Below are 144,179 nucleotides of genomic sequence, written 5' to 3'. Positions count from 1 at the left end.
TATAGTGAAAACGTGCAACGACTTGACTGACTGTAAACTGACCTTTGACCTTACAGTGTCCTATTTCCAGTCTGCATGCATCCACAAAACTTTGTTTCAGTGTTGTGTTCATGTTTTGATCTGAGTCTATTTGTTAGAGTCCACAGCTGCCTCTGTGTTTCCTTCAGCTCCCCACAGACACCCCCACCCTCACATGTCCATGAGTCTCTGTGGGTGAAATCTGAAGATGACATGGGTCTCATTAAAGGCAGTAAAGCTACGGTAATCAAACCAAAGTCTGACAGCAGACCTCAAGTGAAACATCATCCTCTGAGAAAAGAAAGCCAAGATGACCTTCGTCCTGTTTTTAAATCACTCTCAGAGGCTGTTGTTGTAGCATGCTCTGTCTCATATTATCACACTTATGTGTGGTACACAAATAATTAAGCAGTAACAGATAATAGAAAGCTCACTGCTAGTCTCCATGTGTGGGTTTTTGATGTCTTATCTGTCTGAATGTTTGTGTTGTTTTTTTCTTCATGTCCCTTTTTTCTTGTTTTTCTTGTTCTTCTCTCTCCTTCTCTCCTCTCCACAATTAGCTGCAACATGAATCTTTTATGCTGCACTAACAACAGGATCTTAGACACGTATAACCAAAAACATGTCACTCATAGCACTTCTGCACTGCAAACAGCATGTGGCCACACATCAACACTCACCATGCACAGAAACACACTCACAGCATGTGGATTTATACACATACATACACGAGTGTAGCATGCATGCTCACAAAGATGCACACATATGAGCACATACATATACATACCTGCTCGCACACACAAACACATTCTTCTTAGTTGACTCACTCTGCTAGCCTAGACATGACAGCACTCAGGTTTATTTCATGGAATCTACGTGGAGCTGGTTCCAGGGAGAAGAGGTTAAAAATATTTAATAGATCAAAAAATCTACAGGCAGACATTATTTTGCTACAAGAGACTCATTTATCAGAGACAGCAGTGGGTTCACTCTCCACTGTCCAGTTCCCTCATGTGTGTTCAGCCGTTCTCAATTCCAGACAAAGAGGTGTAGCCATCTTAATAAGTAGAAAGGTGAGTTTTACTGTTGAAAACACAATTACCGATCCAGACATAATTATATAATTATTAAATTAACTATTCAAAGTATGAAGCTATGCATTGCTAACATATATGGGCCAAATGTTGACGACCCCTCTTTTTTTCACTCCCTCTTCACTTCACTCTATGATCACCTAGATAACACTCTCATCATAGGAGGAGACTTCAACATGGCCTTGGACTCAGGAATGGACAGGCTGAGTACAACAGGGAACCATCGGCTCTGGCAGTCCACTAAGGTTGTTAAACAATACATGGAGGATTTGGGGCTTTGCGATGCCTGGTGTTCAAGCCAACTCACTCTTAAAGAATACACATACTTCTCATCAGTGCACCATTCAAACTCCAGAATAGATTTTTTTTTTCTAGTTAACAGCTTGAAAATGAGCGATATATTAGAAACTAGTGTCCATTCCATCACCATCAGTGACCACGCACCAGTCTCATTCACTATTTGATAAGAAAATAAAACCACCAACGAGAAGCTGGAGATTTAATTCATCATTACTTAAGGATCCCAATTTTTTCAGTTATTTTGAAATAGAATGGCCTCTATACATAGAATACACTGACTGGCTGTGGCTCAGTGGTAGAGTAGTCGCCTGCAGTCACATGCCGAACTGTCCTTGAGCAAGACACTGAACCCCGAATTTCTCCCACTGTTGGTCAGTGGTGTGTGGATGGGTATGAATGTTAGATAAAAACTGATGGTTTCTACAGAAAAATCCACCATCAGTGTGTGAATGTGGTGTGTATGGGTGAATGAGAGACTAGCAGTGTAAAGCGCTTTGAGTGCTCTGAGAGACTAGAAAAGTGCTATAGAAGTACTGGTCCATTTACCTACCAGAGACCTCAGCATGTGTTCTTTGGGAAGCAGGAAAGGCAATAATGTGAGGGAACATAATTTCATTTTCGTCACACATTATCTATTTGTTCTAAAAAATTCTATCTGATTTCTATCTGAACTGATAGATAACACTAAAAGCTTTGATCGAACAAACCACCAATTTCTAGTTATTAACACCACTACAGTGTTTAATCTAGATATGGCTGAACTTCCAGAAGGCCTGAGTCAGTATGAAAACTTGGAAATCAAGGAACAACTAGGGAACATGACTAAAGATCTAATCCTAGGGTATGCAGACAAAGTCAGAAACACTAAACTTGAAGAACTTGACAACAACATGGCAGAACTCATGAGTCAGGTGGAGAACTGAACTGTAAAAGATAAATTTCTAGTCAAAATGTTTGGAAGTATGGTTTTAAATTTGCTGGCACAACCTAAATTGACTGACCAAGAAATAGATCAGGTATAAAGTAAGTTGAAGGGCAAATCCGGTTTTTTGACACCTGGACCTTATTTATAGGTGTGTGCATGCTCATATGCTCACTCAGACAAACATCGTGCAGCTCGGAGTCCTTCAGAAGTTATTTAGATCCAACCGATTTTAGCCGCACTTAGCGGGGGCCACGGCAAGGGAGCTTCAGCACGGAACGTAATCTCTGCAAAATCGCTCATTTCAGCTATATTTTTTCATCCATCGCTATCCATCATTATCACAAACACACTCCTCTTCTGTTCCCATTGGCGAACACGGTCCACAAACGCACCACCATCTTGCACTGAGTCATGGACGTGCTCCTGTTTGTTCTTCTCGAGCCAGTTCTATGTCTCTCTCCCTCTGCATCCTTCTTTCATGGAGCTCCTCGCCTGTGTACTCAGGCTCAAACCAGTAAGGACAACCCTCAAACTCAAAGTCGTAGTCTGAAGACGGTAGACGAGCTAACTTTATGATAACAGTGGCGATGGATGAAAAAATATAGCTGAAATGAGCGATTTTGCAGAGATTATGTCCTGCGCTGAGGCTCCCTTGCCGTGGCCCCCGCTAAGTGCGGCTAAAATCAGCTGGATCTAAATAACTTCTGAAGGACTCCGAGCTGCAGGATGTTTGTCTGAGTGAGTATATGAGCATGCACACACCTATAAATAAGGTCCAGGTGTCAAAAAACCTGAGTTGCCCTTTAAGACCTGAGCAGCAAAAACATGCACAGACTAGCCACAAGCTAATCAGTCTAAAAGGACAACTCAGTGACAGTTTGTGAGAGTGAGAGTTTTCCAAAATCTTCACTTTGGCCGGAGTTTTCATAAAACATCTTTTTAAGTGACGTAAAACTGCACTTTCATGTTGATGACAGACCTAAACGTATAAATGTTAGAATATACAGCTTATGTTTGTGTGCTTTATTAACAATCTTATACAAATGTGCTCAATGTGGTAAAATACATTGTTGGACACTTGGTGGAAGGTGAAAAGCTCCTGGGACGTTATAGATCACCCTGGATAAGGATGAGAGGTGACCACAGTTGAAGGTAATGCTTGGATCAAATAATGAAATAATAATAATAATAATAATAATAATAATAATAATAATAATACATTTTATTTATATAGCGCTTTTCAGGAACTCAAAGACACTTTACAACTGTTAAAATCAATACAAGCAACGGACAGAAGTCAAACAAAACAAAACAAAACAACAGTACAACCACAAATTAAAAGCTAATTTAAAAAGGTGAGTTTTTAACAGAGATTTGAATAAGGAGAAATTGTAGCAGTTTTGGATTTGCGTGGGGAGTGAGTTCCAGAGAATGGGGGCAGCTATGGGAAATACTCTGTCCCCCCAGGTTCGGTGCTTGGTTCTGTGAGGGGGAGACAGGAGGTTGGTGTGTGAGGAACGGAGGTTACAGGAGGGAATGTGATGGTAGAGGAGGTCAGTGAGGTAAGAAGGGGCCTGGTGATGGAGGGCTTTATGGGTGAGGGGGAGTATTTTAAACTGTATGCGGAAGGGGACGGGAAGCCAATGAAGATGTTGGAGGACAGGGGTGATGTGGTCATGGGAGCGGGTGCAGGTGAGGAGGCGTGCAGCAGATTTTTGAATATACTGGAGTTTATTGAGGACTTTGCATGATGTTACAGTAGTCTAAGTGTGATTTGATAAATGCATGTACCAGTTTTTCAGCAGCAGAAAAGGAGAGGAATGGACGAAGGCGGGCTTTGTTTCTGAGATGGAAAAAGGCTGTTTTAGTGAGCTGAGTGACGTGATGGTGAAAAGAAAGGTTGCTGTCAAAAATGATTCCAAGATCACGGATGTGAGGTGAGGGAGATATGAGGGAGTTATTGAAAGTGAGACTGAAGTCCTGGATGGGGTTAGTGAGGGACTTGGGGCCAATGATTATGGTGTCAGATTTGTTGCAGTTGAGTGATAGGAAGTTGTGATTCATCCATGTATTTATGTCAGTGAGGCAGTTTATGATTGAGGAGTGTGTGTCTGGGGTTATGGCTTTGGTGGAAATGTATAGCTGAATGTCATCTGCATAACAGTGAAAGTGAAGGCCACGATGACGGATAATGTCACCAAGGGGGAGCAGGTACATGATGAAAAGGAGGGGACCAAGCACCGACCCCTGGGGTGTGGCAGTTGGCTAAGGTGTACGGAGGAACTCTGCAACGCCAACTGGGGGAAGTTTGCCCACAGGACTGTAGATTGGTTATGTTAACCACTAGAATAAGAATCCGCAGGTTCAACACCACGAAGGAGACGTGATTCACTTCATAAAAAATACAGATTTTATTTGTTATTTTTTAAAACACTTTTTTTAATTAAAACACTGGGAAAGAAAACAACTAAAGAAGGGATGCACAAGGGAGAGGCAACGTATAAGGCAGGCCTGGGGCTTGCCAACGCTGACCTGCCAGGACCGGTAGAAAGGGTGAGGCACGGTGTCAGCCCCCCTTTTAAAGGTGCGCACTGCCCAACACCTTACATCACAGGGTAGCCAGTACAGTGCCACACAAAGGCCAGGAGTGCCCCAAAGGGCACCTGTTCACAGGGGGACGCCTTGAGTCAGAGGAGGAGTGTGAGAGGAGCAGTTGTTTATGTAAATGAACTGTTGACGGTCAGTGAGGTAAGATTTGAGCCAGACTAGTGCAGTTCCAGTGATGTTGACAGAATGTTCCAGCCGGGAGAGCAGAATGGTGTGGTTTATGGTGTCAAATGCAGCAGTGAGGCCGAGGAGGAGAAGAATGTTGAGGTGGCCAGAGTCAGAGGACAGGAGTAGGTCAGTAGTGATTCTGAGTGGGGCTGTTTCTGTGCTGTGCTGGGGACGGAAGCTGGATTGAAATGGTTCAAAATGGGTATTTTGTGTGAGGTGGGACTTGATTCAATGGGCAACGGTATGTTCCAAGATTTTCGACAGAAAGGGGAGGTTAGAGATGGGTCGAAAGTTGCACATGTTACCAGGCTGGAGTCCAGGATTCTTCAGGATGGGGGTTAGGGCTGCAAGTTTGAGGCTTTTGGGAAATGAACCAGACTTCAGGGAGGAGTTAATGACTTTCGCAGGAGGAGGAATGGCAGGGAGACAGTTTTTAACCAGGTCGGTTGGGATGGGATCCAAAATACATGTTGAATTTTTCATGCCAGCAGTGATGGAAAACAGTTCAGTTGGAGTCATGAGGGTGAAGTGAGATAACAGGTGGTTGTTATGGCAAAGAGAGGCAGGCATGGCAGTGGGGAGAGAGGGGAGAGTGGAAAGAGTGGTAAAGCTGTTATAAACTGTGTAGATTTTTTTCTGAAAAAAGGAAAGAAAGTCATTACATTTATCAACTGTGAAGGATGAAGAGATGTCCTTTTGGTTGAAGGAGTTTGTTTATTGTGGAAAAGAGAGTCCTGGGGTTGGAGGAGCCAGAGTGGATAAGATGTGAGTAGTATGTGGACTGGGCCGAGTTGAGAGCTTCACTGTATTGTTGTAGGTGGTCAAGATAAGCCTGGTGATGAACTGTTAAACCGGATTTCTTGTAGAAATTTTTTGATTAGGGGCAGGAAGAAGGATATCAATGTCCATGGTTACAGCCAGATGATCAGAGATGTTGAGGTGATGACTTTCCAGGTGATGAATCTGAAGACCAGTGGAGCAGACCAAGTCCAGAGTGTGTTTGTGAATGTGGGTGGGAAAGTTAACGTGCTGGGTGAAGTTGAAGCAGTGAAGCAGGTCCATGAATTCGTTTGCAGATTTACAGTAGGTGTCATCAATGTGGAGATTAAAATCCCTAAGCAGAAGAATGAAGGACGAGATGGCAAGTAGATGCTGTAGAAAGTCCAAGAAGTCTGTAAGGAATGAAGTGTTCAGCTTGGGGGGGGGTACATCAGGGCAATGATTGGGGAAGTGAAACCAGAGAGTTTAAAGCAATGTGCTCAAATGAGGGAGCTGTAAGGATGGAGATGGTGGTTGTGTCGATGTCCATTCTGAAAACAGCAGCAACACCACCTCCTCTCCCCTCCTGACGGGGTCTGTCGATGTATGTGAAGCCAGGGGGTGTGGTTTGATTTAATAGGAAATAGTCCAGGGGGTTTATGCCAGGTTCCGGCTATGAAGAGAAGATCCAGGTTCGTGTCCTTTATGAAGTCATGTAGAATGAGGCCTTTTTTTGTTGAGAGACCGGGTATTAAACAGTGCCAGTTTCAGGTGATGAGGAGATCTGGGTGAGTGAAGTGGAGAGACAGCTAGACGTGGAATATTTATCAAATTGGATAGATTAGCAGATGTTACAGTGAATTTGTTGTGTTTGCTATTACAGTCAGCAATAATTGGCTCTCTTGGAAAGGTGGACACAGAATGTGGAAATGGCACATAAGGCCAGCAGGGTGAGCAAGAAGAGTTTGTGAGCTTTGAAGTAGCGGAGGAGCTGATAGATGAACGGCAAGGGGCGCTGGTGAGGGAACAAGTTGACTCTGGTTTAACTGTAGAGTGGGAGGTGTAGTCAGCAGTGGGAGGTGTAGTCAGCGGTGGGGATAATGGCAGGTGTAAACAGTCAGTCATGTTGGGTAAACTGCACAGTGTGCTGTATATTCAAAGTTAAAACTGGGAGCCAGCTTTGTTCGGGTGAAGCCCGTCCATCCTGAAAAGGGAGCTGCGGTTCCAGAAAACGTTAAAATGTCGATAAAAGTCAAGCCATGAGCCCTGCAGGCGGATTGCAGCCAGTAGTGCAGGGAAAGTGGTCCTTCGTCACTTCTGAGTGTTGACAAGAAGTGTCATTGATGCCAATATGAATGATGAGACGAGTGACGAAGAGAGGGAGAGAAGGCCACATTTCCCGGAGTTGTTCAGTGATGACTGGGACAGTAGCTCCAGGAAAGCAGAGCGTTGTGGCATTAAAAAACCTAACATTTCTTATGACGGAGCCACCAATTATCAGGGTGGAAGGTGAGAAGAATGGACATGGAGAGAGTAACTGTGCACTGACCGTAGAGGTTCGCGCTTCCTCGATGGTGTTGGAGCGGCACGGAGGAGCGGTGGTTCTTGCAGGTGAATCCCAAGAAGGGGACAGAGGAGCAGCAGTCTGAGCCGGTAAATCGTGAGGGCTAGGGAGTCCACCGGAGCGTCTGTTCACAGCTGCCATCAGCAGCCTCTGGTGGTGCGCAGAGGAGAGCCGACTCCAGGGTTCACGTCACTGTCCATCTGTGGAACGGACAGCCGCTCGGTCTGTCACCTCATCAGCACCGTTTTAGGGTGAGACAGGAATCCGATCAGCTGGCCGACTAGAGATCGGAGTGGACGGAGCGGGATCGGTTACAGCAGGCACAGCGGTGAAAGAGGTGGTGAGTGTAGCGGGACAGGCAGCAGCAGCCGCAGCTAAAGGTGGAGAGGAGGCAGCGGTGTGACAGGAGCATAGGCTTGCTGAGCAGGGTCAGGTGAGTAGCGGAGGGGATCTGTTGGTGCTCGGACAGGACCTGGACAGGTCAGTCGAGCCTTGTCTGGATCATCCAGAGCCACGTTCTGCAGCACAGCATAGCCTGTCCTCTCTCGTACAGTCTCCCTGAACTTTTTCTTCCCCTGACCACTACTTCAGTCCAGGACTCCCGAGGGTTGGGTGTGGAGCAGGAGGACGGTCGAGGGCGCACAGGATCCCACAGTAAGGTTTCAGAACTATCTGACTGCATAGCCAGGATCTTCTGAGAAGCTGCCTTGTGGATGTAGCTGTTTAGCATGTAATCCTTCTTTTGTAGCTTATCAGACAGACGGCGGATGCCTTCTTTTAGGTTGTTCACCTGCTTTTTGGTTCGAGAAAGTGCCTGGCAGCCGTCACAATAAACAGTTCTGGTAGTGTCCAGGCTTTTAAAGTTGTATAAGAGTTCAGCTGTCATGCTGACGTGCTAGCTCCTAAGCTAAAAAAGAATTTTGTGTGTCATTCTAAGAACTCAATTCAGGAATTGACTTTGGTAGAGTTTAGGTGTATGTTTCATTTAAAGTAGTGAAGATAAATGAATAGAGGACAGGGAGATGTGTGGTTTTAACAGTTTCTCTGCAGATGGTGAAGCGTGGAGGGAGCTGGATGAACAGTTGAGGAATGTGGGGCTCAGATTGCCAGGAGGCAGAGAAGGAGGCCAACAGCCAATGACAAGAGACACCACCCAAAGGTGATTCTACCTACATTCTTAGAAAAAACTGTTAGACTTTATAAGGGTTAGAGGGAGATACAGACAGGGCTCAGACCTCATGAACTGACCCAGGTCATGTTGTGGTCAGGGACACGTATCTGAACCCAGAGACTCTGGAACTGCACATTCTTCTTGACTTATTGTTAATAAATTTGAATTCATCTGAGAACCAGGACGCCTCCTGCTCATCCTGCCCCATCAAACAGTCGGCAAGAGGTGAGAGAAGTACAGAGAAAGATTAAGAGATTTGAAGGTATTTTGGTGACACATAGAGCACCTCATTTCCATCACTAAATATATGCAGTTTCCCAGATACCAGGCTACATGTGGACATGGCTTGAGTCTCTGAGACAATCATCTCAGAGAAGGGACAGGTGTGTGTGTGTGTGTGTGTGTGTGTGTGTGTGTGTGTGTGTGTGTGTGTGTGTGTGTGTGTGTGTGTGTGTGTGTGTGTGTGTGTGTGATTGCTCCTGATTTGGAGCAGCTGTGAGAAGCTTTTATCTGAGCTGTGGATCCTGGATCTGGTTCATTATCTCACCTTCAGAGGTAGTGAGCAGGTGCTCAATGGTGTCAGAGAGTTCAAGAGTTCTCCAGAGTCTTTCAGAGTTCTCCAGAGTCTTTCAGAGTTCTCCAGAGTCTTTCAGAGTTCTCCAGAGTCTTTCAGAGTTCTCCAGTGAACTGGGTTGTGTGTTAAACATCCCACACCTCCCTGAGCCTGTCTTGGCTTTCAAACAGTGTCTCAATGGTGGTTGCAGTGGCGTGGAGATTTTTTTTGAGGAAGCCAAGTGAGACAAAGCCTCTTATCTGTATTTTTTTAGGGAGTGGGGTATATAAAAGGCTATGTTGTAGTTTGTATCGCTATTTCATGTAACAGAACGACCTGTTAAAGCGCTCGTTTTACTTACTTTGAACACCGACACACGCCCTTTAGCTCTCCCACTCTCAGTCACTCATTCATACACGTACATTGTCCTCTTGACTTAGCTTAAATATCGTATTAATTTACTCAACCGCCCACTCAAACACACAACCAGCTGCTTCATGCACACTGCTAATGTGCTAATCTCCCTGATTTCATTCAGTGGCTTGATGATGAGGATACTGTGATTTGATTGGTTTGAGGCCAAAGACGGGATGGCTTCCCTTGACACAGTCTTGGTCAATCACAGGTGAGCAGTGTCATGACCCCAGCTTCATCTGATTGGTTAATCATTCTTGCTTTTTTTCACCAAGGGATGCCAACTCTGCTTGGCTTCCTTGCGGACAACAGCGTGCAGTATCGTATTTTCACCACACATTCGACACAGAACATTTACGAGGGCGCTGTTTTACACATTGTAAAATGCTCAATAACTAGAGGAGAGGAATAAGGAGGAGATGACGGTGACAAAACACAGAAGAACGAAACTGTTAAAAAGGAAAATTTTCATTAAATCACAGCTACAGTCTAAAAAAAGAGAGGAAGCATGGCTTCCCTTGGCCTTAAGGAGAAAACGCCACTGGGTGGTTGTATTCTCTTCATTACCAGCTCTTGTCAGGGAAATTTTCCTGTTTCACTTAGAGTTCTAAGTATTACAAAATCCCAGTGTGATGAATCAGAGTCTTTAATTCATGCAGCATGGAGAGCAGACCTCTGTGAGGTAGAGGTCAACGTTCATCCCATACTTTCTATTTTTTCAGCCAGCCCGTGAATGAGTACCGACTATTTTTCTCTGTGTTTTGATCAATCAGAGTACCAGAATCAAATCCCCAAGGTCTCCAGTCAGTTTGCTCAAATAAATGTCTCTTCTTCCTGATTAACTGTTCTGTTGTGGCAGTCGTGATATTCTCTCTGTTATGAGTCAGCGTTGATAATTCATCATTGATCCAGGTTCCTTCCATGCTATCCTTAGTACTCAAGGAGTCTGTAAGTCAGCTGCTGACAAGTTCGTACCCGTTCATATGTGACAGACTGGATGTAAGAAAATCAGTGTACGTGACATCAGTTTGTTGGGTGAATGTTAGTGGATCAGTACAAGGTGTGTTGGAAATGGATGTATGAGGACTTTTGGAGCCCAACTTCTCCAGGCCATCAGTGTGACTCCAGACCATGATGGTTATGATGTACACTCCAGTGATGACTCCACCCACCATCTTCCACCAGAGGCCCTCTGTGATCCAGTCTAGAAGGTCTTTCTTTAAGCAGGCCCATCCACAAGAAACGGCTTATACTGAGTCCACATGTCCTCTCAGCAACATGGATGGATGTAAGAGTTGTCAGTAACACCTGGTATGTCCTGTCCACCGGGCTGCTGCCAGTGTTTCCTCCTTATGTACTTCACCACCACCCAGTCCCCAGGCTCCATGTTGTGGGGTTGCACCACAGTAGGCTCTGGAAGGCTGCTTTCACCTTTAGGAAATATAACCTTCAGAGCATGGTTAAGAGACCAACAATCACTTTCAGTTACATCATGCTCAGAACATGCAGCATAGGAAACGCACAGGGACCTGACTCCTTATCGCAGAATCATCAACAAAGAAAACAGGATCTGAGTTAGTCAGAGTGGAGTATCTTTTTCTGATGCTTCGGGTCTCCTGCAGGCCTCGTCAGGATCGGCCCCTAATTCCTCAGCCTTCATAACTGAATTTCTAATACCTTGATATTACACTATAAAAGAAGAAGACTCAGGGTCCATCAAGGAGTTCAGTCAGCCTGAATCTAAAAACTTTATTCAAAACAAGCCATCTTGAACAAAGTGAGCTCCCTAAGTCTGCAGTGAATCAACTAACTCCATCCTCATAGACCTCTACAGCCTAAAAGCCCTCCTTCCAAAGGCCCCGAAAGCTTCTCTCCAAGCCTCCCCAAAACCCAAAGACTTTAGAAAAAACCCTCAGTAAAAACCCTCTACAGACCCTAAAGAAAAACCTCTTCCCCATGGTAGAAGCAGCTTCTTTTATACCCTTGTGATGGGCGTTCTTTCTGTACCAGATGATCTGAAAGACATTTTCTGTTCTTCTCTGAGCAACAGAAGCTGTCTTTCTTGGGTCCACATTTGGAAGGTGTGCTGCGGTTGTCAGTTTGGAGTTTATAATAGAAACTCTTGTTGCATCCTGAATTGGAGCAGGCTCAGGTTCAGTGTCCTCAGATGTTTCCATGTTATTTCTGTCATGGCTGGCCTTTGACCTGCATGTCAGCCAACACTTCATGAGGGAGAATGACTCTGTCACTGGTGGACAGGAGAGGTGTTAATGCCTTTATTTGCCAGTCTGACAGAGGAAATCTTTAAATGTGGAAATATTACTCAGAATCCAGAGTTCCTTTAAGGTCTTGTTGGTCTAAACAGCAACATTATAACAGTCAACAAGCTCATCCATTGGACAGTGTCCAGCTTCATCCCCTGTACTCTTGAAGACATTGATAGCAATTTTTGTCACCTGTCATTCTGTTATTTACCATTCAGGTTAACTCCTACCCCAAAGCTGAGGGGGCAGCAGCGACAACTGTCAGCTAAGTTTAAACTGATAGACATTCCTTAGTTTTAGCCTGTGCAGGCTGCTATAAGTAAGGTGCTGTACAATTCTTGAGTTTTTTGGATTGTCCCTTAAAAAATAATTCAACACTTGATGGGGACAAGCCAGTACCTGTGACTGAAGTTGAGTTTCATTCGTGTCGCATCACAGAGGAAGATTGGACTTCACACCTTGCTGAGGAAATCTCAGATACCACACTGATTGCTGGGGCAGACAGGTTTGATCTCCCCCACGTCACACAGGAGGATCAGGCTTCACACCTTGCAGAAGACAGTGGAGAAATCTCTGGTATCCTATAAACTGCAGTGGCTGAAGAGCTTGAGGAGTTTGATGCACCACACATCGCAACTGACACCACGGCAGATGATTTTTTTTCAGATGTCTTTGATTTTTGTAAGGGCTAGCAGACCACTACACTCCTCATTTGATCATTTTTATGATTTAGTTCACTTTCCTGAGCACCCCATGGATCCAGCTCAAACAGATTCTGTTGAGGATGATTTGTTTCATTTAAATGGTCTTTCTGAATTGGATTGGGTAATTTTGATGGTTGTTTTTTTAGATCCTGAGGATTTAGTTCAGGGTCTGCGTACTTCACCATTGCCAGCTGATGAAAAAGTAGTCAATTTGTTTTTTTCCAACTCTTCCAAGATTTTCATTAAATAACCTCCTTTCCAGTTTGGATAATAAGGTCAAGCAAGTGGCTGCCGGTGTTATAAATAGTCACGACAGTTTAAAACTGGTACACGCTCTACACACCTCTTTTTTTATTTGGTGTAGAAGTTGGTTATTATATTACTCAGTTCAGTCAGGACCACTTTGTCAAAATAACCACAGTTTAATTTGGCGATATGGTTTTGTTCTGGGACTCCCTGCTCTTTCACGTGCTTGTGTGGAAAGCCTGAGGCAGGAAGAGCACACCTTCCTGCCCATCATGAGCCATCATGAACGGCATAAACAGGGAGCACAGCAGCAAGAAAAAAAAAAAAAAAAAAAAAAAAAAAAAAACGACCACACCAGCAATGCCAGACTCTGCACAGAGATGCCAGGAAGCTATCTAGGATCGAAATTGTTATTGTTATTATAATTATAATTATTATTATTATTATTATTATTATTATTATTATTATTATTATTATTAATAATAATAATAATAATAATAATCTATTTATTTACTTATTTATTTGCCTATAAATTTAAATGGAGAATATGCCTCACATAACCCTTGAGCCTGATAAAGAAAGATATATATAAAGAATTGTACCTACAATGACAATTACATCAGATGAAATTTCAATGAAAGACTCATGGCTTTTTGAGCATCTAGGATGGCTTTAGTCCCGAGGCACAGATAACATTCAAAAGCTGAGGAAGACCATCTGCCCACAGCTTTTAGGGTGGATACAGGAGCAACCCTACCTGCTGCTGTTGCTGCTCCTATGCGTAACAAAGGAGGCGTGCAGTGTTCTGGAGGGAGACAGCAGAGCTGGCACAGGAGACGAAGGTGTGAGGTGAACCAGGCTCATGACAGGGGCTCTCCTTCCTCCGAGACAAACAGCAGCTCCTGAGGACTGGCCTGGGCACGGCTCCTCAGATAGCGGACCATAGAAAACAGTGGACAAAAATCAGAGTTAGTTTGCGAAATTATGACTGATGCTCCTCTTCTATCTCTGTCAGTTTTCGAATGTTTTAAGAGAGTAAAAGAAGTAATGACTGTGTAGTACTTTTTCATTTATGGCGAAGTCTGAGAAGAATCAAAGATCGTGATCGTGCGGTGAATTCTCTGCACCTTAAAGAGCAACTCCGTTTTTTTGACACCTGGACCTTATTTATAGGTGTGTGCATGCTCATATACTCACTCAGACAAACATCCTGCAGCTCGGAGTCCTTCAGAAGTTATTTAGATCCAGCTGATTTTAGCCGCACTTAGCGGGGGCCACGGCAAGGGAGCTTCAGCGCGGGACATAATCTCTGCAAAATCGCTCATTTCGGCTATATTTTTTCATCCATCGCTATCCATCGTTATCACAAACACACTCCTCTTCTGTTGCCATAGGCGAACACTGTCCACAAGCGCACCACCAGTTCGCATTGAGTCGTAGACGTGCTCCTGTTTGTTGTTCTCGAGCCAGCTCTTAGTCTCTCTCCCTCTGCATCCTTCTTTCATGGAGCTCCTCGTCCGTGTACTCAGGCTCAAACCGGTAAGGACAACCGTCAAACGTTTGTTTACCAGGTCAGCTCTGGGTCAGCTGACCCATCCGAAGACGGGATGACTTTATGATAACACTGGCGATGGATGAAAAAATATAGCTGAAATGAGCGATTTTGCAGAGATTATGTCCTGCGCTGAAGCTCCCTTGCCGTGGCCCCCGCTAAGTGCGACTAAAATCAGCTGGATCTGAATAACTTCTGAAGGACTCCGAGCTGCACGATGTTTGTCTGAGTGAGTATATGAGCATGCACACACCTATAAATAAGGTCCAGGTGTCAAAAAACTGGAGTTGCCCTTTAAGAACCCATAAAAAGCAGTGAGGAAGACAGTTTCTAACAGTGAGTCTGTGTACGGATTGAAGCACCCCTTCCTTAAGTAAGAGATCAATTTGTGCAAAAGTGGAGGAGTGAAAGGGAGATGAATGTCATTGCCTTGTGGTTTTTATCTCTTATAAAGCTGTTTAGGAGAAGCTTAATGGAAGGATTTTGTGGTAAACTGAAGGTAGATGGGTCCCAGCAGCGCAGGTGGAACTGGACACCTGCGAGGAGGCCTTTGATGGAGGACGGCTGCATTTTGCGGGACTCAAAACAGTGAACCAGAAATGCACAAACACTGGGAATACTTATAGGAAGAATTGAAACAGAAAAGGAGAAACAAAATGCGGTGAAATAGGACCATGCAGAGTCATACAACTTTAATGTAGATTTGCTAAACCCGAACGCACATAGGGAGCAGCTAACAGCATGTATGTCTGCAAGGTGACGTCTAATCTAGCACCATAAGGTGGGAGGGAGGGCAAGGCAGGCTGGATGGCGCCGCGTCCGGACACAGTCTGTGGAATTTCTGAAATTCAAATCGAGACAGGGCATCAGCAACTTTATTATCTAACCCTGGAATGTGGGCTGCATTAATATGAAAGTTCTTCAGCACAGATTCCCAGGTTATACGCCTTAAGAATATGTTAATGAATGGAATAGAGGAATGCCCTTTGTTTATGATATGAACAGCTGCTTCGTTGTCACAAAAGAAAATAATGTTCTTCCTAGACCAGGTTTTTTCCCAGAGTAGACAAGCTTTAACAATCAGGTATATTTCCATAAGAGCAGAAGAAGAAGCTCTAGCTGGCAGAGATGATGATTCTTTTGGCCACGCCTCAGCGGACAAGTGGTCATCAAAGAACCCCCGAAAACCCACTGAGGAAGCTGCATCTGATGTCCTTTGATAACCATGCTCCTCTACCTGCTTGTTTGATGAGCTTAATGGCATCGTGGATTGAGGCATAACACAGAGAGAATGGCTGAAGCAGAATGAGACGTTCATACTTTGGTCTTCATCATGATGAGGATCTGATTAATCTATGATGAGACGCTTTTACCAGAATATTTCCTGGAGCAACACCTTGGTGAATGCGTGATATGGGAATTGGAGTCTTATCCAGAGGTCCGAACATGAAACCTTTCCTGACTTCTTTTCCAACAGAGTCAACAATTCCAGGCTCTTCCAGAGCAGACAGCAGATTCCTACATGTATGAGATAATTTAGGCAACCACATCAAACCAGCCAATAAATCCTTGAACCAGTCAAGTTAACAAATAATTCTAACCTCTGAATGAACATAGCAGCCTTGGCAGAGAATGATTTGAGGTACTTATAGAACAGAGTTCTACCGTATGTCATGGTGAGATCTGCAATAATGGCCAGATAGGTGTCTAGTTTGGCTGGGTGGGCTGGATAGACTCCACAGTTACATCTCTGAACACTCCAAAAACAACAATAGATTCAGCTCAAGTTAGAGTCTTTGAAAGTCTGGGGTCACTATCCTTTAACATTACTGACACATCACCACATCTACCAATCGCTTATCACTGACATCTGAGCACAGCAGGAATTTGACAGATTGACATCATTTCCTGCGAGGATCTGGCTTCCCAAATTGCAGGAGATGGCAGCTGCAGGGAGGAAGAATGGATCACCAGTTGAGATTGGGACAGCACTATCCAGGGTGTGGGATTGTGATGCTGTCGAGGGGCGCCAAAATGATGTCACTGGCCTGCGTCGAGGAAGGGGCAGCAGGGTCCTGGGATGTAAACACATTGGACTGGAAAGCAGAGCTGGAGGAAGAAGCGGCGGTGGCCTCCAATGTCTGGATTCATGAGTTCATGCTGGAGAGGAATGACTGCATGAAAGACACCGTTGCTAAGATGGCGTCGTTTACCGGAGCTGTGGAGGCAACTGCTGAGGTCTGGCTTTTTTGGCCGGCGGGGCAGTGTCGAGTTAGAGCGACTACTGAGTCCTGGGAGCAGGTTTACATTTGCCGAAGCCTTCCGGGGGGCAGAGACAGGACACGGCCAGGCGGGAGCCATGACAGGGAGAAGGAGCCATCTCTTCGTTGTTGGCTTCCTCTGATTCAGAGATTTGATGAGGCTCTACACTGTCGGAACGCCACGGGTCTCCATTGTGGACAAGGGGCGACTACATCTGGAGCAGCAAGGAAGGCACGAATAAGAGCGATCTTTCTTCATGCTGGAGCTTGACTGCAGAAAGCCAGCAGAGGAAGCAGGAAGGAGGCTGGGCTAGAGCAGTTTGAATAGCTTGCTGTGAATGCAATTTTCCAACAGTAGGCGGACACGGGAGTCAGCCGATCAATCAGCTGATCTGCACCAATGATGAAAGCTAAGCTGTTAGAGCCGTAGACCCTTTCCCTGCCTTAACTAGCGCTATGCTTGGTTTATATATCCTTAAAGTTTATATATCCTGTATTACAACCTACCTGACCTTGCTTCTCTATGTAAACTAAATGGATTAACTAACGCTCATGTGATGATATGTTTTGCTTTTGAACGCTGTAAACATTCTGTTTTTTAGATATCCCTATTTATTAAACTGACCAGGAGATAAATATGCATTTTAAAGTGTTTATTGAAAAAAATCAATGAAGTAAATGAAAACAATCAAAACACTCTCATCGCTCATTTAGAGTATCAGAAAGACTACCACGAGGTACATGAAAAGATAGGCAAGTGGACTTTAACCTGATTAATGGCACTCATGAGCCACCATACAACAACTCTTGTCACACTTATCTATTTGATTATTAAAGACCCTAAGACCATTTACAAGGGCTGGGACAATATGCTATTCTCGGATTCAATTCTATTAAGGTTTTTTGGGTGCCGATTCCATTTGAACTGGGATTCCTTGACATTTACAATTTTTGTGATTTTTAGTTCACTTTTTTTTAACACCATGCCATGGGAAAAAGTTAAATGATGATGTCTACAGATTATATCAGGAGCCAGTGACAAAGCTTCTTTTATATTAACATTAGTGTTTCTTCTAAACTATGACAACATTATTTACTTCAAGTCTTAAAGTGACAGCTTCTTCTGTAGTAACTGTGGGGTTTCTACTACTACTACTACTACTACTACTACTACTACTACTACTACTACTTAACTCTGGGCTTTATCCCTGGGTTACAACACCATGAGGTAAGTCACATTTTACTGACTGTTCAGGCTGTAAACATGCTTTATTTCTGCTGTAAAAATCTGCTTTTTAATGGATGGTTATATTTTATCCTCTGGAGCCTGCCTCAAGTGGACTCTGGGGGAACTGCAGTTTTTAACTCTTTCACATCACTTTCATTCCTCATGTCCAGAGGTTGCTTCTTCAACAAATGAGGTCATATATTTTTACATAAGCTCCTGTTTTATGAGTGGACATGTCTATTATCAGTTAAACCATGAGAGACCTCACTTGGACTTGGTCCTGCCCTCGTAGACTTGAGATTTGATCTGGACTTGTTAAGGGTGGCCTATGTCCATGTCTGGACCTGGCCCTCTAATGAAACCCTCTTCCTGTCTGAAACCTTGTGTCGTGTTTGGTGCAGGAGGTTCAATCTTTGCTGCTGAACTGAAAAGGTCCTGACCTCACCACAGACAGAGAACTGGTCCTGGAGGGAACCTTCAGAGACCACAGAGACAAAAAGCAGGGGGCGCTCTTCCTGTCTGAGAGCATGCTGCTTATCACCAAACCACACAGGGAACACTTGATCTACAAAACACACATCTCTGAGAGAAAGTCACACACTGCTGTGGTGATACGATGAGAAAACACTCCTGACTGCTTCTGGTTGTGATGATGTCACTCAGTCAGACTGATCAGTGAAGACAAATGAAACCAATCAACTGACTAAACTAGAGAAACACCTTCAAGACGCAAAGACCTGATGAGCAGAAATCTACCACATTTTTTCATCCATGCAACATGAGAAAAATCTGACCCTGATCAAATCAGCTTTATTTGACACGTTAGTGTGTATTTAAAACAGTGACACACTGTGAGCAGCTTCTGTCTCCATCAGAGCCGCTGTCAGCAGAGTCCAGCAGACAGTCCAGGATCAGTGTGATCCACACTGCTGCTTCATCACATCTGCAGAGCTGTTCCATCAGAGGGTTAGTCAGCACCATCTGGTGGTCAGATGGTAGAACTGCATCATGCGATCAGTTTGTAATCTGACACGGTGAATGCATTCAGACCAGAAAAGTCCTTTAGTCCACTTGTTTGGTCCAGACCAAAAGCGGACTTTATTTTTTTCATTTAGTGCGATTCGTATTCAGATTGTCCTTTTTGCAAGTGGACAATATTCTGTAAACACATCCACGTGTGTGACGATCGGTGCTCTCTATCAGTTTCTTAACAGTTGTCTTTAACCTGCAATATGCCCTTTAACCCTTTAACACCCAATGTGTGTCATTGACACATCCCACTTTGAATGACCTATATTCCTAAACTGTTTACACAATCAGAAAAATTTCAACGGTATGAAAAAGCTTAGACTGTGCTCATGTTTTTGGAAATTTCACTCAGGGGTTCAAGGTTGCCCACAAATACGCACCAGAGTGTGGAGCAGATACATGGCAGGAGTGCACAGACTTGAGCTGAGTTCTCCTAAAAACGCTAAAAAGAGGATCCTCCAGGGATATAAATCCTCCTCTGAGGTTTCTGCATGATTCAGAGCCTGAAGGAGCTTCTGAAGGCGTGACTTAATGTGAAAAAAGGTAAGGTTAGATGGGATGAACTTTGGGATGAATGAAGCTCTTTAGATCTAGCTTTTACTTTCTATGCGTAATTTTACGGGTTGATTGAGGCTTGTATTGAATGATGACTTTTTTAGAACGATGTATCAGGTCTTATTTGTAAAATATGTGCAAAAGGTTGACAATGTGTAACAAACTTTTGATGATTTGAGGCTTGTACTGTGTCATATCTTTTGTAAATTAATGAAACAAGCCTTTTATGTAATGTATGGTGATCATAATCAGCTGAATCTCTTTCTCCTTCAGTTTCACTCTCAGTTTGTCACTGATTCTGTTCATTACTTTTATGGACAGGATTTCCCGGTGCAGTTAAATGGCGGAGGGAGTCAGGTTTGGGGGTCTCGGGATCCCATCTCTGCTTTTTGCAGACGATATGGTCCTGTTGGCCTCATCAAACACTGACCACCAGCTCGCACTGGGTCGGTTTGCAGCAGAGTGTGAAGCAAAGAGTCTTTGCCCCAAGTGGAGGACTTCAAGTATCTCAGGGTCTTGTTCACCAGTAAGGGGAAAACGGAGCGAGAGATTGACAGACAATTTTGGGCGGTGTTGGCAGTGATGCAGACGCTATACCAGTCTGTTGTGGTGAAAAGAGAGCTAAGCCAGAAGGCTTCGACATTCTTTTTAACCCTTTGATGCGCAACATATGCACACCTCTTCTAATGCACAACATGGGTCAAAAATGACCCGCATTTATTTTCCAGGTTATTTCATGCTGAATGAGTTTTTCTTTGTTCTATCTTTGGAAATCAATTTATTTTATGATTGAATATTTCAAGTATTCTTTAAATATCTTGTTTTTGATTACGACTTATCATTATTTCCATTCTTGCTTTTATTCTTTATGAACAAAAATAGTTTTTATATTACTACATCAAGTTTACACACATCGGTGAAAATCGACCCATTAATACAAGTGTGATTAAATGATGTAATACTTAAAAAAAAATAATTTCTTTCAAGTAATCACTTGAGTGAGTGGGGGCCAAACATTGACGTATTTAACATTTGCAGTAAATTTATTTGTAATTTTGTCACACATACACACAGCTCAGATAACACAACATGGCTGCATATACTAACAACATAACATAACAACTCTAAACAGGGAAATGTGGCACATCGGCAGATTACAATTTCTCAATTTTGACACATTTCACAAATGACCACTTGGTGTTTGTGCTCCTTGCACACAGGCCTGGTGCACTGGGAACACCAGCTGCTCACTTTTCTGTCTTTGGAAACTGGGCAGATCGCGCACCTCTTCCTCTTCCTTTGGCTCTCCTGTCTCGTGCTCTCTTGTTTCTGGGTGGTGGCTGTGCTTTGTTTTGTTAACCCACATCTTCCCATTGCCTCGATGATGTGCTTTTGGAGTTTGGGTGAGCCCTCCATGCGGCTCTTCATGTGTGGCATGACAAGCTCTTTGCCCAGGTCCTTGATAAATAACCGGCGAGCATTGTTCACACCACCCATATAATAAGGGTGTTGTGCGGTGAAGTTGGTGTAGGCATTGAGGGTGGCAACATCCAGCATATTGTACCAGAGAACCATGGGCCACCTCCGTGTTCTGCGCTTACATGTGTAGTTGCTAACCATCTGATCCACTGTGTCCACACCTCCTTTTGTTTTGTTATAATACTGTATCACTTCTGGTTTCTTCTTCTGACTGCTGTCATCCACTACTTTGTCATCATGCATGGTGCTCAGGAGGATAACAGCCTTTCCCTTCTTCTGCTTATAGCCATGGTTATGTTGCCATTAAATCCAAATTCTGAGCAATGATTAGACCGTGATTTGGATGGCTTCATGATTGGTGGTATGTCTGACTTGTGGCAAAGAGTCCCAACAATGGTCAGGTTCTTCTCGAGGAGCTTCTCAGCCAGAGGGACACTGGTGAAGAAGTTGTCCATCTTTCGACCTATGAAAGGGGGAAATGATTGTAAATTTTGGAATTGAATCCTCTGAAATCTAGCACCTAAATGTGTTGCATTGCATTGTATACTATTTGGCTTATGAAGAACTCAAATAAAAAAACACACTCATGAAAGATTGGGAAAATATTATGTAGGAATTGTCTTCAAACTTTTACACTACTTTGGTTATTGTACTGTATATTCACCTGTTTGTCTAATTCCACTGCACAATTGTTGGACAACATTCTCTCCTAAGTTCCTTTGAACTTCCTGTCCTGGCTGTCTCCCTGTAGAGACACTTCCATCTATTGCATAAGGTACCCTTGCGTTGCACATCCAGAAGACTCTTATCCCATATTTTGCAGGCTTGCTGGGAATGTACTGACGGGACATGCACCTGCCTCGGAATGGCACAAGCTGCTCATCTATGGTGAAACAGTCACTGGGGATGAACCCTCTTCAGCATTTGGCCAGGAAACAGTTCCACACATACCTAAATGCCGCCATGTGGTCTGTTTCCATTCGCAGAGCCCTGGGGGGTATTGCACAAAACCAGGATAAGGAATTAAGCTGGCAAACATTGGTTATCCTGGATGAAGTTAGCCTCAAATCGGTTGAACAAAAGCTGGCCAAGTTTATCCCAGACTAGTTACCATGGTGATTTATTCTCTGCAGTTAGCCTGCTCCAGACCAGGCTAACTACCAGGATAAGATTAATCCTGCGCTGGCTCTGCTCTCTGTAATGTAAGAAATGAGCGTGGTTTACAGCATTTCCATGCTTTTTCTACACATTACATCATTTAATCATCCTGCACCCAAATCTTACAACTGTAGTCATTGCATTTGCTGGTTGACTTTAGTGTTATTTATTTGCACAGATTATATGAAGACAAAAATAACTTTTAACACAGACAGTTGAGAATCTTTTCTTTATAAATACAAGTCCCACAATAAAAATTAAAATTATTATAAAGAAAATGTAAAAAAAAAAACAGGCCTTACTGAAATTGGTACTAAACCAAACAGATGTAAAAAAAAAATTAAAAAAAAAACAACCCTAAACCTACAGAATGAGAAAGAGGGGAAACAAAGGAAATATAAAAATATCACACCACTGAAATGGACTACAACAGAGGACAGACAGAATATAACTTTGTCTGAAGTGTCTCCTGAAAATAGGAAAATCGTCCTATTTTAGGACTCCACCTTTCGGAGTGAAAGGGTCCCACATCATTCTGACTCCACTTTTTAACTTAAACAATCTTTCTATTCATTCATTCGGTCTCTTTGTCAGCCCCACTGTTATATTGCAATACTAATAAAGACAGCTTGTCAAATTGCTGTCAGAGGTTTAATTGATATGTATATCACTATCTGTCACAGTCCCCCCTGGATCCCCTCCATCACTGGCCTCCTTTTATTTAAGTCAAGTGCCAGCTCCTCTGCTGGGGTCAGGTCCTGGCTTGGTGGGCCACCCCCTCTGCTGGTTTGATGTGTCTTTTTTTCACAGCTAAAATCATACAGAAATTCATTCTCAGTAGACAACAAATGTATCACTTCGTTTGATAATTGCTCTTTGGGCCACGCATAAGTAACTTACCAGACTGCAGAATATTTTTATATTTGGTTTTCACCTGCTGCCAGGTTCTTTTCTGGCCAGACAGGTTTGTTCTTCATGACAGATGAGGGATGAGAGATAGATAGATAGATAGATAGATAGATAGATAGATAGATAGATAGATAGATAGATAGATAGATAGATAGATAGATAGATAGATAGATAGATACTTTATTGATCCCCCGTAGGAGAAATTCACTTGTTCAGCAGCTGTACATACACACACATACTCATTCAAAAACAGGTTAAAAAAGAACACAGAACACAACACAACATAAGATGAATTGATTCAAAAGATAACACTGACACAGAGTTGAAATTTTCTTTGAACTTAATTATACTTTTAATAACCTGAGTAACATGCACTTCTATGGGCCACATTAAAGAAAAAACATAAGTAGGTATTGATTAGCGGACTTGAAAAGTCATCAGCTTCGCATCCTAAAACTGTAATTATGACAGTGTGTGGAGTACTGTTTCTTAATTTCACATGTTCGCGCTACTTGCGCATTAAGCCGGTCCGTTATTAATTGCCAGGCTTTTTCCCCCTCTGCTTTTTTTTAACCACACTCGTGTTGCCTTTCTTGTGGATTATATGTTTTCCTTCTTCATATAGTTGAAGAAGTATTGCCTGCTCGTCCCGCGTGAAGAAAGATGCACGTCCTTGTTCCATTTTCAATCTATGATTCTGTGATCGATCTCGTGGTCTTCTTAAGAAGGCTGTGAACGCGCACTTATCCAAATGATCCACACCTGGCTTGACTAAGCCGCGTCTTTTCATCCTGGCTCGGCAAACGTGCAACCAATTAATCCGAGAAAGCGCAGATTAGGTTTATTCAAGCTGCGCCTGCTCACTTATCCTGGATGTATTTATCCTACTTTTGTGCAATACCCCTCTGGTCCTCTTGTCGTCAAACCGTGGGACACGGGGGATATCTTCATATCTCCTAAGCCCCATTGTAACCTATGTTTACCGCTAAGGTTTACTTTACCATAAACTTAAGGATAACATAAGGAGAAAAGGCTAATGAAATCAGAAGATCTAAACTCAAAAAGAGGGAAATAAATAAGGTGGCAATACTTAATAAGGCACACAGACAGTAAATGAGGGTTTCAAAAAATGTTTTTGTATTTTCAATATAAAATGAAAAATAAAATGAAAACAAAAGAGGAAAGAAAATTTTTCAAGTTCTTCAGTTCTTTTTGTTTAGTAAGTTCACTTCACTTTGTCAATCCACAAAAGGTTCAAATAAGGCACACTTCATGTCATCAGTAGTTATGATTGTCCACCGGATTCAAAGTTCATAATAAAAAAAAATGTTTTCTTCTTCAGAGATACGATCGTCCAAAAGCTAGAAAATAGTCTCTTTCAACTGAAAATCTTATCTGATGTGGACGTTGTTTCACAGATAGATCCAATGTCCTCGTTTGTCGGCTTCAGCTCGCCATCCATCCACACCAGAAGGAAAAGGAAACTCAAAACATGGCCTGTATAAAAATAAGGCCAAACTTAAACACTCATAAGCATAATAAATTAACAAGTAAATTACATAAGTTCACAAATGATCAAATAAATAACAGTTAAATAAAACATTGATAAATGTACTCGTCCATCTCTTTTTCTTTGATCTCTATAGCCCCACACTGCGTATCACGCAGCTAGTTGCTCATTCATTCTCACACTCGCACATGGTAGCCAAACTTTTGTTAGCATTAGCTTTAACCCATCGATACGTTACCTACTCATACTCATTCATACAACAACACACATACCAACAGATGAGTGTACACTGTATTAGATTCATGCCAGTTACTATAATTAACTTACCAAGTCCAATCAAAATATATTTTACTCCGCGTACTATTCAATAAGCTTTACAGTCTTTCAGATCTCAGATGATTCAATCTGGAGTCAAGTCGAGTGTCTCACACTATCAGCTGTGCCGTCTTATACCTACACTTCCTGATTCACGCTGAATCCAGGAACGTGATAGGACAATTCACGTACCGCGAGATCTACAAATAACGCGAGATCTAATGTAACAAGAATTAATATAGAGTTCAAGAACAAAGTATAACTATAGAACCGGCAGAATTTCAACAATGCACATTCACCTTTACAAAAGTATGTAAAATAGTGACCTGGGTTACACCATGGTGGCCTTGTAAATCGGATTTTGCAGCAGATCCACAAACAGCCCCCTGCAAAGCCACATCCCACCCACATCCTCATCCCTCTACGCTGGTACATTTTAGAACCTCCTCAATGATGTTGTCACTCATGAACACACCCCAGGCCTCTTTTGGTGAAACATGTGTTGATCCAGGTGGAGGTCCTGGGCAGCTCCTCAAAATGTTATGGCTTCTTGTTCTGCCATGATTGGGGGGATTCTCATTCCAGTAAAATCCTTTTTTACTCAGTCTATCAGACTGGATCTGCGTTTCCTCTTCAGAAGATTCATCAGATGAGTCTTCATGAGAGGAGTCTTCATGCAGGAGAGCTGGATTTCCAGACACACCTCCTCCAGCTTGATCCTGTGGCAGATATTCTTCATCATCATCTGAAACTTCAGACTCTGAATCAGAAAAATTGCCTCCTCTTCCTCATTTGGTTCCTGCTGCAACATTGCCATAACCATCTCAGTGGTATATCTGTGAAAAGCCATATTCTGGAAGAAAATCAAAAGCATAACAATATTTTCATATGTACATCAATACATATGCACTTACATTTATTTTGTTGGCTAAGTAGCTTTATTAACTACCTATTCAACTACCTTGCTAAGTAGCTAACCCCCCACAAAAAAAGGCAAAAAAAAAGTCCTACAGTGTCCCCCGCCACCACTAGCAAGTAACACAACAGCTAGCTAGCAAATAGTTATCACTTGTAACTTTTTAGCATGTAATGTACTCAGTCTCTAAGTAATCTAAGCCTAATCAAATATCATGTACAGTCACAACTGTCATCAAATATCTTCAGAGGTAACATTAGAACAATTGAAAAACAATACATTTAGAGGCGAAGAGCTGTGCAGAGCTGTGAAAAGTCTTTTCACTCCAAATGCTATAGCTAGCATGTGGGTCGTTTCTGATCCATGTGGGTAAACTGGTGGTAGAAATACAAAAGCTGTGCTTGCTCATACCATAAGTAAGAAAGAATAGAAATAATGATCAGTTTTAATCAAAAACAAGATATTTACTGCATAATTGGAAGAGAAAATGATTAAATTAATTCATTTCAAAGTTATATCATAAAAACACTCAGCCATACATGAAAGAACATAGAAAATGAATATGGGTCATTTTGGACCCATGTTGTGCATTAAAGGGTAGAGATACAAAACCCTTTTTTATTCAAAAAGTGAAAAAGTAAAAAATAAAAAATAATTATGTATGGTGGTCAAAAACAAGTTAATTGAGGAATTCCTGGAATACTGAATGATAAATTAATTTACAGCACAGATATAAAAAATAAAACCTCAGTCGGGTCACTTTAGACCCATGTTGTGCATCAAAGGGTTAATTTCATCACGATGATGTATTACTTTTGTAATTATTTTGAAATTAAGTTTCCCCTTTTAGGTGTTTGGTGCAGTTGCTAAACTACATGTGCCTAATGTAAAATTTTAGCTAGAGATTAAGATTTTCAGTCATTTTGCACTGTAGGCATTGTTCACAGACTATTTTTGATGTAGAAGGGAATGTTGTTCATTCTTTACTGTTAGATCTCAGATTTTACTTACATTGGCCTGAAGTTGTTGTTTTTTTATCCTTCCCTTCCCTTCCCTTTTCCTTCCCTTCCCTTTTCTTTTCTTTCCTTTATTTTCTTTTTTAATATCCCATAGCTAAACTAGCCAATGTGAGTGCACCCTAGTGGCAAAGAGGTGTAGGGCATGATACTTATTTCAAATAAACAAAACGCTGGCTGTGGAATGTAACCTTTTTATTGGTATTTCAGACATGTTTTTGGTTGATAGGACTGTGAAGGCAGGTTATCAAAAAAAATATATCAAGAAATGCTGACCAGGTGAAGCGTCATCACAACTGAGGTAAAATATAAGGGGGAAAAGGCATGGCAGGGGCTTAATGGAGTTGCATGATAATTTAAAAATATCAGTAAATCTTAACGGCACAAACTGTTCTGTGGCCCGTAAAGGTTTTCAAAATTAAGGTGTGTAATATCTACAAAACCGAAGTAGCACAAATGAAAGTTTTTACAGCAGAAACCAGCACAAACAAAGCACCAAGGAGTGGTACCATTTCAGGTCCATTTGGAGAAAATGGGGGGCTGGATGATGTCATTGTCAGAAATTCAAGCATTAAAGGGATAGTTCAGTTTTTTTGAAGTGGGGTTGTATGAGCTCTATGTGACCACTAGTAACATTAGATACAGTAGAAAGTTGTCTCCTCTCCCTCAGTAAGACACAAACTGTAATCGATGGTTACGAGGAAAAAGACGCTAACAGGGACAGACGGTACCAAATTCAAAGGCTATTTTCTCTGCCTACAAGAACTAAAATCAAAAAGTATTACCACAGTTTAAGAGTACGATACATAAAATATTTTTTAAGGGCATTAAGTCTTCAGAAATATAAACATTTATCTGGACCTAACAAACTGGTCATGTGTCCTTACGCGCAGCGCTAGTGCGCTCCACCCCCCCTCCTTTCAGCTGTAGGGAATGTAAACAAGCTGTGCTCCGAGCGCCGGTTGTAGACTCGTGTAAGTTTGATCGAGTATCATAATTCTTTTTTTTGGGTACTCTAAGGATTGTGAGGCAGTGTAGGAAATTCAAAATGAGTGACTATGACAGCGACGATGAAGTTTCATTCACTTTGGAACCTAAAGGATACATGTATGAGCCAGAGTACACAGAAGAAGAGCTGCTACAGCTGTTGACTGAAAGAAATATAGCAGTAACATCCACGGACACTGGACATCAAGATAGAGTCTGAAATACTCAGTGGCAATTTCCCTGCTTTTCTGAATTCTGGAGTTTTGAGGACATTCTTCAATTTCCCGAGGATAAACTGGAAAAAACGTCCCAAACCAGAAGGACCTAATGACAGACTCTCCTCAAAGTAATTAAAAATGTTATGTCAGACACAAACAAGCTGAGTGAATGAGGCTTTTTTTACCCGAACATTGCAAAATATTTATCTTTCCTCACACAGGCACAAAACCATTACTGTGTGTTACGTCTCACTTCTAATACAACCTTATCTCTACTGGTAGATGCTGTAATAATATAAATGTTACATATCCTCACTGTAATAACATATTTATATGTCACCATGACTTTATATGGATTATGCAAAGATACATAGATATGTACACACATTCTGTCAGGAAATTAGGCATTTGAATGCATTTGCTTTATATCACTGTTTGTCTAATACATTTGTTTTTGTTCTTGCTTTTTTTTCAGGCAATTCAGGCTGATTGCATACCGGGTAGTGCTGGAGTGGGCCCTGAGAGGACAAAAGCTGGGAAAAGGCAACAGGACAGTTTTACCTTCATGTGTTGTAAAGAAAATAAGATCGGAATACCCCTCACCAAACGGACAATACACTGGCTTCCAAGAATCAGAAGATGCAATGAATCTGGTTTGATTTACAGGTGCATCTCCAAATATTAGAATGTCATAAAAAAATTCCAATATTTTTTTAAATTCCAATATTTTTTATCACTCAATTCAGAATTACCAAAATTTCTTGCAATCAGTTTTTGAAATATTTCACTTGATCTGTAATAAATCTATATAATATATGGGTCTCACATTGTGAAATGAGTGATGAAAAATATTGAAGTTTTTCATGATATTCTAATTTCGTGAGATGTACCTGTAGACACAAAAGACATGAAAAAAACATTGCACAGAAAAGTGTGTGTTGTTACCAAAAATAATGTACAGCAAGAAGAAATAAATAAATACAAGAAATACTTTGTAAATCTTTTTATTTCTCAAGTTTTTGGGATGTGAATGTTATCAGGAAGAGCCTAGAAGCGTGACTTGTGTTGTGCCACCAGAGACTCCTTCTCTGGCTTATTGGTGGGAGCAATATTGGCTGGGATGTGAGCTGGTGGATGGACTCTCAGCTGTGGGTCACTGGATCTCAGCTTTATGTCTTGTCTACGCTGGGTGACTCTGTGCACAAGGTCCTTTCTGAAGTCCTGTGTCGTTGGCTCATAGATCTTTTTTTTACCATCCATTGATTTGACAGCTTGGAGTGGAATACATTGTATCTTTTTGAGCCTGGTGAAGAAACAGTGTTGTTTAGTGTGTGATCCCATTCTAGTAACATATGAAAGGTGATGATAAAATTAATAATAACTATTATGACTATACATTTTTTTTAATGAGATACAAGAAGTAATAACTGTTATGACTATACATTTTTTAAAATGAGATAAAAGAAGTAATAACTGTTATGACTATACATTTTTTTAAATGAGATACAACAAGTAATAACTGTTATGACTTTATATTTTTTAGAACAAAAATCATATTTATAGAAGTTTTGTATAACATGCATTTCTGCTTTCATTATATTACCATCAATTGTTGATGCATGAGCCCTCCCAACATTGTGGTTGTGGTCCATGATGCTGAGTTTTGTACTCGCCTGCATGGTGGTGTACTTGAAGTGTCTCCTTTTCTCGGCATACTTCAGCATTGAGCTATGGTACACCTCCAGCTCTCCTAATACACAAAAATGGATTCATAAAAATTATGAAGTTTTTTTTTTTGTTGTTTTTAAAGCCAGGCAACAATATGATGTAAAATGTCTAAAAAACTTCGGGTACATTTTTATACTGAGGTGTTCCTCAGAAACACCACAATACTACACTCAGGTAAAAGTAAACAGTGTCCGTCATAGAAAGAGCACTGAAAATCATCAAAGAAAATTTACAGCTTGTAGTTAGGTGCTGTTTTATGTAATGAAATTACCAGAGTGCTTGAACAGGGTCATGTGGGCCATGTCCCTCAGCAGGGACTTGTCCAATACTATGGTTTGTAGAGCACTGTAGGTAGCACTTCCCTTCACAATCCACTTCTTCTTTCTTTGCTCATCCTCAGTTAGATCACCATGATAGCACCTGTACTCCCCACCTTCTTCTTCCCACCGATGGATGCCACAGATGTGATGCAGGATGGGGGTCCATCTCCGCCTCAGTTCCTGTTTTACAAAAGCAAGTTTTTGAGTAGTTAATATTCACACAACAGACACACTGAAGAATAAAAATGATGATGAGTACAAACTTGGAGATAGTGTTTGCCCCCTAAAAGCATATTGATATCACCTGTAGCTGTGTCCCTTTGATCTTTTCACATTGAAATTTTTTTATCGTCTTATCCTATTGGTCATTTTTTACTGACATAAACTTGATGTGTCTCTAAGGTCACCATATTACAGGTAATAAGTAAGCTCACAACACTACGGCAAGTCTTTAGACTGAACCAAAAAATGTATTAATATAATTACCATTTCATCATGGCCACAAGTGCAACAACACCACCAGAAGTGATTTCCAATGGCCTTGGTCCATTGGTCCAACTCCATGTTCCCTTTTTTTTCTTGCAGCAGCTCGTATTTTCTTTTTCAAACCTGGAGAAATACATTTTGACAACATGAAATTTAGGAACAAAAATTGTAGAAATCCACTGGCTGAAATTTCATAATCAACAACTTCAAAAATAAGTAATATTTTGTTATGACAAAATTTAAAATGATATAGTAGGAAGTAATATATGTACAGTCATGGGTTTACATTTTTCAAAACATGGAACCTAATATTCTTAGCATGACAGTAACAATCATGATCAGTACAAACCTTTCGCTACATGCCATGCATCAAACTGATGCCTTAGGTCAGGGTAGGACTCCCTCATGATTTTCCTGATTGAAGGTGCACAGTCTGTAGTGACAACATCTATGGACACTCCAGAGGCAACTAAATGGTCCAACCCTCTGCTGAAGCCAACTGGCTCCATCATAGGTGAGCTTGTTGTCTCAGACACCTGCATGTGGAAAAACCCACACAGAAACCAAAAAATAATGTAAAGACATTTGTCTTTAAAATAAAATATTACATGTTGGGTTTTCCACACACCCAATGAAAGTACTTGCCTGGACCAGATCAGACATGACAATTTTTTTGTTCCGTCATCCATAAAGCTAAATGTTGTGTATTTCGCACTGAAGCCCGGTGAATTTGATCTGTAGGTAAAGATGAACCCATTACCTAAGCAACTAAATAATAGAACAATATTTTTTCTCTAACTAATTCTTATAGAATAGAATAGGGGAAATTCAGGAGTCACTGCAGCATTTAGGAAAACAAAAGTAAGAAAGAGTATAGAAAGTGCAAAAAGGTCCATACGAAATTAGATGACGACATCCCGTCCACCACTCGTCCACCACTCTCCAGCCCAGCCAGTCTCCACCTCCACAGGGTCCAGGACTGAGCCTCCCCAGCAGTCTGTTCAGTCTCTGTCTCCTGGATCCTGTCTGCTCACAGCAGGTGAAGCTCCTCCAATGTGGCACCGGCGTCCAATGTCAGCTCCGTCAGCCACGTCCGTGAACAGCATGATGCCGCTGGGTTAGCACAGCTAGCTCGTCCATCCCCCGGGGCTAGATCCCACGTTCCCAACAACGATGGATGGAAGGACAGGTCCACGTCGTCACCTCCCAGCTCACATCCAAGAACCAGCACGTCGTCCTCACCTCCTCTTCCTCACCTTAAGGGAAATCATCAAGCCTTACACTAGTTAGCATTGGCATGCTACAGGCTGCTAACAGCTAATTTCACATGTAAACAATGCAGCCATGGTCACATGTAGGATCTCCAGACAAACACAGGAGAAAAGTAGTAAAAATATCACTGAAGCCACAAAAAGTTTGGTGTCCATGACCAACAATGAACCATACAAAGTAATGATCCACTCCAAATACAAAGATGACGAAAAAGAGACGAAAAAATTACAAGAAATTGACAAAGACAAGAGAGCTGCTGCAACAGGCAGCTACTTGGGCAGCGCCTAGCAACAAAAAAACCACGGTATTACCCACCTTGCATCCCCACAGACATCGAACTTGACCCCAGCAGCTGACAGTTCTCTCATGTAGTTCAACATCTCTTCCTGCATTTCTTTGTAGGCCTTGTGAACCACAGGTATTAGGTGTGCTGACTGTACGGCGTAAAAAGATGTTTTGGTAGGTAACTGCAAATTCAAAACTTCAGCCCACTCAGAAATCTCAGTCTCTGTGGTGCCAGTGAAAAGGATGGCTGCAGAACAGGTTGTTTTCTGGCATTCCTCTCACATCTGGACAGGACTGCCACACTCCATTGTGCCCAGCCAGACAGGTCCATTCAATTCTTATTCTTGAGCCACGTGTGCTAATCTTCTTGTCATCAATGGAGACCCCACATTGATGACAGTTTTTGAACAGCTGCATAAGGTTGGTCTCATCCACTATCCACCGCCTATCACAGGAATAACCAGCTTGTCCAACATCTGCATCCTCTTGCTCTGTCTCTGCTGAGGGTGTGGAGTCAGATGAGGCACTAGGAGGAACATAAGGGCTGTCATCTTCTCCATCACCTGGTGCCCCTTCAGAACTGCTGGCTGTGTCGAGTGTAAAAGATGACATGCTTGTTTCAAGGTCTTTGAGTGCTTCATTGGTGGGCTGTAGAAGAATTGAGTGAGAATTTACTGTTACAAATATATATTACAAAACAGTAATTATTTAAATCACTGTTTCATATTACTATCTGTACAAACACATTGAGAAAAAAGTAGCACATAACTCCATGTAATAGTGAAGTTGATGAGGTAGAAATTTCGCTGCACCATAATGTATTCATATTGACACAAATACATTTTATTTTCATTTAGTTTGAGCTGAAACTGATAAATGAGGCTCTTATCTGCTTACCTCAGATTTGGATCTTACTGCAGGGAAGGCAAAATAGGCTCCAGAAGTTGATGGCCCTTCTTTGGGGAGTGTCTGGCTTGGACTTGTGAGAACGAGCTTCATTTGTGATGCTGATGTGACTGCTTGACGGCCCTCAGCTTGTACTTTCTTCGGAGTGGACTGTGGGACACCCAAAAACAATGGCTCTTCCCCCTGTGTTTTCTCTTCATGGTTATTAGAACATACCTGTGAGACATTTAAATATTGTGAATAAAACAGTACATGTAATTCATTTATGAGCCTTTTCGTTTCGCATTTCCTCGTATAGATTTTCATCACATAAAAACACTGTTATAGGTGAAAAAACCAAGACACAGTGTGGCTATGTGGGATTACCGATATGTGTTGTGAATTCGCCCTGTATTATTACATTGAAAGTGAGAGCTCATAACGTGTGTAATTCGTGTCTTACCTGATGATTTGGTACAGCAGTGTTCTTCAGTCCGGGTCTTTGGGATTTCGTTGACTCAGGTCGCGCAAAATCGTCCTCCGAAAAATGTAGACTGCAAACATGGAGATGCTGAAGGGCTGCTGGGGGCAAATGTATGTCCATATTCAGGGCAACTAGCCAGAGTTGCCGCATGTCTATGTTTCGAGGAATCTGATGAAAGCTAAGTGTGCTCCATGGTGCACATCTGGTTCTGCATCCAGGGAAGCAACACAAAAAAACCATTTCAGAAAAGTTCGACAAATAACAATCTGATATCTATTAGTCTCCCACCGGTGTCCATTGTTGATCAGTCTACAACCAGCGCCCGAAGCACAGCTTGTTTAGATTCCCCACAGCGGAAAGGAGGAAGGGGGACGGAGCGCACTAGCGCTGCGCGGAAGGACACATGACCAGTTAGTTAGGTCCAGATAAATGTTTATATTTCCGAAGACTTAATGCACTTAAAAAATATTTTATGTATCGTACTCTTAAACTGTGGTATTACTTTTTGATTTTAGTTCTTGTAGGCAGAGAAAATAGCCTTTGAATTTGGTACAGTCTCTCCCTGTTAGCGTCTTTTTCCTCGTCACCATCGATTACAGTTTGTGTCTCACTGAGGGAGAGGAGACACCTTTCTACTGTATCTAATGTCCTTAGTGGTCACATAGAGCTCATACAACCCCACTTCAAAAAAACGGAACTATCCCTTTACTAACTTAAAAAACGTAGCAGCACAAACTACAAATTTTATTACATACGCATCCGCATACATACATACATACGCATACGTGGGTGCCTACGCATCAACCCTCTGCAGCTGAACTGCAAAGGGGCCAAAGAAGGCGTTGAGTCCAAGGTAGTGTGTGTGCCATGTGACCTCATGTGTGTGTATGTGTAAGCCCAAGGACTCCATCCCCTCCAGACTCAACAATGTATCTGCAGTCTGATGGTGGCCGTGGAGACGACCTCAAAGAGTTCTGATCCAGAGACAAGTTCACAGGAGAAAGGTTAGGGATGGGAGGGGTAGAGCATCTGTCTGCATACCATCCAAGAGAGAAGAGCGCTTATCAGTCTACCAAGGCCAACGCGGAGGAGCCGAAAGAGAGATAAAAAAATTGTTTTGGAACAGGCAGACTGTAAAATTTTCCATCTGCTTTAGAGTTTTACTGGTCATTTCTGTGGCGATCCAAATGACCTAATTCGGTGGCCCATTACAGCCGAGCCGACAACTTCTCCAAGTTGTTATCCATCCTATCCTGCTTCCAATTAAGTTCACATAACACTTGAGTCTGAGTGTTGACAGCCCTGCACAATCCCTCGATGAGGGGCAGCTTGTTGATTCCCAAAACCTACGTCTTCTGAAATTTGCGATAAATCAGGAAACCGCCAGCTCAAAACAGCAGAAAGCCTGTTATCATAATTCCAAATATGTAAAAATCTTCAACATCCTCGACGGAGAGGATGGACAGGCATACTGTCCTCCAAGTATCCCCGGAGTCGATCGTATACCCAGCTGCAAACGTTCCATTGGGGCAGGCTTCCCTTGCCCAGTTTCCTCGTTGAGAAATTTTGATCAACTGCATTGAGACACCAGCTGATCAAATCCATGATTTTAGGTTTTGGATAGGATACAAAGAGAGGCTCTGATAGTTCAGACAGAGACAGACCAAGAGCAAGCAGGGCAGATAGGGAGGAGGGAGCTACAAGTAAAGTGTCTGTCTTTGTTGAGAGCAGAAGAGAAAAGAAAATTTAAAGGAGATTGGACATTATATGACAAATTTACTTTGTATTCCCGATTCATGGCCAGATTTCTGAGTTTGAGGTGGTGGCATAGACACATCCTTGAACAACAGGACATGACCTGACCAGTGATCCTTTGTGAAGGCTTGTTACGTTCCCTGTTGACTCGGGGATGCAGGGAACGACAATAGATGGGTGTTTGTAACCCAGAGAATAAGAGCGGTGACCAGGAGCAGCTGTCAGGACGAAAAAACAGGGTTTTTTTTTAAACATTCAAAAAGAAAAACCCACTGACAGCAAACACTTGAAATTTTAAGCTACACAGAGCTACACAAGGAAAACTCCGATCAGGAAGACAATGAGAGTCCAGACTGAACCTCCAGCCTGGACCACAGCTCACAGCAGAATGAAGCTCCCTTCTCCCCTGCTGCACACAGCCTTTCAGCTCCCTGCTACCTGTTTGACACAGGTGAATCGAGTCCTAATCAGCAAGGCTGCGCACCAACCTGCAGAGGAGAAACAGAGAGGGGGAGGGGGGAGCACCACCACCACACACACTGTTGGAAAAGAGGTGAGTTGTATGACATACATCTAAGTGTTACTCCTACTGCTTTCCCACACTGCCTTGCAGGCAGTGGCGGACTGGGACCGAAAAACAGCCCTGGACTTTAATGCGTCCTCACCGGCCGTTCATACACTGACACGAGCCGGGGGGGGGGGGGGGGGGGGGGGGGGGGGGGGGGGGGGGGGGGTCCTGTATGATAGACTTGTAGTCAAGACCGCCTCAGCCAAGACCAAGACACTACCAAGGCCAGAAGGTAACGAGACCAAGACCAAGACAGAACAAGCCAAGACCAAGACTTAGTCAAACCGACACCAAGGCCAAGACCGAGACCAAAAAAAAGAAGAAAAAAGTCTAGAGTTGGAGTTAATATTACACAATAATCTGCATGAGTTAAAGAGCAAAAGCACCACCCTGGGGTTCAGCTGCATGGTATAAATATGAAATTGTATTTCAGTACATAGATGGTGCATGTCTTGTTTGTGAACTGTGAATTAATGTGTCCGTCGTGGTATGGCTGCATCCCAGTTCAGGCAGGAGGCATACACTCAACAATTCTATATTTTCCAGATGCTGGAGCAGTGATGTGTTAATTTAAAAAAAGCAGATGGAGTGAGACAGGAAGTTGTGCACTGACACCACCCAAAAATGCCCAGTTTCTTTTTAAAATAATCATATTCAACATATTTAACAAGGTAAAGATATTTATCAACAATTAGGGAGAGCTACAGTTTGAAACGTGACAAGAAGCTAACTTTGTCAGTTTGTCGCATAGTTTAGTAGCTGGCTATATTTAGCTCTACTCACAGCCTGGTGCTCTGAGACGTGTAACGTTTGTGAATCCTGGTTCTGTCCTACCAGAACTCATCTACCAACTCCAACCTCACTAAGCAGAGCTTATGTAACCTCACTCTTCATTTTATTGATAGACTCTCAAGTTTGAACAGACCACTGCAGAATAACTGCTGACTGTGGGTTGGAATCAACATTAGCACAAAGTTTAGCCAGTGTTTGAGCTGACACTCTTTCTCTCTCCTGTTTCTCTTTCTTCTGCTTTTCTGTCCTTTTTCTGTCTGATAGTTAGGCTCCAGTGTCAAAGGTCAAAGGTCAAAGGTTTCTTTATTTATACTTTGCAGTAAATTTGGTTTGCAGGCAGGAACTCGGTAGTCCAGACAAGACACACAGATAAACAACAATACAACAATCAAATACAATATGTCCACCATCACTACAAAATAAATCACAGAAATTGTTTTCAGCAGAGGAAAAAATAGATCTCTCTTCTCTCTACTGAACTCTGTCAGTTGGCGTGGTGTTGTCATAAAGACTTCGGCATTCTGTAAATCAATCCAGTCCTGTCCGACCAAATGGGGAAGCTGAGAAATAGCATTTGGAAATAAGCTATGTTGATGCTGATAGTCTCATTTTAAGTTGTATATTACAATCAGGCATAGAACAGAAACTATTTCGAGGTTATTTGTAAATTCCTCACAGTCCCTTTAATTTTTTCTTTTGTTTCAATAATAGTTATTATTATTATTATTATTATTATTATTATTATTATTATTATTATTATTACTATTATTATCATTATTATTATTATTATTGTTATTATTGTCATTGATTTATCTAATTATTCATTTATGTAATTAGTTAAAACTGTATCCTTTCAAGCCTGTATTTTTAATACATACATAGCGAGTGCCCTGGTCGGGGCACCCCATTCTAAAATATCTGGACACACCCCTGCACGTCAGCGCAAATCTGCAAATCTGCAGGTACGTTATGTTGCTTCGCTCATCAAAAGATAGATTTATGCTGAACAGAGGGTTCAACTCGTGGATTAAAGGGAGTTATAATGCAAAATGGGACTTTACTTTCCCCAGGTAAGAGTCAAACAACTCCCAAAGCATGCAACGCGTCTCTGTCTCGCTCTCTCCAGTTAAATTGATGTGGATCGCCCATCTGCGTCCCGTCTGCCTCTCCGCAGTCACAAACAGGATGAGCGCAGACGTTTGTCACAAAATACTCAAAGGGCGCGTAAAAATAATAAAAGCCATAATAGAAGTTGTGCTCTACAAAGCCAGAGGTGTGCCTGGACATATCGTTTGCTTCTAATCCCTCCAAAACCGACATGTCAGTCCGAGACCCATCGAGAACGGGAGACCCCGAGACCAAGACAAGACCGACCAAAGACTGTCGAGGCCGTGACAAGACCGTGACAACGAAAAAGTGTTCTCGAGACCAAGACCAGTCTCGGTAACTACAAGCCTAGTGTATGAACGGCCGGTTCTGCCCAACGACGGCCGCCGCTGTCGTGGGGGGTGCTGTCCGAACCGGCCGTCAGCGGACCGGCAGCACCGGCCGTTCTGGACTTCTCCAGAACGTCCAGATGGCCAGTCCGCCCCTGCTTGCAGGGTACCTCTAACTGGGTGCTCAGTAATCTTCCCACGCTGCTATCCTGACAGAGCTACTTTTTCCACGCTGCCTTGCAGGGTACCTTTAACCGTGCACTAAGTCATGTTCCCACACTGCGATCCTGACAGGGTACATTTTCACACTGCCTTACAGGGTACTTTTTACTGTTCACCTCAGTTAGTTTCCTTCACTGCGATCCTGACAGGGTACCTCACAGATAGTTTGTCACTCTCAAATGATGTCTTTGTTCTAAATTCCACAAATACTTAAACTACTTCTTGTTGGAAATGTGATGCTATCAATCTGACCAAAATACCTTAAAACTATTAATCTGACTCCAATCTCATCTCACCTCTTTCCGCGTAGTTCGTTGATGGGGAGGGATCAGGAGGCGTCCTGGTTCTCAGTTGAACACAAATTTATAAACAATAGGTCAATAATATGCATTTACAGAGATCTCTGGTGCAGCCTCATTTCCCTGTTCCCTACATGTTGCAGAGACAGTTCATGAGACTGACCCTGACTCTCTCTCTCAGCACCAATATATAGTCACTAACAGAGTTTCTCTAAAGAATGTAGGTTGAGTCATCTTCTTATTGGCTCTCCAGGTGTTGTCCCCCTCTGATTGGCTGCTGGCCATCTTCTGTCTCTGTCTGTGACTGGCATTCATCAAGTGGGTGATCAGCCCCCCTTCACTTATCTGTAGAGAAACTGTTAGACACACAAATCTCGCTTCCTTCCTTCCTTTAATAGTTTACCTTCCTCACTTCGACTGAAACACCTCAACTCTAAAAAAGTAATTGCTGACTTGCGTTATTGGTGTTACACAGTTACTTCTTTTTATTATTGGGTATAAACATTAACTTCACTTGTGGTCACTCTACACTCTGGGTGCTCCATAAAATCCCAGGAGTCCCCAGCCCCCCTCAAGTGTCCTACAATTCATACCAACAAACAATGAGCACATGTGTACAACCAAGTTAGTAAAAGCACATCTCTATAGTATTGTTAATAAAAACATGTCTACATGGGCTATATATTCTTTCAACACACAGCCCGTAACAAGGCTTAAGAGAAGGAAGGACAGAGAAAAACACATGACTTCCTGTTGACAGTAGGGGGCGCTGCACCGTAACATGGATAGAAGCATAGACATGTACTCGGGCTATGACACTGAACATTTGCATGTATTTTGTTCCCGATCAGAGGCCTTTAGCACAAAGCACGGTCAACTTATCCTCGGTAACTCACATCTATCCAGAATTGAGTAACTGTAACAATGGCAATCAGGATAATTGATAGCACGACACAAGTTATCAACACGGTAACTCAAACCAGGACTGTCTCATCAAGAGACGTGAACACGCACGTAAAAGAGGAGGGCTCAGAGTCAGCTGACCAATCACAATCATGAGCGACTAAGAAAGCTCCGTACTTCACGGCTGAAGAGCAGCGGCTGATAATGCAGCAATACAAGGAGGAGAGAAGCAATAAGGGGGGAACACGGTAGCAGTGGCCAACCGCAGGCAAAATGCATGACAACGCAGAGTGGACTGTGGGTCAGTTACTCATCAGTGGCTCAGTATGATAGTGATCACACTTCTAAATCTCATAAAATAATAAATGCTACTGTGCAAATGACTTGCGTTTAATCCAATTATCATGTCATTCTCCCAGGTGTAATCCTTCTGGAGTCAGAAGAACATGGAGCAGATAAAAAACAAAAACAAGAACATAATCACGTCTGATAAGTCTGTTTCAAGCAGTGGTGATTGCTCTAAGACTACAAGAGAAGCTCAGCTTCCCCTAAAATGTTCTCATAAAAAGTGGTGATATGTTCTGCTGTGTGTACATTTCATTGACAAAATATGCCCCAGAATTCCTTCATCTTTAGTTCAGAATCAGCTACCTATCACAGGTAACTGGCTCCACCTCCTTCTCATTCATCCTGGGAACGCTATGAATTTGTCCCTAAGTTACGTGAGGGCAGCAGCGAACACGGGATGCCGTAAACTTGCTCAGCCACTCCTCATCCCCGACAGAGTACATGTAGCTGCCCGTGGCAAAGAATCGCAGGGCGATGCACATTGTCTGTAGGACAGTCAGTGCACCGCTCCTGTGGGTTGCACGGGCAATGTACGGCTTTGATATTTCACAGAGGTAGAGTAGTACAGGCGGTGAGAACCTATACCTCTCATACAGTGAATCGTTGCTTTGATCCAGTGGATCTGATCGATCTTTAAACACCCTTTCTCTTCAAAAGCTCTTCTTACAACTTGTGCACCTCTGTCCACCGGGTTTGGGAGAAAAGGGCAGGCCATTGTTTCTGAGAAGCTGATTGGCCAGTGGGAGGGGCTTTTTATAGGATCAGATTCAACCTCCAACTTATCCTGCTCCAGAGCAGGATAGCCGTTCAGAGTAGGTCACCATGGTGATCTACTTTGATAAAAAAGGAACCGGCTTCGTGCTATCAGTAATCAAGAGTCAACTCTGAAGTTATCTCGCTAAGACACTAATCCTGCTTGGTATATAGGTCTCAGGTATTGTAAATTAGAGCTATGAAAGTTTTCCTGATGCTGAAAAAATAGTGAACTTTGGTGGTCTTTTGTGGCCACGCCTATTGAGTTACAAAAAGTCTTTTCATAACTTTTCATTGTGAATGTGTGAAATATACATAAACCAAGTTTGAAGTTAATCAGATAAAGAACCTAAGAGTAGTTTGTTCAAATACATACCCTATAAACCTAATGACTTCCTGTTGCCATTTTGGAGCACTGTACCTTTAGGTGAAATTAATGACATAGATGACTCTGGACCGTAACACTGAACAGGTGTGTTTGTTTTTGTCCAGATCAGACAAATACAGGAACTTTGAACCCCTGGCCTGGCCACGCCCATGAAGTTGTGAAAAATTCTTCAATAACTTTTCATTATGAATGTGTCTAGTATGCACAAGCCAAGTTTTAAGTTGATGTGAAAAAAAAATCAAAGAGTAGTTTATTCAAATACCAAGCCCATAAATCATGAAAATCTGATGTTTAAGTCCAAGTTGTGAACTTCCTGTTCAGAGTTTAGTATGGTGTTAAGAGGCTCTTTTGCAGGTCTGGGCATCGTAGTTATGCACAAAATGTCAGGCCTGTAGTTTAAAGTAGCTGGAGGGACTGCAGTTTTAAGCCCTTGGGGGGTGCTTTCAGCAAATACTGAAATCATAGATGTTTAGCTAGACCAAATTTTGTTGCATGTTTCGTTATGACTTCAAGCAAGTTCAAGGCACGCAATTTGGGACTGTTTTGGCACAAAGGTAGAATAATCCTCAGGGTTCCAAGAGGGTCTTCACCTCAATTTTCGGGCTCATGGCCCTAAAAATAAAATCCATGTTAATTACAGAGTAATATTATACTATCTTATCAGTCAGCAGGGAAAATTCTGTGTTGCTTAAACTCCAAAAATCCCTGCCAAGTCCTGAACATTTCCCAATAAGCCTTTAACCAGACTGCTTGTTTGTGTTTGTTCAGTATGTGTGATCAGATGTGAGCAGACTTGTGTAATAGGATCAGGAAGAAGACAAAGAAAATAATATATCTTCCATTTTACCATAAATATCAGAACACTTACAGACAGCGTTATTTGTTAGTTTGTAGTGAAACATTTCATTTGATTCACAGGTAAAGCCTTTGAAGTCAGTCAGTCAGTCATGTAAGCCCTCATTGATTTTCTTATGTTTATCTTTGCCCTTCGAACAGACATTTCTCAATTGCTGCTGGGAAGTCATGTGTGTATCTGTGTGTGTTTGTGTACACTAGTGAATGGGGTTGCAGAAGGAGGGAGGATCGTGGATATAAGCAGGGTGCCTTCTGGTTGAAACCACATTTTCGGGGGGAACAGGACCAGGTGGAATGATGAGGAGGACTATGCTGGTGCTCTTGGCCTCTCTGGCCTTTGGATCTCTTTCATCTCTTGTTGATGGAACACGGATGTAAGTAATATTACTCCCTCTGAGTCCACTTGATGTCAGTGAAATTCATGGAAATCAGAGATTTGAACTCTTTGTTGGTTTGTTCAGCTCCCAGTCTTGTCCCAGCGGTGACAATGTAAGGGCTCTGATGCATTATTGTAAAGAAAACAGTATAGAAAACTGTATAGAAATGACCTTTACATGTATTCCATAACAAGAGGCCATTATTCAGTTTGTGATTTGCTTAGATTTAGAAAAGTACTGTGCACATTTGCTACCAGACACAGTGAGCAGAGTCTACAACTGTGATGAAATGTGTTGATTCAGAGCTGGATCTGGATCAAAATCATCAATAGATTACTTTTTACTAGTTCAGTCCAGGAGCAGTTGATTTTTATTTTTGCCTTTTGTGTTATTTTTGGTGATTAGGTGTAATTAGGTGTAGTCCTCAATAGCACAATCCTGGACCTTAGAGCTTGGGATCGGCCCCTAAAGGATTCACACCCCACCCTTGATTTACTGCTTTTGTCTTGACTAATGATGAAACTTCCTTTGATATCACAACAAGTTTCATGAACTCAAAGTCTTATGAAAACCTTTTATTGAAACTCAATGTTACAGCCTCACACAATAAGTAAACACACAGACGATGTAACACTAATGTTAACCAATGAGGAGCTACAGAAAATGTTGTTTTTTTCCTCAGGCAGGTGTTGTCTGCTCCCAACTTGTTGCGTGTGGGAACAGCAGAAAACATCTTTGTGGAGTGTCAGGACTGCACAGGAGGTGACATCAACGTGGTGATCAAAGTGATGAACCATCCAACCAAAACTCAAACACTGGCAACAACTCCTGTCACTCTCAACAGTGGAAATCAGTTCCAGGCACTGGGACAATTAACGGTAGATGAACCAAAGTTTGTGAATATTTCACTTCTGCAGTCTCTAATTCTAACACGGCCACAAGAAGATGACTAGACTCCAGTACACACGCTGAACACCCTGTGCTGCTCTTCATAATCACTTTGTGTCTTCATACTGGTTTCAGATCCCTCCTGAGGGCTTCAGCAGAGATCCAAACATGAAGCAGTACGTGTACCTTCAAGCTCAGTTCCCTGACCGCCTGCTGGAGAAAGTAGTCTTAGCATCCTTCCAGTCTGGGTACATCTTCATTCAGACTGACAAGACGCTCTACACGCCCAACAGTAAAGGTACGAACAATGCCCCCCAAAAAAGAAGAAGAAATTAGGGACTATGATCTCCTGCAAAATGTCTCTTCTAACCCAAAGCAGGATGTAACGGTAGATAACATATCAAGCTATATATCTGAGCCTGAAAGACTTGAGCACTTTTCCCTGTGATTTTTACATTTAGGATATTTCTGAGAAGAAAAGGAAAATTTAAACCTCTTTTTTTCACCCACTATCACAATAATTATTCTGTCACTCTCATTTTTTTTTTTCAGTTCATTACAGAATGTTTGCATTAACACCCAAAATGGAGCCTGTGGAGAGAGAAGGCGATGTCCAAGTTGACACTTCCATTGCCATTGAGATTGTGGTAAGTGATGAATGTATTTGTGCAGCTTTCTGTGAAGGTCATGTGCTGGTATTGTCAAAGTCTATTAAATGTGTATATTAAACTGTGTCTCCCTCTAGTGGTTAAGTTGCATCCAAAGCCTCTTCCCCTGAGAGGAGGGAGGGGGGATTTTAAGAAAATAGTGAAAAATGAATGGGTTTGCTTAATTAACCTGTAAGTCTGATGTGCTGATAGTTCAGTAATGGTTGTTGATATTATTTATGTTTAGACTCCTGAGGGCATCGTTTTACCACTTGATCCAGTCACTCTGAAGTCAGGGATCCACTCTGGGGATTACCAATTACCTGAAATTGTCAGGTGAGAATTTTACTTGAATAAACTTTCATTATTTTCACTTTTTATTTTACACCTTTTGTTGTTTATCAGCCAATGTACATTTCAACACAGATGTGGATAAGATTAACATCATGATTAAACAAGAACTAAGCTTCATTTTTTTTTTCTAGAAATGTAAATGTCATGAACTGAATAACTAAAGTCAAATGTTTAGTTTAGACAAACATACTGTAGACGTTAGAGTGTGTAGAAACCAAGCAGCACCCTCCAGTGTCCATGAGGTCTTGCTGTTAGTGGGTTTTCAAAATGAAAAGGTGACATCAAGGAGGACATCCATTTATCACATGATCTATGGAAGAAAGTCAGAGGCAAGCCAACTTATCCTCTGCTCGTTAGGGAATACCTAAATCTGAATTAATGATAATCAAAACAATAACACAACAACAGTTTCATATGAAAGACGACATGAACTAGAAAGAGAAAAGACACAAAAAATGTTCTGATGTTTTGTTATACTTGCTTGTTTATTAAAAACATGCTGTTGTTTGTTTGTGTGCAGTCCTGGGATGTGGAAGGTGGTGACCAAGTTTCACAGCAACCCACAGCAGAGCTACTCTGCAGAGTTTGAGGTCAAAGAATATGGTAGGTCCCAAAGCACTTTATTCAAAGAAAAACTACAGTTATACTCTTTTAGCTGGTTGGACACTGAGCTGCCATTAACACGACAGCAGTTTCAGGGTGAAACGCAAAAGTATTGTAGCATTTCTGCTTCGTCTTAACAAGGAAACAGCGTTTTAGCCAACTTAAAACTTAAATTTCTGAAATTGACCTCCAGAGTAGATTTTTTCAGAAACACTGCCAGCACCATTGCTGTGTGAACAGTGCCATTTTCAGTGCAAATGCTGACATCATGCTCTGCTCTGCATAAGCCCATACAACAGTCCAACAGTACCATTGTTACAATCTTTGTGAACTACCATGTTGAGCTTGTGCTGCTCAATCTGCTGAATCTGCTGACGGTCTTTAACAAAATGAGCATCTGTTGCTCTACTTCTGCTCTCAGCATTCACCAATACACCAGGGACCAGTTGTTCCAAAGTAATTCAATCAGATTTCGCTTATGGGATTGGATTAAATTCTAAAAGTGGGTTGTTCAAAAGGGAAGAGGGATTTCAAAATCTGATTAGATCATGTAATCCAATCCAGATTTTAATCCAGATTAGGCCTTCAGTTTATGTTCAGAACTCTTCAGTAGGATTTTGATCACTTCAATCCAAAATAACTGGATTATCCTGATCCCAACAAGAGCTATGACTTCAAGGTGGATTTCGGGAAGAAAATCTGGTAAAACTATAAAAATTGGTCAAATAATACATCATTTTACAATTTAGTGTTGATACTTTTATTTATGTTTTTAGCACTTGAGTTTTTTAACCATTGCAGGGATAAAGTAGATAAAGTAAACGTAGGTTACCAATGAAGCCTTTCAGCACAGTAAAGTAACAACAAAGAGAAACCAAAAGAGCAGAGATACTCCTGGCAGAGGAACAAATTTAAGCTGACCAAACTGCAGCAAACCAGAGAAAAACTTCAGATCCATCTTCTAAAAGCAGAGCTTAAAAACGCTGAAGAAGAACCCTGAACATTTTTTTTTTTATTTTGCTCACTATTGGATATTCAGACTTAAAAAAAACAACAAAAAAACAAAAAAACATATATATATATATATATATATATATATATATATATATATATATATATATATATATATATATATATATATATATAGGAAGTTGATGTATATGTTATATTTGTTTTTGTTTTTTTCTCAAAATAAAAAACACCTACATTGACCCCATATTAGCTCTTCTACTTGTTGTTCTTTACAGAGCTGGTAGCCCACGTTATGATATGCTGTACCATTTAGAGCACTGGTAATCCGGATTTAGTAATCTATTAACTATATATCTGGATCAGGGTGATCCAATCCAGTGTTCCTTTGTAAAACCGGCATAACACTGAGACAGATTACCTGATCCCGGATAGCAAGAATGGAATTGAATCCAGACCATTTTGATCCGGATTCAATTCTTTGAACAACTGGCCCAAGATGATCAGCCCAACTCTACTTCAGTGGAGATCTGCCAAAAGCTGCTTCTGGACGACACAGTTATAGTGCCACCTACAGGCCTGGCACGCTTGCTACAGTGTTTTCAGTCTCTCTGGGTCTCCGTGTAAACACAGATTGTTTCCACTGCATTTTGTTATTTTCAGATGAAGCATTTTTGTGTGAACGTGTCCTGAATCAATTGTTTCCATTTTTTACAGTGCTGCCCAGTTTTGAGGTTAAACTGACTCCTTTAAGCCCCTTCTACTACGTGGACAGCCCAGACTTCACCGTCAACATCAAAGCCACGTACGTAAAGATGTTTTTTTGTTTGTTTGCTGGAAATGCTGGATTGTTTGGTGAATTCTCATTTCAAAGTAGTGTTTGTTTGAATCTGTGAGTCATTTCTATTTGAGTTATAATCATCTGATTGTTACAGCTATCTGTTCGGTGAAGAAGTGCAGGGAACAGCATTTGTGGTGTTTGGGGCCGTGCAAGGAGACAAAAAGATTGGCTTCCCAGCCTCTCTCCAGAGAGTGCAGGTAAGAACACAGCTTCAACTACAGTTTTTCTTAATCAGTTTGACAGCTGATCTATCTTTTGCATTGAGACAATAAAGAAGGTGTTAGGATTATTTTAAGTCACTGACCGCAGGTGGTGACATTGCTTCCTTCACACTGAAAAAAAACCAGACAGAAGACATTTATCATTTTAGTGAAATACAGCCATCACTCTGTCCCTTCATGCTGTTTTGTGTATCTTTATTATTCTAGATCAACAAAGGGGAAGGAGAGGTGACTCTGAAGAGAGAGCACATCACACAGGCTGTCAACAACATTGATGGACTCGTAGGGAGCTCCATCTTTGTAGCTGTCAGTGTGCTGACAGAGAGCGGTAAGACCAGTTTTTGTGCCTGTGGATTTAAGACAATTATTTTTTTTACTCAGTCTCTAAAAAGTAGCATCAGTGTCTGAAGCTCCCAAACATTAACTCTCAACATAAACTTAAAAAATAATATCAGGATTTTTCTGCATCAACTTGTCGAGTGCTGATGTGAAATTTGTGTTTTGATAAATTGTTTGTGGATCACGTTTTTCAACAGGTAGTGAAATGGTGGAGGCAGAGCTGCGAAATATCCAGATTGTCACATCACCTTACACCATCACCTTCAAGAAAACGCCCAAATATTACAAGCCAGGAATGTCCTTTGATGTTACGGTAAAGTACTCTTTTTATTGCATTATGTCAAACCAAATAAAAGGATCCTTCACAGAAAATATTTCAGCATTTAAATAAAGTTTTTCCTTAAAAAAAAGAAGGAAAAACAGATTGTCATATTGAGAAAGAAGTAATTGTCTCAAAGTCATGTTTTAATGTTCTGTTGTAACTGTGATTGATAACACTGGAGAAGAAAAAAAATCTGTTGAGTTAGATTTTTATGCTGATCTGAAGTAAAATTGGCATGCTGTTTTCAAAATTGCAGTCAGTTTTTTGCTAGCACGTCAAGTTTTTTCTCCACAGCTCACCCTCCACATAAGTGAAATTTCTCTGATTAGCTGTAGTAAGACTTGCCAGTTGATTACGATTGGACTAATCTTCAGCTACGTGCCAACTTGTTTGTGCAGTCACAGTTGAAACAGTGCAGCCTCCAATTGGTCATTCCTATTAATATCTGCTAACACAAAGCTAGCATAGTAAGAATGAAGAGGATTTGTGCTGCTTTTCTCTTCAACTTGTAACCATGGGCATACCATTGTAAGCTCTATTTCCTTTGTTCCAGATCATGTCTGCTCCTGTAGCTCCTCCAGTAGCCATATCCTTTGTAAAAACACAATAGTGTTAAATAAACATCCCAGCAATGCCTGTTACTTATATATTTTTATTGTATGTCAATATTAGGAGATTTTCATTAAACAAGCACATATCTGTTGAGATAACATTTTTTACAAAAACAAGACCCTATTGTTAAAAAACTTGACATGATAGAGGAAAAACTGTGACCAGTTTTGGATTCTGCACGCAAATATTAGTCCACAACAGCTGTCAGACCCAACTCAACAAAAAGTGTGTTCCCCTGTGGTATTAAATGTTTTCTTGTGCTTTTTTTTTTAAAGTCCCATATTCTGCTCCTTTTCTGCAGTTTTATATGGATCATTGATGTCTTCATGAAATGGTAGTAACATGTTTTGGTCCAAAAAGCCAATAAATCAAGCACAGCAGCATTGTTTCCAGGCTCTCATAGCCCCTCTGTTCAGAACGCTCTGATTTAGTGGGCGTGGCCTTCATATGTAAATGAGCCACCGCTGATACCGCCCTGCTCTTCCACGTCACTGAGAGCGGCGCCACAAGATTAAAAACAAAAACTGAAGCATGGCTTTGACATTTTAATTCTTCTTTTCTCGTGACTTAAGTTGTTTTTTTTTTGTTTTTTTTAACTCCCAATGAATCAGGAATCCTCTGACCAAGATTTGGCCTCTGCATTTATTTATTGCTTCCTGTATAGTCACATGATATTTAGATAACAAAAGTGTGAGCCAGGACTACATTCATTACACCATTATCAAAAGTATTGGCCTTTTTATTTGAGACAGGATGAGTCTACAAATGAAGCTTGTGTTTGAGGCTGTGTCTGAGAGTGAATATGTATTTTCTTTTGAACGTCTGTTCTACAGCAGTTGATGTTAAATCAGTGTAAGATGTTTCCACCGCATCACGATTCATCAATTGCAATGAAAATATTTCACCTCAGTTTCCTCAAAAACAGACTTGTTCTATGCACACAGCCAACCTGCTGTAACATTAGAGGTTCCACTACGAACAACAACAGATCTGGTCTTTACTTTCAGAATATATTTGTAGATACGTCAGTGTCTAAAGCTACTGGATGTTGTCTGATAATTTGTGTTACTGATGACAGGTTGAAGTTGTGAATCCTGATGGCAGTCCAGCACGAGGTGTTCCAGTGGTGGTGACTCCAGGGGCGGTGCAGGGAAACACGGTAGCTAATGGCATGGCAAGACTTACCATTAATACAGAGGCTGGGAGCAGCAGACTGCCAATCACTGTAAGTCTTTATATCTACCTTTCTATTTTAGTCTGGAAAACAAATTTAAAGAAATGAAATAGCATTTCTGATACTAACTTACAGACGTTGCTTTAAATTGACCTGTTTCCTCTGCAACATGGCACCAACACTTCTACATTTCCTCCTATGTGGTGGTTCCTTTAATTCAGGGTGTTTCATGACACTCATTTACAGGACAGAAAAGTAAATGTGAATTTGAAAATCCCCATAGTGTTTGATAAAAAAGAAAATGTGAGTTTAAAGGCGCTGAGAGTAAAGTTGGCCTGGGTCCAAACCTCTGAAACCTGAACATGAACTGAAACAGAGCTGGATGATAATTGAAAGCTGAAAGCTTGTGTTATTTTAACTTCCTAAATGCATCTTTCATTAACTGTAGAAATACGTATAATCATGTAGTGACTTTCTAATACTGCCAACAAGGTGAAAACAGAAGTTCAGGTGCTGCTCATTAACAGTAAAGTTTTTTTTTGTTTTTTTTAACATCCAGAAGCTGGATGGAGGCCGTGTTCATGTTTTTCTGTTTCCCAGTGGCCAAATACTCAATTTTGCAGCTTTATTTTATGAGCATGACACAATGTAAGGAAAAGTAAAACATATTTATTGATGGGGTCAGTGCTTTTAATAATTTGAGTTAAATTAAAGTTTTGTATATGACTCAGATTGTACTAAAAGCCTGTACTGCATTGGAAACAACTAAAAACAACACTTACTTTACTCAGTTTACCACAACATTTATGCATTTATTACTGATACTAAACACTGTAGAAGTAACTGGGGCGGTCCTGGTTATTTCTGCAACCTGGGCAAACACCCATCGCCATCCCAGGTTACAATATCATCTTCAAAGATCACCAAATAGGAAATGGAGGGGGAGTAGCAAGCTTAGCAAAAACCACAACCAGTACAGTTAAATATATTTTGGCCCTAATCTTAACAATTCATAAAGGGTGGCGCTATTGCAGTAGCAGAGATTTGGGGTTAAAGAAGTGCTGTGAGATGGACCTTGATGGTGCGTGTGAAATTTGAAGGAGATTGGACTTTATACGACAGAGTTACTATGACTTCCTGGTTCATGGTGGCATTTCTGAGTTTGAGGTGGTGCCAAAGACATACCCTTTAACTATAGAACATAACCTGATCAGTGAAGTTTTATGAAGGCCTGACAGACATTTCTGAGCACAATTTAATACAACAAAAAAAGGTAAAAAAAAAAAAAAAAAAAAGGGGGGGAGTTTTTATCACAGAGAAAACACATTACTTCCTGTTGACATGCGCGGGCACTGTACTTAAAGCTAGAAAAGAAGCATATAGATGTGTTCAAGATGAGACATGTATCACATGTGTGCATTTTGGTTCTACAACATTGTACAAGAGAACTATTAACACTTACCTGACAGCGAAAATATGGTCAACTTTGGCAGTCGTTTGTGGCCTTGCCCAGTGAGTTACAAAAAATCACTTAATAACTTTTCAGTGTCAATATGTCTAGGATAAACAAGCCAAGTTTGGAGTCAGTCAGATCAAAAACATAGGACTAGTTTGTCCAAATACAAACCCTCATAAATGTTGTGACTTCCTGTTGCCATTTGGGGGCACTGTACTTTCAGATGAAAATAATGACATAGATGTGTCAGGGCTGTAACACTGAAGATGTGTGTTACTTTCTGTCCAGATTGGACATTGTTGAAAAAACACCAAACTTTGAGCCCTTGGCCTGGCTACGCCCATTGAGTTATGAAAAATCCTTCAATAACTTTTCTTCCTCAATGTGTCTAGTATACATAAGCAAAGTTCAGAGTTGATGTGAGAAAAAACGTATGAGTAGTTTTTTTAAACCCTGCCCCGCTGATGTCAAACCCTGGGCCCCTGGATCAAAGCCACCTTTGACTCCAGCCGCTCCATGATCCATGAAGACAGATTCATGTTGCTGGCTAAGCTGCTTCAGCGTAATTAATGTTCTTTTGTGAAATTGTCTTTAACTATCTGTGTAAGCTTACCTGTGTGTGTCTTTAATTCCAGGCAAGGACCAACCAGCAAGGAATCTTAGAAAACAGACAGGCCACAGCCACCATGACTGCTGTACCATACACCTCTAAGAGCAACAACTTTATCCACATAAGTAAGAAATGTGGTGACCATGATGGAAGTTATTGAACCTAGCACACTATTAAGGACATAAGAAACCCAATTAGAGTCTACATATAACTACTTGTCATTTTTGCAGGTGTGGATGCAGCTGAGCTGGAAATGGGAGAGAATCTGAAAGTGAACCTTAACCTAAAAAGGACAGATAATGGGCACAGTGATATCACTTGGCTGGTGAGATGATTCATACCCTCATTTGAAATGCATGACATGATGTAAACACAGCCATGGGTGGTGAGACAGGTGTTGATGTTGTCTGATGTATCTCCTTAGGTCCTGAGCAGAGGTCAGCTGGTGAAAAGTGGCCGTTACCATTCGAGGGCTCAGGTGCTGATTTCCCTGATTATTCCCATCACCAAAGAAATGCTGCCATCCTTCCGCATCTTAGCCTACTACCACACGAGTGATAATGATGTGGTGTCAGACTCTGTTTGGGTGGACGTCAAGGACTCTTGCATGGGCTCGGTGAGATACACAATGCTGTGGTGGGGATGTTATTTTCAACATTTGAACCATGCTCCTACGCACCAAGTGATGAATTCAATGCACATTTTTTGTCACATATTAATTCTAACAAACTGGTTTTACTGACAACAAAGAAGAAAAAGTGTCTGACTAACTATCATCTTTTTCATATTCAGCTGCGGCTGGAATCATCCAGACCCACTGCGTCCTATGAGCCTCGCAGGATGTTTGGCCTAAAAGTAACAGGGGACCCAGGAGCCAAAGTGGGACTTGTGGCAGTCGACAAAGGGGTCTATGTCCTAAACAACAAACACCGCCTCACCCAGAAAAAGGCAATTTTTAATTTTACTTTACTGACAATATTTATAAGGAACGGAATTGTTAATGATAAGGGATACACATGCTAATTACTAAGTTTGTAAGCCTGAATTGACATTTAAACGATACCTTTTGAGTTTACAAACCATGACATGAAGCCGCTGTTGTTTTTATTTTTACGTGTGAATTACATTCCACTCTCCAGGTGTGGGATACTGTAGAAAAATTTGACACAGGCTGCACACCAGGAGGAGGAAAAGATGGCATGGGTGTGTTCTACGATGCTGGGCTGTTGTTTCAGTCTAGCGCTAATATTGAGACTCCTTACAGACAAGGTGATCCCACAATACTCTTATCTCCATTTGAAATCATCAAAAATGCAAAAATGAAGTGTCATGCATGTAATCAGATGAATAAACCTTCTTTGGATTCAGGAGAACCACTTTTTCCGTAGTTGGTCAAACTTTGTTGGGTTTTTAAAGATGATGTTTATGCTGTGTTTCAGAGCTGAAATGTCCAGCCCCTAGCAGGAGGAGAAGAGCTACAACTATAATGGAAGTCACAACTGCCTTGAGTAAGAGTCACACCTGATAGATTTCACACATTTTCAGTCACTTTCTGATAATCTGTTCAGAAAGCTCGGTTCACTGACTTTGGACACACTTTATAAATCCACCTTATCCACCTTTCTTACCTCTGTCCCTTCTCTGCATCCTTCATTCAATCCAGTGAGCAAATATCCAGACAAAGAACAGCGTGAATGTTGTCGGGATGCCTTGATCGACATACCTGTTAAGTACAGCTGTGAGAGACGAAGTCAGTACATTAATGATGGCCAAGCTTGTGTGGATGCTTTTCTGGACTGCTGCAGGGAGATTGAAAACCAGCGAGCTGAGAGGAAAGAGGAGCTTCTTCAACTGGCTCGCAGTAAGAGACTGAGAAAAAAAAAATCTATCCCTTTGTTTTGACATGCCATGGTCATACATGCTGATGACCATCAAAGAGATGATAACACTTTGTTTAATCACACTCAAGGTGATGAAGATGACCAAAGTTACATGGACAGTGATGAAATTGTTTCTCGTACCAAGTTCCCTGAAAGTTGGCTGTGGGTAGATATCACACTCCCTGATTGCCATAGACAAGACCCCAACTGGTGAGTCAAAAACAACAGAGGCCCAAGACTCGATTCATAACATGACCACTTTTAATGTTATCCTTCATCTCTGTGAGCTGATATTGTGTCTTTGTTTCAGTCTAACCACGTCATTTGAGAAAAAAGTTCCCTTGCAAGACTCAATCACAACTTGGCAGTTCACTGGCATCAGTCTGTCAAGAACTCACGGTGAGGAGGCAGGAATGTGCTTTTCTTGCTCAAAAATCATCCTCCTTTCTCTACATTGTTTTTTTTCTCTTTCATATTCAAGGAATCTGTATCAGCGAGCCATTTGAAGTAATCGTCCGTAAAGACTTCTTCATTGATCTCCGACTGCCCTATGCTGCTGTACGAGGAGAGCAACTTGAGATTAAAGCAATCCTCCACAACTACAGCCCAGATAAAGTGACTGTAAGTCTCAGTTAACAAGCTCTAAACTTAATTGTAATTCCGTGTCTGCACATGCGCCCAGCTGCCTCATGAGAGTAACTGTGAATATACTTGACTGACTTCAAACCACTAGTCCCATTGGAGAATACCTCCAGAGGACCAAGGTGTGAGTCTGAAGAAAATCTGAAGAGGAACTTGGTGACTAAGGCACATTATTGGGTTTATATTGTGGTTAATAGGCTATCATGACCGGGATATACGCACAGGTTACCATACTGTACCATACCCCCCCACCCCCCAAGCTTTCTGAGACCTGAGAACCAGTTTCAGGCAGAGGGCAACAGAAACCATTTCTTCCCTAAAAGTGGGTATCCAGGAAAGCAATAGAGACCATCCCCATCCAAACCAACAGTTGTTTCCTGAAGGTTAGAGGCAGAATTTTCCTGATCCCCTTTGTTCCACATTGCTGACACCTCATGAGACCTGTCCTGAGTAGCCTCTTCTTTGGGGCAGGTAATGTGGCTTACTCCAAACAACACTTGTTGTTGGCAGGCTGGTCTAGTTCTGATCTTAGGGACAATCACTTGTGCAGGGGTGGTCAGAGAGACCCTTCCTTGGACTGTCAATGTCCAGACAGGAAAGAAATAATTTTTAGCATTAATGCCTCCAAGATGAGCTTTGGCTGTAGAATCAAAACAGCAAAAACATGGTAGAGGGGTGATACAACCTCGTCAGCAACCAGGAACCAAAAGAATTACACCCCATAGTTGTTCACAGCTTGTTCAAAGGAACAAAAAGAAATAAGAACTACACACTTAGCCCCATCTACAAGTAGAGCAGAGTGATAGTTCAGCAGCTCAGACCAGTGTCACAAAGCCACTAGTGATGTGTAATACACGCACACACAGTAAGCGTCAGAAACTTATTGACTGTCTCTAGCAAACCTGCACGAGAGAGGATGAAAAGGGACTGCGCACTTGATGATACCAGATCATCAGGGGTCCCAGGTGGCTCTGTTGGCATGAAAGCCTTGACCTGCTCATGGGCAAGACCGACGATCCAGTGAGAGTGCACCTCTGGTGGTCAGTGGGGATGGAGTAGAACTACAGTTTACTTGATATTTTGATATGAAGTCAACAGAAATGTATCCATCTTGTACCGTTTATGTCTGAAATAACAATGGTCATATGAGTCATCTTATCCATTCATTGAAAGTCTTCTCCTTCAGTCATCACAGCACTGACCTGTTTGCCATTCTGCTTCTTCTTAAGGTGCGTGTGGATCTGATGGAGGAGGAGCATGTGTGCAGTGTAGCCTCCAAACACAGAAGGTATCGTCAGGAGGTCGTAGTTTGGCCTCAGTCCACACGATCCATTCCCTTCATCATTATTCCCATGAGGGATGGACAATACAACATTGAGGTCAAAGCAGCCGTGAAGGACTCGTCTCTCAACGATGGAATCATAAAGACTCTGACTGTGGTGGTAAGAGACTAACACTGCATGTTTCTGTTGAATGACACCCTTTTAAAATTTCACCAACCCATTGTAACTTAAGCCAATGGTGTGAAACTGTTGGTACTCATCCAAAATGGTCGCTCACTCTTTATTTCATGGCAGAAGTGCATGAATCACTGCTCAGAGGCTCAGTAAAGCCCAGCTTTTATAAACCCTTTCTGGGTGAAAGTAACAGCTCACATGAAAGGTTACAAACTGTTTAAAGCTGAAACTTTAGCTCATGGTATTTACAGGGATAATAAAACTTGAGAAATTATTGCAGTTGTGTTTTAAAAATGGCAAACTTCAACCAGCTCAAGTGTGTCCAGGTAACATTATATTACTAAGTCTGCACTGCCAAAGTTACCCCTCCACGTTCTAGATACACAGAAAATGCAACAGTCGAGTTAGATCATTTAACCAGATAATTGCATTTTAAAACCAATAATATTTTCAAATGAATCAACAATGATTGTTTTATTCATAATGGTTGTTTTTCTTTTCAGCCTGGAGGTGTACTAGTTAAATCTCGTGAAACTGTAACCCTTGACCCTAAGGGTGAGTTAGCCAGTTGTTCTTCACGTTATGATTCATTGCTGTGTGTTGATCACCAGCTAACAGTTTCCACTGTTTCTGCTTTTAGGTGGCACACAAAAAGAAACACTAAACAGCAGAATTCCCAGGAATGAACTGGTTCCAAACTCACCTACCAGCACACAGATCTCTGTGACAGGTGAGCTGCGTTCTTAGGCATGTTCAGCCATGTTCAGGCATGTTCAGGCATGTTCAGGCATGTTCAGGCATGTTGTGTGATACTGGGCCTGTATTTGAAAAAAGTAAAATTCTGTTTTTTATGTGATTTTTTTGTTTTCACACAGGAAGGGAACAAGTTTCTTCATTGGTGGAGAATGCTATCAATGGGAACTCTATGGGTACCCTGATCGTTCAGCCTTCTGGCTGTGGAGAGCAGACAATGATCTACATGACCCTGCCTGTCATCGCCACCACATACCTGGACAGAACCAACCAATGGGAAAATGTGGGCTTTGAGAAACGAAACGAGGCCCTGAAACACATCAGCACTGGTAGGGAACTTTCTGTATGTCTCTGCATCTGTGTATGATACTTACTCTGAACTGGTCTGGATTTCAGTTACCTCAGGTGTAACTGGCTCAGCCAGTATCGAAAAGTGTAAAAACGTAATTAGTTATACTTACTTGTTACTTTTCACAAAAAAGTAATTGGATTAGTAACTGAATTACTCATTCATATATGTAATTAGTTATCAAAGTAATTGAGTTACTTTTTTGATAAATCTTTAATTTTGCAGAAGAATTCAATTTTTGAGCAGGTTTTAGTCAGGGACATAATGTTCACATTTCTGTTTTTGCCTTTTCCATCTCTGACGTTGAAGTAGTGTCTGTTTACTCCCATCCTGAAAATGAAGTCAATGTAGAGCCTGTAGGTCGACTTCCATCCTGAAAACACCAGTTAATACCCCACAGAATGCTCAGCACTGGCTCATATTAAATCTGCAGCTCCTGTCCTGTTTCTGGCTGAGCGAGCCAGGTTAGATAGACCTGACAACTCTCCTGATTCCGGAGGGATTCTCCTGCTTTTTAACCCTGTCTCTGGCTCCACTCCCGAATTACAATTTCTCCTGATTAACCTCTTATTTAAGTTATTTAAGTCTGGTTCTGTCATCTCTGATATTTTTTCAAGTCAAAATAAGTCAGCCTCTTGTTTCTTACATTCAAACCTCAAAAAGCACCCCCTCCCCCTCCCTGGAGTTGGTTTGATCCAAAGACGCTGCATGAGATTCTCTCTAACTGCAGGTTTCACAGACACACACAAACAGCTGTGTGATATTTGTAGCTGAAAAGTTGACTGTAGTTTCAGCTCTTTCTTAAAAGATGTGTCAACATGATTGTTCTCCTCATTACATGTGTGTCTGACACTTTTCCCCACATTTTATTTTCAGCTTCTCTGTTGTGTGTCATGCATGTGATCAGATACATAAACAGTAACTACTTCATAAAAAAGTAATCTGATTACTGATTACTCCTTTAAAGAGTAACTTAGTTACTTTACTTATTACTCAATTTTAAAAGGAACTAAGTTAGATTACAAGTTCTTTTATTAGTTACATTCGGCAACTACTGACAACACCTCCAGCTGCATGATTTGGCAAAATTGTGCTATTGTGATTAAAATGAACAACAATATGAGTCTACATGTTTTGTTTCAAGGGAACATGCAGAGATTATCAGTAGTTGTGAAATGTGTACTTTACAATTTAAAACCAAAATTTAATTTCTATACATTTTGAATTCCAAAATACAAATAAGGAAAGCTTTTACAGTACTTTTTGGGTGCAGTAAAGCACTGTTAAATTTTAGAGTCTTTGTTTTAGTCCAGTTTGGTTTTTATCAGTTTCATTTTTGTTATACCTCTTCTCAGAGCTTGCATGCTATAGACTTCCCCAGCTATTGTCAAATGCACAAGTCTCAGTAAAGAGTATCCGAATATTAAAATAAGATGTTTTTGCCCAGGCTACCAGAGAGAGCTCACCTACCGAAAAAATGATGGGTCCTTCGCTGTGTGGGTCACTCACAAAAGCAGCACTTGGTAAGGCACCGGACCAGTCCTGATCCTAATGTTCTCATTTCAGTGTAGATGTGTTTATGTCCTCTAAAAATATCTAAATGTTTAAACCCTCTCTGCTCCTCTCTTCTTTAAGGTTGACAGCCTATGTTGTCAAGGTGTTTTCCATGGCCAACAATCTTGTGGCAGTGCAAGCCAACGTGATCTGTGACGCTGTCAAGTTCCTCATACTTAACGCACAGCAACCTGATGGCGTGTTTAGGGAAATCGGGAAGGTTATCCACGGAGAGATGATTGTGCGTTTCCGTGTTATCATCATCAATATTCTATGTGATGTTTTAACCATAAATAACTGAAATATTGAAACTCTTTCACCTCACTGGTCATTGTTTAATGTAATGAAAACCATGTCTGTGCATGCGTAGGGTGACGTGCGTGGCGCAGATTCAGACGCCTCCATGACAGCCTTCTGCCTCATTGCGATGCAGGAGTCCCGAGCACTGTGCTCTGCCACCGTTAACGTGAGTATGACACTTCCTGGATCTTTGTTTTGATGGAGGTCATCTCTCTGTCAGTGTTCTGCCTTCACCCTGTGCTGGAGAAAAAAAGTTAGTCAGCTGCTTTAATTGTTTTTAGAGTTGGACAGTGAGTTCTGTTAAGACTTGTGATGTAGTACACATGGTTAATGCAAGCTGTGAACGCTGAAAGCAAGTCACCTGTATTTTTATCACACACCCAATATAGTTTTTATTATTCTGCTCCATCTTTTACTCTTCTTTTTAAAGAAAAAAAAAACAAAACAATCTCACCTGAAGTCTTTATCTCTGCCTTACGAGTGGATGGATAAATTATTGTAGCATGACAAACCAACAAAACATTTAGCCGTCATAGCATTGGTTTTGAACTCAGGAACAATAGTGTTTCAATTTTCCTGTTTTGTTTTTTATATCTAGAGTCTACCTGGCAGCATAGACAAAGCAGTGACCTACCTGGAGAATCGTCTGCCCAGCCTTACCAACCCGTACGCTGTTGCCATGACATCATACGCCCTGGCCAATGAAAACAAACTGAACAGGGAGATCCTTTACCGATTTGTTTCTCCAGGTAAAAACTCTGAAATGTCTGGTGATATTTGTTTGGTGCTTCATTGTTGATAATCTATGATGATTTCAGTCCCATCGTTTTTAATTTTACGTTTGTTATTTTCAATACTACAGTTTCAGGATTGGGAAATTGACTTCAGGCTCAGTTTGTTTCAGTTCTACATCTTCATAAATTTACATTTGTGTTTTTTTTGGTTCCTCAGAGATGTCCCACTGGCCAGTAGCTAAGGGACATATTTACACACTGGAGGCCACAGCATACGCCCTTCTTGCTCTGGTCAAGGTCAAGGTGAGTACTTCACAATAAAGAAAACTCCCTTTAGTCCAGTTTCATGGTTTGTGAGGGCAATGGGTTCTGGTCAGCTTGCTTGAAAAATGGTTTGTTGACTGGTTAGAGCATGTGCAAGTTTGTGTTGTAAATTGAATCGAACTGAACATTTTCCCTAAAGGCAAAGTTTGACGAGGTAAACAGCACTCCGCCCCTCGTGTAGCTCACCTTCTTCTCAGAACTTTGCACCTTTAAACACAAATGAGGAAAAAGTCACAAGTTTGAACATTGTTGAAATACACTCACATGCTCATCTACTAATAGCTGAAATACATGAGCAATAATCTGCATGTTGTTAAATATCCTATCAATTCAGGATACTAATGGACGCCAACATTTATGACTTAGTGCCAAAAAGCAGAGTTGAAATGTGCCTTTACTCTGCTTCATGTGATGGTTGATTAGAGTCAGTTGAAGGCGTCTTCACTGTGGAGAATTACTTTAACATTTAAAGTGTCTCACTCAAAATGTACAGATACTTATCTTGGGTTTGTGACTCATTACAATCAAGCATTTAAGAAAGATGAGTGTTTAGTAGGTTATAAGCATGATTTCATGACCTTGTGAATAAATCACCTCTTGCCTGGTACGCTACATGTCTTTTAAACAGACGCCTGAAGTCAGTATCTCACACCATAAAAGCCATTGAATAGGACTGATAAAAGAATCCCAGTGACTACATATTGTTAACACTGATCCAACAGAAACTAAGAAAAGCACACGTGACTTTTCTTTAGACTGCACTTTTCAGGGCACTCTGTGATGGTTGGTTATTGTTTAGAGTCAACATATCAGAACATTGTCTGTCTTCTTTGATCCGGATGAAATCAAGAGCAGAAAATCTTATTGTTTTCTTACCTTGTGGTACCAAAGGCCTTTGAAGATGCCAGACCTGTGGTCAGATGGTTCAACAAGCAGCAGAAGGTTGGCGGAGGCTATGGATCGACTCAGGTAATGAGGTTTTCTCTTTCGATCTGAAATACCTCGAGAAATGTTACATGTCCACGTTTGATAGAATGCTAAATCTCCTCACATTTCTTCTCTCCAGGCGACCATTACGGTGTACCAGGCTGTGTCTGAGTACTGGATCAATGCTAAAGAACCAGAGTATGATCTGGACGTAGACATCAAGGTGCCAGGAAGAGCAAAGCCGGACAAATTCAACTTTAACCAGGCAAACCACTACGCCACAAGAACATCAAAAGTGAGGAAGTCTTTCACACAGGCCCACTGTGGCTCTTTGATTAATTTTTGTGTCTTCTTTTCATCACTATGATTGTATTTGTGCTCACGTTTCCTACAGATCAATGAAATAAATCAGGATGTGGAAGTGACGGCCAAGGGAACAGGAGAGGCAACATTAACAGTATGTTCAGTGTGATTTTGTTGCCAGTCTGATGGCTGATGTTTCTCATTCTTACCTTCTTTGGTGTGTATTTTAAGGAGTGTCTCATGTGCTTGCTCTTTTCTATAATAGATGGTGTCACTGTATTATGCTCTGCCTAAAGAAAAGGAGAGTGACTGCAAGAAGTTTAACATGACCGTGACTCTTGAAGAAGGTAATTTCAGCTTTTTCTCTTGAATCATGTTTTTCCCTCTTTGAAAGCTGTCTGGTTGTTGTTGTTTCTCTGACTACTACTAATGTGTTTTTACAGAGAAAAATGATGAAGAAGAGAGGGTTTACTGGCTGAGAATAGAGGTCTTGTAAGTACAAATTTGAAATCATGCAGACAAGCGTTAACATTTGTTCCAACATGCAGAATCATCTTGACACAATAGAAAATCATATTTTCTTCCAAATTTGATCCAAAAAGAAATCTGAAAATTATTCTCTATTAATATCATCAGAGTGAAATACTTCAGGCTTTTATTGTTTACAGTTTGGTGATTATGGCTTATTACTCACGAAACTTAAAAATCAAATTTCAAACTAGAGTAACTGCATTGCCTTGAAGCAAATACATTCAACTGCTGAAGCTGAAGAAAGAAAAAGAAAAACAAAAAAAAAGGAAAAATTGTGAAACAGAGCTAAAAATGTTGAATGGGGAAGAAGAAGAAGCAGAAGAAGTACTCAAAACAGTACAAAGGATAAAGTCGTAGTTGTAGAAAGAAAAATTTTGTGAAGTATAAGTTGTGGAAAAAGTTGTATAAATGGTTGAGTGCACAGACTCAAAAGAAGGGGTTAAAGTATTATAAGCAAGTGAAGTAGTCATGGTAGTATCAGTAAATGAGTACTCTTTTAAGTCCTTTTGTTTTTGAGTGACAGCAATAGCATACACATGTGTTTCTGTTGTTGGGAATGTTTTGATTAGTTAGTATAAATAGCTGTGTGAAATGAAGGTTTCCATGGTAACCTGCTTGTTAGGCTGTGGAGCGCTGCACCTGTTTGAAAATCTGCATGAGACGGATAATGAACAAAGGAAGAGTAGGGTCTGAATCTCCTGCCACTGTGTGAAAACAGTAAAGGCTAACAGAAAAAAATGAGTGCACCGTGAGAGTTTGGAGACTCTGATGATCACAGTGATGTGTTTTACATGTCTGTAGAGCCAGAAATGTTGGCAGGACGGCGAGCTAAAAATGTAGCTACAAATGGAACTGAAGTGAAAAAGTGGGTCAGGATTAACATTACCTCAGGTTACAGGACAAAGATGTTTGCCTCACATTTGGGCATTTTTTGGCCAAAGGAATAATATTTTCTAAGATACTCCCTTTGTTAGAAGCATCAATGTTTTGATGTATTTAAAATGTCTTTAGAGGTAAGATTTTGGAAGTTTTGACAATTTGTTTGAGAAAATTGTAACGTCTCAGCAGCTGCTTCCTTCACTCTGGTTGCTGATGATGTCATGCACTCTAAGAGCAGTGATTTTTGTAAAACCTTGTGTTGCTTAAACAGTGAAATCTCAAAAACTATATCTAAAAGTTACATTATACATGAATAGCCAAAAGATTTGTCAACATTTCACAGCAATCTGCAGTCTGTAAGTGGAAGTATGCTGAAGTTTTTGCATCTCGAAGTTTAGGCAGATTTAGTTGGTGAAGTTGAAGTTCCCCTTTCATTTTAAAGAGGAAATTTTGTCAGGAAAAGCTGAATAAATCAAACGTTTTAGGGGTTAGAGATGAGAAAAGTCATAGTAATCATTTCCCGAAGGAGCTGAATAGTTTAAAGTTTGAAGGGTGAAATTGGACAAAATTTGAAGGAGTAGTGCAGCCACAAACGTACAAGAACAAGAATGAAAATTTAAATAAAAATATGTTGAAATGCTGAGTGAGCATTATCAGTATTTAAATGATTATTAAAAAAACAACCTAAAGAAAATTTATGTGAGGTGTTTTTTCTTTTTTTAGTTCAGATTGATTTAGTAGCAGCTTTCAGACCTTGAAGGAGGATTTGCCTGACTTTAAATTAGTGCCTTTGTTTTTTTGACCTGTCTTCTTGAAGTGAACACTGGATGTAATTGTACTGTCCCATTTCTGTTCAGGTACATGGACCCAGAACGTGATGCTACCATGTCAGTCTTGGATATTGGCTTGCTAACAGGCTACACTCCAAACACACAAGACCTGGAAAAAGTAAAAAACTAAACAGACACACACTCACCGGAGTCACAAACAGGAAACCAGAGTTTATGACTAAATGCATGTGTTTGTATTTGTGTAGTTAGCCAAAGGACGTGCCCGCATGATTTCCAAATACGAGATGAACACAGCCCTGTCTAAAAAAGGCTCCCTCATCATCTACTTGGACAAGGTAAGAGATCAATCTGTGATCCAAACCTCTTTTGACACTTTTTGTCCCGTCTCACCTTTGTCCTCCATCTCTCTTCAGGTCTCTCACACACAACCAGAAGAGATCAGGTTTAGGATCCATCAGACACTGAAAGTGGGAGTCTTACAACCTGCTGCTGTGTCTGTCTATGAATACTACGAGCGTAAGTTGTTCTAAAGTAGTTCTTACAGTATTCAGTACACGGTTTAATTGAATTTTCCTACAAGTTCCATGACATATGTTTTAAATCTCTTTGTATTTTGCTGCAGAAACACACTGTGTGAAGTTCTACCATCCACACAGGAGAGCTGGAGAGCTGATGAGGCTCTGCAGAAATGATGAATGTACATGTGCTGAAGGTAAAAAGATTTCAGTGAATCTGCACAAACCTTTTTAAAGGAACACTTGTATGCACTACAGACATCAGACATGAACTTTATGTCCTTAACATTTCTGTTCCCAGCTGAGGAAGTAATGTCCGATTTACTGTACGAATACTTTTAGACAATCCTGGACAACATATGTCTCTTGATGGACACATTTTTGTCAAAGACCGTTTTTTTTAAATGAAAAATAAAATAGTGCATACGGAGGAACAGACTGATTGAAACTGTAACCTCCAAGCTGATGCATACTCCATGTTTCCTGTCAGCCCCAACGTTTTTAAGGTGACAGTTCTGTAAAGTTAAAACTCTGAGTCTCTCAGTTACAATTATCTGTTTAATTTAACTTTTTTATCAAAAAACACTAAACAGAACATCTGCAGGAAATTTTTATGCCAACATTTCACATAATTAAACATAATGTTCAGAAGTTCCTGTCACAAAACAAGCGCCTGCATAATCAGGACAGCTCTGGATACATATTAAGTCTTTTTAAGTGAATTTTTGACTTTAAATGCTCATGATGTTCAGTGTGTATTTACTTTGTGTCCGTCATGTTTTACAGAGGACTGCAGCATGCAGAAGAAGGGTCAAATTGACAACGCCCAGCGGACAGCTAAGGCCTGTGAGAGTACACCGACCAGCAGAATAGACTTCTGTAAGAATGCATATGAAACGCTTTTAGCCCAAAGAATGTGTGTGTTTAATATTTCTGTAAGAGTCTGAGAGTAAGCAAAAGAGCTCACAATGTGCTTCTTCGCTGTCCTCAGTGTACAAAGTTCGCTTGGAAAAATTCACAGACGGTTTGTCTACTGATATTTATACAATGAGGATACTTGAAGCCCCCAAAGAAGGTGGGAATAAATCCATACTTTTTTTACAAAGAAAAAATAAAGAGTTAAGTCTTTATAAAGGACCTTACATGGAACTGAATCGTTGTAACCGTTCTCTCCTTTATTTAATTGATAGGAAGTTATGATGTGGGTCCCGCTGGTAGTCTACGCACATTCCTCAGTTACCAGCACTGCAGAGAGTCTTTAGACCTGAAGACAGGAAAAACCTACCTGATCATGGGAACATCGAAAGATATTCACAGAGACGAGCAAAACCAATCGTAAGTTTGATCTTTTTGTTTTAATGTGTTTTTACCTCTGAGTTTCACTAGTTTATTTCCATTAATTAATAGTTCTGATCCTATGTTTCAGTTTTAGGTCCTTTAAACAGTGTAGAGCTTTTCTCACCACCATCTGAGGAAGTTCTGTGATTCGTTTCATTCACAGATCTGTGGTGTTTTTCACATCTCAAAACAGCTTTTTAGATGTGTTTGCTTATACTAATTCATCTGAACCAGTGTATGAATCAGGAAGGAGGTGCCTTTTGGGCTCCACCTTTAACAAAGAAATGGGATTAATTCTACTTTCTGCATCATGTGTGATTTCATCATTTTCCAGCGGTTTCAAAGTCATACATTAAGAGCAAGGAGGCATTAAAATTACTCCCCCAGAGTTTCCACAGAGGAAACAATAACCAAAAGATTTTCCTGTACGTTCAGCCTATCTCTACTCTTTGACTGTACAGCTTCTTATCATAGACTGTGTGAAACATGAACGTAGGCTCTGCCACGTCACCTATCTGTTTCTGACACTGACGCAGACACATTGGTTGGTTGAAAAAAATTCACCCACAGTTCAGTGTGCGCTGATAGACAAATCAGCGATTTAGACCCAAGCTGTTTCTTGAACCAGGCTGTAAATATGCTTTTTGATGCTGTAAAGGTCAGATTTCATGGCTGGGTGTGTTTGTGCCTACCGGTCTTTCTGCAGCTAGCCTCAAGCGGATCCTCGAACAGCAACTTTTAGCACTTCTGCACAAGTGTCATTTTTCTAAGCCAGATGTTGCCTCTTGATCTTTAGAATAGAATATACTCTATTTAACCCTGAGGGTGAATTTAGGAGTCGCAGCAGCAATCTCGAAAACAAAAGTAATAAAGTGTACAGAAAGTGCAAAAAGGTCCATAAGGAATGATGATGACAGCTTGTCCATCATTGTCCAGTTCAGCCAGTCTCCACCTCCACAGGGTCCAGGACTGAGCTTCTTCAGCAGTCTGTTCAGTCTCTGTCTCCTGGATCCTGTCTGCTCACAGCAGGTGAACTTCTTCCAATGTGGCGTTGGTGTTTGATGTTAGCTCTATTAGCCATGTCTGTGGATAGCATGATGCTACTCTGCCCTCTGGTATTCCCTCTGTTGCTGGGTTAGCACGGCTAGCTCATTCATCTTATTGGAGATAGATCTTATGTCCCCCAACAACGATGGATGGAAGGACAGGTCGATGTCGTCACTTCTTAGCTTACACCTGAGAACCAGCACGTCATCGTCACCTCCTTCTCACCTTGTGGGAAACATTAGGCCTTGCACCAGTCAGCATTGACATGCTACAGGCTGCTAACAGCTGATTTCACATGTAAACAATAAAGCCATGGTTACATGTAGGATCTCCAGCCAAACACAGGAGAAAATGTAGTGAAAGTATCATTGAAGCCACAAAAAGGTTTGGTGTCCATGACCAACAATGAACCATACAAAGTAATGATCCACTCCAAAAACAAAGATGACGAAAAAGAGATGAAAAAAATTACAAGAAATGGACAAGGAAGATAGAGCTGCTGTAACAGGAAGCCACTTGGGTGGTGCCTAGCAAAAAAAAAATCTATAACATTTAAATATGACACTAACAACAGGTAATGTGTTGTGCAAGTTTAACCCAAAAATGAGTTAGCTCAAAGATCAGATTAGAGAAACCAAAATGAACCAGTTTTCCTTAGTTCAGCATTTTTACTTATTCATTTTAACCGCTTTAACATCCCCAATTTTTCCATCATGTCTTTTTAGTAGAGCCTCCCAGGCCTCAATTCCTTGTTTTCAATCTTTGAAATTCCCAAGACTAAATTAATTACTGTATCCTGTGGTAGAATAATGTTCAGATACTTATCCTAACCAAACATGGGATCATTTGAAGAAATTAATAACACTGCGCTTAACGGAAAGGGCTACAGGTAAATTGAAATATAAACAGACACAAAAAAAATAGTACTCTCCATTTTTAAAAAGTTGTACCTCTTTGAAACCAGTCAAGTGTTAGCATGTTTGAGTATGTCCCTGTTGGTTTATAACACACCTTCAAAGATCAACCCCTGTCTCCATCTGTTTTACCCAGTCAGTGTGATCCTTGATCAGTCCCTTTGTCCTCTGAACCAAAACCCTAAGAACCAAATCCTGACCCCTTTATTGAATGTCAGGAACCAATCAGCTGTTATTGTTCCTTCTAAATGGTTTATGCTACTTTGGGCTAACTTTTCTATTTCTATTGAAATGGTAGTAACTTGCTAAGGCAGGCACTTAGCTGTGTATTGCTGAAACCTCTTGATTCACTGCAACTATGTGAAGAACTTCTGTGTTTCTCTTTTCATTCTCCAGGTTTCAGTATGTACTGGGAGAGAAAACCTGGATCGAGTACTGGCCCACACAAGCAGAGTGTCAAGAGGACGAGTACAGACTGACCTGTTTGGGCATGGAGGAGCTGGTCCAGCAGTACGCACTCTTTGGATGTCAGCAGTAGAGGCACTCAAGGACATAAACTGTTTATTTCAAACAGTTATTTTGCATTTCCCAGCTGTGAAAAAATATGTGAAAATTACAGTGACACTCTTTTGTGATTAAAATATCAAGGCCTTGATCAGTGGTCCCTTTCTTTTTTATCCACCAGTTTTCTCCCTTTTGTTCAATTGTAGCATATTTTCCTCTCATCAGCTCTTTTACACTCAGCAAAAATATAAACGCAACAATTTTGTTTTTGCCCCCATTTTTCACAAGATGAACTGAAAGATCTAAAATCCATTCCAGATTAACAATATTACCATTTCTCTCAAACATTGTTCACAAATCTGTCTAAATGTGTGATAGTGAGCACTTCTGCTTTGCTGAGATAATCCATCCCACCTCACAGGTGTGCCACATCAAGATGCTCTTCAGACACCATGATTAGTGCACAGGTGTGCCTTACACTGTCCACAATAAAAGGCCACCCTGAAATGTGCTTCTTTTTTTTGCTTTATTGGGGGTCTGGGGACTCAGAACCAGTCAGTATCTGGTGTAACCAACATTTGCCTCATGCAGTGCAACACATCTTCTTCGCATAGAGTTTATCAGATTTTCAACTGTGGCCTGTGGAATGTTGGTCCATTCCTCTTCATTGGCTGTGCAAAGTTGCTGGATATTAGTGGAACTGGTACACGCTGTCGTATACACAGGTCAAGCACATCTCAAACATGCTCAATGGGTGATATGTCCGGTGAGTATGCTGGCCATGCGAGAACTGGGACATTTTCAGCTTCCAAGAATTGCGTACAGATCCTTGCTACATGGGGCCGTGCATTATCTTGCTGAAACATGAGGTGATGTTCATGGATGTATGGCACAACAATGGGCCTCAGGATCTCATCACGGTATCTCTGTGCATTCAAAACAGCATCAATAAAATGCACCTGTGTTCTTCATCCATAAGAGATGCCTGCCGATACCATAACCCCACCACCACCATGGGCCACTCGGTCCACAACATTGACATCAGCAAAGGGCTCACCCACACGACACCACATACGCTGTCTGCCATCTGCCCTGAACAATGTAAACTGAGATTAGTATGTGAAGAGAACGCCTCTCCAACGTGCCAGACGCCATCGAATGTGAGCATTCGCCCACTCAAGTCTGTTACAGCGATGATCTGGAGTCGGGTTAAGACCCCGATGAGGACGATGAGCATGCAGTTGAGCTTCCCTTAGACGGTTTCTGACAGTTTGTGCAGAAATTCTTTGGTTATGCAAACCAATTGTTCCAGCAGCTGTCTGAGTGGCTGGTCTCTTGGTATCTTGGAGGTGAACCTGCTGGATGTGGAGGTCCTGGGCTGGTGTGATTACACGTGGTCTGCGGTTGTGAGGCCGGTTGGATGTACTGTCATATTCTCTGAAACGCCTTTGGAGACGGCTTATGGTGAAGAAATGAACATTCGATGCATGAGCAATAGATCTGGTTGACATTCCTGCTGTCAGCATGCCAATTGCACGCTCCCTCAATGCTTGCGACATCTGTGGCATTTTGCTGTGAGACAAAACTGCACATTTCAGAGTGGCCTTTTATTGTGGGCAGTATAAGGTACACCTGTGCACTAATCATGATATCACATCAGCATCTTGATGTTGCACACCTGTGAGATGGGATGGATTATCTTAGCAAAGCAGAAGTGCTCACCATCACACATTTAGAAAGATTTGTGAACAGCATTGGAAAGAAATGGTATTATTGTTGATCTGAAATTAAATTTTTAGATCTTTGAGTCCATCTCTTGAAAAATGGGAGCAAAAACAAAAGTGTTGGGTTTATATTTTTGCTGAGTGTACTTATGACTCTGGACATTTTTTTTTTAACCCTTTGACTAAAAATTAGTGCTGTCAAAGTTAATGCATTTATTTTGCAGAATGATTTAAAACATTTAACACATAAAAAAGTGCAGTTAATATTGTTTTATTTACTTCTGGTGGAGCCTGATCCATAACCTTTGGTCACGTGTGCAGGCACACCAGGCAACCCGAGCCATCCTGGCTAAAGCACAGCCTAAAGTTTCATTTTAAAAAGATGCCCAGTGACTGTTGGACAAAATCAAAAAAAATTGCACATTTTACAGAACCACATCCCTGGGGTATCAGCCCAAAGCCAAACACCCTGCTGAAATAACCTCCACAGGCCTCACCAGTCTACACTACATGGGCAAATAACGAAACCTGTAAGTGAAAAGTTAACCAATTCCTTGGCTACTTGGATAGCTGAAAACTGACGCCACATTAGCATAGTTGATGATAATGGACTGAGAGAAGTCATTACCATTGCATTGGGAGATACCTCTTATAAACCATCATGCCAAATTTATATTCCAATGGACAAAAACTGTGTTTAAAGTGAAAATAAAGCCATAAGAATAGTAATTGAATTTGAGTATACTTTCTTTGGGTCGATTCTACATTAATTTCATGATTTTTCATGAATAAATATCTGCTATAGGTAGAAAAAATGTGATTAATCGTGATAAATTACGCAAAATGTGCAATTAATTAGTTATTTTTTTAATCAATTGACAGCCGGACTAAAAATATCTAAAAAACTAAGAATATTGTTGTTACAGGTCTCAGGAATAGTACCCCATTAGAAAAATGACTCCTGCAAAGTATGAGTAAACTCAGGTTGGAGGAAGACACAGGAAGCTCTGTTCATTGTCAAGATGAGTCTGGGCTGTGGCCAGAAGTGCTCCCCACGAACAACCCCCCCCCAGCACAACCATTCCAGTGCCAGAAGTTCCACCTGAGGTTACAAACAAACCCTCTTGAGCTTGTAAAACCTGTGTGGGAGCCTGCTCTAATATTAAATGAACTAGTGACATGCCTGACAGACAACATTCAGGTGTAGAAAACCCCCTCTTCCCACGAGAGACAGACAGGCAGCCTTGCATTGCCTGCTCCTGAGGCAGAAAAATACTGTTACTTTTTCACTGTTCATTACGACATAAATTCTCAAAACAACTTCAGAAATCAGACAGAAAAACTTAAATTTCACCTCAGTGTTCTGAGGATTAACATTTGTGGACTTTCAACAAAGTACAAAACTCAGGTAGGAGATGAGTCTGAGCTGTGGCCAGAAGTGCTCCCCACAAACAATCCCCTCAGCTCAACTGTTCCAGTGCCAAAAATTCCACCTGAGGTTACTCTCTAATTGAGAGTCTTTTACAAAATAAAAAAAATTGCAAAATTACATCAATACTGTCTTTAGCACAGGCTTGTTTTCATTGGCTAAGAAAAAAAAAAGAATGTTTCATACATAAAATGCTGCACTCAAATGCAAAAGTGGTCATACATTTTTGAGTGTACCACACTGACCACCATATTGGGCAGAAACCGAGCATGCCCTTTGTAACCTCTCTCTCTATGTGCCCCCATAGTTCAGTACAAGTCCTTTAGTTGTGTAAATATTGCTCGTAAACTGACCTTAATGTTAAGTTTGCTCAGTCACGTATTGCACCAGAAACAGCAGATAGGACTCAAACATGATGAAGCCTTTTTCCCAGTCTGGTGATGGCCTCTGGTCAAGATAATCAATAGATTATGGGAATTACGGGAACCCATCATGACCATTCCAAATCAATTGCCCTTGACTACAGAACATGGTAGGTGTAATTGCTTTGGCTGGTGGTGAAAACCCAGGGGTGTGAGGGGGTGTCATGCCCATCAGAGTTAAAGAATAACATTTTAAAAACAAGGCCTTTCTAGTCCTGGGTTTTAATAATGGCTTTTACACACAATAGTGACATACTAGAAATATAATAATAACAATAATAATAAATTTTATTTGTAAAGCACTTTTCATCAAAGTGATCTCAAAGTGCAAACAGTAAAACAAGGTTAAAAACAACAAGAAGATTTCAAAAAGGTTAAATGCCTTCAGGGAAAGCTTTTTTAAAAAGAAGAAAGTTTTTTAGGCCCTCCTTAAAAGAGTCTGTTGTTTATGGAGCCCTCAGGTGTTCAGGGAGGGCATTCCACAAGCGAGGAGCGGCTGAGCTAAAGGCCTGATCACCCATTGTACACAGTTTAGTCCTGGGGGGCAGAAGGAGGTAGTTGTTACCAGAGCGGAGGCGTGATGAGGTTTGTGGTTTGAGAAGTTCTTTAAGGTATGAGGGGGGGGGGGGGGGGGGGGGGGGGGGGGGGGGGGGGTCCCATGGATGCAGTGGTGGATTAAAAGGGAGAGTTTGTATTGAATCCTGAATGAGACCAGAAGCCAGTGGAGGGAGTGAAGGATGGGTGTTATGTGGTCGTACTTCCGCACCCTCATCAGGATCCTAGCGGCGCTGTTTTGGATGTACTGGAGTTTTTGTTGGCCCTTGCTTGGAGTCCCGATGAGGAGTGCGTTACAGTAGTCGAGCCTTAAGGAGACAAAGGCATGGACCAGTTTTTCAGCGTCTGTAAGACTGAGTAGAGGGCGGAGTTTTGCAATGTTTCTAAGGAAGTGAAAGGAGGTCTTATGGATGTGTTTTATGTGAGTGTGGAAGGTAAGGTGGCTGTCGAACCTTACACCCAGATTGGTGACTGTTGATGAAAGAGGAATGTGCTGACCAGAGAAGTTAATGTGGGTTATGCAGGATGACTGGACCTGGTGCGGTGTGCCAACTAAAATGGCTTCAGTTTTTGAGCTGTTTAACTGCAGGAAGTTGTTTGTCATCCACGCCTCTATCTCCTCAAGGCAGGTGCTCAGAGCCGATGATGATGATGAAGATGATGATGATGATAGTAGGGCTACAGATGAAAAAGGGTCTGTCTTAATGTAGAGCTAAGTATCATCAGCGTCGCAGTGGAATGATACTCCATGCCGGCTGATGATACTTCCAAGTGGAAGGGTGTAGAGGATAAAAAGGGTGGGGCCAAGAATTGACCCTTGAGGGACACCACAGGTGATGGTGTGTGTCTCAGATTTTTCATCCCCCAGAGAAACATACTCTATTCTTCCAGACAGGTATGATTGGAACCAGCCCAGGGCGGAGTGAGAGAGTCCGACGGTGTGGTGGAGGCGCTGAAGGAGGATGTTGTGGTCAACCGTGTCAAAAGCTGCAGAGAGATCCAGGAGGATGAGGAGTGATGGTGTGCCGGCGTCCGCTGCTATTAGCAGGTCATTTGTGACTCTGACCAGACCTGTTTCAGTGCTTTGGGCAGAATGGAAACCGGACTGGAATTTTTCAAAGATGGAGTTTGAGTTTAGATGGTCCTGGAGATGGGCAGCAACTACTTTTTCCAGCACTTTGGACAGGAACGGGAGGTTGGAAATGGGCCTGTGGTTTGAGAGGATTTCTGGGTCTATTATGTTTTTTTTTTTTTAAAGGGGTCTGATCACAGCAGATTTAAGAGCAGATGGAACATGACCAGCCTGGAGTGAGTGGTTGACGACTTGGGTGATCAATGGGCTTAGAGCACGGATATTAGATTTGACAAGTACTGTTGGAAGAGGGTCCAAGGCACGAGTGGAAGGTTTCATCCTGCGGATGATGTCCTCAACCTCATGTTCAGAGGTATCTGTAAAGGAAGAAAGTGGCTGGAGAGTTCTAATCTGTGGGTCAGCAGTAGGAGAAGTTATAGGAGGGGAGCTGGAGAGAAGAGAGCGGATGGTATCAGTTTTCATTCTGAAGAAAGAAATGAAGCTGTTGCACTGCTCTTTTGTGGTGTTGATGTTTAGGAGAGTCTGTGGCTTGAGGAGATGATTTATGGTGGAGAAAAGCTGCTTTGAGTTTCCAGGATTTTCATTGATGATACTGGAGTAGAATTGCGACCGTGCTTGTTTTAGTGACTTTGAATAGGCTTTTTGGTGTTGTCGGTAGGCCTCTCTATGAACAGTGAGTCCAGAATGTGCAGCGCCCCGCTCAAGTACACGCCTGGCTGCTTTCATGGTCCGAAGCTCTGAAGTAAACCAGGAGGCAGAGCGTGAGAAGGTGGCTGTTAGTGATTTGATGGGGGCATGGAGGTCCAGGATTCTGCTCAGGGTGTTATTGTAGAAGTCAACTGCTTCAGTAGCGGATGTGAAATTTACAGGGGGGATTTGCAGGAGGTCAGAAGTCATGGTGTCTGGGTTGATGTTTTTTAGGTTTCTGAAGTGAATTTTGCGTTTTGGCTTGGTGTGTTGGGACAATTTCAACTCAAGTGAGATTATTCTGTGATCTGACACTCCTATATCATATGCCAACAGATTAGTGATAGGGCCAAGTTGGTAATTACAAGGTCAAGCGTGTGACCTGTGTTGTGTGTGGGGACATCAACATGTTGTTTGAGATGAAGACAGTCCAGTAATTGAAGGAATTCAGCTGCAAGGTGGCAGGAGGGGGTGTATACTAGAATATACTAGAATAGAGCATTAGAAATTCAGTTATGAAATGTTCAGGCAGAGAAATTTGGGGGCAATCCAGACAAAGCCTGCAAGAAGCGCAGGAAAAAAAAGTTACAATATAATCTATCTCCAGGGATGATTGTCTGTATGTGTGACAAGTGTCAGTGTGGTGTCCAGATAAAAAAACAACACACAAATAATACAAAATAATGGTTGGGTCAGCATCCATTAAACCTTCTTTAACCAGCATCTTCCAGCAGCACAGACTTACTGACTGTATCTTTAGAATAACAGTTAAAAAAAACAACAACTCTTAACTGTTAAATTCAAACATATGTACACAATCGCACGTCTGCCATCCAACACTATGTTACCAGCTTAAAAAGGCCTTGACTGCAGCATCTCTAGTTCAGTAGCAGGGAGACTTCTATCTAAAATATGCAGATGGATGAGAAAACTGTGAATTAAATGGGAACCCAACCCATCACAGATGGATTGGAAACTAACAAGTACTTAAACTCTGCCAAGAACAACATGACTTTGGTATAACCCAAGGGTCTTCAACCTGCAGTTCTGGAGCGTTAAGTACGTCCAATCATTCATTTCGTTTCGGAATGAATGATTGGACGAGAACCTGGAGGAGGTGTGACACTGCGTCCTGTGCGTGAGCGTAAGCCTTCTCTGGGAGAGTTGAATGCAACAGCTGGACGCTTTTCAGTCTGTATTTAGTAAACAATGGTAAAAAGCAGCTAGAATTCAGAGCCACTTCTTCAAGTTCTGCTATGCATAGCAAGAGGAGGAAGACGGTTGTTGAGAAGGCGACCAATAAAAGCCGAGAGAGCTAAACTAGTGTAAACGTTGGAGCTGCATTTTCACAATGGCGAGAGCTGAAGGACTTGAAGGGATTCAAGCAAGGGCGTAGGTTTGCATAGGGACGGTAGGGACAAAACACTACCAACTTTTCAGGGGGCACAAATTGTCCCCACCAACTTTTAAGTAACTTTTGCATTATATAATGAGTTCGGTTATATAGGGAATTTAGATTGTCTTCCCACATGTTGTAAGGATAGAATTGACCATTCCGTTATTAAGTAAATTATTTTCATAATGTTCAGACATAAATTTACCCCTTTTCACTCGCTGAATGTGCCGGTCCATTTTTTTTTTTTCCTCAAACGCACGTTAGATTGGCTAATGACCCCCCCCCCCCACACACACACACACACACACACACACACACACACACACACACACACACAAGCGCACAAGCACACGCACACTCACTCAGCCCCAACAGAAATACGTGTCGACAACATGCCACCTCCTTCGAAGAGGAGGGATATTAGAAGTTTTTTTTCGGCCAGCAGCAGCCACTGTAAGTAATGTAAAAAGATGTCAATGTTGTGGAGGTGGGGAACACACCACTAAATTTGATACTGAAAGTCCGACCTACATCAGAGTTAGCATACTGCGCATGCGCAGTACTCTCTGTAGCGCTGACTCCTTTCTTTGAGGGGCAAAAGTCTTCGTCAGTTCAGAGGTCATTACAGCCACACTGCGCTGTCTGGAGTGACACAGACTTCAGCAGATCATCGATATCTAACCCGGAGCGGACCATGATGGAATATTGGTGAAAAACACAAGTTTTTGGACGATTAATGCAGTTTTAGCTGTCTATGAGTTTGGCTGTGCTTGTGGATAAACGCAGTAGTGTTTTACCTGAAGGAAGGCTCCATTTTTATTTATTTTTGTTATTCTCTGACTAAGACGTTTTTTCAGTTCTATTTAATTTATTTATAAGACAGACAATGTTGAGTGGTCTTAAGACAAATGTTGTTTTTTTGCATTCAGTAACAAGTTTGTATTGTGTATGTTAATATGATTTTAAGTTATGTTCAAATATTGCAATTTAAATTTGCTAATAAAATCCAGACATTTATTCTGGAAGTTTTCAAAATGTTTCTTAAGTTGTTTTTGAAAATAAAGGTTTGAAACGAATGGTGTATCAGGTGAACCAATACACATGAAAGTTAGTATAAGTCAATACAGATTTTTTGCATTTATCATTTAGCCTATCAATTAATTAGGTTCATATTTGTGAGAAATGTAGCCCTGACCCCCGTTCACCAAATCTGTTTGGTCTTATTAATGTCCCGTCCCCAGCAAAAAGTGTACATGCAGGTTATGCTGTTATATTGTCCCTACCAATGTTGAGACCAAACCTACGCCCTTGGATTTAAGAGTGATGCCAATGTTGCCCAGTTTCTACTGGCCAGGTAATCTTGTGATCTGACTTTTTTGTCTTTTTTTATTCATACATCAGGTAGCCAGCGATACAAACGGCTAATGCTAGAGGCTATCTAACAGCCTGTAACTGTGTTTACATAGACCTTAAGCTCCTCTGTTAGCAGAAAGTTCATCAGTTGTTGTTTATCAACAAGAATGGGATTCTTTACAAAGCCTTTAACGTTGTCTCCTGCGTGTTTTCATAGCTATGAGACCTCTACCTCCACACCGCTGAAACACGGAAAAGAGAGGCCGCAATCCCCAGCATTTGTTCAGAGTCTCATCCTGACCAGTGAGTTTTTGCCTCAGATAGAGCTCAGTGACCAACAACATAACCTTGACCACTTGACCATTGTTTGCAGTGAGGTACAGTAATGTAATGCCGTATAAACTGAGTCATATACACAGTATCAGATTGTTGGTAATCTGTGGGCAAAGTTTACAAAAGGGAGATAGAGCTTATTCACACAGAGATCTTTTTCTTCCTCTGTAGAACCTAGAAATCAGCTCCTCTGGTTTCAACCAGACATGCTTCCTGTCCTTGTGATATTAGCCGTGTTTTAGCCGCCACTTGAGATCAACGTTTGAGGAGATGACAGTAAATATTGCAGATATCATCAAATCACAATGGGGAACAAATGAGAAGTACAAGTAAAAGACATCAACTACTTATTCACGAAGAAAATATAAGATAGTGATAAAGATATAATAATAATAATAATAATAATAATAATAATAATAATAATAATAATAATAAACCTACAATATGGGTACAGTACACATAACTGTAGGTATTAAACACACCTTAGTGTGTGATAGCAGTGTAGAGTATTGGAGATAAACTGTTGTTTGTGGAGTGGTTCAAAAGTCCTTTTTTATTGGCTTGCATTTATCTGGTGGAGCAATTTTTGACACTCCAAACTAGTGATGATTTTGTCATACTTACAGCCGCTGTCTCTGCCTCCGCCAGTGGTTACTGCTCTCCCCCTCGGACGTCTACCTCTGCCATGCCCTCAACTGCGGCCTTGTTTTCTCTGACCCGATGAGGTGCTTGGCGCTGGATTATATTCATCCCCAGAACCAACTGCACTCTCAGCAAAAGTGCTCTAACTGTCCTGGTTTGTGTTTTTCTGGGTTTTCTTGTGTTTTGGTCTTCTTGTGTTTCTTTGTAGTTCTGTGTTTGTCCCTCATGGTTTTGATTTGGTTCTGGTCAGGTGTGTGTCTTTTTGTGGTTGTCTTTGGAGTTCCAGTGTCTTTTATGTATTTGGAGTTTGTCTGAGTTTCCCTGTGTTTGGTTTGGTTCTCCTTGTGTTTCCCTTGTGGTTGATTGCTCCTCATGTGTTTCACCTGTGTCTTGTTCCACACCTGTGACTGATTACCCTTCAGTGTATAAAGTCTGTGTTTCCTTTGTTCTCTGTTGGTTCATTGTTTGCTGTCTCTGTATGCCGTGCCTCCTGTCTCGTGCTTCCTGTGCCCCTTAGTGATGGGCGCTCAGGGCTTTGTTGAGGCTCCGACACCTGATTCGAAAAAATGCTTCATTGCTCGAGGCTTCAATGATACAATGCTCAAGTAGGTCATCTAGTGGCCAATAAAAAGAAGTGCAATTGAAATGATGATGAAGTCATTGTTTCATGAGTCATTTGGGATGGGATGCGTTTTTGTTCGCGTACACTGCATGGATGAATGGTTTGACGCTCACTCACACAATAAAATACATTTTGAAAAATAAAAATAAAAACAATGTATCTGTGACGTCTAATTGAAGTTCACAGTAGCTCCATACTTAAGCCTGACGGTAGTCATATTACAGCCTAAAACAAATTTAAATATCACATAGCTTAAAAGATTTTGATGATGATTTTGACGCCAGATGTCTGATATTTTTAATTAAAATATATTATTATTGGCATGATTGGACAGGAATTGAACTCACAAATTCCACTTACGAGTCCATTATAGTAGCAGTTCACTACAAAGCACCTTTATGTGACATGATTCTGTGTGATATATTATTCTCATATTGTGACGCTTAGCCCTACAATAACTGTTTTACTTTACTCAGAGTAGTCTATCATGTTATGTTGGATCTTCAGTACTGAATGTAACTCTGTCAAACCGAACCTCTACCAGGTTCTCCGTTTTGATTAACTTCAAAGGCTGAGTTCTAAGCTGACACAGCCAAAGAAAGCAGTGAAACACTTTCCATACTTAATGAAACAGTAAAGTGGTTCATACGTCACAAACCACGTAATTCTTTCAAACCAAAACAGCTTATCTTTGATACTGGTACAGGCAATTTTATTTTACACTGCTGCAAATACACATTATATCATGGATTTTACAATGTATGTTTTGGGGTTAAGTGAAAGGGTTCATGACTGGGTGAAGATGGTGTGCTTGAAAAGTTTGAAAACTAGGGATATCTGTGCTTGAAAACGGGATGTGTGTGTTTGTGGAACTTATGAATTTTTATTTAAAAACAAGAACATTTCAACAGTCTTAGTATTTAGTCTGTTTCTGTTTTTTTAGAAACAATTTCTTCTGCCTTTGAGAATATTCTTTCACATGGCACAGATGAGGCTGGGGTGCAAAGAAAGTGTTTTGCCAAGTCATACAAGTTTGGAAAGACATTTTTGTGTGTGGCCCAGTACGCCAGTGGTGGCTCAGCCAGGTATCTATTGACTTCAACAATTGCATCTGCAGTGGCACTTTGCGTCTGCCTTGCTCTGTTTGCGTCTTCACCCGGCAATCTCTACAGGTCAACTCCTGAAAAATGATTTTAGATTATCATCTCCAGAAATGTCATTAGTCATTTTGTACTGATAAAAGAATAACAATTAAATACTTGTGGAGACTGCCGCTTGTGGTGGAGGATGAGGCTGTGGTGGTGGAGGATGAGGCTGTGGTGGTGGAGGATGAGGCTGTGGTGGTGGAGGATGAGGCTGTGGTGGTGGAGGATGAGGCTGTGGTGGTGCTGGTGGAGGTGGCTGAGGGTGAGGCTGAGTATGAGGAGGAGCTGGTGGAGGCAGCTGCTGCCTTTGCCTGGCAGTTCTGATGTTAATGACTTTTGTACATTCGTTTATCAGACGGTCCTTGGCAGCAGCTGCCATTCTTGGATTGAAAAACCCAAAAGTTTTTAATCATGGATCCAGTAGTGTAGAGATTGCTAGGGAGCTTTCTTTTTCTTTATCTCGAAGTCTGTCCCCCAAGCATCTAAAAATAATGAATAATAATATGAAATAATAATAAATAAATACATTTTGAGCAAGGCCTAAAGCCAATGGTGTTGTTACTTGTGCTGAAAGTTGTTTAATGCTGTGTTGCAACACTCAGTACAGCGGGATGACCTTTGAGCCACTGATCGCTTCTCCTCTGACAGCTCCTGAGTAGCCACTTGGAATGCAGACAGCATCTGAGACGACAGGACAACAATAACAACAACAATTAAAAAAACTAACTATATAGTAATGGTGCACATAAAGCATTTATCTGGTTCTCTGGCTGTTACACACCTTGAGGCATTCTTCAATGTTCTCGTGGGCCTGGTTTGTCAGGGGGAGTCACCTCTGTGTTAAGAGACACCAGTGCTGCTGCCACTGCATCTTTTTCTTCATAAATGCGTTGCAGCATATCAAATGTGCTGTTCCATCTTGTCTCCACCTCTAAACGAAGTTTTTTTGGAGTTCTGCCCAGTTGCTGTTGAACTTGGGTGAGCCTTTGTTTTGCTGTTGTGCTTGTCCCAAAGTAGGTGACAATCCTCCTGGTAGCTGCTCTGATGTCTTCCAGGCCAGGAGTAGCTTCCATAGCATTTTTCACCACAAGGTTGAGGCAGTGTGCAGTTGCATTTTGAATGCCTTAAAGTAAGGGCGTTGGCTGCGGCACTCATGTTGCTGGCTGCATCTGTGACAATACATCGTATTTTCTGGGTAAGTCCCCACTCTGCCATCAGTGAAGCTATTTCAGTGGCAATATTGACTGCTGTGGGGGACCTTGGAAAGGCCTTGGCCCCCAGAAGAAGAGTGGCTAACTCATCATTTTGGTTGACATAGTGGCAAGTCACTGCCAAATATGCCTCCAGATATGTGGACCTCAGTGAGGTCCACATACCTGATTTGAGACTCACAGTCTCAACGTCCTTAGGCTCAGCTTTGGCCTTCTCCCTCTTCACCTTATACCTGGCAACCACCATGTCCTTGACAGCCTTTCTTGTTGTGAGCGGGTATGTGGGGTCCAACTTTGCCACAAGCTCTTTAAATCCAACTTCTTCCACCACAGAGAACGGCTGGGAATCTTTGATAATAAAATTGACCAGGGCACTATCAAGATCCTGCTTTCTATTGCCTGTAAAATATCTGAATATAACACCATAATTTAGCTTAAACATGCTTAGCACCATAGGCCAATTAAAAAAAAAAAAAAAAAAAAAAAACATCTTCACATTATTTATCCTATATAACTGCAATGGCCTACCTGGGTTGATGGCAATAGTTGGCTGCTGCCAGTTCTCTAGTGCCGGATCAGTTGTGTCTTCATCATGCTCGGCCCTTGGCCTTGTTTGTGTATGACAGCCTGGAATCACACAGCATACACTGGACCTGTAAAATATTAATCAGCCAGTTTGATTTTGCCACTTTGTTACTTTAGTGTTTGTTATGGATAATGTTGAATGGCCAAAGTCAAATAAACTTTTTGAATGACACAGCAGTAGAGTAGCAGTTCCCATGTGGTGTGAGGTAAAATGGCCGCTGTTTTCTTGTAGGGAATCCAGTATAGGCCTAAAGCAGATTGAATCAAAGTAACAAACGTACATACCTTATTATCCATCAACAACTGGAAGTGGTCCTATGCACGGGACCTTTTTCGGGGTTTGGTTCCCGCTGCGGCTCCATCTATTCAGATATATATAGATATATATCTAGTTAGATGGCTTATCTATCCCATCTTTCTCTATATAAATATAGAATATATCTATTAGGGCTGTCATTTTAACGCGTTAATTAGATTAATTAATTACACCGCAAATTAACGTGTCATAAAAATTAACGCAGATTAATCTGGATCCCAAACCCGCGAGGCGTTCAAAGATGCACTTATTTTCAAATGTCTAGCATTTACAAACCGTTTGTCCTACATGAAAAAAGTTATGATCTCGTCAGATTTTCAAATTTCCGACGGTCCCTGAATGCATCACACCTAGCAACATGCTTTGAACCGGGGGGAAGAGAGAGCACCTTTAAAGGACAACTCCGTTTTTTGACATCTGGACCTTATTTATAGGTGTGTGCATGCTCATATACTCACTCAGACAAACATCGTGCAGCTCGGAGTCCTTCAGAAGTTATTTAGATCCAGCTGATTTTAGCCGCACTTAGCGGGGGCCACGGCAAGGGAGCTTCAGCGCGGGACATAATCTCTGCAAAATCGCTCATTTCGGCTATATTTTTTCATCCATCGCTATCCATCGTTATCACAAATACACTCCTCTTCTGTTGCCATAGGCGAACACTGTCCACAAGCGCACCACCAGTTTGCATTGAGTCGTGGACGTGCTCCTGTTTGTTGTTCTCGAGCCAGCTCTTCGTCTCCCTCCCTCTGCATCCTTCTTTCATGGAGCTCCTCGTCCGTGTACTCAGGCTCAAACCAGTAAGGACAACCGTCAAACTCGAAGTCGTAGTCTGAAGATGGTAGACGAGCTGACTTTATGATAACACTGGTGATGGATGAAAAAATATAGCCGAAATGAGCGATTTTGCAGAGATTATGTCCCGCGCTGAAGCTGTGGCCCCCGCTAAGTGCAGCTAAAATCAGCTGGATCTAAATAACTTCTGAAGGACTCCGAGCTGCACCATGTTAGTCTGAGTGAGTATATGAGCATGCACACACCTATAAATAAGGTCCAGGTGTCAAAAAAACGGAGTTGCCCTCTAAGGGGACTGCCGTCCACATCTCGTTTATTCACACGTCCTTTTTGAAAATCTACAGAAAATCAACCGTTTGCTCTAGCTCAATTCTGTAAAAAACAGGTAATTTTACACTCTCTACTGCATCGAACAAGCCCTGAATGATCGAAAAAGGTCATGTATTTAAATCTAAAGAATTCTTTGAAAATTTCCTTCCATCTTCCTGGTGTCATGTTTCAGCTTGGGGCTGCTCCGCACCAATGAGCAACAGTTTGTGTGTTCAGAGCATGTAAAACTGAAAATACTTCACTTTTCTTTGATCCAAGACTTGAATAAAGTGTTTTGTACATAGTTCCTCACAGTTTTTAGCCTTTAGCTCTAGTTCTCCTGACCTCATAGAAGTATAGAAGTTCATATTGCAGTGAAAATTGAGTCCACATCGAGTAAAAATGTGAACAGAAGCAAAAAATGTCCTAAAAATCAAATCAGCTTATCTTAGGTGCAGGACTGTGTAGATTTTGTAAAGATAGAACCATAAAACTTTTTTCATTTGTTCCTTATGCCTCAGGGTACCTAAAAATGTGTTGTATATATTCCCGTCTTATTTTCAAATGTTTTTAAATGTAATTTTAATGTCCTGGAATTCAAATTCTTTATTTTGGGGCCTTAAGCAGATATGAGATTAAAATGCGATTAATTAGATTAATTAATTACAAATCCTGTAATTAATTAGATTATTTTTTTTAATCGCCCGACAGCACTAATATCTATCAATCTATAGCTTTGTCAGTATAGCTATAATATAACTATATCTGCCTTAGCTATATCAATAAATATCTCTCTCTTTCTCTGTATGTATATATATATATATATAGTTTCTTTATAAATCTTTCTTATCTATATATCTTATCTATTATTCTATCTATCTATCTATTATTCTATCTATCTATCTATCTATCTATCTATCTATATATATATATATATATATATATATATATATATATATATATATATATATATATATCTTATCTGTCTACCTTCCTACCTACCTTCCTATCTTTCTATCTATCAATCTATCAATCTATCTATCTGAAAATAACCATCAACAATCTATCAATCTATCAATCTGTCTATATAAATTAACTAAACGTATTTACAACACGCAATCTATCTTTCAAAAAACTCACAGCAACAACAGCACAAAACCAACCTACTCTGCACTTTTTTTTTTTTAAATGAGCGCCTATTTGTTGGATATCCTATCCCTGAACACGCTCCATTTTGCCAAACGATTCACATGACAAACCGAGCCAATCAGGTGCTTTGTTTGACGTCTGAGTCACAGCAGTGGTTCGATACATTCAACTGTGTCATACGTCACTAAACTGTTTCAGACATCACTTGTCACGTGACAGATACACGCTACAGCACAGTGCTTCGATACTTTGCTTCATCAGCTACGGCGCATGTGTCGGAGCCTCTGGTACAAGCAGACCATCACTAGTGCCCCTTGGTCTCTTTCGTGAGTTTTCTTGTGTGTTTTTGGTTGTGTTTCTTTGGTAGAGTTTTGGTTTAGGTAAAATAAAGAGTTTTTGTTGCATCTGCACTTGGGTCCTGTGACGAAGTGGGTGAGACCCCTGCTTTATTAAACCCACTTGTCACTTAAAAGCATCAAATGTTACCTTAAAAGTTACTTTGCACATTTGTTAATTTTTGCCTTACTTTACTTTTGTCCTTGTAACATTGCAGCGCTTACTATCCCGGGTTTGTTTGTGTTAGCAGCAAGTTACATTTTCCATCACAGTACAAAGTAATTTAAAGCAATCACACAGTCTTTAGTTGATCAAATCACTTTATTTAGTTTAAAGTGCACAGTATTCATTAGTTTGTTTCTTTGTTCATACTGACCTTTGTTTGTTTCTTTGTTAGTACACCTCATGGATCTGCTGACAGAAAGGGATGGCCCTGCACTTCCTGCCTTTTTATAGAGTTGGTGATGTCATTAGTGACATCACTGGGCCAAACCATTTGCAGGGGTTTCTTGTGAGGCGATTCATTTCTTTTTAGGTTTGATTGAAGCATTTTGTTTTATTAAAAGTTTGAGATTTCTTTGTGGTGACTTATTTAATTAAGTAGATTAGTTAAAGATAAATTTAAGAGTTTGTTTCTGGGGTTAATTTCAATGATGCTGTAAGCACTCCCTTGCGAGTCAGGTCATCCACTCAGCTGCAACTAATCGGCACTTGGGCAGGTTATAAAGCTGGGGGACAGTCGCAATTAAGGAGAGAGAGCAGGGGGCCGTGCTGCCTCAAACACGTGCCTTATTTTGAGTTTAATTATGAGTTCATTAGCTTTATTTCAGTTTGAACTTTTGTTGTTTTTTTTTGTTAAGTTAACACGTGTTTTAACGCACTGTAAATAAATACACACCTGGTTGGAAAAGAACTGCTCTGTGATTGCCTTCCTACCACCTTCCACGACACTCAGGCCTGACCCCACTACAGGTCCCCAGAACACTATATGAACGCACAACAATAATCACGGACCTGGGGGGTATTCCAGACAGGAGGTTCAGTGAAAACTCTGAGAATGTTAAGCCTGAAAGCAGGGAATCTCCGGGTTTCCAATTCCAAGAAGAGAGGTAAATAAAACTCTGAGTGACTCACCATGGCAACTGATTCTGTGAAGCTAACCTGCCCCCCTACCAGGTTTTGCATAAGAAACCCTGAGTTAAGCCTGCCTCTGCAAGTTATGGCTTACCCATTTGAAAGGAATCCAATCGACATCGAGGCACAATTAATTCGCGCTGCCTTGCATGGAGAGAGGCTCTTCACACCCCGTCCGGATGTGCTTTCATTCCCAGGGTAGTTTTTTTGTTGGAGCGGTATTGTTTCACGTGTGAATCAATCATATATATCAACAACATTCTCCAACCACAGGTATCAAATATCACACACCACGGTAGTTCCTTGTCATCAGTGCAAGTTTTGTGCACTGCCCTACATTTTTTTGCGAGCAGTAGCTTTTTATATGACATACTAATAATATATCTAATAGTATAATAATCCAATTTATTTATACACCCACTTTAAAAACACTCAGACACTTTCCATATAGAGCATAGATTATTTTTAAACTTCTATTGATGCAAGAATTGAGTACTGAGTATATACAAATGCAGGCGCAGGTTGACTGGAGGTGGCAGGAGGCTCAGCCAGAGTCAGAACACCATCTACAACTGTTTGGGGTGGGGGGTAGCGAGGAGTAGGTCACATCCTAGCCTCATGTAATTTTGAATCTAATCATCTAATCACTCACTCCACCATGGACATGGTTTAATATATAAATGTAGGAAGTGAGAGGGTGAGAGAAAGCAAATGCAATGAAAACTTACATTTCACACAAAGACATTCATTTCCCTGTGAGGAAGTGTTTGATGAACTTGTCCCCCCAGGGATGCCATCAGCAATGGGCCGCCCAGATGTCTGGCTCAGGGCCAGCTCCTCCGCCTCGGTCAGGGGTGCGAGGGGTGGCCCTCCTCCCCTTTCACGGGCCTCTGCCCTCTTTCTATTGGCTGGGCACAACTCAGATGTTAACAAAAATCAAATATGAATAAAACTTGGGAAGCGCACAATTATTGTGAAGTAAACGTGCCCCACCTGTCTGGATTAAATTCTTATATTTCATTTTTAGTTGCTGCCATGTTCTTCTCACACCTGTGGTATTGCACCTATATGAAAGGAAGTATAATTCACAACCACTTTCCAGCAAGTGTGCTACAATTTGCATTTCAATCTTAAAAAAATGGATGAGTGCATTCTGCCTTACGCGTTCACTCTGTCAGCAACTTTCCCCCATTTTTTCATGAAAACAGATTTGTAATCATCATATCAAGTCATTAAAACCTCTAATTCAGAAGGCGTAAGGTACGGGGCGCGAGTTTTCTTGTCCATGCTTACGGTGGATCAATTTGTCAGTGCTCCATTGATAATGGCTTTTTGTACTGGTTGTGCACATGCTTAACTCAAGGTGAACCCACTCAGAGTTGATTGACCTAATTCATATCAGCTGTTCTGGAACCGGAGATTCAGAATTTCTCCGGGTTTGCTAAACCGTGTACCTGGAATACCCCCCTGGAGGACAGAGCACAGGAAGAAAATCACATACAGCAAACTGTCAGTGTCCACAATGGGCAATCAACAAAAGCCCAGGACAGGTGAAAAGAAAAGAAACCACACAGGGAGCAAGGAAGACAGACACAACCAAAACAGTGAACAGAGGAGTGGTGACACTACCATACATCAGAGGGGTCACTGAACGTATCCAAAGGACAATGAGGAAATACCACATCACCACACCAGTCAAACCACACATCAAACTGAGACAGCTGTTGGTACACCCAAAAGACAAAATCGAACAGAACAATAAATGTAATGTCATTTATGAAATACCATGCCGATCCTGCAATAAAACATACATCGGGGAGACGGAGATGAGTTTCAGCACACGGCCAAAAGAACATCAGAAGGAGTGTGAAAAAGAAACAGGAACAAGACAGACAAGATCAATAAAAGAAAAAGCACAACAAGAAAACTACAAATCTGCCATAACGGACCACTGCAAAAGGGAAAATCATCTCATGGACTGGGATAAGGCCAGGGTCATCTGCACCAAGGGCAATAAACATCAGCGCTGGATTAGGGAGGCCATCGAGATCAGGGCCCTGTTCTACGAAGCAAGTTCAGTCTAGCGAGATAGCCTTGGAGCTACCTCACTGAACTGAGCGCAGTAGCCGGCGGTCTCGCTACACGGTTTGACGATGCAGGTTATCAACCTCATAAGTGGATCCAGCTAAGCAATCAGCGCGTGCACGCATATAAGGCGGAGCCCGCTGCATCTGACCAGTCGCGAACATGGAGCAGTCTGGAGCGTCAGAGCAGGCCGGAGAGAGAAGGACCGCATACTTCACTCAGGAGGAGCAGGAGGTGATCATGAGGAAGTATGACGAGCTGAAACATGTAATTAACGTTTAAAGCAGCACCGTCGCCGCTGCTAAAGCACGGAAGGAGTGCTGGCAGAAAATTGCTGACAGTCTAAATGCGTAAGTGTAGTGGTGTAGTGCAAATAAAATATTTTGTGCCATTATCATCCTGAAATAGCACTGTTCACCATGCACTTTAACTGTAACATGCAACATATCTAATTTATTTCTTACATGAATTTATTCATTTGTTCATTCCTGTCGTGTTTACATTTTTTGTGTGATATGTAGCCCACATGAGCCCTACATGAATTCCTGTCACATTTAATACGGGCAATAAAATATTGTCATGGAACAGAAGTGTTGGCATTGAAGATCTTATTACGGCAATGAGAGTTCTTCATTCCCTTTAACTACCGTTAGAAAGTGTCATGTACTACCAACCCCTCCCTGGAAAACCGGTAACTTTTTCATAAAGGTGGTCATCAGAAAAACAGAGTGGGTTGGGCTCCGATGTCCACGGGATCCTCTAAGAACGGACAAGCCTTGCTGAGGAGTGATCCCGTGGCGTAGAACAGGGAATCCGAAACCTATCCTCAAAGCTACCTCGCTAGGCAGTAATCCTGCTTCGTAGAACAGGGCCCAGGAAACGGGGCCCAGGGACGATAAACAGGGACGAGGGGGCATGCATGCTCTCACACACCTGGAGCAGCGTCCTTCAGAGGCGAGCGGACAGCGGGAGGCGTGACCCTTCTGTCAGAAAAAAATTTGAAAGGCTGGTCACACCTCCGGAATACCAGTTGGTTTTACACGTCACACCTATCATCTGGTGACACTTCTGAGGAAGGCGGAAGTTTCCGCCGAAACCTGTCAAGGTATGTGAAAAACCTACATGTCTGAGATAACGGAAAGTAACTATATCTACCCAAACCAATCATTACTTTTTACTTCTGACTGTTGTTTCCAGCTCTCTGGCTAGCAGGAATTTTTAGCCAGGCAATGTGTCATTTCTTCTCCACCGATCAGATAAACACAAACGTACGTGCTGGTATAACATCTCGGTGCACTAAAAATCCACATTTTACTCTACTCCTTATATGGTAAAGTGAATTTACTTCCACGAGAATGAGACATTCTTTCTTTTCTTTGATGAAAAAAAATGCAAATGATGTAGCAAGTTAGCTCTCCACCACTACCTGTACTCATCCTCCAGCTGTCGTCTGCCTCTGCGCGTTCATGTGGTTAAGGAGGCATGGTTTTGGAGGAAGCCTGGAGGGAGGGGATGGGTTTGCTTCAGTTGTATCATTTGAAAATCTATCTAAGTGCTGCAGTTTTCTCAATCTGATCAACCCTACCGTTAAGGTTTTGAACACTGAATATTAACATTAAAGTGCTGATGGATGCGGGCGCACAGGAGGCAAACACTTTCAATGTCTTTGAGAGAACAGGGGATGAAGCTGGACACTGCCCAATGGATGAGCTTGTTGACTGTTATAATGTTGCTGTTTAGACCAATAAGACCTTAAAGGAACTCTGGATTCTGAGTAACATTTCCACATTTATAGATTTCCTCTTTCTGACTGACAAATGAAGACATCATTACGTCCTGCCAGTCTCCCTCATGAAGTGTTGGCTGACATGCAGGTCCAAGGCCAGCTATGACAGAAATAACATGGAAACATCTGAGGACACTGAACCTGAGCCTGCTCCAATTCAGGATGCAACAGGAGTTTCTATTATGAACTCCAAACTGACAACCGATGCACACCTTCCAAATGTGGACCCAAGAAAAACAGCTTCTGTTGCTCAGAGAAGAACAGCCAATCAACATGTTGTACTGAGGAAAGGAATGTCTCATAGACCATCTGGAAAGCCCAACACCAGAATATAAAAGAAGCTGCTTCTGACTTGGAGAGAGGTTTTTTTTCTTAGGGTCTGTAGAGGTTTTACTGCAGGTTTTTCTGAGGTCTTTGGCTTTTGGGGAGGCTGTTAGGCCATAGAGGTCTATGATAATGGAGTTAGCTGATTTACTGCAGACCTCTGACCTGACTTTGTTCAAGATGGCTTGTTTTGAATAAAGTTTTTAGATTCAGGCTGACTGAAATCTGTGGCTGATTGGACTGCGTCTTCTTCAACAGTCTAATATCAAGGTATTAGAAATTCAGTCATGGAGTGTTTAAGCAGAGGACTTAGGGGCCCATCCTGACGAGGCCTGCAGGAGACCCGAAGCATCAGAAAAAGTTACTACATCAGCCAACAGTAATGACAGCTGTAGTCTGCCCTGTGCTAGATTACCTTGAATGTAAATTTAGAGAATTGTATCAACCAAATAAAACATTTGCATTGATGAGGGAGTATGTCTGTGGCGTGGGCACCTGTACAGGGTGTAAAACTCCCAAAAACCTGTAAATATGGTATCAAGTCCTACATTCTTTGTGACTCAGAGACTCTATTTTAATGTAAATCCCTATTGTGTAGAAAGTGCCCTGCTAGGAAACACAGTCTTCTCTCTTTTTGACCACTTAGCAGGCCATGGCTACAGGTTTTTTCATGGACAACTATTACAACTATGTTGCCCTGTGTGAGCGCCTTCTTGACCTGAATACTGACGTCTGTGGCACGCTTAGGAAGAAGAGAGGGGAGCCATCAGTCATTCGTGAGCTTGGAAATGCAGACCTCAGGAGGGAGGAAACACAAGTTGTGGGCCACCAAAAAAATTCATAGTCATAGCTTGGCGAGGGGAAAAAAAAAACAGTAAAAATGGGGACAACATTCTATGATAACCAAATGGAGAACATCCTGGTGTGGCAGACCGGCTACAGAGAAAAGGTACGGAAACAAACAAAAGAAAAAACAAGCTTGCATCGTTGAATACAACTATGCGAAGAACGGAGTTGAAAAAATTAGATCAAAATATTACCTACTACCCCTTCATCAGAAATTCAAGTGGTTCAAGAAATTTGTGGCATATCTATTTGATATCAGCTTGTTCAATGTCTTTGTACAAAGCCAAAACCCCTAGGTTTAAGGGCTGGCTGTTCTTATATTCTTTTGATAAAAGTCAAGATGTATGAGGAGTTAAGGATTGTAAAAGATCATTTAAGCAAAACAGTGGGTCAGGTGCTGGGTAAACAGTTTCAGATTAAGAACACATTCAGTGGGGAAAATAAGTATTGAACATGTCAACTTTTTTCTCAGTCAGTTGTTTCCAAAGGTGCAATTCAAACAAAATTTCTACCAGACATTGGTGTTAACTCAAATAATCCACACTTGAAAAGAAATCACAACGTTCAGGTCCATAAATAATGATTATGTGGAATTAAGTGCAATAACACAGGAAAAAAGTATTGAACACACCATGGAGAGGCTGTGTACTTTGGCAAGGAAATGCACCATACCACCTGAAATCTGTCAGTAATTATTACTTTAACTTCCAATTAGTGCAAACCAACATCAGCTGGGCTAGAGCAAACTGATGGTCCTATAAATAAGGTCTGTTTTCACCAATCAGTTAAATACCACACACCTTATGATGGGTAAAGGCAAAGAGCTCTCTGAAGACATTCACAACCTGATTGTTGCTCAGCATCAGAATGGAACTGGTTACAGACTTATATCAAAGCACCTGAATATTCCAGTCAGCACCGTTGGGGCCATTATTCACAAGTGGAAGAAGCACCACCTTAGCTCCTTGATAGATTTCTGACCAGGGAGTCAGAAAGATAGTCAGAAGAGTACTCGACGAGGCAAGGACCACCCTGAAAGTGCTCCAGAAAGACTTGGAGGCAGCAGGTACAATTGTTACAGAGAAAACAATAAGCAATGCACTCCACCTCCATGGCCTCTATGGACACTCAGCCCGCAAGACTCCATTCCTCAAGAAAAGGCATGTTGAAGCTGGTTTAAAGTTTGCTAAACAGCATTTTGGCAAGCCTGTAGAACACTGGGAGAATGTTGTCTGGTCAGATGAGACCAAAATTGAACTTTTCAGCTGTCATTCCTCATACCATGTTTGGAGGAGAAATGGCACTGCACATCAGCCAAAAAACAGTATACCAACACAGAAGTTTGGAGGAGGCAGCATCATGGCATGAATGGAGCCATGTATGGGGAAATTTTTGATATGAATCTGCTGCCATCTACCAGGATAATGAAGATGAGACGTGGCTGGACCTGCCAGCAGGACAACAATCCAAAGCACATGGCAAAGGTCACTGGATCTCCGTCATCCAGATCTGCTGTACTACGAAGCTCGTTATCAACTCGATAAGTGAATCCTGCTGGGATCTGTACACGCACACATAAAATGGGCGTGGTTAGCGGCCCCGGAGCATTTTCTACAATGGAGAAGAGAGCAGCCTACGTTTCGGTAAAGGAGCAGCAAATAATCCTGCAAAAAATACGAGGAGCACCACAGTATAATCCAGGGCAAAGGGATTGCTGCAAAAATTCGCCGACTCTGTGAATGTGTAAATTTCCAAAATGCTGATATTAATAGACCTATCTCATCATGTGACGACACGGGCAGTTAGGTCCTTATTCATTCATGTTGTCAGTCAGTGTGTGTGTGATCAGCATCATATCCAACCTCATAATTAGAAAGAGTCCACTTTCCTACAAATCCCAAGGAAAACGCTCATCATAGGCAGTTTGTATTGCAGATGCAAAAAAGGACGTTGGAGCAAATAAAAAATAAATATAAAAACATCCTTCAAAGTGGTCAGTATGAAGGATTCCATTTGCACACATTTCTACTTTTCCCTGACAATGTCTCAGTTATGATGATCAGTAAGATATTGTTTGTTCACAGCCCATAAGAAAAAATGTTGGTGCAAAAAGACAGGGGGCGGTCCCGCAACCGGAGGACTTCACTCCGGCTGAGCAAATTGGTGACTGAGTGGTCTTTCATGCCCGCCTGAGAGAACCTATTGGTCAGCAGGCGGTCTGTCACACCCCGTGAGCTCTTATCCTGGAACTTAACCTGCTTCGGACCAGGTTTGGCGTTCAGCATTAGTTAAAAAAAAAAGAAGCATCAGTTACCGGGGCAACGTGTCTGGATAAAAAGAGATCCCCATTCATAGTACAGAAAACCCGAAACTTATCCAGGAAGTTATCTCTCTAAGAGCTAATCCAGCTTCGTAGTACAGGCCCCTGAAGTCAGATTCAAAACCACTTTGAGTTTGGAAGTCTAAAGTCACTGCTGGATCTTGGATAGGCACCAGCTGTAGAAACTGAGTCGTTAGTGCTGTACTGTGACGTCACACTGAAAAGAAAAAAGACATGAATGGATACCGATACCTTCTTTCTAGATGAGCACTGCATCTGAATATCTTGTCCTGAGTCGTGTATTTTGTTTCTCATCCCTTTCACAACCACATAGTGTAGAAAAGAAAAGAAAAAAAGAAAAGAAAAGAAAACCTTTTTCTTGTCTGTCATGAGTGATGGAAATTTGGCTTTGACAGGTTAATTAAAACAAATGCAGGTATGAGGTGGGGTTCTCTGAAATCAAACAACAAAGACAAAATACAGGAGTAGACTGGACGCTGCACTACAAACGTGCCTTGCTCTCTTATCTGGGATACAATTATGATAGCAAGCAGGCTAACCCATTACAGTAAAAGTATAAGTATTTTCAAAGTGCAAGCCTAACAAAGCTGTAATGCATTCATCAAATGTGTCTCTTAGGCCTGTTAGCTGGTATATATGATGTAAGATGATGCAGAAACATGACTAAAGAACCTTTTTATTTCTTTGCACAGTTATCCTGTCAATCGATTTACAAATTGGACACATTTTGGAATGGGCCGCTGTGGCTTGTTCCTAATTCTTATTGTGTAACTGTCTGCTGCTGCCATGCCAGGCCCCTCTTGAAAAAGAGATTTCAAATCTCAGGGAGGCTTTTATCTGGTTGAATAAAGGACATATATAATATGAGCTGATAAGTTAATGTTTAACTGCAGTGGTTGAGCTGCTTCAGTCCAGAGTTCACAGCTGCTCTGTCCTCCTTCAAGAAGACTTCAGTGTGAAGGTGAACTCAGAGAGTTTGGGCTGTATGTGAAGAATCAGAGCGCTGAAAACCTCCTGCTGTCACTTCATGTTTCTTCTCTCTCTGCTTGGTTTCCTGTTTGAAGCTGCTGCTTCATTTCACCTTCACTCCTGGCTTCCTGCAGATCATTTCCACCATCAGAAGGTAAAGAAACACACACTGTTCATCATGTTTGTTTGTTTGAGCCTCTGTTAAAGTGACCTGAGAACAGATGGTGGAGGGAGAGATGTGCTGTGTTGTTTTGTGGCTGTTTTGGTGGATCAGATTAAAGAAGAAATAAGATGATATTTGATTCAAGTCTAATCTTTGGTCTCTTTGATTATTATGGACATGAAGGAGCAGAAACACAACAACACAATGAACCAACAAACTTTGACCAACACATCAAATCACAGAGATGAAACACAGGACTGTAGTGTTTGGATTCAATGGTGTAAAAGTTTAGATGGTGCAAAGGAAACAGGAAGAGGTCAGACCACATTTTCCCAGCGTGTAGAATCTTTCTTCTCTACGTTCAATAATGAAGATGCTTAACTCCAGACTTAAAGATTGAACTCTTCACTGAATGAAAACTTTCATGGTAACTTGTTTAAAACTTTTACAGCATTTCCTGCGGCTAACCTTTTCACACAACTTATTTTTCTCCCCATAGAAATGCATTCTGGGTAATGAAGTCCTATTAACTAACTTCAAGCTTTAGCTATGAAATCATGTTCCAACTCTTAAAGTCAACAAGAAACATGAAATAAAAAATATTCAAACAAATGATTTCCTCTTTTAACTTTTTACTCCAAATAAATTTGCTCCTAGAATTATGAACAGCTTGAACAACTTCTAACATCCTCTATCCATTAGAGTTAAAACACAGTGACATGTTACCTGAGTGACACGTTATTAATTTGACATGTGTGACATGTTACCAGCTGTTCTCCTACATTTCTACGAGTATGAACACATTTCAGTTTTCAGAAAAATGAAGGGTGGTTTGTTTTCTGAAGTGAAGGTGACACAACTTTGTGTGTCGGTTGGTTTTATTGTTTTATAAGTTTCATGGCTGTATCAGAGGTTAATCATCTGATGCCTCATAAACTGAGCAAATATTTAATATCCAGTGTGATTATGATCATTCAGCTGATAGAAGAGTTCTCTGATCAATTTTCAAACCTTACTTTTGATCGGTGTTACCCAACCCTGGTCCTGGAGGACCCCTGCTCTGCATGTTTAGATGTTACCCCACTCCAGCACACCTGATTCAAATGAATGGCTCGTCATCAAGCTCTGCCCGAGCCTGATAACGAGCCATTCATTTGAATCAGGTGTGCTGGAGTGGGGTAACACTGATAAGAATATACCAAGCAGCAACCTCTGGTCTGAAAATATGAGACCAGGCCCGGACTGGCAATTGGGAGAGGCGGGACTTTTCCCGGTGTCCTGCCTCCTTATTGGCCTGCCTGGACAGGCCAGCCACGGACTGACAGGCCAATGAAAAAAAGTTGGTCGGCCTTTTGGCAAACAGGCCAGAGACAGAAGCACTAGATGCCTTACAGAGTACACACCCACCCTCCTGCCACTCATACAAAGCAAGTACTCTGAGCTCTGAATCAGAAGGATAGGGATTGGTCAAAGTGGAATTTTTTAGAAGAAATGTGCTGTGATTGGTTAGTTGTTTTATGGCCCACCCCTTCATAGGGACAATAGGGAAACAAGCACTGCAGAGTGCGCGGTGATACGGGAGTGAGGCAAGAGTGGTAGGATCGAGGACTGTGGAGCACCCTGAGACACCCACCCCGTGGCAAAAAACGAGAAAAGACAAAGGGACAAGGTGGACATGAGAGAGAAATGGAGAAGAAAAAAAGGTTACTCAAGGAAGAAGGGGCAAAGTGTTATAAAATAACACACGTTTCATCAACCCCTGTCCAGGGGCCTGTACTACCAAGCTGGATTATTTCTTAAGAGAGATAACTTCCTGGATAAGTTTTGGGTTTTCCGTACTACGAATGTGGATCTCTTTTTATCCAGACACGTTGCCCCGGTAACTGATGCTGAACGCCAAACCTGGTCCGGAGCAGGTTAAGTTCCAGGATAAGAGCTCAGGGGGTGTGACAGACCGCCCGCTGACCAATTGGTTCACGGGCATAAAGGACCGCACAGTCACCGATTTGCTCAGCCGGAGTGAAGTCCCCCGGCGTAGGACCGCCCCCTGTCTTATTGGCCCAACATTTTTTCTTATGGGCTGTGAACAAACAATATCTTACTGATCATCATAACTGAGACATTGTCAGGGAAAAGTGGAAATGTGTGCAAATGGAATCTTTCATACTGACCACTTTGAAGGATGTTTTTATATTTATTTTCTATTTGCTCCCACGTCCTTTTTTCCCCACTGCTATTGCATCTGCAATACAAACTGCCTATAATGAGTGTTTTCCTTAGGATTTGTAGGAGAGTTGACTCTTTCTAATTATGAGGTCAGATATGATGCTGTTCACACACACACTGACTGACAACATGAATGAATAAGGACCTAACTGCCCGTGTCGTCACATGATGAGATAGGTCTATTCATATCAACATTTAGGAAATTTACTCATTCACAGAGTCGGCGATTTTTTGCCGGCACTCCCTCCGGCTTCTCACGGCCCCAGTTGTGTTGCTCCTGGCCTGGATAATCCTTTCTGGTTGATGATAATTGTTGTTCACATTACAGATGAAATTCAAGACATTTTTTTTAATCTGTTGGGCTAAATTGCTCATTGAGTAAAGTCAGTATGTTAAAAACTTTAATTCAAGAAGAAAAAGGTTGGAATAATTTGTTTAGCTTGGGCCACTGCAACAGCCATCAAAACTGTGTCACCAACCGTCAGAGCCAACTTTTGTTTTAAATCAATACGTTCACATTGATTTTTCAAAATACAGTTGATTTATTTAAATAATCCAATGTTTGAAATAAAGTATATGACTTTAAAGTCCAAAATTACAATTTTAAATATTCAATATAAATGATAAAGGTTGCAAGTTTGATTTTTTTCTAAAAGAGAACAAATGAAACTCTATAAAAAACGATTTGAAGTTGATATTCAACATTTGACAATCTATGTGTGTTCCTGTGATGGAAACAGACTTATTTTAAAACAAAATACCAAAATAAGAATAAATGAAGAGAAACAATTCGCTTTTCTTTTCTGAACATGACGGTGTTGACAAAAACTGAGAAACTACAGAAAAACAAAAACACATTTTGTGATAAAACTACAGAATCAGGAGGTCGCAACAAAACATTTTTTCTCAGCTGAGACTTTGTTTTATAAACAAGAGTTAAGATTTACAAACATTTAAAGAAAAAAAAATCATAATTAAATCCTGTTTTAGGAAAATTCTCAAGAATCCATCATATCTGACATCTTATTCTCTAGTCATTGTGAACCCGGTCACTCCTCTTCTCAGATTTAGGGAAGACAAACCCAGACCAGGTGGCGCTCTGGGGTTAGCCCGTGAGAGGTGGAGCCTGAACGCAGCAGGCTTACCTGACAGGTTATAGACACTATTCAGAGCTCCACAGCACCTGCAGCACATTGTCTTTCCAATGGAAAATGCCACTTTGTTTTTGAAGAATGGGCTGCTGTGAAGCACGTCATCCCTTTCCAGTGTTCTGTGGTGGATCTGCTGAGCTTTCTGCAGGGTTTGATGGAGAAGAAGAAGGACTTCTCTACACGTAAAGTCTACCTAACGGACATTTCTGCATGTCACACAAGCTTTGAGGAGAAGTCTGTGGGCCAGTTCTTTGACTTATATTTGTAAGGGTTTGCATCTGCATTAATATGTGTTGGGCTGGAGCTGTCTGTCACTGACACACGTGGTGTCATCCCACGGGGAAACAGCAAACAGCGTTAGAAAAAGAACTCAGTGATACAGGATCAAGTCTGATTTCTCTGCTGCTCATTCTTCATGGAAACATTCATGTTCTCCTTCTTTTGTTTGCTACACAAAGAACAAACCATGTGACGTCTTCTCAGAAGGAGTCAGATTGACAGAAACAGCTCAGTCTGTTCTCATGATCCAGGGATTTGTTTCTGTAATCTGAAACTTTCTCAGTCGTGTCCTGACAGGAAGTCTCTGCAGGTTCCTGCTCCGTGATTGGAGCTGCTCTCTGCTTTCTGCTCGTAGCTCACACTGAGTTCATGTTCTCTTCATGTTTCTAGTGACTGATCTAAGTGATGATGATGATGATGATGATGATGATGATGATGATGATGATGATGATGATGATGAAGATTATGATGATGATGAACTAAAGGAGGATCAGCTGCAGTGTCTCTCTTTGGGTTTCTTCTGAATTCAGCTGGTGAGTGAGTATTTTCTTCTTTCCTCCAAACTTCAAACTGAAAGTTTTCTCAGGTCTTCATTTGGAACAGAACTGAACCAGAAGCTGATCCAGATCAGCTCTGGACTCATCAACAAGTGAAAGAGGAACAGAATGAATGTGGCTCCATCTGGTGGTTGAATATGGAAAGACACTGTCAGAGCTGTGTGTGTGTGTGTGTGTGTGTGTGTGTGTGTGTGTGTGTGTGTGTGTGTGTGTGTGTGTGTGTGTGTGTGTGTGTGTGTGTGTGTGTGTCCTGTGCTGTGAAGCTTGTTGTAATGAATGAACATGTGTTTGTGTGAAGGTGGGGGCTCTGCTATGGATCAGTGTGAGGACAGAGAGGAGGGAGCCCCTCCCTCTAAAACCCTCCCTCTGTGTGGGGACCAGGAGAGCCAGACCAGAGCTCAGAGGTGAGACCAGGATCTCTGTCCATGGACTAACATCACTGCACCATCATTATTCACACTCACAGCTCTCTCTGACTCTGTCTCTTTAAAGTTTGTGAGTTCTTTCTAACCTTTTTGTTCTTTTTTTCTCTCACTGGGTGTTAGTTGATGTGTTGTGCACATTTTTTCTTTCCTCAGATCTCCTTTAGTTTTTATTTGTAGAGTTTTTTCTGTTGTTTTCTGTTGCGGTGGCTGCTGCCACAGCTATTTAACCGAGCATGGCGAGTGGCTCAGAGCTGCTGACTCACTGACATGCAGTTAAACTCTCTCCTGGTGCGGGTGTTTCACTGGAGGAGTGTGGTTTGGCTGTAGGTGATATTGTGACAGTGTGAAGTCTGTCTCACAAATGAACAGCACAGTTGTTATTTTTCTTGATGGTGTTGATAAAGTGAATCAGGTGGTTGAGAGTGGAGTAGTGATCCAGAGACACTGACTCCGGTGTTTTCTCTTGTTGACCCTGCTAAGAAGGTGATCATTACTAATGTTCCCCCTTTTATAAAAAATGAGCTGTTAGCAAGAGAGCTGAGTGACACGGACAGCTGATGTCACCCATGAAACTGATTCCCCTCGGGTGTAAATCCCTGCACCTGAAGCACATCATGTCTTTTAAAAGAAAAGTCTTTATGATCCTAAAAATGATCAATGAGGAGCTGAATTTGGCTTTCTGTTTTTGCATTGATGGTTTTGAGTACACTGTGCATGTTTCCTCTGACACTCTGAGGTCTTTTGGTTTTGGGGCAGAGGGACACCTGGGGCCTGTACGAAGCTGGATTAGCTCTTAGAGAGATAACTTCCTGGATAAGTTTCGGGTTTTCCGTACTACGAATGTGGATCTCTTTTTATCCAGACACGTTGCCCCGGTAACTGATGCTGAACGCCAAACCTGGTCCGGAGCAGGTTAAGTTCCAGGATAAGAGCTCAGGGGGTGTGACAGACCGCCCGCTGACCAATCGGTTCACGGGCATGAAAGACCGCTCAGTCACCAATTTGCTCAGCCGGAGTGAAGTCCTCCGGTGCGGGACCGCCCCCTGTCTTTTTGGCCCAACATTTTTTCTTACAGGCTGTGAACAAACAATATCTTACTGATCATCATAACTGAGACATTGTCAGGGAAAAGTAGAATTGAAGGATGTTTTTATATGTATTTTCTATGTGCTCCCTCGTCCTTTTTTCCCCACTGCTATTTCATCTACAATACAAACTGCCTATAATGAGCGTTTTCCTTGGGATTTGTCGGAAAGTGGACTCTTTCTAATTATGAGGTCGGACATGATGCTGATCACACACACACTGACTGACAACATGAATGAATAAAGACCTAACTGCCCGTGACGTCACATGAAGAGATAGGTCTATTAATGTCAGCATTTTGGAAATTTACTCATTCACAGAGTCGGCGATTTTTTGCCGCTAACCACGCCCATTTACGTGTGCGCGCACAGATCCCAGCCGGATTCACTTATTGAGTTGATAATGAGCCTCGTAGTACAGCAGATCTGGATGACAGAGATCCGGTGAAGTTCAGCGAGTTGTTGCAGAGTTATCCTGGATGACTTCATCCAGTTTCGTAGTACAGGCCCCTGGTCCGCCCGTGCTCAGAGCAGGAGAGGGACTGTCAGGCAGCTGCCTCTGCAGCTGAACCTCCTGTCAGAGCAGACAGTCAGCCTGCAGCACAGAGTGACTCACACAGACACACATGCACTGAGACACAAGCCAACACACACAGTGATGCACAGAACATACAGACTGAGAGAGACAACAATGTAACAAAGATGCAGAAAGACGCTTCACACGCACACAACAAACACAGAACACACAGATCAGCACACAGGGCACACTGAGCAGTGGAGTCGGGGCAGCTGGGGCAGCTGGGACCTGTAGTACTAATGCTCAGAGTGGTAAAGTTGACTTCCTTCAGAGTCAGCAGGACCAGTTAAAGGAGCAGATGGGACAGACTGCAACCAGAGAGGCTGAGTCTGTTCTGGATGAAAACAATGTGATGGATGACGATGATTTGCTCAAGTTATCTGTTAAAAGAAAGAGCTCAGAAACCAAAGTTCACGAGCTCAAAGCAAGCTTCAATGTTTGTTCCTCTCAGTCAGAGGAAAACACAGAGTGCACACAGGAGAGTGATGAAGAGAACAGTGAGAACACGCAGGTGGAGACAGAGTGGCTACTCTTTTCAGAGAGTCAGAGCCTTCCTCAAACAAACAAAGGGGATGAGAGCAGTGAAAGTGGAAGAGGTTTTTCCAGACCTAGAACTTTGTCATGGCTCAGTCAGGTTTTTCATGAAAAATGCTGGTAACTTGGAGCAGCCTTTGTTCACTGATCCGGAACTTTCCCGGCTTTAGAAACGGTTATTGAAGGTTCAAGCACCATTAGCAACTGATGACTTAGTGTATTCAGTTTTTCTTTTTCCTTCTGACACTGTTAGGATCCAGCTTTAATTTGACCATGTGTGATGTAAAGATGTCTTCTTTAAACATTAATGGTGCCTGAGAAGATGTTCAAAGAGCTTCTTTGTTTTCTCTGATTAACAGTAAAAAGCTTCATGTTTTCCTCCAAGAGACTCACTGTAGCTCAGATATTGAGTCTGAGTGGAAGAGGGAGTGGTCTGGGAGGTTTTTCTTAGTCATAAAGGCAATAACAGCCGAGGAGTCGGGATTCTCTTCCAGAGATTTCTACCTTCTTCTTTTTCTGTGGATGAAATCCTTCCAGGTGTTCCAGTGTTCAGTTTCTGTAAAAAATGTGAAGTGTCAAAGTGCGTACTGGCATTTTAATGCTGCTGTTTCAGCAGACAATGTTTTCCAAAAAGTTTCTAAGTCTTTTTGGTTAAATTACAGTTTAACAAAGTCTGAGTGCAGCTCTTTGCAGCAGTGGTGGGATGTGGGCAAATTAAGATACAACAACTTAGCCTACAGTACACTCAGTGTCACAAAGGACATGACCTGATCTCTGAGAGCTCTGCAGAGAGCAGTGGTGGATCTGCAGGATCCGACAGACTCCACAGGAAATGGAGAACAGATAATGGCTCTGTCTGACCTGCTGGGTATCTCTGCTCAGGGTGCTCTGCTTAGATCTAGGTTTCAGTATGTTGTAAAAATGGATGCTCCTTCTCACTTTTTCTTTGGTCTTGAATGTAAAAATGGTCTGAGGAGACTGATGCACTCCCTTTGCTCTGACACGGGGCAACTGCTACATGAGCCAGCAGATATTGGTAGGAGTGCTGTTGGGTTTTATCAGAAACTCTACTCGTCAGAATTCCAGGAAGAGCCAGGAGGAGAGCAGGCTTTTTATGAAGGCCTTCCTCAGGTCTCTGAGGAGGTCAATGCAGAGCTGGAGGCTCAGCTTTCTGCTCAGAAGCTGTAGGAGGCCCTGCAGAGCCTGCAGAGTCTGCAGAGCCTGCAAAGCGCGAAGGCTCCTGGGATAGACGGGCTCCCTGTTGACTTCTAGAAAGTTTTCTGGTCAGTTATTGGGAATAATGTGTTGTGTGTTTTAAGAGACAGTCTGAGAAAAGGAGGACTGCCTCTTAGCTGCACTCTCCTTCCAAAGATAGGGGACCTGCAGGACATTAAAAACTGCCGTCCTGTTTCCCTTCTGTGCACAGACGACAAGCTTTTGTCTAAAGTGTTGGCATCAAGGCTCAGAAAGGTGATGGAGCAGGTTATTCATGTAGACCAGAAGAACTGTGTACCTGTGAGTGTGTCCTGGGGATAAAACCTCTTCCAGAAACTGGGACAATGTTCTTGGGAGGGTTGAAGGACGGCCAAAAAGATGGAAATGGATTTTTCCTAAATTGTCCTTTGAAGTCCAGATTATTAATAACTCAGTGTCTTTCATTTTATGGCATCAGCTGGCACATTCAGACCCCCTGTGAACTTGCTGTCCAGAATCCAGTCTGTTATGGTGGATTTTTTTCTGGGATGGCCTGCAGTGGGTGCCTCAAAGTGTTTTTCTGCCAAAGGAGGAAGGAGGATATGGACTTATCCACCTGGCGAGCAGAGGGGCTGCTGTCAGGCTCCAGGTGGTTCAAAGGTTTCTGACTGGACCCTCTGACTTGGTCAGGAGGCCTGTAGCCTGCAGCATACAGGAGCGATGTGGTGGGCTGGGTCTGGCTGAGTCTTTGTTTTTAATGGATTTGAATGATTATAAGACGGACAATACTTCATGTTTCTACAAACAACTGATGAAAGCGTGTTTCTTTTTCAATTTGTTTTTTTTAGTTTGTCATTTTCCGTTTGTTTTTTTATCACAATTTGAGCAAATAAAAGAGGTTTGCAAATCAAAAATTCACTCCCTGTGTCTGTTAAAGCAAAGAGCAGCAGCATGAACCACCTGGACGTGGACTGAACCAGTTGTCTGTTCAGAAATTACGGATGATGTTTGAAGAAGGAAGACAGTCTGCTGATAAAATGTGAGAATGTAAAAGTTTTCTGTTGTTGTCAAACTGTTCTCGTCATGCTTAAATCAATCAACGTGTCCCCTGAAAGGACGTTTCTGTCACAATCCAGATGATCGACTTTATCTACAAACCTCTGAGAAACTTCTACTAAAACTGGAACGTGTAACTTTTTCCTGTGTTTGTGATGTTTTTAGTATCACAGATAAGAGACCTGGACCTGAACCTGCTCCCAGCTGTGTGTCCTTACAGAGTGATCGGTCTAAGGGTCAGCTGTATGAATTCAGATCAGTCCATCAGTCTGATGGTCCAAAGTAATAATCTCTCTCAGTGTTTTTGTCAGAATTCAAACTTCAGAAAAGTTTGTGGTAAATTTCAGCAGAACTCAAACCTGAGAGATTTTCAGTTTTCATGTTTATTCATCAGAGTTTGTGATTCTGTCAGGGTCAAACACCAGAGACCAGACTCTACTGGACCTGGATCCAGCTGTGTGTCCTTACAGAGTGATCGGTCTATGGGTCGGCTCCTTGACTTCAGAGCAGTCCATCAGTCTGATGGTCCAAAGTAATAATCTCTCTCAGTGTTTTTATCAGAATTCAAACATCAGAAAAGTTTGTGGTAAATTTCAGCAGAACTCAAACCTGAGAGATTTTCAGTTTTTATGTTTATTCATCAGTGTTTGTGATTCTGTCAGGGTCAAACACCAGAGACCAGACTCTACTGGACCTGGGCCCAGCTGTGTCTCCTTAAAGAGTGACTGGTCTATGTGGAGACCTATTGAGTTCAAATCATCAGAGCCTTGTGTTGATGAAAGGTGAGTCTGTCTAAGGTAACTTCCTGTTGTTGTGTGTGAAACATCTGATCCTAACTGTGCTTGGTGTTTTCTCTGTGAAGGTGAACATGTTTCAGTCTTTGTCTTTCTGTCAGGATCCAACAGCAGTAAACAGGACTGGAGGCAGAAAGACCTGGACTCAGCATGTCTCTTCATGTGTGTCCTGTGTTTGTAGGAGGATCCAGCAGATAGAGTCTATCACATGAACACTGTGTGTCATTCTGTTAGAAACACTCCATGATCTTCTGTTTGTTCCACAGAGTTCAGAGATCAGAGGCTCCCATTGGTCAGTCTGCCCAGCAGCATCACCCACAGCTGGACTCCATATTGATGGTGTGTAAATGTCCAAACACAGCTCCTCCTGACAATCAGAGCACACACTCATTCTGTTTGAGCTTTCTGAAGAGTTTCCTGATCACACTGCAAACATCATCTCTGCCTGAATTCTCTTCACACTCAGTGTTTGACTGATTGAATGAAGCCGCACATTTCTGAGCTGCTCACACTCACAGGTCACAGGTCAGAGGTCAGAGGTCAGAGGTCATGCTGGATGCTGATCTCACACAGACTCAGACTTTGTCAGCAGAGAGCAGAGTTGACAAACTGAGTCCAGTTTGAGCTTTGAACAACACAAAGACTTTGCTTCATGTTAATGACAGCTGCTGCTTTCAGCTTCATTCTAAGAAACACATCAGCTCTAAAGTCACTGCAGACTTTTTCTGGATGAAAGCACACCAGGAGATTTCTCCAACATCAGGTTCATTCCATAGAAACTTGATTTGTAGAAGACAGGAGCATCCACAGACTAAGAGGTGGAGCAGCTTTGTGATCCAGTCTCCATGCTGGACTCTGCAGACCAGCAGGCTTTCTGTCTGTCACACATGTTCTCCATCGTCTCGAGACTATCTCTCCACTCCGTTACATATTCCATATGTAGGGGATATGACCCCCGCTGCTTGTCAGGGTACTTGGATAATTCTTTAAGACACACCAGCTAGTCCGGCCATGCCCTATTGCGTAACTATAAAGCGCCAGGGCTGGCATGCGATGACTGGTTGTTTGATCTCCACGTGTGCGTCAGGGTACAGTATCTCTCAATCTACGTTAGAGAAAGAGCGAGGGTGCAGTTGTTGAATCTGCTTACCTGTTGTAAGTCGGGGCGCCTATCTTTGGCAGCCTCCCTGGATTACTGTGTCTTGGGCTCTTCCTGTCTGTTTTCAGTGAACAAAGTCATCCTGTCTGGTTGAGCCAGAGGTCCTCTGGCTGCCGGCGGTGGTGGCTGTGTTCCTCCGGGCGTATTGCTCGCGGCTCATGAGCTAACGCGCTCAGTGAATACACGCCTTGTGCTGACTGTTGGCTACAGTGCTCTCTCCCCAACGTATTGCTCACGGCTCATGAGCCAACACATTTGGTAGTCAGGTACTGACTGTGTCAGCTGCAGTTGATCGTCTGAGGGTCGGCCCGGAGTTGATGCTCCGGCTCCTGGCTCTGGTGGTGTCCTCTCGCTGGTGTATTGCTTGCGGCTCGCAGGCTAACGCGCTTGGCGACGGATGCCGGTCTTTCCCTCTCCAATAGTCTCTCCTCCAATAGTTCAAGCACTCCCTTGTCCATCCCACCATAGTGTACGGCTCCCACGAGTGGCCAATGCGCACAGTCCATTACAAGAAACAAACACACACATGAAGAAAAGGGGGAAATAAGTGAGCTAGCTTTGGTTCCAACGCTAACAGGAAGTGACAGAGTACTTCTGGGTCAGTATGGCGGCCCCGAGAGGATGGGCATGATAGCTGTGTTTCATGTCTGGGGCATGAACATGCTTTAGTTTCAAGAGAGAACCCTCAGTCATGCATGGACTGCTTTATTCTGCCTGCACGTACCAGAGAGGCCTGTCGCAGATTTTTTGCTCCAGAGAGTATGGGTGCTCAGGGTTATGAGGGACCACAGCCTAAAACTAGTAGAGTGGTTGTGGCTTCGGAGGGGAGGGGGGAGTGTTCTGGTGCCTGGCAGGCTCCATTACCTCCTCTTCAGCCTATCAGGGTTCGGCCTCGGCTGAGCTCTTTTCCTCCCTTAGGGGAGGAGGAGGAGGAGGCGGAAGAGGAGGAGGATGTAAATGTGGAGACCGTCTCTTCCTCAGAGGAGAATGTTCTCTCATGCGCCAAGCCGTCTGTGAGTGAGGTAACTAGGGGAGAAGTAGCCCGTCGTTTTGAGGAGGTAATTACCAGGGTTTCTAGGGCTCTGGGTGTTGCCCTTCCTGAGAATCCCAGGGCTATATCCTCTCGGTTTGAAGAGGGTGCAGACATGCGTCCTGCCTCTACGCAGGTGCCGCTCCTACCTGATTTTAAGGAGCTGCTGTGCCAGCAGTTCCACACTCCAGCCACTGCCCACAAGTGGTCTGCAGCATGACGCCGGTTTTCTAACATGCACGACAGGGACCAGATTGCTTGTGGGACACTTCCCCCATTGGACCGGGTCCTCACTCCATTGGTGTCCCCATCTAGCTCCATACTTGGCAAGCCACCTGCTCTACTAAAAATTGCAGGGTCATGGATAGTCGGCTCGCCAGGCTACATAAAGCCATGTCGGTGCAGACTTGGCTGGCAAATACAGGCGCTATCCTGTCCCTTTACCTCTGTGACTTGTCTCGGCAGGTTCAGCTCAACACCAGCACCGGTGAGGAGCTGCAGATGGCCTCCTCATGCCTCTTCTCAGTGATGAGGGAGCAGGCTGAGGCGGCAGGCAGTCCTTAGCTTCCTTTTGGGTAGCTAGGCACCACTTGTGGCTGTCTCAATCCCAGCTGCAACAGGGGGATAGAGACTGCCTGCTTAAGGTGACAGTGGAACCCACAGCCATGTTTGCCCTCACGCCACTGCCTTATTGCAGCAGGCGCAGGAGAACCGCCGCTGTACTAAGGAGGTTTCGGTGGGCCTTGTCAAACGTGCTCACAGGATGGCCTGGTTGGCCCTGGAAGCCAACCTGTGGGTGGTTTCCACCATGACCCACGGGTATTGCATTCAGTTTTTGTGCAAACCGCCAGTTATAAGGACACCCATGTTTACAAAAGTGGCCGATCACCAGGGGGCGGTTCTGCAGACAGAGCTGTCCACTCTTCTGGAAAAGGGGGCTATAAGGGAGGTGGCCTCAGGGGATCAGCGGGCTGGGTTTTTCTCCCGCTACTTTCTGGCCCCAAAGAGGGACGGAGGGCTGGGCCCAATTCTGGACCTCAGGGGGTTGAATCAGTATCTCCGGCCCCTGCGATGCCAGATTTTGACAGTCCCCAGGGTGAGACAGGCAATCTCTGCAGGGGATTGGTTAGCCACTGGCATTTCCTGCGGTTCGGCTTTGCCGGCAAGGTATACGAGTTTCAGGTGCTGCCGTTCAGTATTTCTCTGGCACCACCCACCTTCACGCGATGTATGGTTGCGGTTCTCTCCCCCCTGAGGCACAGGGGCATCAGGATCTTGAACTACCTCGACAACTGGCTGGTTTGCGCAGTCTCAGAGGAGCAATGCCGCCAACACGTTGCCCTGCTGTTGGACTGTGTTCAGAGTTTAGGCCTGCGCCTAAACTACAAGAAGAGCGAGCTTGAACCAGCCCAGGTGACCTCCTTCTTAGGTATGGTCCTGGACTCGAGGAGCGGTGCAGTTGCTCTGACCCAGGAGAGGCAGCTGGCCTTTAGGTCCTGTGCTGCCCTGTTTCAGCTGTGTGCTCTGGTCAACTGGGGCCTCTGCCTTTGCCTCATGGGCCTAATGGCGACCATGGTGCAGGTAGTTCCTCTCGCCCTCTTGCACATGCAGCCTGTACAGAGGTGTCTGCTGAGCTTGGGTCTGTGCCCTCAGAAGTCGCACAAGACTAAAGTACTGGTCTCCCTGAGGCTCCACAGAGCCCTATGGTGGTGGAAGGTCCCCGCGAACATCAGGGTGGGCTGCGATCTGAGTCCAGTGATATATCACCAGCTGGTGTACACTGACGCATCCCCGGCAGGGTGGGGCACGGTACACGAAGGCTGGGGGGTCAACGGTGTCTGGACCGGCCGGTGGTGGGGTCAGCAAATAAATGCCCTGGAACTGAGAGCGGCTCTTCTCGCTCTGTGTCATTTCTTGACGAGACTGAAGGGTCATCATGTGATTGTCTGCACTGACAGCACAGTTGCGGCCGCTTACATCAACAGGCAGGGGGGGCTGGGCTCCCCGGTCCTGTGCAGGCTGGCTACAGTTCTCTGGCAGTGGGCCCACCCCTCTTCCTTTCGCTCAGAGCCATGCACGTGCCAGGGGTACTGAACTCCGCAGCGGACATCATGTCGGGGGGGGGGGCCTCAGCCTGGGGAATGGAGGCTCCATCCGAATGTGGTGTCCGAGATATGGCGTTGCTTCGGCAGGGCAGAGGTCGACCTGTCAAGGGAGTCGTCCCACTACCAGCTCTTTTTCTCGCTGAGGAACGATGATTCCCCCTTGGGCTCGGATGCTCTGACTCATCCATGGCCCAGGGTTCTGCTCTACGCCTTTCCCCACTTCGCTCTTCTCCAGCCTCTTCTTCGAAGAGTCCAGGTAGAGCAGGTGCGGGTGATATTGGTAGCGCCTCTGTGGCCCCACATGGCATGGTTCTCGGCCTTTCCACCTCTGCTGGACGGACCACCATGGGGGCTCCCATGCCGGGGGGACCTCCTCTCCCAGGCGAACGGAGCCCTGTTCCACCCCTTTCCAGCAGGGCTCAGGTTGGTGGCTTGGCCCCTGAGAGGGACAGGCTTCTGGCCTTGGGGTTACCAGAGCCGGTCGTGGCAATGATTCAGCAGGCCCAGGCTCCATCCACAAGGGCAGCATATTCGTACCATTGGCAGCTGTTTGCTGTCTGGTGTGGGTCTAACCAAGTAGAGTATCCTGCAGTTTTTGCAGTCTCAGTTGGAGGTCCAGAAGGCTGCGGTAACACTGCGAGGATAGGTGGCGGCAACCAAAGCATTGCGAATCGGTGAGGTTGCACTGGGTGCCGAGGACTGTGCCCTCATTTCTCAGTTCCTCCAGGGGGCCCACAGGCCTACGGTGCAAATTGCTGGTCCTGAAGTTCCCTCATGGGACTTGTATGTCATCCTAGGGGCTCTTCGGAGTCCCCCTTTTGAACCCCTAGGGGGTGCTGATCTGAAGTGGCTTTCCATTAAGACCGCCTTTCTGCTTGCCATTACCTCGGCCAGGAGGGTGAGTGAACTTCATGCATCATCAGTGCATGGCAACTGCTGCTGGTTCTCCTCAGACGGTTCCAGTGTCGTTCTAAGACCTAACCTAGCCTTTCTGCCTAAGATCCTCACTGAGTTCCACCTGTCTCAATCGGTTGAGCTTAGGTTTCTCTCCTCTCTGGATGACGGTGAGGATGCCGAACAGGGTCAGTCAGCTCTGTGCCCAGTGAGGGCCTTGACGGAGTACATTTGGCGGACTCAGGCTATCCGGAGGTCCGATCAGCTCTTTGTCTATTATGACCCTGGACATCTGGGCAGGCCTTTGTCTAAGTCCAGACTGTCACACTGGATAGTGGACACTATCCGTCAGGCTTACGTCCTGTCGGGTGTGCCTGTCCCATCAGGGGTCCGGGCGCACTCCACTCAGGGTGTGGCTGCCTCCTGGGCCATGTGGTGAGGGGCCTCCCTTGCCTCCATTTGCTCTGCCGCCACATGGTCAACCCCATCGACCTTTACCAGGTTCTACCATCTTAACGCCTGCCAGCCCCTCCCTTGGGGAGTGGGTGCTGGGCTCAGCCCGACGGTAAACACATTGTCTCCCCTTGGCCTTGCATCTTGCGGGCCGGGTGAGCGGCTTCCCCTGTGGCCAGCCTGGCCCCTGCGTCTTGCGCAGGGGCCTGAGGCCTCTGGTTGCCTTGCGCCTTGCGTCTTGCGAGCTTCCATGGCGCCCATTTCCCTCTCAGGATGGGCCCTAGCGCCTGGCGGGGCCTACTCCTGGGTCTTGTATATATTGTATATTTGTACATAGTTTGTTTGTTGCACATAATGGTGTGGGATTGTGGGCTGCACTGTCTCCTCACAGGGTGTCTTAAAGGTCTACCTCGTACATATGGAATATGTAACGGCGTGGAGAGATAGTCTCGAGACCATAGAGAACGTGTGGTTACTGTGTAACCTTGGTTCTCTGAGTGAAGAGACTATCTCTCCAGTCCTTAGGCCACTCGGAGACACATTTCAATCAAACGATCAGTGATCGCACGCCAGCGCTGGTGCTCTATAGCTACGCAATAGGGCATGGCCGGGCTAGCTGCTGTGTCTTAAAGAATTATACAAGTACTCTGACAAGCAGCGGGGGTCATATCCCTGTACATATGGAATATGTAACGGAGTGGAGAGATAGTCTCTTCACTCAGAGAACCAAGGTTACACAGTAACCACATGATCTGATCTGACCTTCTACAAGTTCAACCTGACATTTTCTTCTATTCCAGCTGCTCCAGGAGAACATCATCAGCTTTGTAAAGAGAGAGCTGAAGAAGATCCAGAGAGCTCTCAGTCCAGATTACCCAGAATGCTTTGAGAGTCAGAGGGAGGATGAGGATGAAGAGCAGAGGAGGAGCAGAGAGGCGTTCCTGAAGATCACTCTGCACTTCCTGAGGAGAATGAAGCAGGAGGAGCTGGCTGACTGTCTGCAGAGCAGTAAGAGGATTTGAACACATTGAACATGATGGAAAGAGGAAATGGAGACAACATGGGAGAGGTTTACATTTCAAACTCTGCTCTGAATATGACGCTCACATTTGGATCACATCTATGAGCTGTGACAAACTGTTCACAACTGATGAGCTGAAGAGATTTCAGAGAGGAGCCAAATCAAATCCTTCCTGATGTCAGAAAGTAGAAACTCATCAGACTGATTGTAGCTTCACATCATTTATTACATTTCTGTTTTCTTCTTTCAGGAGCTCTTGTTGCAGAGTGCAGACATAAAGTGAAGTCTGGGCTGAAGGAGAAGTTCCAGTGTGTGTTTGAGGGGATCTCTAAAGCAGGAAAGCCAACCCTTCTGAACCAGATCTACACAGAGCTCTACATCACAGAGGGAGGGACTGGAGAGGTCAATGAGGAACATGAGGTCAGACAGATTGAAGCAGCATCCAGGACACCAGACAGAGCAGAAACTACCATCAGACAAGAAGACATCTTTAAAGGCCCACCTGGAAGACAGGAACCAATCAGAAGAGTGCTGACAAAGGGAGTGGCTGGCATCGGGAAAACAGTCTTAACACAGAAGTTTACTCTGGACTGGGCTGAAGACAAAAGCAACCAGGACATCCAGTTCACATTTCCATTCTCTTTCAGAGAGCTGAATGTGCTGAAAGACAGAAAGTTCAGCTTGGTGGAACTGGTTCATCACTTCTTTCCTCAAACCAAAGAAGCAGGACTCTGCAGGTTTGAAGAGTTCCAGGTCCTCTTCATCTTTGACGGTCTGGATGAGTGTCGACTTCCTCTGGACTTCCACAACAACCAGGTCCTGACTGATGGTACAGAGTCCACCTCAGTGGATGTGCTGCTGACAAACCTCATCAGGGGGAACCTGCTTCCCTCTGCTCGCCTCTGGATAACCACACGACCTGCAGCAGCCAATCAGATCCCTCCTGAGTGTGTTGACATGGTGACAGAGGTCAGAGGGTTCAGTGACCCTCAGAAGGAGGAGTACTTCAGGAAGAGATCCAGAGATGAGGAGCAGACCAGCACCATCATCTCCCACATCAAGACCTCCAGAAGCCTCCACATCATGTGCCACATCCCGGTCTTCTGCTGGATCACTGCCACAGTTCTGGAGGACCTGCTGAAGACCAGAGAGGGGGGACAGCTGCCCAGGACCCTGACTCAGATGTACATCCACTTCCTGGTGGTTCAGTCCAAAGTGAAGAGCATCAAGTTTGATGGAGGAGCTGAGACTGATCCTCTCTGGAGTCCAGAGAGCAGGAAGATGATCAAGTCTCTGGGAAAACTGGCTTTTGAGCAGCTGCAGAAAGGAAACCTGATCTTCTATGAATCAGACCTGACAGAGTGTGGCATCGACATCAGAGCAGCCTCAGTGTACTCAGGAGTGTTCACACAGATCTTTAGAGAGGAGAGAGGACTGTACCAGGACAAGGTGTTCTGCTTCATCCATCTGAGCATTCAGGAGTTTCTGGCTGCTCTTCACGTCCATCTGACCTTCACCAAGTCTGGACTCAACCTGATGGAACAACAACAAACAGCATCATGGGAGTCTAAACTATTCAGAGTCAAACCTACACTGAAACACCTCCATCAGAGTGCTGTGGACAAGGCCTTACAGAGTCTAAATGGACACCTGGACTTGTTCCTGCGCTTCCTCCTGGGTTTCTCTCTGCAGACCAATCAGAGTCTCCTGAGAGGTCTGCTGACACAGACAGGAAGTGACTCACAGACCAATCAGAAAACAGCCCAGTTCATCAAGAAGAAGCTGAGAGAGGATGTGTCTGCAGAGAAAAGCATCAACCTGTTCCACTGTCTGAATGAACTGAATGATCGTTCTCTAGAGGAGCAGATCCAACAGACCCTGAGATCAGGACGTCTCTCCACAGATCGACTGTCTCCTGCTCAGTGGTCAGCTCTGGTCTTCATCTTACTGTCCTCAGACAAAGATCTGGACCTGTTTGACCTGAAGAAATACTCTGCTTCAGAGGAGGCTCTTCTGAGGCTGCTGCCAGTGATCAGAGCCTCCAACAAAGCTGTGTAGGTGGATCAATAACATATTAAAAACATGTTGTTCATGACATATGAAACATTGAGTCTGTGCTAAACACTGATTCTTCTCCAGGCTGAGTGGATGTAAGCTGTCAGAGAGAAGCTGTGAAGCTCTGTCCTCAGTCCTCAGCTCACAGTCCTCCAGTCTGAGAGACCTGGACCTGAGTAACAACGACCTGAAGGATTCAGGAGTGGAGCTGCTGTCTGCTGGTCTGAAGAGTCCACAATGTAAACTGGAAACTCTCAGGTCAGTGTGAAGCTGAAATTAAAATCTAACAGGTTTGGGAAAATCTCAACCAGTTTAAATCGAATAAATGCTCGACTTGACTCAAAGGTTTCTTCCAATAATCAGGATATACAGGAAAAATTAGTATGTTCAGCAAATCTTTAAGAGACTGCCTGATAAAATAAAAATTACATTCCGGTACTGCAAATAAATGGATATTATTATTTTGATTCAATGCAAAATAATGTGGTTTTCAGTCATTTAAACTAGAACATCAGGGTAACACTTTACAATAACCATCATTTACAAATGGTAAATAGATAGTTTGTTAATGGTAACTAGGCCATTCATAAATGGTATACAGATAGTTTATAAATAATAAATAGACCATTTAAAAATGGTAAACAGATAGTTTATAAATAATAAATAGATCATTTATAAATGGTAAACAGATTATTTTCAAATGATAAATAGACCATTTACAAATGGTAAACAGATAATTTATAAATGGTTAAGAGTTTACTCATGTTAAGTCATCATTGTCAAATGGCATATAGACCATCTATAAACGGTCAATAGTCCATCTATCAATGTTTAAACATCATTTATAAATGGCAAATACATAGTTAAGTAATATAAGTTAAAATATAAGATAAATAATTATTATAATTAATAATCTTTATTAATTATAATAATGATAAAAGTTGTGACTGATGTTCATAGTAATAATGAAAATAATGATGTCATGATTAATGTGCTGTTTGTACTGTAAACCATCAATTACCATTTATTTGACTTCTTTTAAGGATGATCTCGGATCACATTTATTAACAGAGTCAATACCATGCAGTACTGTACCACAGATCAACTTGGTGTTAACAAACAATGGTCAAACTACAACACAACAAAGGCAACTTAAACTTGATGATTCAATTTGAATTGATGATACAATATTCAGGCACGCTACAATTTAAAAAATGGAATACTTCATTGTCTTCTCATCCCACATTTCCACAAATTAACATTAAACAGCAAAGCAATGAACAGTGAACATCACACATGTGTTGCCTTCTTGGTATGATTTTTTTTTCTATTTGTATTGCTTTGCAATATCATGGAGCAGGCGTCCCAGTGAACCATTACAGTGTTTTTTACCCAGCCATTCGTTCCACTCAATCATAACCAGGTGATTTCTCAGTAGATCCTCGGTTCGATTCCCCCGCAGTCTCCCGATGGTCTCCTTGTAGCTCCTCCAGGCCCTCTCAATGTGTTGGGTGTGGCAGCCTGTATCAGCACTGACATACTCCACACTGTGGTTGACTGTATAATGCTTGTATCCCAATTCAGGCAGAGCCTGGCAGTATGCCCGCCACTCATCCGTCAGTATTGTGGATCCTGTCCGAACATGGTGCAGAACCAGAGGAATCAGCTCTCCTCTGGTCCATCTTTCCACCAAGCGGAGAACAGGCTTTGTCTTCTGCCCTCTGTGCTTCACTCCAAGCATTCCAAACACCCACTTTTTCCGTGTCCACCCACCAACCATTCTTCCACGTCCATACTGTTGAGATATTTAAATATAACACATATTACAAATGGTAGTTAATCACATAATCATTTATGACTAATATATGGTAGTAATTACCATTAGAAATATCATTAAACTGATTTAATTTACTTTAATGAGTTACAAAAATATTATATTCCTATAAGTATGAAATTACCCACACCATTGTATCAGCAAATCCTCTCTCCTAGTGCAAATAGTTTTTTCAAGGCAATGTTTCAATTTTACTGTCAGTATCAGTGAGCGTTAGGCTCCTTCTATGTTATTCATAATGACAAAACCAAAGGATACAGCTGTTTATGGAACATAAATTTGTCACAATGACCTTTCGATATTTTGGGTTAAAATAATTTCATATAAGCAAGTTGCGCCTATAAGCACATCTTCCCCTACTCATACTGCTGTTGACTGTGCATCTGTCCCACAAAATTAAATTCCCACAGAAATTTTATGGCATATGGCCATTTCCACTTACCTTCCTTTTGTGTCTAAAATGGCTTTCGTCGATAACTACAAACTCTTTCCGCCCTCCCAGTCTCTGTCCTTTTCTTCTCTTCATTCTGTCCATTGCCTCGATACAGACATTTCTTAGCTTTTCGGCCATCTTTGATAGTGTTCTTGAACTCCCAGCAATGTCATCTGCCATCATGTCAATTTGTCTCAGTCGTAGGCCTTGTGCAAACCTAAAAAATACATAACATGAAAATGCAAAATAAAATTATGCAATCAAATCTTTAGGAATGTGAAGTTAGAGATGAAATCTTTAAACAGAAACTTAACTAAAACGACTGCAGTGTGGTGTCCTGATCTCATGAGTGTCAAGCACATCTTTCCAAATTTGTATATGAATACATCTCAGACTTCACAACTAAACCAAAGAACCGTATGTTTCAGGATATATGGAAATTTAAATTCTAAACATTTTGTTTTGTCTCTGCCTTTTGAGCATCAGTGTGCACTGGCCAGTTTAGAGATGCTAAAGAGCTGTGTGTAAATGGTCTATCTAGGATTTAGAGCTGTTCTATTAATTACAGATAACTGATATGCATAAGATTCACTACAAGATTGATACTTCTATCTCTCCTATGTGTAACAGATGTGGTATTGCATTGGGATCTTTATCACATATATTTTGTCAATGCCCAGTTAAAACTAACTTTTGTGAGGGCTTTATCCAATGGTTCTCAAGGGACCTGGAAAGCAGCATAAAGCCCGACTGTAGCCTTGGGACATTTTGGTTGTGTTGTCCTCTATTGTAAACTGTTTTTTTTGTCTGTATGTGCATCTGTTGCACGGCCCATCCTGGGTGAGGGATCCCTCCTATGTTGCTCACCCTGAGGTTTCTCTAATTTTCCCTGCTGAAAGTATAGACTGTATAAATAGGGGACAGAGCCTCTGTGGTGTCACCCATTCATTTCTACTACCTGTTTTTGAAGCCTAAAATATCTTTGGCTGTCTGCTACCATCTTCACAGCGGCAGGCTCCACCCAAGCTTTCCTTAACTCCTGGCCAATCACAAACGGGCATGACTTAGCGGGGATGACACCCTGCCATAAAATTTACTGCCACAGAGCACAGAGTGAGCTGGCAATCAAAGTGACGTATGCAGAACTGTAAGCCTTAATATAAAATAAACCAGTGAGTTTTTTTTTTTTTTTTAAATCAGCCCTGTACAGTTGTTATAGAGGGGGAAACTACACATTGAGACCAGAACTGTTTTTGTACCAAGCTGTAAACATGTTTTTTCTGCCGTAAAGTTGGGCATTTTAAATTGGGTCCTTATTGGAGTTTGCTGCCTTTTGGAGGCAGCCTCAAGCTTTAATCTATGCAGCAGATATGTTAATGTTATTTCCATACCTGTATAAGAACCGCATCCAGTTGAAAATGCTCATCTTGGATTTGCTGAAGATAGACTTGTGCCGCACTGATTTTGTGACAATACCTTTGTGGTTAGTCCTCTGTTGACAAACCCTGTTGACAACACAGCTACTTGATCCATTGAAATTCAACAAAAAAAACATATTGCACAAGGATCAACCAATCACACTCAAACCATTAGTTTGAATGCGATAGCAATCTAAAACGGACATTTTTATTGACAAAACTCATTAACAAAATAGACAGACAGATAGACAGATTGATAGATACAATGAAAGATTCACATACCTACATACATTCACACATACTTACATACATAGAACAACAAATAGTAGTAGTAGTAATAATACTAATTAATCACAAGTAATATGATTACAGATAAAGTTGTAAATACCTAATAAATTAATCAGTTAATTTAATACTCTGACATAATCTGCTTCATTCAACAGAGATTGCTAAAATTTACTCACCATTTATAGAAATCTCCACGAGTGCAGTCATTCATCTTCATTTTGTGGTGGCAAATGCTACATTTCATTTTCTTTTTGAGAAGCTTTCTTTTTTGTAGCCATTTTATAAGTTTCAAGTGGCATCTTTTTTTTAGATCTAGAACCTTCAATTAACTCCCTCAATTCAGTGGCTTAACCGGGCATTCTTCTATTCCAGCATGAGCTATTCAGATTTCCTGTTTGCGCCAAAAAAAAAAAAAAAAGTCACCTTCATGCTGCGTTCAAGGGAAATGCGTCATCTAAGACCTAGGAGCATACGAATAACAAAGTCAGAGGTTGAAGTTATTCAAATTCATAAAAATGCATTAACTGTACATTTCTTCGCCACTTACATGATAAAATTGCAGGGTCTGAGAAAACATATAATTAATAAAAAAACGTCTCTTACTCAATTTAGCCCTAAAACGAAAAAGTAACAACAACAACAAAAAAAACATTAACAACTATTTATAGCAATACTGTTTCGTCAGCGTCGGGATTTACGACCCCTGATTCGCACTTGAATGCAGCATCACTGGACGCAGATTCAGGTCGCTGTAGCCCTGCTTCTTTAGCCGTCTGACATTGTGCGTGTCACTGTTTTGGAATATGCCAAAAAGACCGTTCACAAGATCTAGAAAAAAAGTCAAAGAGGACAACTTGGCGACGTTGCCACCGTGCAAAGGAAAAATATATCCCGACGACGACAGCTGCACAACTGCACCTGACGTTAGCATCTTGGTGGACGACAGTAGCAATGGCGGTGAACGCGGGAATTTGACGGAAACCAACGCCATCCAAGATGAGGGAGCTGATTTTTATATTTCCAGCGACACCCTTGATGCTGCCATGAGAGACGAATGTCAAACTTTAGGTAAGTAGGTTAATGACCTGTAACTTTGCTTTAGCAGTAACTTTATTATTTGGTTTTCACATCTGAAAGTCCAGAGGGAAAATGGGAGTAAACATGAGAATATAACATAACAGTATGAATTGGATTTTATACATTATATTATACAAAAGCTGGAAAAAATTATAAATACATTAGTGTATTCATATGGTGATCCAAGTATTTATTTTGTTGAACTAATTAAACTAATTGAACTAAATAAATTAATGTGTTTTTCATTAGAACAAGCTTGTGTTTTTACCTCTTTGCATAACACCTTTTATTAAAGGACAGTATTTGCTTGTGCAACCACACAGCATGCGCAGTGCACAGTAATAGTACCAAAACACCTGGCTACCGTGAGCAAATCCAGAAAGATATAATTGAATTACCAGTAACAATTCATTTGTGTGTACATATATATATATATATATATATATATATATATATATATGTGTGCGTGTGTGTGTGTGTGTGTGTGTGTGTGTGTGTGCGTGCGTGTGTGTTTGTGTGTGTGTTTGCGTGTGTGTATTTTTTTACTTTATCTTATAATTAGCTTATAATTCTAATTATGGAAATTGCCCATCATGCAACTCTTAGCAACCAGGTAAATTTCATCCAATATGCCGATAAATAACATTACAACCATAAAAATTCAAATGAAATTTTATGATTGGGTTTGAGAAATTTCCAGCAGACTAAGAGAGTGGAGGAGAACTCTTACTTGAGACCATGTAATAACAAGCTTTAGTATGTTTATTTAAAGCACCTGTTTCATAGAAAATATCCTGACTGTTTTGTTATGGTGCAGTGGACCATAAAATGCAACTGACTTGACCCCATGCTGTCAGAGTGAAGTGTTCTGCCGATGTTGCATTGGATCTTACTTTGGTTCCAGTTCCCTTAACCAGCATGTCACATAATTCACCTTTTTAACAATAAGATTTTAGATACTTAGCTTATTTCTCTTATTTTCAGTCATGAGTCCAACAGCAACTATGATAATCAAAAAGGCTAAGAAAAAAGAACACCTACTGAGACTGAAAATCAAGAAATTGAACAAGGAGCTTGCTTCCCTTCGTCAAAAAGTTGCAGGTAAGAGTTTTTCTGTCTTTTCAAAATTACTTTCTCTCCATAATTCTCCAAGGATTATCCTAATTCTAATCTGAGTATTTGAATTAGTTTTGATCTTTGAAACTTTAAAACACTGCCTCACCTGCAGTAAAGTACCAAGATACTAGGTTTGTATCTGTGGTATTGTTATTAGGCCTGCAGATATCAAATATTTTAGTATTCGAGTATTCTACTGAAAATTCCAAAAGTACTCGAGTAATCGGATAAAACACATTTTTGTGTACTTAAAGAGCAGTTATTTTTCAAATGGAAGTTTGTTTCAAGCACATGTAAAATCAAGTCACTTTGGGTGATAAATTTTAAATTCATTGCGATCTGACTAGATATGAGACATCTCAACTAGGAATGAGACATTCTTAAAAGATTTTGAATCTTTGCAGTGTTCAAACTAAAATGATGATCCTGCTGTATTGGAGCACATATGGCTCCATTACTACATGATATTTTATCCTTCATTGACCTGTGAGCTAAATTTGACACCTGCCCAGTTAGCTCTATTATGTTTTTGTATTTTTCATTTTCTTCACTCTTCAGTGCTGTGTTTTACAGATTACCTACAAGTCATTTGTATGTAACCGTTGTGGACACTGAAGGAGAGAGGAATAACATCGTATGAGGGACAGAAAGCGTGTATCTTGGGGGGCGCTGATTCATGAGAGAGTGAACTCTAAATCACTTCTGCTGTGATCTGGGGCTGTATGGAAAATAAAATGAACTCGACATTCAGGGGGGCGGCCCGCCCCCCTGAATGTAACGGTAGGGGAAACACTGCACACTGTTTATGTATTTAGAGCTACAAATAAACTTTGTTTGGTTGACTCTTTTTGAGATGTTAAAATAACGATCCTCCTGCACTATTCATTCATACGCAGTCTCCTGCCCGGTCACTTTGGCCATCCAAGCCGTGCCATACTCTACCTGCCTGCACAATGAGGCGCAGAGAACACTGCTACAACTTCAGTGACTTTTAGGCACATATTAAGTCGTTTAGGTGGGACACAGCCCTCTGACACCCCGGCTAATGTTTAAAATGACTGTTGAGTGTAGTGTTCGCAGTGATCGTATGTCATTCATCATATGGGATGTCTGCGTTTGTGAGCGTGTATTAGGGCTGCACGATTATCGCAATCGCAATCGCAATGTCAGCACATGCAATTATGTAATCGCAAAAGAGGTTATCGCAATCGCAATGTCAGCACATGCAATTCAGATTTTTCTCCATGATAACCAAGCAAGTCTGTAGACTCATCATGACACAATCTTTTTTATTAAATCGCAAGCACAATCGCAATCGCAATATTGTCCACCTAATCGCAAATCGCACCTTTTCCCCAAATCGTGCAGCACTAGCGTGTATGAAGTGTACTGCGCTGAAGCCCACCTCTCCTAAGGTGCCTAAGAGGTGAAGAGAGTCTTGTGGTCACGCTGGTCAAAAAAATGGACTGTGAAGAGTGTATGAAAACAGTTCAGATAGCCAGTGTGACCGCGATGAGAGACTGCTGCGAGCGAGACGTCTGTCTGTGATGAGTGAGTGATTTTGGGTAGGGGAGGGGCTCAGCACGTGCAGCTCGTTGACAAGCAGCTGATGCAGATTAATAAATGCTTTCATGTCAGTCTTCAAACTCCAGGAAAGAAGCAGATTTGTTGTCAGTCACTATTTTGAAAAAGAGGTAACTTGAGGGGTCTGAAAACTCTAAATATAGGGTCAGCTCTATTTGAAAAACCACTCTTTGATCTTTTTTTAAATTAAATGATTCCTCGAGGCGGAGAAAATTCCTTTAGCATTTTTTCTAATCGAGTACCTCAAATTATTCGAGGAATTGTTTCAGCTCTAATTGGTATAAGAAAGTATCACAGTATTCCTAGGCTTCTAGGGATCGTTTAACATTTTGGCAAATTGGTCATTTGCCTTACTGCTACAGGATTTAATGGAAATTCTTGGTTTGCCTCATCAAACTCATCAAATTTGTGCATGCACGCACCTGCACACAAGTTATGTTCACACTCGGTTGCTGTTATTATTGTTCTTGTTCTTCTTCTTATTATTATTATTTGCACTATGGAATTTTCTGTTCTTTTTAGCCCAGGCCAATGCTGGAGTGACGGAGTCCTCATCATCTGCTCAACTCTCATCAGCCACCAGTTCTTCAGTCACCACCTCCTCAACATCTGCCGACTCCAGCTGCTCCTCTTCCTCATCCTCCTCCACCTCTTCAGAGGAAGAGAAAAGAAAGAAAAGAAGAAAACAGTACAAAAAGAAAGGGGACAAAAAAAGGAGCCACACCAAAAAAGGAAAAAAGATGAAGAAGGTGGCAAAAGGAAGGAAATCACTTGGTAGAAGAGGTAAATCACAGTGACAGTTCCTACTTGAAAAGGTTTAATTGATGTTAGATTAGAAATCTGAAACTGCTATGTTATGTTAGTAGTGATTTCAAATTTTAACCATTTCAAAACCAAAGTCGTACTCTTCTACCCTAACCTGAAATCATCATCAGGAGAACTTCACAAAATTACAAAAGAAAAACTACACTAACAGTTTTTTCCACTTCCCCAGATCAGGGTAGTGGGAAATGGCATGTTTAAACATCAGTTGTAGTGATGTATCCTATCACCCCTATGTAATGGAGTTGAATGGCATTTGGTTAGTAGGGGTGCAAGTAACCAGTTTCATGATGTTACGATATGATATCGATTCTTTGGACAACGATATGATATTTGCTGATATCACAAAGTCTGTCACGATACGATACGATTCAGGGGCCTTCGATCGATTTAAGATGATATAATGTCCTCACTGAACACAATCAGCAACATTTCACCTGAGGCAAGAAAGAAATACAAAACAATTTTGATAGTTTAATCACTGAAATGTGGAACGATGTGCTGACCTTTGGCTATGACAGTTTTCAGAGGATTATAGCCATCTGTATGATCTAATTATGTTTTAAAATTAAAACTGGTTAAATTCAGGTAAGGTGCTTTTTTGTCCCCACAATTACCTTATGGGTCTGACTGTTATACTGTAATGTTTGATTATTATATCAAGTAATGATGCAACACTATAATTAAAATTACTGATTACATAAACTTTATTATTGACCTCCAACATTTGACTATTTTTATCAAACCAAAAATGTGAAGCTTTGATTTTAATTAAACCCAAACATTTCTATTGTTCAAAATTAGAACTATCAACTTAACTAACTTAACATTGATAGTTTTTTTTTTTTTACTGTGGTGCCTGATAACCACAGTTTGTATGTCAATGTGATCAGACTTTGTTTCACTGTGTAATAGTTGATGTGGAGGAGAAATGACACAAAGCTCTCGCTGTTTTACTTTTTAACTATATGAAATTTCATGAATCAGTGCGCTACAAAATCAAATTGTGAGATAACTCACTGCAGCCTTGTGATAATGCACTCCTGTCATCTGTGCAGCATGCATCCTCTGCTGTCAGGTCGACCGTATCTTACCCGGATACAGGAGAGCTATTTTATGGTTGGCCGATATGTCTGGCTCCCTTTTAGCTCTGTGATGCGAACAGCGTCTTGCTACACGTTCACCTACAGCGGTGTGACTCGGTGGGCGCTAAACAGTACATCTTACAGCAGGACAAATATCAGGCGTGGCGTGTCAGAGAGTGAAAAGGCTCAAATGTGTGTCTCATACGCTGAGCGCCTGAGGCCTGAGGCCTGAGAGGAAACTTCAGAACCACTTGCAGTTGGCCAGAAACGGACATGCGTGTCTGGTCGGGATTTCAAAATAAAGGCGTGCATTAAAGATCACAATGTTGATCGATGTTTCGACTTTCCATCGATGTGATTGGATCATTGCTTAACCAATCGATGTATCGATCTATATCGATGGATCATTACACCCCTATTGGTTAGTGGTGCTCAAAGTGTGAAAAATTCATTGGACACAGTCAAAAGCAGTCACGCCCAAGTAATTGAAGATAATCCACAGTCATTAATTTCTGTCCAAGGTGACTGGCATGATAGCTTTCAATGAAACTGATCACAAGGTTTGTGGATTATCTTGTATTGATTTCTGGAAATATATGGGCTTTTCAAGTTTAATTAGCATTGAGCTTTTTACTGCACTATTGCAGTAGTAAGCATAGCAGCTAGATATACATACAAATATATAAACTGAGATTTCCCAGTAGTTGTGCACTACCTCATGATCTGTTGATTGACCATTTCATTCTTGTTAACTAATTCTTCACTTTCTTTTGTAGCCTCTCGTCCTACGGAGATCATTGCCAGATACAAAAGGGTGTTGAGAGCATACAACAGTGGAAAGAAATTGGGCGAAGCATGTGCATTTGCTGGTGTAACAGAGCTGACGGTGAGATCTAAAGCAGCAATCCCAGAGCTTGCCATAGCTTGCCCAGATAAGTTTGAAAAACTACTGGCAGGATTCAGTAACAGAGATAAGGTAGCTGACTTTGTCAGCAAATGTGAAGACATGATTAAAAATGATGCAGATGTCAGGGCCAAAATAGCCAAAAACAAAGCAGTGGGTAAGCTCATACCATACAACAAGAAGGAGCAGAAGTAATCAGCTGGTCAGCTGGTCAACTGTTGTGTCATTTTCATTTTTATTTTTCCCTTGAATTTGGAATAGGCGAGCATTTGTTAAATTAGAGGTGTGCCAAATCACTCCATATGTATCATTTTTTGTTTACTGGGTCAACTATAATTTGTAGTTCACTTTTATGTTAAATATTATATAATATTTGCAAGACAATTGCAGTTTTGTAATAAAGGTTTGTTCATAATCTGTTGTCTTGACTTTTTTAAGTCTCTCTCTTTCTTTCACCTTGTTTATTTAGTAGTGCAGTGCTGCAAATCAAAATTTACTTCAGGGTTTTTGCAGTGATGTGTAAGCTATTGATTCTGAAAAAAACTGCAATTTCAGATCATCAAATGTTACTTTATGGTTTACAAATATCTTGTGAACCATTTACAAAGTATTACAAACATTAGTCCCAACTTTACAATAACCATCAAAGTAGTGCTTTTAGGTGGTTTAGAAACCATTTATAAACCATTTACAAAGTATTACAAACATTAGTCCCAACTTTACAATAACCAAATTAATAATGTTTATAGGTGGTTTAGAAACCAATTATGAACCATTCACAAAGTATTAAAAACATTAGTCCTAACTTTACAATAGCCATCGAAGTAATGTTTGTAGGTGGTATAGAGACCAATTATTAATTGTTTGTTAATATTAAATTGACTATTAACTGAAACTACTGAACTATGTATCTTTTTGGATTTTATAAATGATGTTTCAAGATTACTAAACGATCTATTGATCATTTATAAAAAGTCTGTGTATCATTTATAAATAATAATTCAACATTAATAAACTATCTGTTTACCATTTTAAAAATGGTTTATTTACCATTTATAAAGTATCTGTTGACCATTTATAAATGGTTCATTAACCATTTATAAATGATGGTTATTGTAAAGTGTTACCAACATCAGATCTGACAGATCTCTGATGTCCTCTCAGGTTTTCTGGATGTAAGCTGTCAAAGAGAAGCTGTGAAGCTCTGTCCTCAGTCCTCAGCTCACAGTCCTCCAGTCTGAGAGACCTGGACCTGAGTCGCAACGACCTGAAGGATTCAGGAGTGGAGCTGCTGTCTGCTGGTCTGAAGAGTCCACAATGTAAACTGGAAACTCTCAGGTTAGGTTTCAGGTTATATTAATGAAAGTGGTCAAACTGGTTCACTTTTCCTCACAGTCTGATTTTTTCTCTACCTCCAGTCTGTCAGTATGTCTGATTACAGAGAGAGGCTGTGCTTCTCTGGCCTCAGCTCTGAGATCCAACCCCTCCCACCTGAGAGAGCTGGACCTGAGCTACAACCATCCAGGAGACTCAGGAGTGAAGCTGCTGTCTGCTGGACTGGAGGATCCACTCTGCAGACTGGACACACTGAGGTAAAACCAGACAACAAGAGCTCAAAGACTGAATGTGAAAAAGAAAACATCTCATTTCACAAAAAGATCCAGGGGGTATTGCACAAAACCAGGATCAGGGATTAAGCTGCTAAATATTGGTTATCCTGGATGAATTTACCTTCAAGTTCAAGCAGACCAAGTTTATCCCGGATAAGTAAGTATTATTTATTTGCACAGACAAAAATCACATATAAAAAGACAAAATATCTGCACAATTAAAATAAGAAGACAGTTTACTTGAAATCTGTTCCTTATTAATACAACACCATCATTGAAAGGTTGAAAAAGATACAAACATAAAACCTTACTCAAACAGGTAGTCTACAATATGATACAGATGTTAAAAACCCAAACATAGAGAATGAGAAGGAGGTGATTAAAAAAGAGAGAAAAGAAATATATATCACCATTTAAACATTTGAACTACAGTGTAACCGACAGAAGATCATTTTGTTTTAACTGATTGCTAAAAACAGACAAAGTCATGACTTTCCATGTGGATCTAAAGGGTTCCACATCATTCAGACTTTATTTTGAACTTCAACAATCTTCCCTTCATTCATTTGCTCTCGTTGCTGTCAGGCCTAGTGTTTTAACGTCATTTACCACGCTGCAGATTATTTTTATATTTAGTCTTCACCTTTTTCCAGGTCCTTTTCTGACCGTTTGGTCTTCATGAAGGATGATGGATGAAACAGAACTCAAGATGGAAAAACTGATTCAACAGATAAAACTGACACAGAGTAGATTTGTTCTTTGAACTTCATGATGCTCTACATAAGTAACATGCACTTCCATGGCCACATTAAGGCAAACAACAAACACAAATTTCTACTGTTAATGTTTGGACTTAAAGTCATGAGCTCTGTAACCTTTAACTGTGGCTATGCCAGCTCCTGTGGAGCACACTTTATTCATTGTACATGTTACTTACACATCAAGCCAGTCCTCTTTTGTTTGACAGACTTTCTTCCTCTCCTTTTTATCAGCGTTGATGTTGCCTTCTTTCATACTTTGTCTCTCATTTCTTCAAATTGCTGAAGAAACAGTTCTTTTGTGGAGCAGGTGTGAAGAACGACATGCGTCCTTGTTCCATTTTCCATCAATGATTCTGTAAACGATCTCGTGGTCTTCTTGAGAAAGCCGTGAACTCACACTTATCCCAACGATCCACACCTGGCTTGACTGAGCTGCTTCATTTCATCCTGGCTTGACAAACGTGAAACCAGTTAATCCAAGACAGCACCAACAAGGCTCAGTCAAGCTGCGCCTGCTCATTTCTCCTGGATGTCTTTATCCAACTTTTGTGCAATACCCCTCTGGTTTGTTCAATCCTCTTCATGATCATCTTTCATGATCAGCTGATTGATCAGGTAAACTACAGCTGTCCTGTCTTCTTACAGTGACATTAACACATCAGATTTCTGACAGTTTCTACGTTTAGAGAGAATTCTGACTGAAGCAGCTTTTCTGTCAGCATCCAGAGTAAAGGCTGTGAATTCAGATACATGAGGACTCTGATAAATGTTGACACCATACGTCTCTGTGAAGTGTTCTCTGAAGTTTCATTTGATGCTGTGAAAAACCTCCTCATGTAACACACTCTCCTGTGTGTTGACTCCAGCATCACTTCACCTCTCTGATGGTTGTGTTCTCTACAGAAAAAGTCCCATCTGACTGATCATCCACTAATGTTGTGAGTGAACATGAAGAAGGCAGATGTTACATGGTCAGAACATCAGGCTGATTGAAAACATGGAGAAACACACAGACCTAATCTCTAGGAGACAGTGTGGTCTGATCAAATGAATCTGATCAAATATTATACAAACTCATTTTTCCTCCTGACACAGAAAAAGAGCAGACTACTTTAAAGAGACAGCACAAAGGGAGAGCAGGAATTGGCCTTACTCATTTCAGAGAGGACATGAGAAGCAGAACATGGACTTTATGGATCCAAAGAGCAACAGGCAGCCTTTGCTTTTTGACTCTTTCTGTTCTTCTTTTCCTCCAGGATCTCCACACTGTCAGAAAAAGGGACAGAGTGATGGAGACAGTTGGTTCAGAGGAGTTTCAGCCTGTGTCTCTGTCACAGGGACAAACTGAGGATCACTGCTTCATGTTGAGCAGCAGTTAGGACTCATGTTGGACAGAAAATCACTCTGACTGTGTTTCTTCCTCCAGGGTGGACCATGGTGGACAGCAGAGGTTAAAACCTGGTGTGAAGAGGTGTAAGTGTGGAATCAGTTTGACTCCTGATGAGCAAACAGCAGACTGTCAGCTAACAAAGAATGAAGCCTTCAGGTGTGTCTGATGATAAACTGCTGCTGTGTTGTGTCTTTTTCTCTCCATCAGATTTCTGTGAACTCACTCTGGACTCAAACACAGCTCACAGAAAGCTCAGACTGTCTGAAAACAACAGGAAGGTGACATACGTGAGAGAGGAGCAGTCATATCCTGATCATCCAGACAGATTTGACTACTGGCCTCAGCTGCTGTGTAGAGATGGTCTGACTGGGCGCTGTTACTGGGAGGTGGAGTGGGGAGGATATGTAGGTATATCAGTGAGTTACAGAGGAATCAGCAGGAAAGGAGTCAGTTATGACTGTAGGTTTGGATCCAATGATCAGTCCTGGAGTCTGTTCTGCTCTGATAAAGGTTACTTTGTCCGTCACAATAACAAAGAAACAGACCTCCCTCTGTCCTCGTCCTCTGACTCTCACAGAGTAGCCGTGTATGTGGACTGTCCTGCTGGCACTCTGTCCTTCTACAGAGTCTCCTCTGACTCACTGATCCACCTCCACACCCTCAAGACCACCTTCACTGAACCTCTCTATCCTGGCTTTAGGTTGTGGTCCTGGTCTCCTGGTTCCTCAGTGAGTCTGTGTTGAGTGTAGGACAGAGAGTCTCCTCCTCTCTACACAAACACAAAGAGCTGCTGAAGAACAGTTTAGCCTCTGCACTGACACAAACTTCAGCTGATTCTTTGACTCTTTCTATCCTGTCACATCAGTCTGAATGTCTGTGATCAAAGAGCAGGACTCAGTGGAAAACTGGCTCACTGAACTGGACTTATTTACATCTCTATGGTGAAAAAATCCGGCCTCATTCAGACTGTTTTTCTTCAAAGTGTTGATGAGAAAGTTTGTCAGAGACGTCTGAGTCTGATTCATGAAAGTGTTCTTCACCTGCAGAGTTGTTCTCACCTGTGTTTAAACCGATGAAAGCCATGTCCTCATGAGACTGAGACAAAAAGAGCTGGAGCTGAATGAACGGCTCTCACTGGGTGATTTGAAGCTGATGGAGAACAATCTAGAAGCAGAGACATGGGGCTGCAGGTCGTCTGCTGGATGTTATTGATTTGGACAAACACTTCCTGTTGGATTCTGTGATGTGATGTCTTTTAATGTTTCATATACATTGACTTTGTACTGTGTGTACATTTTGTTTCATAATGAAGTGAATAAATAGTTTGATTATCAAATTAAAGACATGAGATTATTGCTGATCACAAAAGTGGGGCCCTGGCCTCCAAAGGGGGTCAGGATTAGCCAGAGATGATGATCTGGTTTCAGAATGAACACAATGTGATGGTGAATGTATTTATAAAGCTGTAGCTTTAACTTGCTCCATGTTAAAGTGTTAGCTAAGTGCATTTGGATTAAATGTCAACATTAGCTTTTACAGGTTGGAACAAACATGACATGGTTCAAATGAAAGTTGAATATATTTGATCAAACATGTAGAGATGAACTCTCTGAATAAACCATCTGGACTTAACATGATTTCATGTTGATCTTTAATATAAACAGAGTTTTATTTATCAGTTATTAATCATGAGGGTAAACTATGTGTTTCATCAACTGCTGATATAAAAACTGACATTTTTACCTCCACTGCTCTGTGCTCACTCGTTAGTCCAACTTACAGCTCATTGTAATGAAAAAAATAAACCTTTTATTTTATCAAATTACTGTACAGCAATACCAGTTTTACCTGAAAATTCCTCTACTTTGTCCATAGAGGGTTGAATGATTGTTTTATAAGATGATGGACAGTCTGCAAACCTCTAAGCTGTATAGGTAATTAGACCAGGCTTCTGGGGCAAGCCTGGTCTAATTAGCCGAGATGGCGTTCATCCCACTCTGGATGGCACAGCTCATTTAACTAGAAATCTGGCTGATTTTATTAGTTTACCCATCTGACAACTCAGAGTGGAGACCAGGCAGCAGAGCAGCAGTCCTACACGCTCCTCTGCGTTTCCCTTAGTGCAGTTTCCCAGCCACTCCTGTTGTAACATAGAGACTGTGTCGTTTCCCCGACCGAGACCCTTTTTCTATAACAATAAAAATAACAATAACAACAATAATTATTATAACAACAACAACAACAACTAAAATAATAATAATAATAATAATAATAATAATAATAATAATAATAATAATAATAATAATAATAAAAAAAAAATAATAATAAAGGAGTGAATTATGATAATCTTATAAAAATTAAAACTTCCGGTGCGGATGAACCACATGACGTTAAAGTCAAATGTGGTCTGTTAAATATTAGATCTTTATCATCTAAAGCTGTGCTAGTTAATGAACTTATATCAGATTATCACATTGATTTACTTGCTCTGACTGAGACCTGGCTGTGTGAGGGCGAATATGTTAGTTTAAACGAGTCCACTCCTCCCAGTCACCTTAATACTCATAACCCTCGAGACACAGGCCGTGGGGGGGGAGTGGCAGCTATCTTTAACTCTAGCTTTAATATTAGCACTAGACCTAAACTAGGCTTTAGCTCTTTTGAAAGTCTTTTTCTCAGTTTCTTGCTGTAAAAACCGCGCAACCGTTTTTGTTTGTTATCGTCTACCGGCCTCCTGGTGCATACTCTCAAGTTCTTTCTGACTTTTCAGAGTTTCTTTCTAATATCGTTCTTCTGTCGGATAAAATTATCATTGTCGGTGACTTTAATATTCATGCGGACGTCGTTGATAATAGTCTTTGTATTGCCTTCATGTCTTTACTGGATTCTTTTGGTTTCACACAGTCTGTGAACCATCCTACTCATCGCTTTAACCACACCTTGGATCTTGTTCTTGCTTATGGTGTGGAACCTGTCAACTTGGCTGTCTTGCCGCAGAATCCTCTTCTGTCGGATCATTTCTTCATTACTTTTGAATTCTTGCTGTCGGATTTCTCACCTGCGAACAAAATCATCTTGTCCAGGAACTTGTCTGACAGAGCTGTAGACATCTTTAAGGAAGCTATTCCTGCTGCCTTGAATTCTTGCTCTACTTTTGCAGAGAGCTCTTGTGCTCCCTCTCAGCTTGATCAACTTGTTGCGGATACCACGGGTTCTCTTCAAGCCGTCCTCGATTCAATTGCTCCGCTCAGACAGAGGACTCTCAGACGACATCGTTCCGCTCCGTGGTACAACGCTCAAACTCGTGAGCTCAAACAACAATCGAGGAAATTAGAAAGAATATGGCGTTCGACTAAAACAACCGAACCCTGCTCGCGTTGGAAAAATAGTCTAAATGAATATAGAAAGGCTTTGCGACTGGCGCGTGCAACTTACTACTCGACTCTTATAGAAGAGAATAAAAACAATCCTAGATTCCTTTTCAGCACTGTAGCCAGGCTGACAAACAGTCATAGCTCTACTGAGCCATGCGTTCCTCTATCGCTTAGCAGTGAGGGCTTTATGAGCTTTTTTAACAATAAGATATTAAAAATTAGAGATAAAATTCGTAGCGTGTTACATGCAACCGTGATAGAACCTTCGATCGATGGCGAATTTGCGGAAACGTCGCTTAGAGCTAATATACTCCTGGACTACTTCTCGCCTGTGGACTTGTCAGAGCTGGATTCAACTGTCTCTTCAGCCAAACCATCAACTTGTCTTCTGGATCCCATCCCAGCTTGGCTGCTGAAGGAAGTCTTTCCCTTGGTCGGTTCTTCTTTACTAAGGATGATTAATGCGTCTTTACTGTCGGGCTACGTGCCCCAACTTTTTAAAGTTGCTGTTATTAAGCCTCTTCTTAAAAAGCCTACACTTGATTCAGGCTCTTTTGTCAACTACAGACCGATATCTAACCTCTCTTTCGTTTCTAAGATCTTGGAGAAAGTTGTTGCGAGTCAGCTCTGTGATTTTCTTCATAGCAACAGTCTCTTTGAGGTCTTTCAGTCTGGGTTCAGAGCCCACAGCACTGAGACTGCGCTGCTGAAAGTAACCAACGATCTACTTTTGGCTTCGGACAGTGGTCTTCTTTCTGTGCTTGTCTTGCTTGATCTCAGTGGCACTATTGATCATTGCATTCTTCTGCAGAGATTAAGGAGTCTTCTTGGTATCTCAGGAACCGCTTTAGCCTGGCTTCGATCGTATCTTTCGGATCAACATCAGTTTGTTCATGTGAACAACGTCTCTTCTTCTCACACCAGGGTGCAATATGGAGTTCCTCAAGGTTCAGTGCTCGGACCGATTCTTTTCATCTTGTATATGCTTCCTCTCTGCACTATATTGAGGAAACACTCCATAAACTTTCACTGCTATGCAGATGACACTCAGCTTTACTTGTCAATGAAGCCTGAAGAAACCAACCGCTTATCTAAACTTGAAGCATGCCACAAAGACGTAAGGTCCTGGATGAGCAGAAACTTCTTACTGCTGAACTCAGAGAAGACTGAAGTCATTGTTCTTGGACCTAAACATCTCAGAGAAGCTCTCTTGAACAACATCGCCGCCTCTGACGACATCAGCTTGGCTTCCAGCACCACTGTCAGGAACCTGGGAGTTCTTTTGGATCAGGACCTGTCCTTTACATCCAACAGGTCTCAAGGACGGCATTTTTTCATCTTCGCAATATCAAGAGAATTAGACACATCTTGTCTCGGAGCGACGCTGAGAAACTAGTCCATGCTTTCGTTTCTTCTAGGCTGGACTACTGTAACTCTCTTTTATCCGGCTGTCCTAATAAGTCTATTAGGACTCTTCAGCTGGTTCAGAACGCTGCCGCTCAGGTACTGACTTGGACTGGGAGGAGAGAGCACATCTCTCCAGTGTTAGCGTCTCTACACTGGTTACCTATAAAATCTAGGATAGAGTTTAAAATTCTTCTTTTGACTTACGAAGCGCTTAATGGCATCGGGCCATCGTATCTTAAAGACTTAATCGTTCCGTATAATCCGTCTAGGTCTTTGCGTTCTCAACATGCAGGTCTGCTCGTTGTACCGAGGGTCTCTAAAAGTAGTATGGGAGGTCGAGCCTTTAGTTATCAAGCTCCTCTTCTTTGGAATAACTTACCAGTTGAGGTCCGGGGAGCAGACACGGTCTCAACCTTTAAGAATAGACGTAAAACTTTCCTTTTTGATAAAGCTTACAGTTAGAGCTGGATCAGGTCTGAACCAGCTCTTAGTCATGCTGCTATAGGTTTAGACTGCTGGGGGGAACTGACACACAGGGCTCCTGTTTCCCTCTTTTTCTGTCAGTCTAACTTCTAGTCTTCTAGTCCTGTTATAGTTACTGACCATACACCTCTCTGGGAGGATCTGAGTTTGTCTTGTAGGTTCCTTGGGATCGGTGAAGTAGACGGCCTGCTGCTGTGCTCCTGTCCGACACCAGCTGCTACGGCTTTGGATTGTTGCCGGGAATGGCCTGCTGGTTTCACCTTAACTGTCGCCACAGCGCCCCCCTCCCACCCCCCACCCCCCCCCCCCACCCCCCATTCTCTCTCCCACTCTCTCCCCTCTATCTGTCTCTCTCTAACCCCAGCACAGTCGAGACAGATGTCTGTCTAACATGAGTCTGGTTCCGTCCGAGGTTTCTGCCCGTTAAAGGGAAGTTTTTCCTTGCCATTGTAACTTGCTAAATGCTGCAAAGTCCTGTACTCATGGTGGATTAAGATAAGATAAGACTCCTTATCTTGTCTTGATGTTGGGTTTCTGCTAATGAAATTTTATTAACATTTACGGGTCTAGACCTGTAAATGTTTTTGTAAAGTGTCTTGAAATAACATTTGTTATGATTTGGCGCTATATAAATAAAGATTGATTGATTGATAGGTGTACTGCCATCTGAATCCTGGTTTGGACACGTTAACCCAGAGTCAGGTGTCTCTTTCCTCTGTTCTTACTGTCCTCTGTGAAGACTTACATTTTTTAGATGTTTGGAGAGCTCAACACCCTCAAGACAAAGAATGCAGGGATGTTTTCTGTGCAGCTTTACACGACTCAAGATATCACAGGGACAGATCAGTGTTCTGTGATTTTGAGGGATGTCAGGGATGAAGTCCATGAAAGGCTGCTTTCAGTCATACAATACAGCACAACTACAGGACAATCTGTTGTGACTCTGTAAACGGAAGTTCTTGATCGTCTGAAGTTGGACAGCGACCTGTGGATCAGCAACTCCACAGATGGAGCCTCTGATATTCAGGGTCAGTACAGAGATTTCTCTGCATTAATGGTCTTAAAAAACCCACCCCTGCTATGCACGTGTCCTTCACCTCATATTGTCCAATACCACCCATAGTCTCACTGAAAGTGGATCCCTATTTGACCTGCTGAACATTGCTGTAGTCATCAAGGAGTCATATACAAAAGTGAGTGTGTTGAGACCGAGAGCCAGGACAAGAGGCACAAACACATTTCACCAATTGAAGAGACCAGATGATCAAGTGGTGTCCACAGTCTTTGCCATAATGAAGCTGAGGACACTTACATCAAATGCACTAAACAAAGCCAGAAACTCTGATATGAACGTGTGCTAACAGCTCTGTTATTGGTCCTGATATTTGAGATCACCTCACCATGATCAAAATACCTACAGACCAAAGGAAGCTGACTGTTTTGAACAAGATGAACTAGACGTGGTAGTGGAGGCTGCACAGCCTCAGAAAAGGGTGAAGAGGAAGAAAGTCTTTCCAGGAGAGATGGCCCAGGATGGAAGCCTCAGTGATTCAGAAAAGACCAATGAGGTCAACGTTCACCACCAGATCCTGGAAACAGCTGTTGAGGCCAAGCACAAAAGAGTCCTCACCCATGGCACCCTGTATTCAAACACACACATTAGTAGTCTGAATGAAATCAATAAAAGAAGCTAGTATTTCTGTATCATATTAATGCTCAAAGGTGTCAGACAGTCTGAGGACGCGGTCACACTGGCCAATCGTGCTGTGCCTAAGCACGCTTCAGCCGTAAAGCACGTTTGGAATGGCCAGTGTGACCGCAACTATGCCGTGCTCAAGCACGATTCCCTTCCGTAGCAGCGCGTGCGATCTATTACGTAAAATCACCGCAAGCACATCTCTCGACAATCATTTTAAACAAAGCGGGGGTGTTACAGGGCTGTGTCGTGCAAAAAAGACTTACTATAAGTCCAAAAGTCTCTCAAGTTGTAGCAGTGCTCTCTGTGTCTCATTGTGCTGACTCTGATGAGATCACGCTTCATGTAAACAAATGCTTCACGATGACGAAGGAGGGCCGTGCGCATGTCTGATACCCGCTAAAGACTGGTTGACGTAGGGGTAGTGTGACCGCTGGCCATACTCTCCAGCTGGGGAACAGCTCTGCAGGGGGGCAATCGTGCTTAGGCATGGCACGGTTTGGATGGCCAGTGTGACTGTGCTCTAAGTGCCAGTTCTATGGCAGCAGTATGGGAGTTGCTTGGAGTTCAGTAGTTCAGTTCAGTAACATGAAAGATATCACATTGTGCATGGCCTTTGATGAAGAAATGCTTCGATCAAATGTCAGTCAAGTCAAGTCAAACTTTATTTATAAAGCACATTTGAAAACAACCACAGTTGGCCTAAGTGCTGTACAGGCTTAAAATCAAGATCAATAAAAAACACTATGAATAAAAACACAATCAATTAAAACTAATGTTAATAAAAATCATTTAAAATAGCAGGTAGGTAAAAGACACAATAAACAGTAGAATAATAAAAAAGTGAGAATAAATAAAAGTAAATAAAACGTTGGATGTCTTGCCTAACCTGTATTAAAAGCCAATGCAAAAAGATGAGTCTTTAGAAGTGATTTAAAGGTGTCAGTAGTCTGTGTGGCCCTGATATTTAGAGGCAGACTGTTCCAAAGTGTAGGAGCAGCCACTGTTAAAGCTCTGTCCCCTCTGGTTTTGAGCCTGGCTCTGGGAACATCAAGGAGGACCTGGTGAGTTGACCTGAGAGCTCTGACTGGAGAGTGCAGGTTCAGACACTCACTCAGGTACGGCAGTGCCAACCCACGTAAACTTTTAAAGACTAACAAGACGATTTTATACTGGATCCTGAAGCTGACAGGAAGCCAGTGAAGGGAGGCCAGTACAGGCATGATGTGATCACGTCGTCTCTTTCCTGCCAGCAGGCGCGGAGCCACATTCTGAACCTGCTGAAGGCGGCGGAGTGACGACTGATCAACACCAACATACAAAGAATTACAATAAGCCAAACGGGATGTGATGAACATGTGTATCACCCTCTCAAACTCATGAGGAGGGAGATAGGCCTTGACTTTGCTCAGAAGTCTCAGCTGGAAGAAGCTTGTCTTATCAAATTTAAAAGAACTGTCAAAGATGACACAGAGGTTCCTGACTGAAGGACGACAGTGAGACAGAAATGACCAAAAACACTGACCACACCATTCAGCAGATCAGGAGAACCAAAAACAATGATTTCACTTTTCTTTTCATTCACACTCAAAAAGTTCAACGACATCCATGATTTAACATCTTCCAGACAGGTCAACAAGGCTTTCATTGATTCATTTACATCATTGTTTTTCAACACGTTACTTCATTTAATCATCCTGCCTCCCAGTATTGTCACTGCAGTCATTTCATTTGCTGTGTTACAGATGGAGGCAGTTTGTGACCTCCAGCTCTCCTAACGAGCTCTCACTCAGCTCACCTGTCCTCAGTGCACCCAGCTGCTGCTCATCAGCCTGGGGAGTCTATAAAAGGAGGCTCTTTCCCTCAGTTAGGTGTGTGACACCAAAGAGCCAACCCCTTCAGTTGGTTTCTTTTGGTTTGTGAATGGCTGTTTTCAGAGTGTGTGTGTTTTGAGAGAAGAGGGTGAATACCAGAGTTTTGTTTGTTGATCTCTAAGGAGATTTTTGCTCTTAGTGTTTTCTCCACACCAAGCCACTCCACCTTTGTTTGAGGCCTTTTTACTTTAGTTTGTCTCCTCTTGTAGCAGAGTTAGTGGGTGGCTGTGGAGAGTCAAACCTCCACTCCACCTTTTAGACCCCAGAGGACTTATTTTGTTTGTGAATAAAGGTGCAGATTTTCTGTCCCTGTCCTTCACGTCACACAACTTTCAGAAACGTAAATATTTGGGGCTCGTCCTGGAGCTGAAACACTTTCCTTTTCTGCAGTGATGATTTATTTTATTGTAGAATAAACAAGCTGCATCACGTCATGGAGTCTCAGTTGGAGTCATTTGATGAAAACCCAACATGGAGACCATTAACACTTGTAGAAGCAGGTCTTCTCAAGTTGCTCTCCACTTTAACATTCCTGTGGGAGCAGGGAGCTGAAAGGATGTGGTCAAAAAGCTGTAGTTCTTGGGTTAGTGGAGGGGCACTTCCTCAAAGATCCTGAAGCAAAAACAGAAAAAGAAGTTGACACTGATCTCCTTAGTCCTGATCCTGCTGCTGAGTCTGAAGGGAAGAATCTGGAGATGAAACTCAAGTTGGAGCAAATGAGAATGAATTTAATATAAAGAGAAACAAAGAACAGGCCACACGTTTGAGAGAGCTGGAGCTTGAAGAGCTCTGCATCAAATCTGTTCAGCATGGTGGTGCTAAAGAATAAGTTTTAGCTGGAAACAGCTGACTTGTACCATCATTTAATGAAAGGAAGGTGGATGAGTATTTTACACTCTGAGGGAGTTGCCAACACTTTAAAATGGCCAGAGGAGTTCAGGCCTTTATTGCTCCAGTGTGTGTTGGTGGAGAAAGCCCAAAGTGTTTCCACTTCATTGTTCAGGTTCAGGTTTCTTGTAAATACTCAAACATCTTTTTTTTTATTTTTTTTTTTTGCTACAGTGACTGTAAATAAAAAAGATTCTTAAATTTGCTGCGGCCCAATTCATCACAAACTGTAGCCTAAATAAATGCAAGATCATTTTCTGACTGACATTTCGGGATATGACAAGATGCACTCCTGCAGCTTATCCAACAGGTCATAGAGCATGAGTCTGGCATGAGCTGTTGTCATTGCTCTGAGGAACACGTTGACATCGTTGACTTTGCATCCTTTACCATCGACACAGTGCCACTGCACCATAGCAACATCATCTGACATGTAACAAAACTGTCTCACATCAAAGTCCTCGCTAAACATGAGCTGGGTAAATCTGCAAGGTTCTGTGATGAGTTCACATTGGGACATATCAGTCCTCATGCTGAATCGGCCCCACAAAGAGTTGAGGAGAAGTTTGTTACAACTCCTAACTGACTTGTTGACACAGATTTTGTGAGGATCCAGCCTGATGTCCTCTTTTTCAAGATAGTCATCTATGTACTTTTTCTTCTGTTCAGGTCTTTTAACATGTGCGGGGTACCCTGAGGCCTCTTGTTTGCATTTGAGGAAGGTCTTGACATAGTCCTTGAACAAAGTGTAGCGTGAATCGGTGTCAAAGAATGACTAATCAATTATTAACAGCAGAATGCCAGCATTCCACCTGAGAGAAAGTATAACTTTCAAAAGACATTTAAACTTACAATATGTGAGTTTAAATTTAAGTCGGGGCACCACCCAGTTTAGAGAAAACAGGGAAACTTTAGAAAGGTTTACTGTAAGAATTGGTGATTTAATAATTCGTAGAATTATCAATTATCAAGTCTCAATATCAAAAGGCCGCTACATCAAACGTGAATTCTTTTGAACGGTGTACAGAGGCCGTTAATTTCAACCACACAAAAGCAATTTCTTCCTATATGAAAAGTTTATTTTCTAACTAAAAGAAGAAAATGTGCATGAATAAATGAACAGGTGAAAGATATAAAAGGATAAATGCATTGATGAATGGAAAGTGAAACTGATTATAAAAACCGGAATAAATGGAATAAAATGACATAAACCAACCCACATAATTTAACTAATCCACCCAAGATCTCTGGGGCATTGACCACGATATACCAGTAAATGCAAGATTGTCTTATACAAGTTCTGAGGCCTATGGTGAGAGCGGAGGGGGCGACAGAGATGGCTGGGTTCCGCTGCAGATGTCTGCGGATGTCTGTTGAGGGATGATGGAGAGGCTGGAGGCCTGCTGCAGGTCATCTGAGCGTCACAGAGGTGATGTCTGAGTTGAGTCCGTAGAGTCGATTCTAACAGCGGCAGGGGCAGCTGGAACAGCAGCTATGATGCCGGGCGTCGGGTTGTAACTTTGGCAGAGTCCCAAAGTTGAATCACTGCAGGGAAAGCAGTGAGCAGCGCTCGTCTCCTGACGTCAGCGTATGAGGGGGAATCCCCGTCGATCAGCTGGGTGTCTCAGGGAGAGACGGATGACTGAATGAGGTGACTTGCGCCTCAGCCTGTAGAGTCTGGAGCTGGTGATGAGTTTGGAGCAGATCTCCCCTCTGAGAGAAAGGTCAAAGATCCTGAGATGCTGGATGGAGCTGGGATGGTCACCAGACCCTCCTGCAAGAGAGAGATGTCTGTAGAGTCTCACATGTCTGCTAGGTGTCAACTCAGAGGACTCAAATTTACAGTATGTCTTGATAAAAGAGAGGGGGGCAAAACTTAACTCACTAAACCTTTTAACGGGAGTACATAAGGCATGTATATATGTTAGAGAGAGGCATCGGATATACCTACTTGTAAACAAAAGGGTAAGTGGTACAGAGCGCATTCCTGTTGGAAAAGAAAAACAACTTGAAGCAAGTAGGAAAGTCTGTCTTTTCTCATTTGTCGAAGAGTGTCAGTTGGAGACTGACACAAGTTGGAGACCAGGTCCCAGCCTGACTAACGTTACAAAAGTGTCTGTCTTTTCAGGGAAATGCCACACATCATCAATGTCCACAATACACACCCTCATCACAGTGCACACAGGGCGTCTGATTCATATCCTCAGCAAACTTTCTGCACAAAGGATACATCAGCTTGTTGTTACACCTGAAAGAAAGGACAGGATGAAACAATCCTTTTGGAGGGAGCACGGTACACTTCACGAACCCAAAGTATTCATCAATGGGATCAAAATCTCGGAAGATGATTTTGGGATGGCCGACAGGATAAGGCATTTTCGACTGCAGAGTCGGATACAGACTGGTAAAATCATAATATCTTATTGTCTCACCACTTTCTGCTTTGTGGTAGAGCTTCATGGCATTGGTACATCCACCAAACAGAGCCTTTCTAGGGTCAAGACGTTCAGGTTTCTTGTAATTACTCAAACATCTGGACCCTCTGATTTGATTTGGTCATTTCCGTCCATTCACACTCCCACAAAACCACAACCCGGACACTTGAGAAACGTGTCCCAATAAATCATACAGGCTTTGCGTAACACTTTGACATCATTGACACAATACCCTTTTGATCTTGGTCTGGAAATCAAAGATTTCCTCACGCCGTCTCATACCATGTCAAGAACCGGGTTTTCTCATCACTGTTCATCTTGTCAAAGTCAGTAGGAGGAGTCTGGGTATTTCCCCACATAACGGGAGTTCTCGGGGATGTTGAACTAATGGGGAAAGTAGCCTTTCTCCAGGTCTTCAAACCCCATCGCAGCAGGTGTTTTTGCCAAACGCATTGGAAGGAAACTAAAAGAATCGATCCAATGCTGTTTGTATGTGACATCATACATCAAGATGATCCTACTACCCCGCATTGTCACTGTGGGTACGATGCTTCTTTTTACAGTGTGATTTAACACAATGTAGTTGTCAAATCCAGATGCATTGTGTGCTATGAATGTAAAGCCATGATGTTTTCTACGTCTGCACCAGTTGATAAATTGAGACACACAATCAATGGTGTTAAAACATGTTTTCTCCCCCTCAGTATTCATCGCACACAAAATTTGCATGATGTCTGTCGCCAATATACTCTGTCTCAAAGTCGTAAAATATGTAAATTGATTTGATTTCTTTCTTTTACATGGGCTGAATGAAGCATTTGTGGACCTCCTTATCACCCAATATTTCTTGATTACAGTGGGAACAACAACTTGCTTTACAAGTGTTTGTTTTTGGCTGACATTTAGGTTTTACAATAAGACTCGCAATATTTCAACACCTGACAAGAGATTTTATTGTGGATCCTTTCAGGGAGTCGGTGCTGTGCGAAACAGAATTGGGATTTGCAGATTAGTTTGCAGTCTGGACATTTTACAGTTCTGGAAGGGGAACCACTGCTGCATTGTGTAAAGCACACAGTACACTGTCTTTTACAAGAGTGTATGAGCGCAGATTCATAGGTGCCATAGCAAAATGTGCACACGTATGAAGCACCAAAAAACCCTTTCGGATTTTCAATCAGAAAATAATGACCGTCACAAAGATGGAGCCAAATTGTTCTAGGGTGTTGTTTATCATGTGTCTCGAAACACTGGAGACGTTTATGGTCTCCAATGTTATGATAGACAATGATTTTTACATCCAGGTGTCTCTCAAATTTCCTGACATCAGACAGTGAGACTTTGCACTCTGCACTTGGTTTTGACCATTTGCACAGTTTTGCATATTCCAGTTTTTCATCAGACATCATTTCAGGGTTAACGAAATGGGCAGGACACAGAAAGAAACAAAGGTTGTTTTCAACACCACTGTTGGGTATAAACAGATGTCTACCATTTTTGGATAATATCTTATCATAAAAGATTTTACCCAGCTTCAGACGAGGATGACCACCGCCGCTTCCTCCTTGCGCAACAGAAACTATAAATTCTAATTCATCATCTGTCAGGGATGTATCATTGCTCTGAATTGCTTTCGCAATTTGATGTAAAAAACATCTGCATTGTACTGATCATCACTATTTAGGACAACCTGCACATCACTCGCTAAGGACGGACCTCTTAACACAACATTTAAAATACTACCTGATGGTGAATCTGCTACAGCTCTTTCAATGACTGATGACAGACTCTCTCTGACTAAAGCAGGCATTTCTGTCAAATTTTCTCTACTAATGCTGCGTAAATCAAGATGCTGTCGCAACTCTCTGGTGTTAAACTTTGGAATTTCTCTGACACTTATCTGACCCTGACTGGTGTTAATATCACTGGTTGATGATAATACTACTGGTGCTGTGGTTGCAGCTGATGCTGCTGCTGCTGTTGGTGTTGCTGTCGATACTGGAGGTACAGATACTGTAGGTGTTTCAGGTCTCTTTCTACCACCACCAGTCTGGTGTTGCTCTAGACTAGTACCTTTAACAATATTCTGTGTAGGTTCAATCCTACCACTTATATTAGCATCATCATCAACAACAACCACATCAGGAGCATTGGAAGAAGAAGAAGGAGCAGTGGTAGTGCCCTGCAGATTATCAATACACACCATGTTTACACATTCATCTGACTTTCCAAAAAGGTTGAAAATGTCAACATCAACATCGTCATCATCACACATAGCATGAGTAAAGGCTTGTTGTATGATTTCAGTATTGTCAGAATTATCACCAGCAGAAACAGAGTGAGTAGATAAGGGACCTATCCCGTCTGGAGTCATGACCCCTCCCACCCCCAAACACACCACAGTCATGCAAGTCAGACGCATCCCCATCCCCCTGCAACGCTAGATCAAATGCCAATTGCAAAATATCAGTGTTTCTATTTTCACGTCCAGAAGCTGGAACAGGGACTGATCCTGAAGTAGTGTTAGAAAGATGACCCGACCCTAAGTCCCTCTGTGGACACTCAACAGAATCAACAGTCAGATCAGTGTTACAACCCCCACCTCCTGCTGGTGCTGCACCACATGGGAGAACAAATATATCTTCAGTCATATAATAGTCTGACAAACCAGTTCCCTCACACATGGCCCGATTAAAAGCTATTTCTATAATATTAGACAACTCTGAACCAGGATCACCATGAGTGGTAGGAGTAGCAGACAATGGGGAGGAAGATGTGCTCTGTAATTTATGCAACTCTATCGGGGGATCACTTCCAGTAGAAGTTGGATCATAACAATATTTACTCTTTTTACAAGGTGGTTGAGCCATTGTTAAAAAAAAAAAAATACAGATCTCAAACGAGTGGGCTGGTGCAGATAACAAAACAACTAGACCCTGTTACTGTCAGAGATCTGGTTTAGAATAGTTAAAATCATGTACTTAGTTTCTTCAATATACACAGCCTGTTGCATTAGCTGTGTGATATAATTGGTGACATCTCTACCGAATAAACCAAAATACCTGTGTAGCTCCTGGATGTGCTCCAAACAGTCGACACTATTGAGATCAACGCTGTCGGCCACTTGGTTAATCTGAGTATGCAAAGTTAAGAAGAGGTTATCTAAAGAACATCTTACAGCATGCATTTGCTCTGAATCAAAAGAAAACCAATCTACAACATTTTCATCAAGCGGCAAAGGCTGAGTGGGCAGACCCTCAACAAAATCCACAGGATCTAAAAAATATCCATCAATACTGGTCAATTCCAGTCTGGAAACTCCTGTTAAATGCACTGACTCATCCTCAACAGAACCTGTGGGGGACTCTGGATAGTCAGATTGCACAGGGAGGTGAACTAAACCATTATAATCATCATCATTATCAAATGAAGAGTGTAGTGGTGTGCTGGTCCCAACATAATCATGAAATCCTGTTGTGGTGTGATTGTGTGCTGTATCAACCTCTTCAAGCTCTTTGCAAAAAGCAATTAAAGTGGTATCAGAGCTTTCATCATGGTGTTCGACAGGATGTGGACCCGTGTTGTCCTCATTTGTTACATGAGATAGTTCAAAGACCTCTGCTGCCGCTAACAAGTCTTCATCTGAGATTTCATCTACCTGATGTGACGTGGAATCCTCCTCCTCCTCCTCCGCCTCCTCCTCCGCCTCCTCCTCCTCTGTGATCTGGAGCGTAGTCTCAGGTTCTGGTTCTGCTTGACTCTCTTTGATGGGGCACGAACCAGGCTCCACTACCCAGAAAACTCTGTTATACAAAATGTAATGAAAATACATAAGTCAGTGTAAAAGTTACTGACTTCTGGAGAAAAACCTTGGTGGAGAGAATACTTTTAAACATTGGACATACCTTGTAGCTGGATCACTCTGGCTATAGCCTACAGCCCTTTGTGTGTCATGGAGAATAGCTGCAACTGCCTGGTCCAATTCAGCTGAATCTACTAATCCCTCAGGCAACGGCTGTAAAGCCCTACTATATAGAAAAAAAAAGGATTAACTCACTTCATAGATTTTCTTTTTTGAGTGTAATTCATCTACTTTATTTAATGGGTTCAGAGAACTTTAAACTCAAACCTGTGGCTTGGTTCTAATCTTTCTTCATCCTCCTCAAGCCGTCTGCTTTTCACCTCTGTCTGTCTTGGAGGTTCCTGCAATTTCTTCTTCTTCTTAATCATAGATTGGTCTTCAGTTTTTTTAAATTCACATTTAATTAACTATTTTTTAAAAGACAGAAAAAGACAACAGAAATTTGAAAAAAGTGTTTTCAACTCCTAGCCACAAGAACAGTAAATACACAGATTTAAAACATGTGCATCAACTTTGATTTTTAAAAGTTTACCTTGAGGCTTCTGACCATGCTGGTGTAAAAGACGTCTCAGATTTAAATCATCAGCCTCTGGAAGTCTTGTGGTTACTGATAGTAAGAATATTAATTAGAAAAAAAATAGTATTCGGAAGTGATTTATTTTTAACACATCCAACTCACATGTCTCACATACACCTCAAAAGAAACAACTTACATGTCTGGTTGTTGGGAGGACTTTTTTCTCTGGCCTGCAGATCTGTCAAACAGTTTGGGGTCCCAAATAAACAATCCCTTTTAAAACCATTGTAGAATTGATTTACTCCTAAAAGACAGATCCCTGGCAATATCCCGTGATGACTTTGGCAACGGCTATACACTTTTCTGCTTTAACTTAGAGGCTGACGAGGGGCGTTCAGGGAATGTATCGCTAATCAAAACAGGCAATGTGAGGTTGGAGGTGCGTTTCAGAATACCCCTCCCCAGAACTGTGAATCTGATATGTTATTCTGTATTTGACTCAGTTGTTGAAGTATCAAACAGAAGACAGGTGCTTTTGGATTACTACTAAAACACAATGAATACTATAGAATGAACTAGTATTCCAAACTGAAAAGATTTTATAGGAACTCTAGCATATGATCAACTCACAGAAATTAAAGTCTGTAATTTTCCGGCTATGTTAATTGCAAACACACACCCCTCCTTTACACATGGTGAACACTGGGTTGTTATGTATATTACAAAATACAAAGAGGGTATTTCTTTGGTACTTTTGGCAGTGCACTAGACTGTCTATTTTCCTGAAGAATTTGACAATTTCCTGAAGAAAAATTGTGTGAATGTTTTTTAAGCCGACAAGTGCAAAATTATGATGCTACAACATGTGGTCAACATTGTGTGTTTTTTTCTGTGTCACATACAAAAGCGTATGCCTTCTACCAAACTGATAAAGATGTGTAGCGATAATCTTACTTTTAAGGATGCCATGGTTTGTCAATTTGTTAATAAAATAAAACCATGTGTATGTCATGGATACAATTTTGAATGTGTACAACATGTAAAGAATAATGTAACACCTTGAATGTAACTATTGTTCATTGTCTTTGATGAATGGATAAAAACATTATACAACACTATTTTGATTCAAGCATGCCATTTTTATTTTCAAAATCACATTTTAATTCACTCTTTGACTTGAAACATGGAAGCCGTTTTATATTCACATTTCTCAAGATGTACATTCACAAAATAAAAACACTTTTTAACAATGAAAAAATGTGGGATAAATTAAAAGACAAGGGATATATATATATATATATATATACACACACACACACACAGTGGCATAATCAGGGCCAGCACACGGTGTGTGAAAAAAAATTAACATTAAAAAAAAAAAGAAAGAATTAAAAAGAAAAAAGCCATCCATCATTGTTTGCACTAAAAGTAGCCAGATTTTTAAAAGCATGTCCCAGCCGTAAGGCCCTAAAGCATCCAAAATATTGTGTGATGCCGTGACACTTTTCACTAAATCATACAAATGGGAGCCTCTAATTGTCTATTTGTTAACAATGATCCCTCCATGATTTGACCATGATACAAACACTTTTGATCGACACAATGATTCCAAAACATGTTTGGCATTTTTCTTACTCCTTTTGGGAATGTGTTTCAAAACTTCCTCTACAATGTGGTCATCTTTGATATCACTGACATCCCCATTGTCAGTTACAGCCCTGGGTGCCTGGTACAAGTTACTGGTAACATTACTATTCATCTATTAAAAGATAGATAAGTACTTGATTAATCCCAAAGGGAAATTCAATTATTCAGCTGCTCATCGCCACTCACACCACAGTCACAGCTAGGAAGATAAATAATGAAGTGCAATGATAACACACAGTGCAACTTACAACAAATATACAATAAATAATAAAAACCATAAAGACACAATTAAAGCACAATGCACAGAGGTGATACAAGGCGACGTCCTCAATGCATAGAGTAGCATCTTTTGGGACATGGACCCACATGGTCTGATTCAGTAAAGTGACTCTGGTAGAGGTATCATGGCGGTCATAGCTCAGAGTGGCACTGAGAGCTGGGGTGGTAACTAACCACCTGGGGCCGACTATTTCGG

The 144,179-nt window shown here is 41.9% G+C and overlaps 3 protein-coding genes and 1 pseudogene across 3 annotated transcripts; all 4 read left to right on the top strand.

Annotated features, from left to right (window-relative positions):
• Positions 1-41,986: 41,986 nt before the first annotated feature.
• Positions 41,987-66,888, top strand: LOC141797049 (complement C3-like). The gene is made up of 43 exons (XM_074678440.1): positions 41,987-42,073; positions 42,759-42,954; positions 43,100-43,262; positions 43,517-43,611; positions 43,859-43,947; positions 44,486-44,568; positions 46,255-46,342; positions 46,473-46,575; positions 46,807-46,927; positions 47,136-47,251; positions 48,951-49,097; positions 51,138-51,237; positions 51,343-51,437; positions 51,537-51,728; positions 51,905-52,060; positions 52,252-52,381; positions 52,552-52,620; positions 52,776-52,973; positions 53,082-53,202; positions 53,303-53,391; positions 53,474-53,613; positions 54,864-55,076; positions 55,595-55,646; positions 55,732-55,821; positions 55,967-56,173; positions 57,641-57,716; positions 57,829-57,988; positions 58,118-58,213; positions 58,646-58,796; positions 58,999-59,084; positions 59,997-60,074; positions 60,172-60,327; positions 60,427-60,489; positions 60,601-60,682; positions 60,779-60,827; positions 62,603-62,693; positions 62,782-62,871; positions 62,950-63,052; positions 63,159-63,248; positions 63,838-63,930; positions 64,043-64,126; positions 64,242-64,386; positions 66,747-66,888. The coding sequence occupies exons 1-43, from the start codon at positions 41,994-41,996 to the stop codon at positions 66,886-66,888; spliced, it is 4,968 nt and encodes a 1,655-aa protein (XP_074534541.1). The 5' UTR covers positions 41,987-41,993.
• Positions 66,889-89,165: 22,277 nt separating this feature from the next.
• LOC141796157 (NLR family CARD domain-containing protein 3-like) lies at positions 89,166-111,467 on the top strand. The gene is made up of 13 exons (XM_074677125.1): positions 89,166-89,234; positions 92,537-92,595; positions 95,896-95,942; positions 96,062-96,163; positions 97,116-97,221; positions 101,854-101,970; positions 102,101-102,220; positions 102,351-102,470; positions 102,749-102,821; positions 108,924-109,131; positions 109,395-109,564; positions 109,685-111,198; positions 111,284-111,467. Exons 1-13 carry the CDS (start codon positions 89,166-89,168, stop codon positions 111,465-111,467), a joined length of 2,889 nt encoding a protein of 962 aa, XP_074533226.1.
• Positions 111,468-121,255: 9,788 nt separating this feature from the next.
• Positions 121,256-126,264, top strand: LOC141796156 (stonustoxin subunit beta-like). Its single transcript, XM_074677124.1, has 7 exons — positions 121,256-121,277; positions 121,633-121,742; positions 122,925-122,935; positions 122,997-123,098; positions 125,388-125,399; positions 125,558-125,604; positions 125,729-126,264. Exons 1-7 carry the CDS (start codon positions 121,256-121,258, stop codon positions 126,262-126,264), a joined length of 840 nt encoding a protein of 279 aa, XP_074533225.1.
• Positions 126,265-127,501: 1,237 nt separating this feature from the next.
• On the top strand, positions 127,502-130,764 carry LOC141796155 (uncharacterized; annotated as a pseudogene).
• The last annotated feature ends 13,415 nt before the right edge of the window (positions 130,765-144,179 follow it).

The sequence above is a fragment of the Halichoeres trimaculatus genome, unplaced genomic scaffold (assembly GCF_033239565.1).
Source record: "Halichoeres trimaculatus isolate MK-OKI-2021-1 unplaced genomic scaffold, fHalTri1.1 fHalTri1_scaffold_10, whole genome shotgun sequence".
NCBI classification, from domain to species: Eukaryota; Metazoa; Chordata; class Actinopteri; order Labriformes; family Labridae; genus Halichoeres; species Halichoeres trimaculatus.
This window is presented reverse-complemented; position numbering and strand designations above follow the sequence as displayed.

Excerpts from the sequence above, each read along its gene's own strand:
- LOC141797049 (XM_074678440.1), top strand. The coding sequence starts at position 41,994 with ATGATGAGGAGGACTATGCTGGTGCTCTTGGCCTCTCTGGCCTTTGGA. Across the intron at positions 49,098-51,137 it reads GCAGCAGACTGCCAATCACT|GCAAGGACCAACCAGCAAGG; the intron begins GTAAGTCTTTAT and ends CTTTAATTCCAG. Across the intron at positions 62,872-62,949 it reads TCATCATCTACTTGGACAAG|GTCTCTCACACACAACCAGA; the intron begins GTAAGAGATCAA and ends ATCTCTCTTCAG.
- LOC141796157 (XM_074677125.1), top strand. The coding sequence starts at position 89,166 with ATGGGGACAACATTCTATGATAACCAAATGGAGAACATCCTGGTGTGG. Across the intron at positions 92,596-95,895 it reads ATCATTTCCACCATCAGAAG|ATTTAGGGAAGACAAACCCA; the intron begins GTAAAGAAACAC and ends TCCTCTTCTCAG. Across the intron at positions 102,822-108,923 it reads AGCTGGACTCCATATTGATG|CTGCTCCAGGAGAACATCAT; the intron begins GTGTGTAAATGT and ends CTTCTATTCCAG.
- LOC141796156 (XM_074677124.1), top strand. The coding sequence starts at position 121,256 with ATGGATCATTACACCCCTATTG. Across the intron at positions 121,278-121,632 it reads GGATCATTACACCCCTATTG|CCTCTCGTCCTACGGAGATC; the intron begins GTTAGTGGTGCT and ends TTTCTTTTGTAG. Across the intron at positions 125,605-125,728 it reads AAAACCTGGTGTGAAGAGGT|ATTTCTGTGAACTCACTCTG; the intron begins GTAAGTGTGGAA and ends TCTCTCCATCAG.